At 39.5% G+C, this 144,179-nt stretch overlaps 4 protein-coding genes across 6 annotated transcripts; 3 read left to right on the top strand and 1 right to left on the bottom strand.

Annotated features, from left to right (window-relative positions):
- The first annotated feature begins 44,684 nt into the window (after positions 1-44,684).
- LOC121185473 (lysophosphatidylcholine acyltransferase 1) lies at positions 44,685-68,430 on the top strand. The gene is given in 14 exon segments (XM_041043642.1): positions 44,685-45,111; positions 51,765-51,904; positions 53,083-53,297; positions 56,764-56,876; positions 57,370-57,430; positions 57,707-57,765; positions 60,206-60,240; positions 60,757-60,811; positions 61,150-61,236; positions 62,696-62,820; positions 63,209-63,362; positions 63,853-63,951; positions 64,411-64,552; positions 64,819-68,430. Coding segments are annotated over 14 exon segments (1,641 nt in total). The 5' UTR covers positions 44,685-44,988; the 3' UTR covers positions 65,052-68,430.
- Positions 68,431-72,859: 4,429 nt separating this feature from the next.
- slc6a3 (solute carrier family 6 member 3) lies at positions 72,860-88,116 on the top strand. 3 transcript variants are annotated; one of them, XM_041043640.1, is made up of 16 exons: positions 72,860-72,906; positions 73,937-74,038; positions 74,587-74,797; positions 75,669-75,800; positions 77,433-77,649; positions 78,938-79,076; positions 79,300-79,434; positions 80,263-80,366; positions 81,163-81,287; positions 81,965-82,077; positions 82,481-82,609; positions 82,851-82,950; positions 84,424-84,524; positions 85,272-85,439; positions 85,614-85,685; positions 85,871-88,116. In XM_041043640.1, exons 2-16 carry the CDS (start codon positions 73,952-73,954, stop codon positions 85,892-85,894), a joined length of 1,857 nt encoding a protein of 618 aa, XP_040899574.1. In that variant the 5' UTR covers positions 72,860-72,906; positions 73,937-73,951; the 3' UTR covers positions 85,895-88,116. The 3 variants fall into 3 exon arrangements, with proteins under 3 accessions (XP_040899574.1, XP_040899573.1, XP_040899575.1); XM_041043639.1 differs by lacking the exon at positions 72,860-72,906 and having other exon boundaries at positions 73,763-74,038; XM_041043641.1 differs by lacking the exons at positions 72,860-72,906; positions 73,937-74,038; positions 74,587-74,797; positions 75,669-75,800 and adding an exon at positions 77,276-77,333.
- A 4,737-nt stretch (positions 88,117-92,853) lies between these two features.
- LOC121185635 (doublecortin domain-containing protein 2-like) lies at positions 92,854-112,979 on the top strand. The gene is made up of 9 exons (XM_041043905.1): positions 92,854-93,140; positions 93,723-93,777; positions 96,997-97,073; positions 97,317-97,451; positions 97,943-98,092; positions 99,211-99,265; positions 100,603-100,786; positions 111,563-111,633; positions 112,200-112,979. The coding sequence occupies exons 1-9, from the start codon at positions 92,854-92,856 to the stop codon at positions 112,977-112,979; spliced, it is 1,794 nt and encodes a 597-aa protein (XP_040899839.1).
- Positions 112,980-118,032: 5,053 nt separating this feature from the next.
- On the bottom strand, positions 118,033-122,910 carry nrsn1 (neurensin 1). The gene is made up of 6 exons (XM_041044964.1): positions 122,832-122,910; positions 119,645-119,763; positions 119,339-119,431; positions 119,067-119,185; positions 118,474-118,661; positions 118,033-118,316 (listed from the first exon to the last, which is right to left on the bottom strand). The coding sequence occupies exons 2-6, from the start codon at positions 119,741-119,743 to the stop codon at positions 118,213-118,215; spliced, it is 603 nt and encodes a 200-aa protein (XP_040900898.1). The 5' UTR covers positions 119,744-119,763; positions 122,832-122,910; the 3' UTR covers positions 118,033-118,212.
- Between the last annotated feature and the right edge of the window lie 21,269 nt (positions 122,911-144,179).

Genomic DNA, 144,179 nt, shown 5'->3' with positions numbered 1-144,179 from the left:
TTCCCCACAAAAGGCAGCACGTAACTGAGCGCAGTATGTGGTTGTCCTGTGAGGTAGCTGAGTCAAGGGATTAATACAAAGCTTTATCTCACTTTCTGAAAAAAATGTCCACCAGTCTTGTGCAACATGATTGTCTCCAGATAAGGTTCTTCTTTTTATTTATTTTTTTTTCTTTTCCTCACACAATGCTATAAATGACATCTTCAGAGTTAAGGAACCCTTTGGTACTTTTTGGTGCTTACCTTTTCTTTAAAGGCACATTCTGTCTGTCACACACACCCGCTGTGTTTATGGTGGTTGAAGGCAAAGCCAAAGTGAAACACGGAACAATCAGCAGCTCAGCTCTTCCCCAGAGAGAAAGAGAGAGAGAGTGAGAGTCTGGGTCAGGTTAATACCACTGTGACCCTGAGCCATAAATATATTTACACATCATTACACATCAACATACACACACACTCAAACTCTCACACACATACAATCCCATACAACTGCATTTGCCACACACACACACACACACACACGTCGGGCTTAATTGGAAATTCAATCTACTCATTGACTAACATTAATATGGTGAGAATAGCAGTAAATGTAAAGCTTATATGAAAATATGAAGCATGACCGCACACAAAGAGCTGTGTAGAGACCCCACTGACGCACACACCAGCAGAAGGCACGGGGCTGTTGCGGCCCTCTTTCAAGAATCGATGGAATGGCCTTTTATTCCAATTAAAATGAAGCACATTACCATTAGAAAAATATGTATTCACAACTTCAATAAGCAAAACAGCCTGTAGGTGTTTAATCTTATCATTTGAAAAACATATTTCTTTTCTAGGGATTAAATTAAATCTAAATGTCAGTTGACGTGAATGCTTGGCATGGCTGATCTTAGGCAATTAATATATTGACAAAATACAGAATAATATACCAAGGAAATCAGTACAGGAGTTTGCAGAGTCGATCAAAGAAGAGAAGACCAAAGCTGAACAGAGCACACACAGAAAATTTGAAATTTGGATTTTTTTTGGTAACCTCCAGTTTTGTGTTGAGTGACACATCAAGGTCTATGGGTTGTTTTTCTTATCATGAGGGTGAGATGAAGAATGTCTTCCTTTCTACTTTAAGATCTAAAGTGCCTCCTCTTATTCTTACTTCGCTGCTTGGACACATGGTCTGTGCGTGTGATTGTGTGTGTATTTGTGGCTGTGTTCAGAGCCCTGCTGCCAAAAGGACATGTCCAGGATGCACCTTTAGGTCCCAGTGACTGGCCTCTATCAGCCCCTTGCTGCCATCACCTCCCTGCAGTCATTCCACAGGTCAAGAGTTTTCAGCTTGAGGGGCATCGCTTTTCACCATTTCAGTCGTCTCAGTCTGACTGCCTGAACTTTGAGTGTGTTTCCCAAATTCATAATCACTGATGTTATAGATAGAAAATACTATCCACATAAATAAACACTGACCCCAGCTGTTTTTTTTTACACAGATTATTCAGTTTTCATAAAAATACTTGTTCTTAATGGCTTCAAAAAGCACTCATAAAATGTCCATTTCGATTTATTTTTCTTTTCTTAACAAACACAATATAATATAAATCTCAATAATGCTTGTAGTAAATTCCAAAATTAGAGTTTGGCTAGTTTTGTTACCATACCACGCTAACCAATGGTTGTAGTGCCCTAGAAAACTTCCAGGATATTGCTCTCATGCCCACTTGATGGTCAGAGGAAAGGTCAAGAGGGGACTAATCACGGGTCATCACAACACACTTCAACTCTGTCAGACAACTTAGACTCAGTTACGCTTGTAAATGACTCTTAAGAAGGTCTGTTTTTAATCTCAGAAACTTCCTGTATGCTTTTATTCTTTTAAATTCCATTTTGTTACAAGGCTTTTATTTTGAAGGTACTTCCTGTTTGAACTTTTTACCTACCTAAGGAAACTTGACAGTGAAAACCCCTCTTTCGTTAAAATTTAAGCACCTGGCTGGAATGGGAACAAGGTATTTGTCTTTTTGTAACGTTGTGTTCATTTGTATGTATTTTGTGAGTGTAACGGTGAGAGAACGTTTAAATGTATTTCTGTTGTAAAAGTTACGCTGAAAGTTAGCATCTTCTCTCTCTCGCTAGCTTTAGTATTTTCGGCGCGTCTCTGCTAAGCAGTTTAGATCAGCGGTTCTGTCATTAATGCTGATTTATATAATTAATGCAATGTACGGTTTCTTTTTGTGTTTGTATTTGTAAGAGCTTATTTTTTGTTATTTGTCTGTCCTTTAGCTCTTACGGTGTTTACAGAAGGAAGGAGTTTAAGGAAGGAAAGATATGCTTGTGTTCAAAGAAAGGCTAATGGCTGGAAACATCCGTACGCTTCACCATTGTCTGGCCGGGGTTTGCTACAACGCTCACCATCAGATAACTGAAAGTCTGTGACGAGGCAGCTGAGTTGCTTGTGTCTCTTTGTTATTATGCTTTTATTTATAGTGTGGTTTAAATGCAGTATTTTCCAGGTCCATGTGATATAACATCACATTAGCAGCATATTCATTTCTAAAGCTGGGGTATTACTTATATTACTGCAGCTCGATTCAGTTCAATGCAGGAAACAAAGAACAAATACTGCTTTGTTGTTAAATGCTTGCTATGTTGTGTGTAGTTATTGTCACAATAGACTCTATTCAAGTCTGACTTGATAAGTTCATTGAAATCTTGTTGGGTAAAACACTCTAACAGGCAGAGTTCAAAAACATATTCAAGGCTTCTTTGGCAGTAAGGTGTTTCCATATGGTTGCAGCAATAACGCTGAGTCAAAGCTTGCTGTTTTTAGATCAGATGTAAATCTACTACGCCAATGCCACAACATCTTGTAATCATTATTTAGTCACTGTGATTTCACTGTAAGGAGCAGCATCTGTGAAATTTAACTAAAATCCATCATTATGTGAGCCAGCCGAACTCGAGTAAGGTGTAGGTATTGTGACAAACAAAAAGGGAAAAAAAAAAGAAAGAAAATGAGTTGAACATTGTTTTTTTCATCTACAGTACCACTAAAGCCATGTAGAAGTAATTGCTAAAGGTCAAAAGAGACTGTGTTTTACCAACACATTTGTGTTTATGATTCAGGACAGATCAATACAGTATTGTTGTTTTAAAGAACAAAAGCCAGGGGAGACTTAACACTGACCTTTGCTTCCATTTTCCATTGTGTTCAGGAGGTCCAACAAAACATACAAATGAGGCCCTCAGGTTTCTCTGGAAACAAAAGCTTTCTTAAAATGCTGGGTGGGTGTTTCACTGAAAAGTATTGGATAGTTAAAAACAAACAAACAAAAAAAAAACAAACAATAAATCTCCTTTAAAAAAATCACTCATGAGAAATCAAATGCAGACTTCAGTGTGCTGGGCTGTTGTTGTTTTAGAAAAGCTAAGAGACCTCCACAAGGGACAGAGATTTCAAGCTGAACCCAAATTTTAAACATCCACAAATTAGAAAGTCAGCAAAACAACCAGAAATTACTTTTACAGACCACTAATTCGCAACAGCTGTGTTTTGAAAGAAAAGTTAAAGGCAGGCTGGATTACTTTCAGAGGCAAGTTAAATGATTTATTTTAATGAATGAAGTGCTACATTTATTAACAGCAGTGGAGTCACAAGGACGAGGTTCAAGTGGACAAGGCATACAAAGCATGCAACTGTCACACCAGAGACCAAGTCTCACATCCACAGTCCCATCTGTGATCTGGTTTTCGGTAATTAAAGCACTTTGGTGAAAGTTAGGGAAAGATTGTGGATTTGGTTAAATGTAAAGTCACAATCATGTTTCCTACAAAATGTATTTGCTGTTGCAAGTTAGTTGTATAGAAATGCAATTTCTAGGAGACCTGGCATGTTTACTTTATTACCATTAAACAAAACCACAATCTTTTCCTAAAGGGCATTTGTTACCTAAACCTAACCCTTGCACACCCATCATACCTCCCTGTGAGTTCTGTGCTGTGTATAAATTTAGCACTTCCTACTGCATAGCACAAAAAAACATTGCCTGGAAACACAATCCAGACAGTGATTATGTTTCTTTATAAAATGTAATTGGTAAAACAAATTAGTAGTGTAAGACATTTGTAAAAATGTCTGCATTTGGTGGGAACAGAAAAAAAAAAAAAAACATCAACATGACTTAACTTAATTATACAAAACCACCAAGTCAAAAATAGTAATGGTATAATTTAGGGTCTGTTTGTGTAGAATTGGGAAATGCCTGATGCTGCAAACTGTTGCTATTTCTTATCATCCATAACAGGCTTGTCCAGCTGCATGGTTCCTGATAATTATTGTTGGTCCTTGTCTGATCATGTGCTTTGATGCAAATTAGTTTGATCAGTAGTGGCAGTGGTTTAATTATTTGCTCTCATGCAAGTTGAAATTAAATTCAGCCAGCTTTTATGTTTCAGTCTGACTGTTCTGGTCTCATCTTGATCATTGGCTACAGTATGGGTATGTACACCATGGCACAGTCATACTGGATGATTCTGCACCTCATGATTTGTATCTGATGCCAGCATGGAGTGGTGTGGACGTTGGGAGTGGTGGTTGGTTGTGTGGGGATTCTGTGTCCCACAGATGTTTCTCTCTGGATGTTTGCGTTTGCCAAAACAAGAAAAGAAAAATAAACCATTTCTTTTGTCAGTACATTGTACATATATTCTTTTGATGATGAAAGGTTACTGATTTGATATTGAAAAAACTAATGTACTTAATGCTCTAATATTTTTTTTAGGGCCCCTGTCAGTCACAGACCCTCTAAACCGTCATAACTCCACCTACCCCTCTTTACAATGCCCCTGTGTTCACCTTTTTGATTAACCCTAACCACAATCTTTTCCAAACCTTACCTATACTGTACTTGCCATGTGTTTACATTGCAGGGAGCTTGAATTAGAAAAAACAATGTCGGCATTAGTTGCACATGAAAAAACTTCACTGTCACTGAACATAATCAAGGGTTTTGCCAAATCATCTAAGAATCAGTGTTCTTGTCTGGCGACTGGCTTGCAGCCCAACACTCATGATGTTTTCCTCAGAGCAACTAAAAAAAATGTGCTTTTCAAATGTTAATTCCTTTCATGCTTTAATGTCTGTCATGGGGTGTCTTGTTAGACTGTTTGCCAATTAATTTTCCAGTAAATTATCTGTGGCGTTTTATCTGTCATGTTTGCAAGTGAAGGTTTTTCCCATCAAGTGCTGTGGTGACCTTTTGAGTCAGATTAAAGGTAAAGGTTTCTGCATTGGCACTTCCAATATTTGAAAATAGAGTATTGGTGTTGTCCGGCTCAGTGCAATGAAGAATGAATTTTCAATGAAGAATGTCAATAGTCCCATGAAAGCTATATTTCATAGTATCTCAGAAAGCAAACTTCTTTCCCGTGCTGCCATGTGGCTTAACATCTCCAGCCTTTGCTCCATGTCTTTGTGGACATGAAGTATCCATCACTAGCTCACATGCATAACACTAGTTCTGTGATGCACTGCAAATAAAAAGCACACAGTATCATTACATATCTTCAAGGAAGCTGGTGTTTGATTCAGAACTGGATCTGATGTACTTGTCAAAGTTGGCAAAGCATGTGTTTTGTACCATGAGCAAGAACACAAGTGTAGCTTTGTGGTCATGCATGAAAAGTAGTTGTTGCTCTTGCACTAGCTGCAGTGTAAACATTTAAATTTATACAGTTCAGTTCCAGCAGTTTCCCTTGGATTTCTTACCACGAGGATCCAGGATTTTATAGAGTATGTGGTACATCTCAGAGTATTTTGCAGGAGCCAGAATGAAGGCAGAGAAGTTCCAAAATAGCACCTCTAACAAGTCCCGCAGAGAGAGGAACGGAGACACCTTTGTGGGCCCATTGCTCCTGGGCTACAACATGTAGTGTGACGACTCAGTAACTCCAACAGGTCGACTTTAGACTATTTGGAGAGTTTTGAGAGACAGCCCGGCCAACTGTGAGGATGTGCTCTGACGCGCTAGGTGATTCTCCATCTGCCATGCGTCTCAATCAAGCCTAATGTCTGCTTCCTTGCTACTCTATCTCTAACCCTCACTCTCTCCCTCCTCTCAGCTCTTCTTCCTATTTGATCTCTCCTTTGCTCAGGTGGAAGAAGGGGGAATCATTTTGCCTCCAAATTGTGATGAGTCAGCCAAGCGATGTGCTTTCCACCTTTTTCAGAAATAACTGTTTGACTCAAACTTACAAGCTGTACTTTCTCTTGACAATCCAGGGGGAGAAGATGGGGAAAGCATCTTTGTTCACAGGCTTGTATCTGCACTGGACTGGTTGTGACTGAGTTTACAGTGTCCACAAGCTGTCAGGCTAACTGGGACTTTACGATGGACAAGGCACTTGGTTTGCTTTTTAGGTGAATTTCTGTTTTTTTGCCCCATTTGTTAGATGACATTTATCCACTTTGAAATGACCACAACACTAAAATGCATGGGTTTCAATGCAGAACCGTTTTCTTACTTTAAGAGGAATATTGCAAACAATGATATCTGTGATGTTATGGTACAGAAAACAAGTTGCACATGTTTTGTGACGCTGCTGTACAGAGTAAACACGTAGTGGTAGAAATTGAAAACATACTGTCATCACCCAGAGATATTGGCTGCATTTGGAAGTTCTTGCTGGCTCAAAAAAGCTGCTTTGTTTTCCAATTAATCTGCAGGAATTTTGGTAAATACTGTATATATTTTGGCTTTGATTTGGTTTTATTTTGCATTAAATCAAAAAAGCTTTCACAGCTTCTAAGTAAGGCCACAGCTTTAAGTAAAGGACTGAAGTAAGGAGATTTTCAGACAACGGCAGCTGAAGTCAGTTTTTTTCCCTGCGTTTGGTCAAGGGGTGCTGAGGTTCGTCCCTGCATAAGCAGCGTGTGGGACTGGTACAGTGGCTGCGGCTGACTGACCTGCCTGCTCATTAAGGCACTAGCGAGCCCATTTGGCCTGCTCCTGTAATGGGAGTCTGTACTGTGTCAGAAACACTTATTTGCTCCACAGCCATCACAGAACATTAACATTCACGACAGCCCATCACATGAGGGAGGGCGATGGGGGGGGGGGTCAGAAGGGTGTCTGAGAGGGTTTGCTCGCTGTACCAGCCCAATCTCACACACAGACGTGCACACACACTCACACTCACACAGGGCCTTCAGGCATTTCTCACACACACATGCACACACACAGTTGATCTGCATTTTATACATGCACATATACACAAATATAACACATTCTACTCATTTTACTTACACACATAAAGACACACATCTGCAGCATATGCAAGCTCTTACATAATATGTATGAACACTTGCATGCACACACACACACACACACACACACACACACACACACACACACACACGCACTTACATATCTTCATTCTCTTAACACACCCTTTTGGAGATCACACGCTCTTTCTCTTGCACACACACACACACACTCGCACACACTCTTCAAAACCCTGCGTTCTCTCACACACTCTAGGAAACATGCAATCAGCCCTCTAAGTAAAGGTCACATTTGCAATGCAGGTGACTCAAGCAGAAGGCAGCAGGTAATTGGCTGATGGGACGGGCAGCACTAATACCTCGTCTCTGAAAGATAATGTGATGGATGGGAAATGCTTGGCATTGGGGTAATTAGATGTGTTTGGAGGAGAGTAGACCAGGCCAGGGCCTCCACTTATGGAGAGTGGAAGCAAAGAGGGATGAAGAGGTGGGGGTGGGGGGGCGGTTAAAGAGAGAGTTTTAAGGTTGAGTAGGATGGGTCGCACAAGGCCTCAACTAAATTTAAAGAGATCGAGACACAGAGAGGAAGATAAATAAGCTTAAGCATCGTGGTAGTTTCAAGCCTGTGAGTTTCGGGGCAACTACAGCACAGTGTAAGAATGAAACTGAAAACTAAAGAGACAATAGGGGACATAGTGGGGGACGGTCCGTCTCTGTTTTCATTAATTTAAAAAAAAAAATTTTCCAATATGTGTACTTTTTACATTTATTGTGCTTACTTAGCTTGTCACGTGCATAAACTTGGAACATTTGTCAGGAACAGACTGAGTATGGCTGAATGTTATAAAATGCATTCAACTCAATGTGGCACGTTACTGTACAAATTGAATAGCTCATAGAAAGAAAATCAATTTTACTGCTGAAATTTTCTGTGCAAATGGAAGAAAAGCACAGACACTGGAATGACTTAGGAAAGGAGAGGAAGGGCACATAAGAAAGGAGTGAAAAGATGAGTGCAAAGCGTTCTAATTGGAGTGGGCCAGCTGTGGTGGGGTGAAACCCTTTAAGACACATGCATTATTTACATAGTGTGTGTAGGCCTGTGTGTGCGCGCGTGTGTGTGTGTCCGTGTGAGACACCCTGTCTGCATCGCACCTCCTTTGGAGAAGGAATATATTCTATCACAGGGCATCCATGTGGAAACAAAGACTCAGCCATTCTCCATACAGACTATCTACACAGCTGGAGAGACGAGGATCAAAATGGAAATATTGTCATTGACACTGTTCATGACCAGACCTGGAGAGGAAGGGGTTACACGTATTTTGATAGTTTAAGTGCATCAGTCACAGATAAGAGACCAAACGTAGCTGAGGATGAGCTTAATATCTGAGGGTGAACAACCCACTATCACAGCATTACATGAACGTCAGCCGTAATTCAATACATTTCAATATATTTTTCACAGTCTACGAAAAAGGTTGATGGAGGCTGTAAACGGTTTATGGTAATTGATGATATTACTGAATGTAATTAGATTGCCTTACTGGATTTGAATAGACAAGTGAATGACACTTTGGTAAACAAAGATTGTAAATCAGAGGAATTTAGGGAAAACACTCAAAGTGTCATTTATGTCTGTCAGTAAATCATTGTTGTTATTATCATTGTTTAAATTCTTTATAGCACAGCAAATTCACACTGTTGTAAAATGGAGAGATTCATGGAGCATTAGCATTAAAGTGGGTCACATGACAAATTATAATGACATAAGGTCAATAATTACTGTCAGTCCTATTCTATCATCTTCTTCTCTTCTTCTTCTCCTCTTCTTCTCCTCTCCTCTCCTCTCCTCTCCTCTCTTCTCCTCCCCTCTCCTCTCCTCTCCTCTCCTCTCCTCTCCTCTCCTCACCTCACCCAGCAGGTTATTGCCACTGTGTGCAAATAAGATTAGCAGGTTGTATTTTCTCAGGTCTCAGCATTGAAACAGTAAGCCTGGCTGTGTATATAATTAGAGAGAGATTATGGCAAGGCCACTGCCAACGACCACGGCCAACTGACATTTTGTGTGTACATGTGTGTACGTGAGTGTGAACCGGCTGTGGTTGTTTTGCAGTGGCCTCTCCATAATCTCTATGTAATTGTGAGAGCGTGTGTGTGTGTCTGTGTGTGTGTACAGGACCACAGGTGATGTTTGAAGTGTAGTGGAGCCAGGACCATGGAAACCAAAGTCCTGACAATATTGTGTCTCTGAAAATATGTAATACATAAAGATGTATGTGTGGTGTGATTTACCACCTGAGATGAGTTGCAGCATGTCTGACGTAAACACACTCCATGGCAGGAATTAAAGGGTTATTCTGTGTACCATTTCATGATAGAAATGTGTTAATTTGCTTGTCAGTGCTTGCCCTTTTGTTACCCCAGGCCTCAAACTCAATCACAGTGTAAACATGCACCCCTGTGAACTTGGCAGATGTCTGTAGCCAGTATCTATCCTCCTGATGGCCCGAGTGTTTGACTTTGACACCATCGATATCCTGTTTATTCAGTCTGCATAGGAATAATCACTTCAGTAAATGTGTGATACTTCGCAGGATTTATAGGTTTGTAGGTCAGAACTGTTGTCAAACACACTGACTGGTGTGGTATTTCAACTTTCAAATCATATCAGCAAGCTCAGTTTCAAAAATATTTGAAAAATATTAATATTATACTTCCATACCAAGAGACAGTGCAGGACCGCAAATTGAAGCAGCAAAAAAAAGGTCCACATAAAAATAAATTATGAAAAATTATAAATAAAATACTCCTTAGGAGATATGCATTATTTTCCATGACTTTCAGTGATCTAAAGTGTTTTTCTTCATCTTCCTTGCAAGGACATTTAAAGTTAAATGCAATAGTCAATCATATGCTTCAAAAATTGTTTTATTCTCTCTCCTGACAATGCAGTTAGCTGTTTTCTTCACATTTTATCAGTTGATAGTTTGTCAGCTATCAGTGTTTAGCTATTATTATCAAAATTGTCTATTGTTTTTATAGAGGCTCATAGGTGCTGTTACTTGTATCTGTTTGCATTTGATGGTGTGAAAGCTTGAATACTTTCCTTTTTTTGCTTCTTCAAAAAAAAAAAAAAAACACTCATCACCAATTGCAGAAATTCAGAGACAATGCCTTTCTTTTTCTCTTATTTTCCATCCACTTCCCATCACTCCATGTTGCCTGAAAGTTACTAAATAATAGAAGAATTATGGGTATTTCATTCAGCTATTTTTCACGCGCAGTTTCACACACATTTGCGCTCAGAGCGCTTTTCTAACTGACTGAAGAATCTTCATCGTGGTTTGCTGTTGCCTCTCCTAATAGATGCCTCACAGCTCCCCACTTTCACCTCTTGCAATTAGTTTTCATTGAATGCTATTGATTTTTACCCCCTTTCAATTACATACACAAAAGTCAACCACATAGATGTTTGTAGTCATTAGGAGGTACTCTTTGTGTCTTCTCCAATACTAATTATGTCTGGCTGCTGGTGTTTGTTATCCTCCCTGGACGAAAGAAAAAAATAAAAACTCCAAGAGGAAAAAAAAAAAAAAAAATAGAATCACTACATGCACCAGTGGAGATCTGGGCTCCTGTCGCGTGTGTGTATGTGTGTGTATGTGAGTGAGTGTCTGAGCGGATGGCTATCCTGCCACCATGAAGCCTATGGAGAATACACCTAATAAAATAAATATGACTTGGATAAAGAAAAAAAGAAGAAAGTGTTTGTCCCCTGGCACGTCTCTCACAGAGTGTGTAGTGTATTGTGTTTTCTATGTGGCCTGGCATTTCTCCTGCATTGTCAAAGGAATGTTCCCAGAAATGTCTTTGTTGTGTTTAATTCTAAGTAAATCCTGACATTAAATGACCATTTCCTTTGAACACAATTTGAGGATTTATACTGAAATCTGTTTGAAGATAAAACAGCAAAGAAAGGAAAGGAGAGGATGGGAAATCATTTTGACACTGCAACATATGAAGCATTTATTTTTGTGACATGAATTTGTATGAATTTACCATCAAACCATGAAGGCTTTAAAGGTTTTTATTATGGGCCTTTGATGAACAACATATTGTTATGCATGCATATTGTCCTATTAACTGTACTTTGTAATTTTCCATGTTCCTCTCTCCCTCGCCCATGTAGTGAAAATGTTGGTGATTAGGGTAAAAGGTTGCACAGGTCTCTGTGTTTGAACTAACCTCCGCTCTATGTTTACTCATCCTCTAAACAGGAATACCATGCATATGTACAGAACAGATTTGGCTAGCATCTCTGAGATGAATCATTATGCCCTTTCCTCTGCATGGCAGCAGTTCAATGATAGCTCTGACCACAAGAGGGAATGGACGCACTATTGTATAGAGATGTAGAAGCTGATTTTGTAGTATAGGTTTTGGAAACCTAGAGCAAATGACAAAATAAAACCATGTCAAAAAGTTCTAGGTCTCACGAAGAATGATGTAAATTTCAAAGCCCCACTCACACCAGCGTTTAAAACATTTAAATTTCACACTGGTGTCAGTTCATTAAAATATAATCACTGTGATCAGTGCAGTTCCCTTGACCAATAACAAAATCATAAGCATACTAAAGCCTCTGATTGGCTGTGATTTCCTGCGTAGTGACAAACTGAAGGACGGATACTCCATGTGTCACAAACCAAATTTTATAGCAAGTTACGACATTTTCTCAGATGGTTCATCCCTCTCAAAACTCCTCTCACAGCTGTTTTTGATGGCTCCTGCTGTTCTCAGCATGGAGATTACAGAAAGATCTGGGGTAGATGAAACAGTGTTTATGGAGATCATTGGTCATGACTACAAATAGGCTGCAAGCAAACATGATTACAACTTGATTATTTAATCATTTTAGAAAGTCCAACACCATTCTTGTTTTAGGACCTGCTGAGCTTAATGCCTGAATTTGAGCAACAGGCTCAAGAGCACTATGGCACATTGAAGGATTACCACCATCAGCCGCACCACTTGCCACGCACAAAGCATTATTTGTGCTTTTTCCCCCCACACACTTTAAGTTCAGCACTTTGTTATCACCAAAGGTTAGCATTTAGTAAGTTTTCCTTTGACGGCTAATTAGAATAGCTTGTTTGACAGGTGCATGGATGTGTCTCAGGTATAGGTCTAATATATCAGCTTGGAGAAGAATTCATGAGAAAACTCCTATCCTCTGGATCAAAGTCAGAGAAATCCTCTAATTATGATGAGGTTCAGACTGGGTGTCTCACTCTCTCTTTTCTTCCTGCTCCCTTGATCTTTCAGTCGTTGACTCTGCCATCTATCACAAAGTGTTCCTTTGATAATTACATGCCAAAATGACTTAAAACTCCCCCGCTAGGTGTAAGGCATTACAGCCTGAATGACATGCCAACTCACCTTAAGGACTTTTTAACAAGGTAAGTCAGGAGTATGCCAGGCAGTCACTCACTCTTTTGCACAATCATTCAGCAACACCTAATTACAGTCTTTCATAATCCTCTGACTTGTTATTTTGACTAAACAAGTTCACAATGAAAGCCACTGTGGCAGTCTGCCATTTCTCCCTTTCTCTCTGCTTCTCTATCTCTCTCTTTCTCTATCTCTGTGTGTGTGTGTGAGTGTGTGCGTGGAAACATGCAGGCAGAAAGTAAGGTAGAGACAGTCTGCCACTCAGTGAAACAGATAATTAACTGTTGAACAGCGGAGCGGGGATTTATTTATTTATTTTAACAGATTCAGTGGGCAGGGAGGATCCTGCCTTTTGTGTTTGTCAGCCGATGGAAATGAGACTTCAGGAGAGAGGGGCAGACAGGAAATAGAATGTTGATGGGCCAAATGCCAAGCCATAAAGTCTCTAGTGAGTTCTTCCATGAGACTGTGTGTGTGTGTGTGTGTGTGTGTGTGTGTGTGTGTGTGTGTGTGTGTGTGTGTGTGTGTGTGTGTGTGTGTGTGTGTGTGTGTGTGTGTGTATGCAAACCCCCAGAAAAAGCCAGCAGAGCTTGAACAGTTGGCACTTGCAGTTCATGTGTTAAATGTGGGCATGGTTGTCAGCGTGTATAGAGGTGTGTTGAACTTGCTTAGCATGTCCCATGGACACTTGCACACTTTGTATACTTTTACACAGCATGTCTGGGTTATGGAGAAACACACACACTCACACATACACACGTCTGGTTGTTTCAGTGTGTGTGTGCATATGCAAGGAGACTGTGTGTGTGTGTGTACGTATTTCAGAGCCTCAGACATTAGATTTTTCACTGCCTTTTCCTGCATTGTATGTTCTTGTTTTCATCTTTTGACTATAAAAACAAAAAAATCACTTTAAATGGTTCATCATACAAATTAAAAGTTAGAGCGACAACAAATGAGAACAAATACATTTATGACCACGTCTGACATCGTGTTTTATGACTGCCAGTGTATAAGTGCTGTTTTTTTTTTTTTCAGGAGGTCAGACAGGTGACTGACAAGAAAAGTCATAGATGAGTTTGAGCTACAATAAAAAAAATTGTAGCCTAAAGCTAGAGCTGCTGTCAAGACAAATTCCAAGTTATTTTTTGGTCTTCAAACTCAGAAGATTTTTGTCGAGGCAGAGGGTCACGTTTTTAAGCTATGCTGAAAAATCTTTGTACATGAGGTCACATGTCAGGGTCATTTGTTTACTATTCGTAAGATTACACTGATATGTGATATCACTATTGCAGTTTGATGTTTGATACTTTGACTTGATACTGTTTTGTGGTAAAGACATGAGGACTTAAGCAACCTTAAGTTTGACCCGTTTGTTATTTGGCTACTGAGGAAGAACTCTGAGCTTTCGGTTGTATGCATGTTAAGACTGCCATCATGAAGTACAAGCATTTTGATATACAACTGATCATTTAAACGTAACCAAAAGGGAAAAAAAACAACTTTTAGCAACTCTAAAGATGACAGCGCCAGTTAATGTTGCATCTCGACCGGTTCTCTGTAATTCTTTGACTGTTTGAAACTCAGTTTCAAGCCAACTGTGAACTTGGAACAATTGGTGGAAGGGCATCAGGTCTAATAACAGATTCAAGGAGTGTATCTTTTAAGGATTGTACATGAAAAGTCTGGGCAATGCTGAATGAAGCAGTTTATAAGACATGTGTTGTTTGTCTGCTATAGTAGGCACATAAAGAAGTGGTGCTGGTGGTAGCAGTTTTGTTTTAATGTTTACATTACTGTACTTGGATTCAATTTTGGTGTATTGACACTTTATTTGAGTATTTCATTTCTTTCATTTTGTTTTCGTTCTTTTTTCGTTTTTTTTAACTTGTAGGCCTACTGCACCGTATTTGTTTGAAGACCGGGGTCGCTGGTTCCTTTGCAGAAAAAGGCATTTAACTTTACTGTGTTGGAGATTAAAGAAGACAAAAGAAGGTGTATGCTATATGGAGTAAAAATACAGATTTAAGGCTCTTACAAGGCCATTCGTCAAAGTGATTGTACTGTGCCAGTATTACTTTGAATGTTTAGAATTTACTGCTGATACCTCTATACATTTATCCGAATAAATATACTTATTTTTTTATTTTTTTATTTTTTAAATCCGGTAGTTCAAGACCTTTCCCACCATCGTTTTAGGGCAGATACTCACTTAACTGTTTGGTTTTGTGGTTTGAAACAGGTGCGGTCCAGCAAGACTTCTCTGAAGTCTGCTTTAACCTTGAGGTATGTTTCTCGTAGCACGTTTAACCACATCAAGTGAGTTTTAAGTGCTTTGAAAAGTGTTTTGGGGTTAGTTTGAGGTTACACTTCAAGTGCTTAAGCTCCCTTACAATTGAGACACTATCTTATGTGTGCATCATCCAGAATCTGAAAACCACATGCAGAAACCTACCTCTCCATACATCACAGTGGCATCAAAAAACAATCTTTGTCCATGCACAGTGTACTGTCCATGCACAGTATGGACAGTACACTGTGCATGGACAAAGATTGTTCCATACTGTGCATGGACAGTACACTCTGGGCTCCAATAACACAGCTTAGCTACCAGATTAATCTGAAGAGAATAAAAACAAGAAGGAGAAGGAGAAACAGGATGAAACCATAATATCATGCACATCATTTAATGAGGAAATAAGGAGCCTTTCAGTTTTATCTGTGGGTAAATGTGTGAATCAAGTTACTGTAAAAGGGGCTAAGGCGGGTTTTCTGAGACGCTCTGTTTAAAGTAGTATGTAAAGCAACAGTGACCTCTATGGTTTCAAAAGGGAACTGCAGAATTAGAAGAGAATATGAAGTTTGGAGACTTGCATTTAAGCTCAAGAACACGTCTCAGAGCTGATTGAAGAGTGATAATTGTCACAGTCTTTTTTTCAATTTTCAACAGCTACTTTAATTAAAAGTTCATATCAACTTTATATCGATATCCAACATGACATGGTCAAACTTATAAGCAAAAGTCAGTTTAACAGTGGCAAGTAACCTAAAGGTCCAGGGCAGATATTTCTGTCACTAGCTTAGCTTTAATAGTAAAGTGGTGTATGCCTAGACGTGTGTGTGTGTGTGTGTGTGTGTGTGTGTGTGTGTGTGTCTAGAGGGAATCTGTGTCTTTGTGCCCGCCTGCCTACATGCACGGAACAGAATAGGCATCTCTCTCTGTCTGTCAGTCTTGTCTGTCCATCTCTCTGTTGATCATTGTGCGTTTGTGTGTGTGTGTGTGTGTGTGTGTGTGTGTGTGTGTGTGTGTGTGTGTGTGTGTGTGTGTGTGTGAAAGAAAGAGAAAGAGGGAGGGAGTCTGACTGTCAGACTGTCTGTCTGTCACCACTGATACTAGAGATTTGCTGGAGGGGAAACATCCAGATATTTCTGCTTGACCGTACAGCTGCCCAGCCAAGGACGGCCTCTTTTCCTGCTTGGCCCCTCTACGGACTGCTCTCTCTGTGTGTGTGTCTGTGTGTGTGTGTGTGTGTGTGTGTGTGTCTGTGTGTGTGTGTGTGTGTGTGTGTGTGTGTGTGTACGTCTGTTTATGTCTGTGTGTGTGTAAGTCAGACAAAGCAAGACAATGTGTGGCCGGTTGGACAGTGATTTTGGAATCTGTTTCACCCTCAGGTGACTGTCAAACTGTCAGAAAAGCAGGTTTGTTCCAGCTCGAGATGTACCTCACCATGTTTATATTTGCAGTTATTTTCCCCTTTGAGTGCTAACATCTTGTTGACAACGCTGTACACAGAGAGGCTGGACAGGTAAATAAGTCACACAACTCTCCCGATCTGCAGGAGGATTTCAAGAAGCAGGATTAGCAAGATAGCCAGATGACAGGAGTGTTTTTCTTTTTGTTTTTTGTTTTGTAATTCTTGGTGATTTTGTTTTTATCTTAAATATTGACTATCGACTGCTCATTTGTGGCTACTGATTAATAGTAAGGCACCTATTTAATATAAACCCAGTTTTAAGCAGCAAATTCTTCTTGAATTTTAGTCTAACATAAACAAAAGAAATGCACAATTTTACATAAAACAAAGTAAGAAAACCAGAGTTCAAACACTATCTAAAGTATCGATTCCTGTGATTTCAGCAGAAGTTCATACTTTAACCCAAAGGAATATGCTCAGATTGAAGCATGAGACCAAACCACACAGCAGCTGTATGAGCATTATATCTGAACCATCCATGTGGTTTATCACTCTACAGATAATAATGAGCCTCTTAGTTTATCGTCGAACACAAGACAATCTACTCTGCTCATTGTCTCCTCTCCCTGGGTGAGTGCGCCCCGCTAATCGTTCCCCCGATCCCTCCAGCAACAAGGACTAAGTGAGAAAAGGCCCCTCTCCTCATCACAACACCTGAATGCCATAACTATACAGGGGCTTTCATCAGAACAAACAGCATCCAACAAAGAATGAACACAACATTTTGGCATGAAAAACAGCAACAAAGAGTTTGGTCAAACAACAATCCAAAAATGTTCATTTTTATGATCCAGGATTGTAATGAATGAAAGCATGTGAGATTAGTTTTGGGTTTTTTTCAAGCCTGTTATCAAAGAGGAACAACAATGGTGGTGAAAGATGGAACAGGCTGGTGCAAAAGAGAAAGTTTTTGTTTTTCAGTTTTCAAAGCCTTCGCTAAGAGTCGCTGGGGGAAACAATCACCCCGACACAGGTCCATTGTTTCTGGGCGGGTATAAATACAAGAGGCCTAATGTGTCCGTTGTTTACAGTTTCTGGCTCTCAGTATTCATCACTTCCCAGAAGATCGGTGATCAGAGATAGAGACAACAGGATGCTGAAGAGATATCACAGAGAATGTGAGGATTTACATCTGCACTGCTCATAAAACCAGACGCTTTTACAAAGGAGCTGCAATGGGCCCCGCAAGGACTGAGTAGAACTGCGTGTGTACACTCGACTGTGTGTGTGTGTACGTACAATGGATTTCCAGCTCCAAATCAGTCTCCTGTTATTATCTGTTGTGTGAGGAAACACCTATGGGAACCTCAACAGAAAACGCAAACTCAACAATTTAACACAAAGGACCAAATAACAGAATTGTGCTTTCAATAAACCTCTGTCTTGGATGGAAACAGATGCATATGCACAATCCCACATAAGCGCACATGCAGAAACTTGCACAAACACACAGCCAGATGCAGGCACATGCACATCACAGAGCACGGAAGGGATTACAATATTTCCCCCCTCAACCAGATTAGACAAAATCAAATTATTTCCCTTCTGTGATGCCAGTTTGCTGCTGTCTAATGCCGGCTTTTCAAACAACACAAGGTTTATTGTGGGAAGCACATAATGCAGCAGATTTCAAATTCCTGTCAAATGCGGTGTGACAGAATACAGTATCTCTTCTCGTATTCAGCAGGAGGAGGCCCACGCAGGCCACTTACACTGGCTGCAGCTAAGCTGTTTATGTCCCCCATTCAGCAGTTACAGAGGCCAGCGAGTGTAAACACAACAGTATCTTTTTAATTGTGCTGTTTCAAGCCTCGCTTCTCTGTCGAATTAGAGAGCAGACCACTCTCTGTCTCTCCCCCAGTCTGGCAGATTAGGGGCCTCGCTGTAAGGAAATGCCGGGGTGGCTCGGTTTGGGTTGTCACCGAATCAGCTTAAACTTTGCTCAGCGAGCATGGCGAAGAGCGATAACAACCGGACGCTTGTTTGCCGTGCAGAGATGCTGCGGCAGGGGCAGCTGGGTGCAGGCGTGCCACGTGTGTGTGTGTGTGTGTGTGTACGTCCAGTCCCAGACTTTTCTGCTAGTTGTCCCCCTTATTTGTTAGAAAGCTGGAGATAAGGAGAAAGAGAGTGTGCGAAAGGGACTGAGATGGGTGCTTTGTGTGTGCATGAGTGTTTTATAGAGAGACACTGAGTAGGTAAAGCAGTATGTGTGAGTGAGAGATCGTTCAGTTGCATTGTGGGTAGTGTACAGTATGGTGGGTACAGTGTACACACATGTTGGATAAGATGGTAGTTAAGATGGTAGTACCTTCACATGTTAACAAAATGGTGGTGGTGGCACCTTCTCTAAGATGAAGCCTTTTATTTTACTTATTTTTTTAGAATATTGTATGGGGTAATGGTTTGAACCACAGTTACTTGCAACATAGTCTTTCTCAGTCTGACTCGATCTGAAATAACACAAGGTATGGAACTACTGGGCAAGTGGATGCTGCAGAGTACCGGGTAATATTTCTGCAAGTTGAAAAATGACTTGATTAGTTCCTTGGTTCTTTTTGTGAGATGTGCTGAAGACAAACCTGGAATAAGTAGCATGTGCAAATTTTTTTTTTTTTAGTGTTTTAAAAAGTTCTTGTGGGTTTTGTTTATATTTTTTTTAAACAAAATGTATTTTTTCCAATCAGGTACAGAATAAAATACATATATAAATATCTCTTAACATGGCATTTGCTAATGTAATTATATAGCTAAACCTATATATTTACAGCACCAGCTTGTTGAACAAGTGCTCACTGCAGATGTTTTGTTAAAAATGTCCGGCTCTGCTCTGTTTCATGTTCTGATTCAACTTTTTTCTCATCCCCAATCTTTTCGCTGTCGACAAACCAAACCACAAAAACACTGGAGAGGATTTCAGGTTACTTTTGAATCTGTATGGACTTTCTATGTTACCACTTCACTAATCAAATACACACAAGTTACTTGACATCTTGGTTAATTTTGGTAAACCCCAAATTTATAAGTCCTCCTCATTACATGTGAAAATGAGATACATTTTATTTTCTATTTCCCCATCCCAGCCTTTAAAAACTTCTCCAAGATTGGTTGAGATGCATTTTTCATTGCACCATGTGCTTTTGTAGAATGATCAGCTGGAGTTAAATTGGTTAGGACATGAAGGTTTTTAAATTTTAAACATTGTCTTTAAAAGATGGGGGCTGGGATATAACCCTGGCGGTTGAAATGAGGTCTGTACACACTGAAGGAATTAACCTTCTCTGTATTTAAGAGCTGTGGAAAAGAGACAGGAAAGTCTCTGTCACCTCTGCCATTCAGGAGAGAAGAGAGGAAAGGGAATGAGGAAAGGAGAACTGAAAAAGAGGAGGGGGGGGGGGGGGGGGTAAAAGCTTATGAATATTATAATGGCAGTGGTTTCATTTTTTTTTAGGTACTACACAATACAGGCAGACCTTGATAAGTTGCCTGACATTAGAATGGCATTATAATGTACATCACAAATGCAGAGAGGCATGTGTATGTGTGTCCAAACATTTCTTCTGTCTTAATAGAAAACTATTCCGAGCTTTAATACATCAGGGAGCACTGTTTGAAAGCGAGGACATCTTTGCCAATTGGACCTGTTTTTATTTTTAAGATCACAGTCAGGTTTCGGCGAGGGTTGTGTGGGCATGTGAGGTTGAGGGTTTAAGGATCTCATTAACTTGGTGTGTGCTTTCATTTCAACTACCATTGATGTTTGCCCTCTCCAGGGATCCAGGGTGGCTGATATCAGGGCTCTATATGACTGAAAGTTAAATCTGACTGAAGTCTTGCCTTGGTGTACAACATGGTCAAGACCCAAACTCTGCTCTCTCTTTTCTAGTTCTGTGACAGTTAATGTTCATTCTGAATCTAAATTGTCATACATGATAACTAAAGTATCAGTACTTCTGGAGATGATGGATGTTGATCTTGTACTTTAAAAGATAAAGAAGAAACAAGAAGTACAGCTCTTTTTAAAATGACACAATTTCAAATAATCTGGCTTTTAACCATCTTGGTGCAGAATGATCTCAACAACTATTTGAGAGATTGCATGACATTTTGTACCTCTTGGTCCCCTGAGGATGAATCTGATTTTATTTCTAGTACATTTGATCATGAACAACCTGTGCTTATTCTTGCTTGAAGCTACAGCTAGTTTTGCTCTGCACTGAAACCAAGAATGTATTGTTTGTAAGGAAAAGAAATCATTCGGTTTATCAAGTCTTGTATGGGTGCATATAACTCTAATACACAGTGCGTGAACACATTTCAGGGTCTGAAGTATAGCTGAGGCCTAAAATAGGAGTATGGTCAGTGTCTGAGACTGTAATTAGCATAGCTTTTAACATCAGTAAAATAAATAAACCTAAAAATGAAGTTGTACTCTAAGAATCACCAACCACTCTATTAAATGTCAGCTGGTTTCAGGAGAAGTTGGTTGGCGCAGACATTTGTGTGAATCTCACCTGTGTAGATCTTAGAAAGCACCTTTCATTGCCTTGATTGTTGAATGTCATTGATATGCTCTTGGTCAGGAGTGTTTTAAAATACATAAATTCAGCAGAAAAAAATGAATTTATATTAATATTTTCAAAGGCAAAGAAAAAATCCGGTCTGAAGAGCACTGAGGTGATGCCTATTAATCCCCTTCTATCCGACAGCGGCGTTGGAAAAGGTAGAATTGTGAAATGACAAGCCCCTAAAAAAAGTGAACGAGCACACTTGAGCGATTTCGACTACAGCTCCCCTCAACCATGCCTGTGGTTTTGAAAAGGAGGCGAATATGGTGAATTCTGTCTCTAGACTGACGCAAAGCCGAGTGGACAGGCAGGTAATAGGAGGGCGAGGTGGGGAGAGAGACAGGCATGGAGCAATCATGAAAATGAATGCAAATGGAGGCAAGGCCAGCCATGGGAGGTCCAGGAGCATGGAGAAGAGTGTATCTGTTCAAAGAGCACAGAGGGCCTAACCCTTACCAAATACAATTGAATGGTGTTAAAATTGTAGGTAACTTGACATAAGTACACAAACATACTATTCAAAGACGTAAGTGAGGGTTCAGATTTCAGAAAATAAACCTGGATTTGAACCATGATTGCTGACTTTTTGCTTCTTCCTTATTTGCATAAACAGTGAGCATCATGGGCCTGATCTTGCCAACAGCATCACACATTAAAGTTTTTATGTTTTTCAAAAGCTGAAGCTGAACTCTTTTCCCTCTTTGTTTTTTTTTTTTTTTTAACCTTCCTTCGAACTTGGCACTTGTGAGGACAAGCAGATTAAGTTTTCCATCTGACTTTCTGGTATGACTGGACACTTATACCTCAAACTTTCTTTGCCTCCCCTTTGTCTCACATTCCCGTCCTCTTCAACCTCAGGTTGGCCTTTCTCATCACTTCCATCGTTGCTTCCTTCACCTTGCTTTTGTGCCCTCCCTTCACCTCCCTCTCTCCTTCCACCCACCGCTTTTCCCAGTTCCCTTTCTCCTCGTTGTTTCCATCTCCATTTTCCCCCGTTCTTTCCCTTGACTCTTCACTCCCCTCGGCCTCCCCCATCCTCCCCCTCCTTTCTTCTTCCACACAGTGTGGATGCAGGATAGCAGCTTTTCTGCTCAGTCGTCCCAGACTGACAAGTACCTTAAAAAACCCTGTCAGTTTAAAAACATGATGCCCAATGACCTTCCCACCCCTAATAAATGAATGGAAATATACATCAGAACTGTGAGTATGTATATGCATGTATGTGTGTGGTTGGTTATGTTTCCACACGGGCAAATGAAAAAAGAAATGAAATGACTGAATATATATGAATAAACCAGAACTGACCATTATCATAATTTTATGATGAAAAACTTGACAACAGACATGACAATAGAAATGTTTTACTCCATCATAACTTTTCCAACCTGCACATTGCAATGGAAAGATAAATGAGAAGCAGCTTTGTGTGCGGCTGATTACAGTTCCTTAAGTTTAGTGACTTTCTAGATAACTTTGAAGCTAGTGATGGTAGGGGCTCCTGATGAAGTGTTGGCAAACATGCATACATAATTCCTCTGTCTCTTTCCCACTCACTTATCTGCCCTCTTTCCCTGCACCACAGGTTCTGGCCTTCCTGCAGCTTTGAACATCTCAGCTTGTGGTTGCAGATTAATAAAACAGGAAATTAATGAATTTTGGATGAAATCTTCCCAGTTGGGGGCAGGTTGTGCCTCATTAAGGCCTGTATTATTGATCAGATTGAAAACCTCCACTACCTCTGGAACCAAACTGTTATAACCAGGCGCCCACATCCCCCGCCTCCATAAAGAATGCTAATTGCACGGAGGTAAAGGATTAATAGCTAATTGAGCATATTTTCAGACAAATCATTGTCATGGCTTGACACTAAAATGAATGTCTTTAATATGCATGCGGCATGCCACACATAGTTAGCATGGTAATGTTGTGGACAAGATTAAGAATGATCTTGTAGAATCAAAAAGGCTTTAATCCATTCTGTGCATTGTGAGACCCATATTCCTCTCAATACTGCTGAAGTGGGGAAAAATGACCGCATGAGGCATACACAGTATTTGGTACATGCTTTTAAAAGTACTGTTGTTCCATTAGATAGTAACATTGAAATGTTATTTTTAAGATTTTGGATTTTCTAAGTGATAAAATATGACTGACACTTTGCCGGAGAGGTTCCTTAATAAGAATAAAACTTGAGGTTAATGCTAATTTTCTTCTTTTTTTTTTGTTTGTTTGTTTTACTCAACTGAATTTAAAGCTCACAGTGTTACTTGTCCCACCTCTGTGTGACAACTGTATGTAGTTGCATCTTATATGCTTCCATTTTGTTGTTTTCTCTTTGGTGACTGTATTTTTTTTTCTCCCAAGCAGCTTGCCATGAAAAATTAAATGGATGCTAAGTGACTAATGCATTTTCTCAGTCGTGTGTTGAGACAATAAAAAATTAACAATAGAAATAATTAAGTTTGATTGGTGCCCACAGTACTAAAAAACTTGTGTTGTGCCTTTATAAGTAATTCATATCTCATGCAAATTCTCCTCTTCACTTACATGCAAAATATTGTTGCATCCATGTTACATAAATTCTGAAAGACTTTTAACTTATGTTCCAGCATGTTGTGATTTCAATATGCCCCCATGCACTTCAGCGTGGCTTTGAAATTTTATTTGCTTTTATTTTGAAGTTCCACCCAGTCATCTAATATGCATTTAACCAGAGGTAAACATGCATCCCGAGCAAGATTTCATTTTGTAACTATTAATTCTTACCTTTCTCCCTGGCATGGCTCATTGTCACACTATTGTAAACATCTCTCCTTTTGTTTTGCTGTCTGCTACTTGGCATATCGCTACCAGCCCTGCATGCCTTAGATTTAACTGTCATTTAGCCTAATGCGGCATCCAGTTCTCCTTGTTTACATGATGTTAGCCTGACTACTACTACTGTGGCTACGTTAGTTTGTCTGTTTCCTAAAGTGATTCAACAAATAGATCCGATGTTACCGGAATACCTACAGTACAAGTGTGAGTCACCATCTTTGTAAAGAAGAACACTGCTTCTAACTACCTCATATAAAACTGATTGCCTGACTGAGGGGTAATACAGTCATTACCGGAGCTGTAGACAACATGTTATTGAGGATTTACAGTTTGTGCATTTGTTACTGATTTTCAGAACACTGACACTTCCACATGTAAATGGAATAATAGTCCAGTATAATCTCCTTAAGGACTTCTTGTATTACTGTACTTTTCTATATAGAGAAAAGACAGCTCTTTGCAGTGTGCACCACTTGTTCCAGGTGTCTCACCTGTATGCTATGATCTAAATAGTCATCAGTCAGTCACAGAAGTTCAACTGCAAATGTTTTATCTATTTATGAACTGTATTTGTACAGGAACTATGAACAACAAACCAAATATAAATAATGATGACTTTAAACTTTAAATGTATAAATATTATATAATCTCATGTACGCCATTTAGCTAATATTTCCTGTACTTTCCATCTCTAAATACTGGACAAGTAGAAATAAAACAAAATAGAAAGGACACATATGTCCATATGTGAAAATATGGTGAAAAAAATGTGATTACAATGTCACGATTGCATGTACTTTCCCTCAGCCCTGCCTCCACCAAAACTCACTCATGCTCTCATAGACAAGTAAAGTTCTCCCTATAAACACTGACAAACACACACACACACACAGACACACTCTCTCCTCTCTGCCCCTCATCATCCCCTTGTTATCCCCGTATGGCATCTTGCTGAATGAGTGAATCCATCCTGACAACAAATGGGATATAAGACAAAGAATATGTTACCCTTCACTCTCCCATATTACTAATAGATAGACTGTTGGGTTGCATAGCATAAATACTTTAACCACGTCGTCTCCATTTGTAACTGTGTGGCCCAAACTGATTCAAACAGGAACATATGAAATATAAATTGGCATTTTATAATGGCACTTTGTGTGCATGTGTGTGTGTGTGTGTGTCTAAGTGTGTGTGCTGCATTGTAGTGATGCTCTGCAGGGACTCTCCAGCCCTTGTAGACAAAGTAAATTGAAGAAGGAGAGAGACCAAGCTTATCTGTGGGGATTTGAGTTGAGATGGCAGGCAGCTGTAGTAGGTCAGTACATGTGAAATATGTTTCATCCAGCAACGTTTCTGCCCTAATTACCCCAAAACAAACACAGACATATACCAACACAAAAATCGTGATTACACAAACACGCACTCTTTGAAAACTAAAGTCAAATGCGAGATTGTGCTTATTATTCCTATGAATGACGAGGTAGATGTGCATGTACATAAAAATACAATAACACTGGTAAACTTGAAAATTGTGGTGTCATATTCTTGATACTCAAAGTTCTACCACACTGAGTGGAGAGAACAAACCACAGTTTAAAACAATTCATTAATACAATAGCACTTCAACAGTGTGCAGCTTTGTTGAGGAGTTGCTTCAAAATCCACAGTAGTTTTTGAAACCAACCAATCATTTTAGATTGCATGATACTGTAAGATGTCTTTGCAAGTTTATGCATGCCTTACGCTCATTTATGCATGGCTTTTTAAAACTGGATACTGTCAGAAAGCAAGACAAAAGTGAAACATTAAAATTAAAGTAAAACAAAAAACTCAGAAGAAAGGGTCAAATAAAAGACTTAAGGGAGGAGGGATTCCAGAGAGGAAAGAAAGCTGCCCGGAGGTGGAAAGTGCTGGCTGCTTACCACAAGAGGAAGCCTAGTTAGCTGAGCAAATGCACAGAGCATGTAGACCAGAAGCAACATGGTTTCTTGGAGCTTGTACTACACTCCTGTTGGACATCATGTCAACCCAAGGCTGATCCATCACACTCAGCAACACCATACACTCTAGTTGTGCATCTCCGACCACAGATCTGTCATTATAAAGGCTGTAGAACATCTTGTCTGTCTAACACACACACTGGAGCTAAACTGCTGTACTACATCTTAAATCACGGGTGAAGAACATCTAGTCTGTCTTGTAACAAACTTAAGACTGAATTGAGGCAATTATGGCTTCACAGATTGTACGCGTACAGCACACACATACACGCTAAGAAAATGTCACTTTGGCTTGATTATAGTGATGTAATACATCTCACACACAATCACACATTGATGTACTTATCAGAACATGAATGACACAAATAAATACATGCATATGTACTAACTACATACCTCTGAAGCACCTCACCAGCTGTTTTAGTGAAAAAGTGTTCCTGTAAAGAATGAAAACAATTTTTTTTATTTCTTTGATTTCTTTAAATTTCAGGAAAAAATGTTGCCATGGGTAAATATCAAGAGACACCGACACTGATTGTTAGTCTGAGATGAGACACAAACCCTTGCCTTAAAAGTTAAAGCACTGTACATCCATTTTGTTCACTCTGTGTTGGAATTGCACATAAATCATGTTCTTCAGAATTATCTTGTTCCCATTGTTTCTGTTGTACATACACAAACTCATAGTTGACAGTGGTTTGCTCTGCATGCACTGTTTCAGAGAGCTGAAATTCCTCCACCGTCTTCAAACTTTCATCAGGTGATAACTAGTGGATTCCACCTCTGTGAGTTTTGAGAGACTGTAGAAGTAGTAGCAGAGACAAAGGGGCTGAGAGAGGCAGAGACAGTGGCTGTCCATCCAGCTCAGACAAGTACCAGTTCAGATAGCACAGGCAACCTTTGATTCAGAGATAATCTCCTTATCCTCTCCTTTGTGATAAGTGGACATTGGATCTATCTGGAGTGACTCACTGCTGCTCTCTGCCCGTCAGCCTGATTGCCTTAGTCTGACACACACATACACACACATCTGTGCCCTCATGCACATGATGTCTGAACATACACAACTGTACAAAGACATTTACATATTCAGACACATCGCCAGGGCCATGATCAGGTTACCCCACCCACACACACACAAAAACTCTTAAACACGCACACACAATCTGAGGGTCTGACAGAGCACCCAAGGGATGGATAGCATCACATTTAAACACTTAACAGACCAAATGGCTGTCTTAATGTATCTGAAGACTCTTCCTCTCCATCCTACAGCTGCTGTGAGAGACAGACAGATACTGCAGATGTTTCTGCTAATGGATCAAAAGACAAATGGGGCTTTAAAAGGGACAGCCGCCCCACAGGATTGGTGTGTCCTGAGGAGATAATTATATGACATATTCTTCTTCTACTGATTTTTATCATATCCCATTTTTATTAACCCAGATGAAAATGTATTCTGCAACTGTAACAGTGCCATGTATCACATTGCATGCTACATGTTTTATTATATTCTCTGTGCCCAGTGACTTTGTCATCAGTGGCTGTCATCATAAACAGGAAAAACTGCATTCATTTTACATTGTTACATTATGCATGTTCACTATTTTATACTAGTGTTGTGCACGGGTAAAATTGCAAACTTGAATACATTCAGTTTTAAAAGATTTAAGTCTTTCACTGGTATTGGTTGAAATTTTTGTTTCAGATAGAAAAAATTGGGTGCAAATGGTAGTAAATCCCAGCCTCCTGTATTGTCACGGCTTCCACAGTGTTCACGAATGCACATGTGCATCAATGATGATACTGACTGGAATTGTTGCCCGATTTTACAGTTTATATTTTTTTAGTGTCTTGTCTGCAAAACTTGACCTTTTGCAAGCTGGAGTTTAAATCTCATTTAAGTGAAAAGTTTGACCTGTTTTACACTAATTCATTTTCTTGCCATGATCCAGATACAGTCTAATGGTTTCCCCTTGTCTTTTGCTGAGCTAAGTTAGCTGGTTGTCAGCGGTAGCTTCATGTTTATCATACTGACAAACGAGTGACATATATTTCCTCATCTAACTCTCTGCAAAAATAAACAAACATAATTTCCTAAAATGTTGACCAGCGGCTTCTAACATGAAGAAAGACTGAGGTGAAATAGCATTATGTTTTGAGTTATTTTTTGTTTTTGTTTTTGTTTTGTTTTTTTGTTATTTTTACTTTGTACAAAAATACATGCCAGAAAAAAAGACATTTTATATAATGGCTTTGTATGAGTGATCTGCTGAGTAAAATGTTAGAAGTTTCCATTTGGTTGCTGAAGGAGACACATGCGATATGAAAACATCAGTAATGTTGTTTCATCTGTTTTAGAGTGGAGAAAGAGGGACAGAGAGAATAGCACCGAGAGAGAAAATAAAAGAGAATTAAACCATTAGTCAAATGTTATTAATGACTCACCCATATGCATGTGCTGGACAATTAACCATTCACAGGTGAATGTAACCGATAGGCGCCTTGCTTTCTCTGTGGCAAATCAAATGAACTTTGATAACATCAGTGGCATCCCTCTTTTTTTCCTGCACTCATTCATTCTGCTCTTTCTTTTAATGCGTTGTCCGCAGCATGCTGGTGTCCCTTTGGTTATCAAACTATCGCCAAAATTTGCTCGCCCATCTATCGAGGCAGAAAGAGGGAAGAAGGGCAGAAGAGAGGGAGAGAGGGAAGAGCCTAATTACTTTAGCCTGTTTCACTGTCAGGTCATTAATAAAGCCTAGTTATCTTCCAGTGACGCCCAGCCAGGAGCCTCCCTCAGCCATATCTTCACCTTATCTACTATAAAATATTTTGGAATTTTTTTTCTCTGAAAATAATTCAAGATTTTTGTCTGGGTTAGATATTAAGAAAAAAAGGGGGGGGGGGGGGGGGGGGGGGGCATAGTGGCCATGCCAGAGATATTCATGGCATAATGGAAAAATCCAGCTAAGTGTGTGAGCTGGTGTCTGTATGTTTCCATGTGTATGTCTACACACACGTGTGTGTTCCACCTGGATAAATGTGCTAGAATTACACTGGCCTTGGCTTCATAAACATTGATGGATCTGTGCAACCTGCAAATGCAGATAAGGACTGTGGAAAAATCACTGGGCCAGCTTTTTACTTCTTGGCCAATGTATATTTAAAAAGGAGTATATATGCTATAGGTTACATATGCATTACTTATTCCTTTGCCCACATACATCAATGACAAGCAGGGAAAAATGAATAGTCAATAATAGCATGGCGGGGGTTGTCCCACAGAGTCCAGCCTTGCATATTTTACACCTACCTCTATCAAATAGAAATAGTTATGTGATATTGAGTTCATTTCCTGTAGTGTAACCTCTTTGGCCTATTTGCTCAGGAGTCTGGTAGATAGAAAACAGAGTGCAGAGTCTGTAAATCAGGTGGGGAACATGGGCCAACACTGTTTTTTACTATCATTTGTCTAGCTACAAACGTGGAGCTAATCCACAACCAGTTGTATCAAATGGGGTAAACTGCTCACTGGACTTGCGAGGGCTGGGTAGGACCACAGCAGTAACAGTCAAAGTCATATTCTTGGATATTGTGCCAAGGTCACTTGGGCAATTTGTCTTTTGCTTTGTGCTAAGAAAGTATGATTGTACCAGTTCTGCTGTCTGGCTTGAGTTCCCAAACCCTGTTGTTACTCAGGTATTACAATGACACACACAACATGTGTGTGTGCATGTGTTAATAGTGTATGATGTTCCTAAGTTTTCAGATACAACCCATAATACCCATCCATTCCCCCCCGCCCTCCCCCGACTGATGACAGATCATTTCCAGCTGCTTTGAAACAGTAGCGCCCTCAGCTGTGTACAAGTCTCTGATCACACAAGAGCTGTATTCAGTGGGAAATAGAGTCACTGGATAGCTGGATATGGATAATAAAAGATGCTGTTCACTCAGAATATCCCATCCAAAGCATTCCAGGGGAACTTAACTCGACAGAAGAGGGAGGAGGAGTGGAGAGTTCAAACAAAGTGTCTGGAGAAAACTTGAACAGGTGTCTCCTCGTGTTCACTGCTCAAAGAGGATGAAAAACTACATTCAGTCTATTTTGAGTCATTAAATAGTTTGTATGTTGTATTCATGAGCTGTAATGTCTTCCTTTTAGTTGACAGAAAAATACATTCTTTTTATAAGTTCTTATTATATATTTATATCTATTTCTGCATGACCTTTACATGTTTTTGAAGTTAGCATTTTAACTATTTTCACTACTTGTGCTGTGCTTTGAGTTGTGTTGTTCATCTTTGGACAGTTTTTGATGACACTTTATGAAATGACTGCATACTGACATGAATAAAAGTCATTCCTGTTGGAACAGACTATATAGGGCTTCTTCTAAGATTTGAGTCTCATCCCAGTGCTTCTGCTAGTCCACCTCCATTCTCCACCTCTTCATCAAAATACTAAGGAAAAGTTGTCATTATTACTTTTAACCATCTCTGCTATTGATTAAACAGAAGTAATAATAATGGCTGCACATATGGCAGGTTAATTAAACAAAAATATGTGTTTTGCATATTTGAATTAAATGATGGGGATGCACACAAAAATTAATTTGTTGAATTCAGCAAATATACCTGAGAACTGCTTTTATATGATGATTCTGCACTTCATTTAGCCAGTGCCTCATCCAGTGCCTCATCCAGTGCCAATGAGGGAAGCAGATTGCCATGTGGCAAGGCAGAAAATAAGAATGTGTGTGTAGTGGGTCCAACTTTCATGCAGCAGACCTGAATGTGGATCTTGTCACAGACCTGCAGTTGACATTTCCTTTCTTTTTGACTGTAAACATGGTCTTTCCCTTACTTACTAAGTGTTTTAGACAGCCAACCCCACATCTCAACCATAGTTTAGCTGCAATAACTGCAATCTTTTCCTAACCATAACCCTACCATAGCTACCATGCACAAGGAAAGAATTTATAGGACTGGTTCAATGTTTGATTTATGTTTTGAAGATGCAGAATTGCTTTGATGCGTTGGTCTTGGTGAAACGACTTTGGGTTTGTCTTGGTCAATATCAGACTGAACCTTCACACAACATCGACAAGTTACGCATTGTTTGACAGCTCTAAGTCTCCTGATTATATCTGTGCAAAGCATTTTAGGATGCCCGCAACACTGTAAAAGCTGTTTTTCAATTTGTAGCAGGTTAAACGCACACAACAGAAATATTGCGCCTTACCTTTTCAGTCGTTTGTGTGGGAAGGCACATGTCCAAGCTCTCCACATTTTCACCTCAAGATTCCAATGTGGAAAATGCAGCCAACTTTGAACTGTTTTGTCATTAAGAAAAAGTACAAAAACGTTTTGTTTGTGATTACTTGATTACTTGACTGATTGAGACCAATGTTATAACTGTAAAAAGGGCTGAAGAATAGTAACCTTTCTATTTTGGATGCATTATTTTCAAGCTTGAGCACAAATTTGAGGTTTGTCTGTTTGACTTTAGGTCATCTCTTATTGAATTACACATTCTTCATTCATTTACCCTATCAAGAACCTCACTGGTTAAATTCCACTATGAGTACCATCCCATCAAACTAAAATCTTCTGGTGTGTTTTTAAAAATCAGCAGTACTGTAAAATATATGTGACTTGTTGCTAATAGTCTTAAACATGCAAAACCGCTAATAGGGCAAGTAAGGTTGAGGGAACAGGTTTTTCCACAAATGTATGTACACTAGTAATGTTTCAAGAGTACTACTCGAAGTTGAATATATCCTTAAAGCACCCCAGCAACAAAACCACACTTCAAACTCCCCTCGCCTACTCTCTACCCTCTCTGTCAAAAACTTGGAGTGCTTGGGCACAACGAAAGAACATGTTTTATAAATAAAGATTGCATATGCTCTTTGTTTATCTTAGATGGCCCTGTACATAAAGTCAACATCGCAGCTGGCGCACTGAGCTTGATTCAATCACGCTGCTTTCATCTAATATCCCCCACCACACACACACAACCATAACCCACCCCCTATGATTCAGGGTCAGCCATGCCCATCTCCCCTGCTCTGCATTTAGGACTCATGAATAAGTAATGACATCTCTCATCACCTCAGAGCACTGACAGTCAGGCCAAGAGCTTTCATCTGCTCATGCCCATGTTCAATGTTAATGTTTTTTCTTCCTTCCTGATCATGTGACAGACAAGCAGCTGACCCGAAACCACCATAAACAGTAGCGACCTGTAAGTGCATGACGGTGAGGAAATGGAAATATCTCGCCAGATTATTTGATTATCATTTCAAGTCATTACTCAGGCGGGGTCAACACTCAAGTTTGCAAAGTTTTTCAGACCCCAGTTCTAAAATGTGTGGGTGCTAAAATGACTTTCTGCAATATTTTTAAAAAAGAAATTGAATTTTGAATGTTATATATCAAGCCTTAGGTATTTTAAAGTAATAGTTTAGGATCCTAAACCATCACTTGGCATCTGGCAGCAACTAGATTTAGAAGAGAGCTTCTCCCAGTCCCAGAATGACAAACTACATAATAAAATGATCAAATCCACCACTCAAAAGAGCAAAAGGGGCATGAAGTAACCATATGTTTGTGGTTTATTATAAACATGATTTATCTGAACTGTCACAGTAGTACAGGAAACACTTAACACAGTGTGTGACCTTTTGATGGTGAGAATCACTATAGAAGCCAATAATCAGTCATGCACACAGATTTATAGACACATGCAGTATACAGACACACCAAAGAGTCATCAGTATACCACAGTTTCTAAACAGGACTTTATAGTTTGATCAGACAGCTTTCATCAGCTAAGGTCACGTAATCATTACTGCAACCTCTCAGCGCAATACCAGACATAGTCTATATATTACGTTGTTACAATAACTTTCACATAATTCAGTCACTGAATTGCATGTTCCTTCGTTTCTGAGGAATTCATAAGTATAAATGAATAGGTATGGGAATGGAGAACCACTTCCAGCTGAAAACTGGTTCCAAATTGTTCGAACCATTGGATCATATGCCTACAAGGTTGTCAGTTCCTTTTATTGACAGTTGTGCACTGCAAAACTCATTGCAGAGAGGAAAAAATGGTCCGAAGTGTGGCTTCATTCCATTAAGAAAGATGACGACAGTGCCAGTTGTAAAGTCTGCAAAATGGTAATTTCAAGTAAGGGTAGAAACACCAACAATATGGTCCGTTACAAGTTTTTTTTATGCACACATCTTTGACACACAAATACATTGAACATTATCTTCTTCGTATAACATTTACAAAGTGGATTTTTCTTAAAAGTTTGCACCTGCATTGTTCACATCTATGTTTACTTACTGGCAGTCCTCTTTTACTCTGTCTTTTTATGGCACATTGCTGCATTTCTTGGTGCACTACCATCACCTGTAAATGAGTGGAACAGTGTGAAACTATTAGCAAGAATATGCACACAGAGAAACATTGCTCCACAGCGCTACTAGTGGTCAAAAACTTGTGAGGGTGCTTTTAACATTTTAGTTGTGTTTAGGGAAAGAGTACAGTTTTGGTTAAACACTGAAAAAGTCACTATATCCCCTCTCTAATACAATCTTTCACCAACATATCCCCCAGCAGACCTAGACCTTGTACTGAAGTTGTCCCGCGTACGTACAAGGCATTGTGAGTGTTGTCCTTACAGGTCTGTTGATTCGTCTTAAATTATGTTGCAATGGTGACTTTCGCGTCCCTTTCAGTTATTTGTCCTCCTTGTTGTCGTGTACAGGCAAGGGACAGAAGCCAGATGATTTTGAGAGGGATAATTATCCTCAATTTAACATGAATGAATATGAAGTGAGGGGGGGGGGGGGGGGGGATCATCAGCAACGTTACCAATGACAAAAGCGCCGGTACAAATAATGGTAAGGAAGAGAAAGATATTTTATTTTGTTGTGTTGTGGAGCGAGCTTTCTCTTCCCTTTCATTTATTTGTCCTGCTCTTTTGTCATTGTTGAAGAGGTTGGCTGATGATCCCCCCCCCCCCCCCCCCCCCTCACTTTTGCATATTCATTTCATGTTAAATTGATGGATTAAGTTATCCCTGGCTCAAAATCAATCGTGGCTTGCTGTTCCTTATTCCTTTACACTGGACAACAATCCCACAGAGAGAGAGAGAGAGAGAGAGAGAGAGAGAGAGAGAGAGAGAGAGAGAGAGAGAGAGAGAGAAAGAAAGAGTGAGAGTGGGAGAGAGAGAGAGAATGCATTGAGACACTGATAAGGCTCAGTCCCATTATATGTCATTTTAAACAAAGAAGCAAAGCAGCCTGTGGAGACTCCCTATCAGCTATTAAACAGAGACGTAGAATGCAGCCTGAGATTGATGATTAGCATTTTCTCCTGGTAGAATAAAGATGCCGGCCTGGGCCAGCGATAACCGGGGAGAGTAAAAAGCTCCCCTCTTTCTCCCCTCTTTTTCTTCTTTTTCTTCTAGTATTTTTTTGAGTCCATAAATACCCATATCCAGAAACAACTGTTTCTTTCTCTTTTTTCTTATGCCCCCTCCGACTCCCATCACCCTCTTAACCTTCCTTCTCTCCAGCTCTCTTTACCAAGGCAAATAAATGCACAGGCCTTGTTGCTGTCCTTTTGTCTTCCGTCCTCGTGTAATCTGTTAGGAGTGGACAACATGGAATCCCTTATGTCACAGCCGGAGACTTGTAAGTCTTGGCCAGATACAAGGCAGAATGACACAGAATGAAAGCAGGGTAAAAGGGGGGATTTAAGTAAGAGTTTGATAGGAGCGTGTCGGGCCATTGTTTTCTTTGCTGCAAGACCAGTGTCAACCATTGTGCTGGGACAGTTTTAACAGCATGTAAGGGACGCAAGACAGCTGGGTTTTAGAAGTGAAGAAAGGATGTTTCTGCTTGATAATCTGTCTGCTGTTTAACGCCATTGTTTGTGGCCACAGTGGAAAATTACATTTACTCTTCAAAACTACTGTAAAATCCTCTTTTTTTAAAAAGTTTTCCTTTACAAAACACTTTTGAGATGTTTTGCAATAATAATCTTTTTTCCTCATAATTGTAAGTTATGGAAACAGAGTGTCACATGCACTCTGACCTTCTCTTTACTAAACCGCTGTCTGTTTCATGCATCTTTTAAAATGGACATTTCTCGTATATTAATCCAAGGCACATATTATTTTATTCATAGAGCCAATTTCACACATTTTCCTACCTCTATAACACTATTACAAATAAGATTTAGAGACATGCATTTTACGCCATTTCATTCCTTGATTTAACTTTATACTGTACGATTTGTCTGCAGGGAGAAAAGTAGATACCTCACTGCATTCATTTGAAAGACCAGTCGACCTCTGCTGTGGTGTGCAAGTGAAAATGTGAAAAATCTAATTGAACAGTACTGTATACCATGGCACAGGTTATGTAGATTTGGCAGGCTTGTGATCTCTCCCCTGCTTTCTACTCTTTGGCCTCTGCTTCTTGCTCAGTGCATGTTGCTACTGTATTTTTTTGTTCATTATTTTATATCGTTAGTGCTCAAAGAGCAAAATTCAGGATCCCTATTATTTTTCTTCATCTTGTTTGTCATCTTTCTTTTAATCTGGGAAACCCTCAAACAAAAGACCTACATGTGGCTAAACTTTGCTAATTGTTTCAAAAGTTTGCTGACTTCTCAAGCAATGTAAGTTTCCTGACTTTCTAAATGGTGACAGCATAATAACCACTTTTACTTACTGACCACACTGACCTTTTCCTCTTAAACTCCCAACTTCTGAAGTCCAGAAGCTGCTGTGGTTCTTTGACGCTTCCATCTGCTACTTGTGTGGCTATGTGTGTAAGCTATTGTTACTTTCTTGCTCTAGTCAAGAGCCATGCTTGTGATGAAACTGTTAATACTGTACAATCCCAGTAAAGAGCAGCAAGTAGAACAAACACTTTCAGTCAGGATGCTTCGTTATGTGATTCTGCAGAACTGGCTTAACCAACCAAATTGTACGCCATAATGCAGATAGACCTTGATCTCATCCTGACTGAAAGAGCAACATTCTACTTGTGAACAAAGCACCAGCCGTACTAGTAATTATCTGTTGCTTCCATTTTAGTTGATGTACTAGAATTCACATTAGCAACCATGCATAAACAAAATACACATAGGGACATGCGCATTAAACATGAGTATGGATGAACATGCACATAAAACCACACTTAACCCCTCAAACTAAAGTCACAAAATGTCACATCATGTGCACATATGCATAGTATACATGCAGTAATGACACATATACACATGCAGTTAGGAGGCTTATACACACATTTGTGCTAATTTAGATGCTCACACACATATAGAAACACAGTATTTGTCTTTTGGTCTTCCACAGTGGTCTAAAGAACATCACTAGAGCTCCTCCTCTTGCTCACAGTTAGTATTGCAAGTCCTGTATGATTTGTTCCACCTTGTAGCAGCTGATAACACATTGGTATCTATTTACATACATCTCTTTAGAAATATAAATCAACACTAAAATAAATTAACATATCATATACAGCTTTTTTTTTTCATTATAAGCAATTACACTCTGCCACTCCAATGCAGAAAAATGTCCTCACACTCAAAACGCTTTCGAGTATTAACTAGTGCTTTGTATTGTGTAGTGCCGTACACTATGTAGTTTAGAAAAAAAAAAAAAAAAAAATCAGGTCCTCATCTACCAAAATAGAAATCATACCACAATGCAAAGCAAAAGTAAATGCAAAACTTGAAAAATTCAATAAACAAAATAGCACCAAAGGTTATAGTTAGATGAACACTCACTGATGAATGACATGGTGGATAATTGCTCAACACTGCAGTGAAGGTCAATTCTCAGTCATTCTTACTCTTCCCACATATTTTCCCAGGTCTGAGGATCAGAACTGACTTCCCTACAATCATAATCTCTAACCTCAAGGTTGTCACCACCACCATAGAGATTTTAACTAGATGTCTTGGAGTAGACAAGGAAATGACCGGGGGAAAGAGACAGAAAAAGTCCAACAAGCAAAGAGAGCGTGAAATGAAAATCCCATTGCTTTGATACCTTTGTCATCACCATAGATGGTCAATTAGACTAAACAGTATCTGCCGTGCAGAACAGGACATGATGACAAGGGAGTCGGAGAGAGGGAAAGAGAGGCAAAAAGGAAACATTTGTTGCGGTGTTGACAGATGTGAGGACAAAGAAGGACATTTCCCAAAAAACCTACTAGGGAAATTGGAGAAATGTGACATCAGCCTTTCACCAATCTGACTGCAAATTCACGCTCACCGCCCTTCTTTAATTCTTGCATATCCTGACCATTTGTTCCTATCAAAGGGAAGTAATTTTGTTTTTGTCTGCGTCTGTTCAATCTGCTTGTCAGGAAAATAATTAACCCTCTGTTTCATCTCTCTGACTCTCTCTCTCTCCTTCTGTATCCAGCCTCGTCTACTTGATATTTGCCTTGTCTATTGAAGTAAAGTTCATGTCAGCTTTATTTAGATGAGTTGCTGTTTTGAATGAGCGGTGATGTGCTACAGATGTACTGTATATTACTCAGAGAGAGTCCAGTATAGAAAAAGAGAGGAACTGGCAAGAGACAAGAATGAAAGCAAGAAGAGAAGGAATCCATTTCTCAATCACTTTACAAGAACCTTGGGAAACCAAGGGTCTGTGGCCACATTCAAACTAGGATGCTGCAGTTACCATGGGACATGTCTGAGACTCCTATGGCAAAGTGAGGCCACGTGATTTAAATTTTTAAAAATGTACAAAATTTAGTAACACTTGACACTTACTCATGTGAACATCTGCATATGTATAGCTGCATATTTAAAACATCTTTAAAGGAGTAGTTGGACACTTATTCACTCTCTTGAAGAGAGTTAGATAATAGATACCACTTTAATTACACAGTATTTCATGGTATTAGCCTGGTTCAGTAACTTCCTGAAGTCTCAGCTGGCTGCCTGTCAACCTCATAGCAACAACAAGACTCCAAGAAGTTAACATAACTGATGTTGTGTGGATTAAACAAACTATACATAGCATATTAACATAGTTAGAGATGCTAGTAGGTGGACTTTGTTACCTTTAAAATGAGCCAGGCTAGCCGTTTCCCTGTTTCCTGTCTTTGTGCTAAGGTATGCTAGACAGCTGCTGGTTGTTGCTTTATATTTGTCTTACACACAAGAATGGTATCAATGGTAACTCTGATATTTGAAGCTACTGCCTCATTGTCTATGAATTGTTTGTTGTCAAAGACAGAGACACACAAAAAAAGAATAAGTGGCAAACAGAAACCAAATATGGGGCATATTAGAACAACAAATATCAAAGCAAAGTCTGTTTTATGGTGTTCATCTGAGAGTAACTCACACATAACAAGAGATGTGGAGCACTGAAGTGATGGGTGTGCCTTTTAGTGAGTATCATTTAAGCCAAATCATATACATAATGGATTATTCCTACTAAATTATGAAGCATAACACCTGCCACACTATGATGTTGGCAGTGTTGTTTTATCCTTCAGAAGCCAGAGTGACGCTTGTGGAAAGATCTGTTTTTTTTACCAGTGTATCATGGTAGTCTGGTGAGCATTGTGAAGTTGTTCCAAGTATGGTAGAAATCTTTAATAAGATTTTTAAATATATATATAGAGAGAGAGAGTGAGAGAGAGAGAGAGAGAGAGAGAGAGAGAGAGAGAGAGAGAGAGAGAGAGAGAGAGAGAGAGAGAGAGAGAGAGAGAAATCTTCTTACATCAGGTAGAACTAGAGAAATCAATGAACCCAGCTTTTAGTCCCTGTGTTGTCTTCTAAAGCAAAGCCTTCATACATCATGTGGGTTTCTCTCTCTCTCTCACTACACACACACTAATACACACACAGGTCACAGATGTTCTAGTGCCTTATCAAGGTTTTAGCGCTGAGGCAGATCTGTGGTTTCTGTCAAGTAACACTCGACCCTTGATGACAGCACAACAGGGTGCATGTATCTGTATTGTGTGTATGTGTGTGTGAAAAGGCTGCAAGCAAGAGTTTATCTGTTTCCTCTTCCTGCTCTCTATCACCCAGTCACATTCCAAAGCTATGACCTCCCCTTTCATCCCCAAGTAGGTTTGTGTCTCCATTTGTTGTTCCTCTTCTGTTTATTTCTTGTTTCAGTCTGTCTTTCTTTTTTGTTCTCGTTTTTCTTTTTGTTCAAACCACTGAAAGTGAAGTTTACAAGGAGAAGATGAAATCTTGTTGGTCACTCTGTCCTCACACTGGTCGTGGCCCAGCTTTCTCTCAAGGGCAAAGGCCATCTCTTGAATAATCCAGCGACATTTTTCAGTGTCAAGTGTCAAATGTCACATTCATTTGCTCAGTATATCAGTCTCACCTCTCCTGAGAGGCTGACTCTTTTGAGATTGAGGGTGATGATTTTCCCCATCAAACCTTACCCTTCAGAAGAAGGCACTCAGCACCACTTACCGAATTCTTTACAAAGAAAACACACACACAAACACACGCCTGTATAATCCCCCCCCGCCCATGTCTTTGTTTTTGCTTGTGTAAAATTACAGTTGTACAGGTGTCCAGCCGGCAAAGCAATGCTGACAGACAGGCATGCAAAAGGACAGCCAAGCACTTGTGTTTGCCACAAAGATCTTTCTTGTCTTACAACTGGCTGTTCTGCCCAACATGTGGCTTTGGTTACAAAACCCGCTCTTCTAGCAGGAGCCCCCTTCATCTCCCCGAGGAACACAGAGGACGATGGAAGGTGCTTTCCAAGATGAGCAGCAAAGTGGCTTCCTCTTTCAAAGGGCCGTGGATGTACATGGCTCATGGATTCCTGTGTTAGCCGTGAGATAGCGCGGCACCTGGAGAGGCCAGACAGGAAGAAAGGACAAGAGGAGAGAGGAGAGAGATGAGAAAAAAAACAGAGAGAAGCCGCTTAGATCCGATGCCAGGGACGGGACCGGCAGCTCTCTCAGATTTCAATTGTCCGTTGTGTGAAATTGTGGTTTCAAATGCTAACAATCTGACTGCCTTCCCACCCCTATCCCTCTCATCCTGCACTCATCATCAGCATATCATGAAATGTGTAGATTAGCACTTTCACAAAAGCTTGCTGCACAGAGATGACTGTTGTGAATTCCACTCTCACCTGTAGGCTTTTGACAAAATCCCCCCTCCATGGAATAAATCTACAGCTTTATACTTTTGTTTGAGCTTTTTTTTTTATCTTAAAAAAAAGGTGTCTCTTTCTCCTCAATCCAAATGTAAGACAGAAAATGCACGTGTTTATATCACATCACAAAGACAAATGAAACAAAAGGTAACGTCTCTGTTCTCGAAGCGTGGGACGGGGTAAAACAAAGGGCCTTTGGTGATTGACACATCCAGAGAGTCCCCTGCCAATCTTAGGCACAATCCATTTCCTCAAGCCAAAGTGTTCTCTTTGTGTGTTGAATATGTTTTGGAACATGTCGGCCATTGATTGACATGGGCGCAGGGGCTGGTAAAACATTACTGTGGTGTGAAGCAAACAACGGTCCGTCTGTCACTCTGCCTCAGATGTTTGAGGCCTGAGGGGGTATACTGGTATAATAGTAATACAAAAATCTGGACATCCCCTCTCTTGTCCCCATTCTCTCTCTTCCCTTTCCTATTCACTCTAAAATTATGATTCTCATTTTGTATTTTTGCTTAAATTATCTTTCAACTCTCAACCGGGGTTTCCGACTGTCTTCTTCCACTCTCTACACTGATCTGCTGTATGTCTTGCTCTTTTGCAGTGCCTCTGTCTTCTTTTGTTTGAGCGAGACACAGTTGGCCTTCAAATTTCCTTCATGGTTGACTTTCATGGGCTGATTTTTGGCAATCGCATGAAGTTTCCGTTTTGGATCTGGCTTTAGAGCCACATTGACAGTGATGAGAGTCATTCAAGATGTTAGCTATCATTCACATGCCCCCCGGGAAGTGGAAGTTTACCTAATTCTACTTTAACCTCTACTATTTTGCAGGAAAAAAACATGAAGTCTCAGACTACATTTAATGATAATCACCACAGTAGCATAAACAAAACCACATAAACTCTTTGATAACTGTCCCATTTTAGGTAATTCAGTATAATGTACATGTGGATTTTGAGTAATGGAGAACAATGATAGTGACATATTTATACTTGTTTAGGATATTGAAACTTTCTTTTTTCCCTTCAAACAGTTGGAAGGCATAGTAGTGACACCCAGTGCGAGTCACCACCTTGAACCTTTTTGTTTCAAATGAAAACAATAGAAAAAATGCTGTCTATATAAAATGTCCTGATACTTGTGTATTTCCAAAATGTCATATGGATTGATTCAACACTGGCATTACAATTTTAATCAGCGGTGTAGAACCAGGTGTTAAAACGCATGCGGCAGCCCTCCAGGCCATAAGAAATTGGACAAGGCAGCAGGAAATTGTGTCTCCTCCAGAAACAAGTGTTTTGTGATTGTTTACCCCATGTTTTTAAATTGCATTTCTTCCTTTTTAATTTAAGCACCTCAGCTATGGGATTGAAGGGGGGAAGGAGTGAGGGAAGGGGATATAGGAAGAATGGGGGAAACCTTTTCCACTATTTTTTTTTCTTTTTTCTATCCCTCCATTCTCTCCAGTATTAACCCTGTCTGATGTGATTCCTGTCAAATGCAAATGTCACGACCTGATATGGTCAGCCCACGGGGCACTTTGACTACATTCTCCACACCCAAATTAAAATAAGAAGTTGAACGGTTTGTGTGTGTGTGTGTGTCTGTGTGTTTGTTTGCCCGCAAAGTATGCATGCCACATGTTTGTGCACATGTGTATGTTTGACTGGTTGATCTTGACATGGTTGAAATTACAAAAACCTAAGCAAAAACATGATTGCTATGAGGACAAGGAGAAATCAAGTGTGATAAATAAAGTACAGCCTCCAAAATACAGCACATTTTTTCACACTACGGTTGAGTACCTATATGAACATGTAGTCCAGTCAATAGGTTGGTGAATGGGTGACTTCAGAAACTGCTGTGCATGCACAATTCAGCCTAAACAACTGAGCAAAACTGTGGTGTAAATAAATGATGCTTTTATATTTCCTTTGTATCAACTTTGCCCTCAAAAAACTTTTCTCTCCAAAAGCTTATGATTTGACTATGATTTGAAGGTGTCCTTCTGAACTTCAGTACTTAAGTATAATGAGCATGTCATCATGTATGCAGGTACATTGAGATACACCCAGGAGGACAACTAGGCCTTTGTGTTCTGTGCAGAATTGGCTTTACTCTGAAATAAATGTGTTTTAACATATTGCCATGGGTTTTGATCAAATCCTAGAACTTTTATTGATTTTTTTGAGTACCCCTCATAGGTAGTTTTTTGAGTACCCCTCAAGGTGCTCAACTGCCTTTCACACAACTTGTGTAGTGTGGTGTGGTGTAAAAGAGAGTCAGTTAAGCACAGGATGTTATGATTGAGATCTAGAGTAATTTTGAAGAATCCGCAGATAATGCTAAAGAAAAGTTCACTACTAATATTAATGTCACATTCCAGTCAAAGTCAAAGGCGAGTTATTGCTGGCACATACACATCTCATGGAATGAGGGTTGTGTCTATTATTAGTAGGCTTGAATTGTTGTGCAGCTCTTCATATAGAAGAGGAGTGGGTGTGCACACCTGTGTGTGTAGGCTTATATGACTGAGAGGGTGCAATGTACCAACATTTTTTTTTATTCTGAAACATGGTGCCTTTGTATGTACTGTGACATTTTCACCACTAGAGGGAAGCATATAACCAGTAATGAAGAGCCATTAAATTGAGACTATAAGCCACAATACTAAATGCAAGTAATATGCTTAAACATATCAAGCCTCTGTATGAGTTAGTGCAAAATTGTCAAAGGCCCTATGCACTATAGGTAGTGTTGAAGTTTATTTTAAATTGGGTCGTTACTAAGTAATTTAAAAAAAAAATAGTGGCATAACTTCACCATACCTGGGAATACATTTATGGTGTCCATTCTGTAAATGTTTAACATGATAAGAATTTGTATTCAGTCAGATAAAATAAATATTTGAATGTGCTGTATATCACCATTTGTAACTAATGTTTAAAAATAAATAAATAAATATAAAGAAAAAACACAGGCTAATAACTTGTAGCATCAACATCAATTTATATTTCCCCGCAGTCACATGTGAGTCAGCTACAGATATAGATTGTGTATGAATATAATACTCTGCATGTCATGTCATATCTGGCTATTATGAGTCATTTCACAGAACCAGTCACTGCACTCAGAACATTACACCCACTCAGTTCCTTATGTGTACACACACACAGGTCAGGTACAGCTCTTGTGGCCCGTACAATACATTTTCACACAGCCACCTAACAATAAACACCAGCTCTCACAACTCCCACTCTTCTGCTACATGAAGATCTACACCAATTCTAGTCTGCTAATAATAGATATAACCTTTCCTTTTGTTCTGGGGAAAGCAGGCAGCACTGCCTCCTTATTAGCAGCCTGAAAGAGGATAGATAGATAACAGATAGATAACAGACAGATAGACAGATAGACAGATAGATAGACAGATAGATAGATAGATAGATAGATAGATAGATAGATAGATAGATAGATAGATAGATAGATAGATAGATAGATAGTATTTACATCCATGCAAACAAAGACTTCTTTATCTACACCCATCCATATACACACATTTTCAACACACATCACCAGTCAGACAGAAAATTGATGAAAATATCAATAAACAATAGATCTAATTTGGAGATGGAGCAAGGTAATTAAACATAGTGGCAAGCTACACCATTTTCAGTCAGCTGCAGGAAGACAAGGTGAGCTGCAGGTGTGTCAACAGCTGTGTGTTCATTTTCTTTCTTTTTTTTTGGTAGGTGTTCGAATATACTGTGCATTTACGCACCCCACCTCCACTACCCCCCATCCACCCACACACACATACGCCCACACACATACGCACACATAGGTTTAGCACTTCTTACAATGTTTGGTTCCTGTTTTCGGTTTCTCAAAAGAGCTGGGCCTGTGATGACAGCCAGTTTACCTAAAACTGTACCTAGACCTGTTGTTTTTTTTTGTTTGTTTGTTTTTTCAGAAATGAATGGCAGAGATACAGTTAGCTCCATGTGCTATGGCACGTGCAGCAAAATAACAAGAATCAGAGGCCAATCTTAAGTAGATTTCTTAAAAAAAATCATTATTATTATTATTATTATTATTATTATTATTATTATTATTAGCCTATTAACCACGCTGTGTCCTCTGTTGTGAATTGTCACACGGTGGCAATCAGCCCCACCTCTCTTCAATATAATACAATCCAGCACTGCAAGAAATAACAACTTTTTAAAGCTTTTTATAGTTCAGTTAAAGTTGCAACAACAGGTGAGGGCTTGATTCAGATTTTTAAACTTTTTCTTTTAATGTTTTTAAAAACACTCACACAGCAATAACGATCTCAAAACGCTTTCCAAACATGTTTAGTGTATTGCTTTGCGTAAGCCTAGGTTGTAAGTGCCTATGTGTTGTCCATGTCCTCCGCCGGTAGTAGAACGCCATTGCAAATCTCTGCTGCAAATGTGAAAGTACCACTACTATAGTTTGATCACTTGTGAAAGCAAGTATCACATCGTACGAGGCGCAAATGATATGGAAGCGAGTGATGGTCTTGCGCATGCGCCCTGTCAGAGGAGAAGAATCGTGGCTCCGTTAGCATCCAGAGCTAGCGGACTGGGTTGGGGAACACGGTGTGGTGGAAGGCGTCCTGCGCACGGAAGGCAGAAGGATATCGGTGACTTCAAATATCCCCAGCTAATCCTTGAGCTAACCATTATCCCTCCATGCTGTCCGAGAAAGGAAGATAGCGTTAATAACCCTGCACTGCCACCTCAAATTAGCCACGGTGCAAGACAGATAAGATAAACTGCGTTTTGCGTGGAGAGTCTTCCTTTTTGGCAGAATCAGTTTTCGGTTTTGAACATTGAGAAATTCTCTACAGCCTCGACTAGCGTTACTTCTTGTAAGTATGAGACTACCGAGTAACAGACAATGTGCGATGGAAGGAGATGGAAAGAAGATGGACCAAGCTCCTCCGTTCAGAAACCCTTTTGTGCACGTCTTGAAATTCACCCCCATGGAAAAGGCAAAGGTAATATTATGTTTGTTGGTAAAATATTTACTCTTGTGCGGATAAGCTGACATGTTGCTTTAGTTGCTCGTTGACCACTGGCGTTTTCGTGCGACAGTGGAGAGGCTGTCACCACCGTTCAACTTGGCAGTTTTTTCCTGATTGCATGCAGTCAGCTGAGCTAGTGTTAGCTAGCCAGCTAGCATTAGCTACATACATGTTGCTTTCTTCCTTCTGTCTTGTGGGCTCCCTGCCTTCCTTTCATTCTGTAAAGGGCTGAGAGTCTTTAAAGAATTGGATGCTCTGCTTCAGTCATTGTGTTTATTTCAAACACGAGTATTTAAAACGTGAAAATCATCACAGGAATCCGTGCCCTGGAATCCGCTAACAACCTACTAAGATGAAATACAGTTATCTGAGCATGGCCGCCTGTCCAGGGTGGGCCTAGCTTGTTGCTCTTTGGCTGTTATGGAAATTGCGGTAGCCTTTTTTTTTGTTTTATCAGGAAGGCATGTCTTTGCGGGAACCGTTAAATGTGGCATTTATTTTAAACTCCATTTTCTAGCTACTCTTGCTTTTTTTTTTCCTTGCTTGGTTCACTATCACCGTGAGTCCCAGTCAGCCAGCAGCACAACACGTGTGCGTGTGGAGGGTGGAGAGAATGGGATGGAAAACTGACAGTCATGTCCAATTTCCCCCATCTGCAGCTTAGATAGATTTTCCCTAGCTGTTAAAGTTTGCTCGCTTTTGCCAATCTCGTTTAAAATAGACCAGTCACCTGACTGCAATTTTACAGTTTTTCCGGCACAGATCACACATGCATCCCAGCTGTCCGTCATCGCTGCTGATAATCAGATTGAGAGATTTCAGGCTTCTCTGCATAAGGTGTTGCAGGCCACCTAAAGGCTAACAACCACTAGTTTGGTATTTCTGAGCTTCACTGCTCAAAAACTATGAAAATGTATCATTGGGATGCAGACTGCAGAGAAATTACAAGACACACATTTTAAAAGGCTTTCTGATCTGTTTGATATTGCACTCATGAAAGAACAGTGTCTTTCCTTCTTTCCAAATATTGCAACATGCTGCATGATGCACAGATGATGGAAACCTCCTCTCATCATGTGTACAACTGAGCATTGGACTGTCTTGTTCTTTCAGACTGTGCCTGCTTATAAATTTGGACACGTGACCCTTTGTAGCTCACCTCATATGGTTTCTCAGAGCAGTTTAAACAGTTAGGGAAGTGAGTTTGTATTCACCCCCCCCAACCATGACTTAGCATTAATCAGTACACTGAGTGAGATCCTGGTTCATACATTTGTACATTCGCATAGGGATTCAGATTTGAGAGATGTTTTTCTTTTCCTGTTCAACACTATATGCCGCTTTTATCTTGTTCAAGAGTGTAGTAAATTCACACCAGGGAGAAAGTAAAGACCAAAAAAAAGTGTAATTAAAAATTCCCACATGCAGTCTGAAATAGACTGATATGAATGTATTGTTGGTGAACCCACAGCTCTAGGATAAACAAACAAGTGTAATAAATTGTGTGAAAAACAGTTTGCCTTTTCTTTGTAAAGCTTCCAAATGTTAAATTAGCAGTTTCGTTTGATTGATGTTCAGCAGTGATTATATTGCAGCCTGTAAATACAAAACAGTAAAACATGTTAATTTCTTGGCATATTTGCTGCCAACATGGTTACCGTCAAGATTAGAACATAGCGCATACTGTGCAATATTAGTAAACAGTGTGGAACTGGGACACAGCTGTGAGATATTTTCAGTAACAGACTTCAGTCCAATGGGAGAACCTCAGTTTTATGAATGGAGCTCCTCTGGCATAGAAGGTATGAGAGAGTATCTTGTTACAAGTAAGAATAATGACCAAGGGAGGTTCACACATATTTCTTTCCTCCTGGCTTCTCAGATAGAGATTGAAGAGAAAAGTTAGAATGTCAGGTGGATCACAGCCAACGGACTAGGTACTGGTTTCTGGTTTCTCCTATACATCTAACGTAACAAAGTCAGTGGAGCAAAAAAATGCAGCTTATTAGACTAATCACATAATCTACTGCTTTACCTTGCAGCGAAGGTTTATTTTTCAGTATCCATTTTTATATAAATACAAGTGTTTTAACATCACATTAAGATAGTCAGAGCAACTAGGTGCTTGAACCAGGTTTCTTGTGGCGCTGAACAAAAAGTGGGTCATGGAATGATAGAAATTAGTTTCCCAGTTATTCTGATGTAACTGGGAACAACTGTTTTCAGCATGTTGCGCTGGTCTTGCTTTCACATCCATAGTGAGACGAGGAAGACACAATCAGAACTGAAACACTGAAGACGGGGAAAACAGTGTTGGTTTTGTCTACTGGCTGACTAGCCAATAAACTGATAAACCCACAGAATTTGTTTTAGGTTGAAAGAGAAAAAGTATTGTACTACAGTATGTGCTCCTTGTCTGTTGTCTGCTGTGCCTATTCTACAGTGGTAGGTGAGTGACTATAACTGAATGGTATGAGATGACTCAGGATTATTTCTGCAGTGTCACAGTTACAGTAATGAAACCTATTCATAGATGTTTTCATGTTGCTGTGATTGGTTAAAATTGCCACACAATTTTATTCTGATAAGTAAGTAAATAATTTCTGGCCATAGTATAAGTGTAAAACCCCCCACGTTCCCCATCAGGAAGGGTAACAGATGGTAATAGGAACAGATGAGTTATGTTGGATTAACCCAAGCCATGAAAGTATGCTTGGTGTTAGACCATAAGGCTGTTGCCTGTAAGTGCAGGCTAAAGGCCTGAGAGCTAATAGGCTGTAACTGAATGAAAAAAGTGCTCATTTTGTAACAAGCCAAATTGGCATTGTGACCCACAGTTCAAGAGTCTGTGCAGTAGACTACACAATCAAGAGTAACAGGAGAGATTTCACTTCTTTTCCAATCCATGACTTTTAGTTATTTCTTTGTGTCAAAAGGAACAGCTGTCAAGTAAAGGGGGCGGGGGTGTAGTCAGTAATGTGTGTATAACTGACATAAGCAACATTAGTCAATTGCCCCAAATGTTGGATCACCTGTGCAGACCTGCGGATACTCATTAGTAGGCTCTACTGTGATTCAGTAGCTTGACCTTTGAATCTACATGAAGCCACTCTTGCAGTTTTTCAACCTTGATGAGCTAATTCATTGATCTACAGAGTTGATTGGCATAGCCCCTATGTGAAAACATACTGCAGTGTTTTTGTCAGTGATTTAGGAGTATCAGAAAACATTCCAGTCCTAAAATAGCAATAAGCCCTAAAAGTAAGTTGTCAGGGGGAAAACTGCTAATGTTAAAAGTTAATTTAATTCCCAGCTTAGCTTTGACAAGCCTAATTTACATTCCTGTGTGATTTATCGGGGAAACCCAACAAAGACCTAAATCTGTTTTGATCCTGCCAAAGCAGCCATGAGTCAATAGCTTATTCCCACACTATATAGATCAGTACTTCTGTGGATTGGCCTCAGCATTGGTCATCTGACTGGAGTCGTTATACATATTCATCAGACAAATTTTGAAGGTGCAGTTTGCTCAGTTTAAGGCCCCAGGTTTAAAAAGTTCAATAACTTTGAGTAAAATGTCAGTAGCATGTAAAGTATTGCCCGCCTTAGAGCCCTGAGGGTGTGGTTAAAGTAAAGCCTATAAGGTCTCCATTATAAACGTGTCTTTCCTGCTGTCTGTTTTTCTGTATTTTTCTTTCATCTTAAAAGCCTTTGAATCTTGAATCTTTTAAAGGTGTATTACTGTTTTGCATCTTCTCACCAATAACAGAAGCAACACACCTACACCAATACAGACACTTGCTATTCTTATTCTGCCCACAAATTATGAAAAAGACACAGTAAAATTTTGTTGATTGTCCTTTTTAGGTGTCCAGAATGGAAGATTTTTCATGGTTTGACAGTTTCGCTTTCTCCATACATTTCACAGTGAAATCTTCAACACATATCATAGCAAATGGTCATTAAGATGCGCTAGTAATAATTCAAGTATTACATTTATGGCAGACTACCACACAGAACAACCTTACTGGTGAGTTTCAGAAACTACACACACACATCTGCAGCTTGTCACCGACTGTGTACACAGTTCAACAAGGAAATTGTTCAGACCTTTAAGTATGAAACATCTGCAACGGGAAGCTCATACATGTCTACTACCAAGAAAGGTTCTACAGTTCAAGGTTTCTTTTTGAATTATTTATTTTGCACAACTTCCTGTTTCACTGTACATTTAGTCAAGAAGCGTTTGTAAACCCTGATAGAAAGCATGATTTTTGCTGTGTTTCTGGAAGAAAACACATTGCTGACAAAGTCCTCTTGGTTTGACAATACATTCACAATTAAAGCATACTCAGCCATTGAAGAAAATGATTACACACACACAGGTGCTCTCCTTTCTTTTTTATTGGACATTAATGGCTAAAAATGCTGACTGGTTTCAACCTTTCAGGGTTGTCTTCACCAGGGCAGAGAAACATCTGGATTACAGCTATCTCCAGTTGTTCCTTTGCATTTTGTTTGAAATACCTACAACTGGCTACAGTTAATATTATATTTACTTTATATTTACAATGTAGGCCGTGCATTGGAGGCTACAATACAATTCCCAAGTTGCATCAGTCCACATGAGTGTTTATTTTGTTTTCCCATTAATTTTTAAGACCTATTCCATGAATCTAAAGATGCCTTTTAGTACAATGGCTGAATTCACTCTAACTCCTAAATAACCTCTCTGATTTTGTAGTATTGCCTGTATTTTAATTCTAAGTGACATTCATGTATTCTCATGCTTTGGGTCTGAATAAATCTTTTAACAAATGCATTATACAGGGGCTCTCAAACATTCCTGGCAAGGTCCCTTTTATTGTAAAAAAAAAAAAAAGTGCCATACATGTTTTTTCTTTCTTGTGCAAAACAATGACTTGTAGATTTGTATAAAATGAGAGCGATGTGTGGTGGAAGTGCATAATTAATTCATGTGTCTTTATAGAACCCTGGGAAAGTAAACCTTTTCGAGGTCTGTGAAAAGAGAAGCGAAACTAGCAGTGGTAAGATTAGTGTGTAGTGGCCTTAAAAACACCTCTAGTGTAGATAATGCCATTTTAATGTAGGTATAATTATTTCTCAGACCAGGAGAATGTTTTGGGGAAGACTGTCTACACTTCAGCCAGCCATCAAAATGTGTTTGGTGCTCATTGTTTAACTAGCAAACTTTCAGTTGATTGATTTAAATTGACTATACTGTCAGACAGGAACTCTCCCCAGATAAGATAGCGCAGATAGACTTCATGCTCCCCAGTAGTAGTTGCTATCAAAGCAAATATTGACAGAAGATAAGCACCATTATCAGGGAGTGAGTCATAAAAGGCCCTAAAGTAAACAGCCACCACAGGACTCAAACAATGAAGTGCCAGGTTTTGTCAGAGCCATCAAGAATGAAGAACATATGCTGTATGTGACATTCACATGAACGTGTTTGTGTATGTGGTGTATCATACACATGAAGGCTGTATTGGGACCTGAGGGGAGTCGCACCATTTCTTTTAAATTGTCTGTTACAAGTAACACACACAGCTCTTCATGTAGGATCCCTGCTGTTTTGTATTGCTGAGCTGCTGCTGGCAGCCGTGGACAGAGGCCATATATAAAAGAAAAAGCCTTGCTTGGTTTTATTACATTTTGGACTAAACTAAACCAAATGCACAGTTTTTTTTTTTTTTTTTTTTTTTTTGTACAGCAATTGCTAATAGGTCTTTGCTGTTCATGGATGAAGCCCTCATTGTTTTCTGAAGTGCTTTCCTTTATTGTGTTTTGTCAAAGATGTAAGAAAAACCTATTTGGTTCTTCCAACATAACGTCTGACAAAAGGTTCCAAAATGTTAGTCTATTTGTGGAGTAAACTTTTGGGGTATTGGGTGATTTTTGGCTTCTCTGTACAGACTTCACATTCAAAGGAATTAATTGTCAGAACATTACTTGGAGCTTTATCCTTTTTAAGAAGACTGGAATAAAAAGTTTTGAAAGGGGAAAAAAGCATTCATTGTGAAGCACATGAAAAAGTTGATTTACTATCAGTTACAGCTTAATGCCTTATTTGATTGCTACAACTAATAAATGGATAAGAATAGAGGAGAACAGTCATTCCCCAGTGGCAACAATAACTACGGTGAAGATAAATAATAGATATACTATCATACACAGGGTATTGTGGTGGCCCTAAATGTTTGTATTGGTGGGCAACCACAGCTGACACAGTGTAGTGAAAATACTGCATGGACTAAAGTAAAACTGAGACTGTAGCTCTTTTTGGGTGAGTCTTGAGTGTGCACGTGTACTATAGTGCCCTCAAAAACTACTCGGTGGAACAATAACTGTTCCACTGAGTCCACACCATGTACATTACCTTCTGCTAACAATCCCACAGTGTGGTGTAGTGAGTTTGAAATCTCAATTTCTGTCCAAAATCTTTTGAGTGTCTGTTTCATAAGGAGTTGGTTTGTTGAATGAGGGAGTTATTTCAGACACAGCCTGTAACTCTAACAACCAAGATGGCTGACAACACCTTCACTTCTATTGATTTGGATCTGTCTCTGTAACCCTTTTCTCTTTTCCTCCTTTTCTTACAGATTGCATTAATGACAGTCACGCTATTCCCCATCCGCCTACTCATGGCTGCATTCATGATGCTCCTGGCTTGGCCTTTTGCCTTCCTAGCCTCAGTAGGACGCTCCGAGACCGCCGTCGAACCCCAGTGCCTCTGGAGGAGGTGGGTGTTTCGTGTCTATACGTGTGTCTGTTTTTATAAAAGGTGAATTTTGTATTGCAGGAAGCACTTCAGTTCTTTCGTACAAATATTTAATAAAATTCTAGTAGTCATTTACACCTGGTGGTTGTAAGACAGCAACTATTACAAAGGAGTGAAAATCAAAGAAGAATGTAAGTTTATCATTTTATTCTTTCTTTATTCTTTCTGAGTCATCTCAGAGCTTTGATAGTTCAGTTGTTTGACCCTCTGTCTTGCACCCCATGTTCCCTCATTGTTTAATAGGCAGTCTAAGAAACTCCCACAGCAGCTACAGGTCTCCTCTTCTTGAACACTTGTCTCAGACAAAACCCTAAAAATACCACCTGAAAGGTTAATGAAAAAGCAGGTGAATAACGTGATATTTTCATAGCAGACGTGAGTATAGACGATTCTAGTAATTCCACTGTGTGGGCATGGTGATGAGAGAGGTGTGAAAGAAGAAAGCAAGATAGTGATAGAGTTGGTATAGATAAGGATACTTAATTAAAATATGTTTTGTTTGTCTTGAGCGTACAACCCATACTCATTTTTTAAATTTCTATGTTTGTGTTTGTTCTTTTGCACATTTTGGAGTACTTCTGATGGAGTGTGTTGTTGTTGCTTTTAAAACTCTATCAGATAATTTGTTCATGAGTCTTATAACGTTCAGTGGCATCCTTAGCAAATTCAGGATACTGGCTCTTGATTGGTGTAGAGTGATGACTGTTAGACTTTCGACATAAGCTGTGATATCTAAGCCATCATGGCACTGAAGAAAGGCCGGTAGGCTAAACAAGTCAGGTGAGAGGCAGAACACAGACTCAGAGGGGTAGAGTACACTAATGGGAGATTCTACACAGTTTGGAGAAGTGCCTAACAGGGTGTTACAGTGTTCATTCTTAGTGTTATGGTGGTGTTTTCTCTCCTTACTCACAAATAGTATTTATTTTTTCCCACTACAACTCAGAATTTTAACCCTACCTAGCCGTAATCTTCCATGTCAATTTTTTTTTTTTATCATTGGACATCTGTATTAGCCACTATTTGATGTTGGAGATTACTGAATGTTATATGAATGTTCTATCATGTAGAGTGTGTTTTATCCCCATCGGCAGTTTAAATGAAAAGTGCCCCTCATACATACATGATCTTGTTTCCAGACTGGTGGACATAATTCTGAAGATCATCATGCGGGTCATGTGGTTTGCGGGAGGTTTCCACTGGATGACTGTGAAAGGGCAGAGGGCATTGCCTGCAGAAGCACCCATCCTCACCCTGGCACCCCACTCTTCTTACTTTGATGCCATCCCAGTCACCATGACAATGGCCTCAATTGTCATGAAGGCTGAGAGCAAGGATATACCTCTCTGGGGCAGTAAGTAACATTTCCTCTATGACTGTGACCTGTATTGTGTGGGAGGTAACAGGTAATGTAATGATGCTAATCTGAAAAAAAATCTGTTATCTGATTCTTCATTACAAAATCTTTTTGACCAGAGTAAAGAATCTCTATGCGTAGGCACAGTTATTACCCAGACTCTACGGCCGTGTGACTTCTATAGCAAGTTAAATATATACAGTATGGGCCTTGTGTTGTGATGTGCTCTGAGGCAGGCAAAGTCACGTTGTAAAGGGCAGGTCATAACAGTTTCTAGGATTTTGAGGGGACAGAGGGGATTTCTCAGTCTACTTCCCAGAAATGTTTATATGAATTGAAGCTAAGTACAGCTTGGCTAATATTCATAGCAGTGGTAAACCAGGAAATGTGTGAGATTGCATGTTTTGCTGTAGTGGAAGCAGAAGTTATTTCCAAAAATGAGATTTTCGATTTGTTAGTTCTGGCTTAGCAAGTTAATTTTGTAAAATATTACTTTTTCTTTTTTTTTCCCCCAACCTTTATTTTGGGAAATAAGTTATGTATCGCTTCTACATAGCATTGTGGGATACATGATCACATTCAGACTGAGAAAGGAAATTATCTCAGTAGTAACTCACAACGTTCTTAAGATACTTAGCTCTGTGTGTGTAAAAGACACTAAAGATTAAAGGTTAGCTTATCAGACATATTGTAACTGCCAGTAATGATCATGAACCCAGGGTTTTATTTGATATTATTGACAGAATTATTTGCTGGGCCACCTGCCTCAATTTATAAACTGAGCCAGAAGTGGGATCCATCAGCTGCTGGTGATGGATCCCACCAAAGAGCGCGTCCTTCAGAAAGCTATCTGGAGTTACTGTCTGTGCACCACCCAGGGCCTTACACCGAGGTTAAGTAGGTATTGCGCGGCTGCAGTCAGTACACACATTAGTGTAATAGCAGATCCTACTAACTAGCTTGCAAGTTCAATTACGTTTCAAGTTGCCATCTTTAAGCATTTGTTCTAATGCCCCTGGCAGCGGGGCATACAGTGAATGGCCTAGGTGTGGGTTATTTTAGTCTTCCCTTCTCCTCCTCCTGCTCTGCCTACTAAGTCAGTAATTAGCCACTTTTTCTTTACCTTCAGTCTGAGCGAAGTTGAATAAGGCTGTATCAATTTCAGAATGCATTTTATTGTATATTTATTCATTATTCTGGTGTGTTTGGTTCCTCTATTTTGGAAAAAAAAAAGTTAGAATGCTAAATAAAGGCCACCCACTAATGTGTCTATTCAACTTAAGTTTGACTTGTTCTGTTGGCCTTGCAGTAAGGAAGCAGGCACCGCTTGCCTGGCCAAGCAAGTGGAATCCAGAATAAGCATTAAGACCTGATCATCCACAGTGACGTGTGTACAGTGTCTCTCAGGGAACTAGCTACAGCCATAATCCCTTCCTGTTGGCAGACAGCTGACAGTTGGAATCAATTTCTTCTTCTCATGGCCTCACCCTCTTCTTTCTTCATCCTGTGTTATCTTCACTCTCCTTAACTAGCGTCTTTCACTTTCTTTTTGATTCTCTGCCACAGGTCTACCTTCAAATTTGCTTTTGCTAATTTTTCTGTCTTGTTAAAAAATGTGATGTGCAAGAAAACTTTTCTGACATCTACAAAACATCTGTTCAGTTTTTTTCATTTCATTGTACCTTTTTCCTTTGGAAATCAGCTGTGCTTAACAGATCTTAAATGCTAGAGACACCCTTAATCTTCGCCCTGCAGATGAAAACACACCATGAAAACATGAAGCTGACTTCCTTTTTAATAATTCCCCAACTTTGTGTTGTCTCAGTCTGACCCAATCAAGTGGATATAATACAGGAAATGAAATTGACAAGTGTTGTCACTTGTGAGGGAACATTTTGCAAACGGTTGCAATTTTAGAAATATGAAAGTAGTGTTGTGGTCAGCAGACAGTTGTGTGTGTATATGTTATCAGTCACGATACAGCAAAAGTGGAAAAGGAAAGTTTTGGTTTAATACTGCTAAATGTGTTCCACTGTAATGTTTTTTTTATGTTACATTGACAAGCTTTTTCCACATATGCATTTCTAAAACAATAACATCTTGTAATAATATTATTAATCCACTGAAAGGGCATAAAAGATGATAATGAGTTGTTTCCCAGCCCTACAGTATAGCTGAGTTTACATAAGCACATATGGCTGATATGAGTCAATTTGGATTTTGTCTCTTGATGCTCAGACATTTTTAATTTAGAGGGTGACAGTATGTGTAAAGTCATGAATTTCAGTTTTAAATTCTTGAAGGTTATTGTTAGATTGATGGCATCAGTTTCACGTCCAGTCTGCCCAGGTAGGAATGACGGAGATGTGGTGGTGGCACGAGTAGCGGACGAGTCAGGAGAGGTGAGGAAAGACTGGAGGAACGTCACTGAGAGAGGATGACAGTGACAGCAACAGGGGTTTATAGCCAACTCAGTTACTACTTTTTCATCCTCTCATGTTGGTCTGAGGGCAGGACGCCTCAGTGACTGTTTTAAACAAAAATACTTACATATAGCCCATTTAAATCTCCACCAGTGCTACTGTTTGTTTTGCTGTGTTTTGCTGTGCTGTGTGTTTGCTTAGATTTCTTAAATCACCCAGTTGTGTCTAAGATCCTGACAGGATTGTTTAGATTGTAGTTGAAGCTACCTTATTCCTTGCCTGTAATCATAGAGGGAATCCAGACTTTTTGTGCATTTGTGATTTAACATGTGAGACTCATCTGACTCATGCAACCAGCGCTGAGGAACACAGGACCATGTCTTCATACAGAGGAATACAACATGTAAAAATAGTTTTGAGGACTTTTCCCCATAAATGAGGTTACGTTGGCTGCTTACCCCTGCTTCCAGTCTCTGTTTGAAGGTTATAATAGCTGGTTAGCAAAGTCCATAAACTGTAATAGTGTCTGACCGATCAGCAAGAATTACCGAATACCTTTTTTTATTCAGCAGCGCTTTACTATTACATGAATGTCTCATTAACAGAAGAGTCTTTCAGTACAACCACATTGTGCCACTCTTCACCACTGTGCCACTCTGTTGGAGTGATTTGGAGTTAAGTGGTTTGTTAAACACCCTCAGTGTTGCGGTTGATGTAAAGTACATCTTTGCTCTTTCCCTCGCTGCCTTTTCTTAGCCAGCACAGTGAAGTGTTTTTGTTCTGCTGACTTTATCAGATTATTTGAACAGTAACAATCTTAATATTTATTACAGAAATACAAGTTATTGTATTTTATAATGTACACCATATTCTAAATGAAAGCAAGTGTTTCTTCCTCTCGCTCAACAAAACCATGACATAAAGTGGATACAGATAATAAAGAAAAGCTTTAATTGCTCAGCTGTCAAAAACCTCAGAATTACTTATTTTTCTGTATTCATTTGCATTTCTTCTATTCTCTCTTTGCCTTTTGCTCCTAGCTTTGATTAAGTACATCAGGCCAGTGTTTGTATCACGCTCAGACCAGGACTCCAGAAAGAAGACTGTGGAGGAAATCAAACGCAGAGCCCACTCTGGAGGGGAGTGGCCTCAGGTAAGTGAATGGAAATCACAGATACACATACAAAAAAAAAGTCATCATATTTGCAGCTACCAAATCTCTGCAAAACGGCAGAGACATCAGTTTGTTTGTTTTTTGTTGTTTTTTTCTGCCAAAGAGAGCTTAGAAACTGGGTCACAAACATTTGGTTTGGTGACCTTGTTTGACAGTAACTGACATAAAGCTTTGAAGTACCGACTAGTGTTTATGAAACCAATATGTAAATTCCTCATTCATATAGTGTTTTATATGGACAGAAGCAGGTTTTCAACAGAAACTGCAGTTTTTATTTTCAAACGTGGAGATTATTGAAAAAGATTACTCACATCAGACAAACATTTTACCTGTGAAATCCTAACTGCTCATCTGACATATTGTAAGCTAATACAAATAAACATACAACTTGCTGTCTTAACTTGCTGTTTAACATATGGCAACCGATTTATTTTCCTTTTTCAATGTATAAACCACCTTCTCTTACCTACAGATAATGATTTTTCCAGAGGGAACATGCACCAACAGATCCTGCTTAATCACCTTTAAGCCAGGTAGCTCCTCTACTGTCACTTTTCACCTTATTCAGCTTTCTCCTTTTCTTCTTTTAAAGTCATGGTCCCAGCTGATTTAGGTTGAATTAAGGCAAGAAAGTTAAAAACCAGGTTTAACCTGACATCTACCTTGTAACTGTGGTTTTCCAGAAGACAAAGATCTGTAATAGACAAATTATAAATAGGTATGAGATTGGGATGTGTGACTTCCAGTGTATTGTTTATACAGACATGTCAAATTGAAACAAATCCTTTATGTCTTACTTGCTCTTTTAGGGGCCTTTATCCCAGCTGTACCAGTGCAGCCCGTGGTGATTCGTTACCCTAATAAACTGGTAAGATGGTTTAAGGATATATCAGTAGCACAGCTTAATGCCACAAATATTTGTATGAAAATCCCTTTCACGTTGGGTTTTTGTACAATTAGTTAAATAATCTGTTAAGTCATCTGCTTGATATTGAAAGTGTTGTGATATCACACAGATGGGGAATAGGATGCAAAAGATTCCCCATCCATCTCCTCATTCATAAATTAACTGTGTGACAAATTACAGATGTAATTGGTCAAACACTCGTTTCCTGAGGGATTAATTACTGCCCCAGCACCCATTCACTGGTCCCCATCAACATTCTTCTATACTTATATTTAGCAGGTAGTAATTCTCTCATATCTGTCACTGTTAAACTGCCAGCAATGCGTACTACACACTTAAGAACACTAAGATTAATATAGGGCAGATATCAGCATACAAGAGGTGCAAGTTATTCACAGTATAAAGTAAAAACATAATGGTGGCAGTGGTAGAAGATTAAATTAAATGATGGGCCTGCAATAGGTAAAATGATAGTGCTGTGTGTTTGTTCTTTGGGGCTTTTGCATGGGCCATATTGTGTATATGTATGCTATACATGCCATGCAGCTTGCTTGGCATCATTCCAGAGTCAGACTCAGTGCATATAAATGTCTTACTGGTCACGTTGTGGGAACAACGATGTTACAGTTATTTATAGTATCAGGAAGGAGAAAATGTTCTGATTAAAGCAGAAGCATTTTGCAAACTCATCAGAATCATATGCAATATTGTCAACACATTGTGCGTTGTGGTCACATTGTGTCTTTCTTTAAGTGGTGGCAACAAAAGGCATTAAAGATTAATGACTGATTAAGCAGCATTTTGCAAAATTGACACTGCAGCATTTGAGAATCCATAGAAGCCTAAAGCTGAATGCATCTTGCTTTATGTGAGTAAAGCTCATCAGAGCCTGTAGAGCAGACATGAGTGATTTTCCATATGCAGGGAGTGGCACTGTAAAAGGTGTTGCTGCCTACAGTACGGTCGATACGAAAATAAGTCGCTATCAGAAAATAGGCTGAATATACTTTTAAAATACTATAATATGTTCCTTAATATTTCTGTGTCTGCAACAATTGAGCTTTAAAATGAAAATATTTTTTCTTTAAATGCACAATGAACTCAGAAATCACACTAGAAGTGGATGCATGAGGCTTGTTTACTGACAACATGTACCTGGTCACATACAACGCTCTACTGCAGCAGTCCACAGACACCATGTGGGTCTGTTTTAATGACTTTGTAATCCAGTAGTGTATTGTTGTTATGTAAATTCAACATGCTCTGGGGCGTATGGGACTTGTGGCAATGGCAGCAATTATGAGTGTTTTTATTTGTGAATCAAATCCTCTACATCTGCTCATTTAAGTTATGATTCAAATTTAATTCCCTTTGTACTTCAAAAATAGCCCTTGGAAATAATTATATAAAGCATGAATAATTATGCAAAGCTTTTATTGAGAAAGCATGAGTTTGCCCTGTTCAAGTTTCACCAACTTTGTTCAAGCCAAAAGGCCCTACATTCTGGATGCTCACATGACGCTGAGTTTATCAACTAAACTCATTTGCACCCAACAGTATGTGTAGCATGAGAGACTATTGATTCAGTAGACACCTACTTGCAGGCAGAAGAGGCCGATTTAGTTGAAGTAGTTTAAATCTGGTTTTGAGAAGAATTCAGTGAAGCTTTCTGAACTTTTTGATCCGGGATTTCTGGGTAATCATGATATGACTCAGCATGCAAGTCCAAGGCATTGCTCAGGCTTGTTGGTAGTGAAGCTACAGAAGCCCAAATTTAATGGAGGACACAGTGAGAAGGAATTGTTTGAAGATCTTTTAAATCCAACAAATCTCTACTGTCTTTTTCTAGAGAGGTAGTGTTTAGGTATTCTACAGGATGTGACTTGCACAAATACAGTTGCAAAACTTCACAGTAGTGCATGTCGGGACAGTGTGGTTAGGCTGTTGAAATCAATGGCATCACATGGTTGACACATACTTAAGTTTAAAAAAAACATTTTGCTAACTCACTGTGTTTACAGACACTTAAGTCACTCCTGTATTTCCTCCTTTTTGCAGTAATCTGATTTCAGAACACAAATAAACTTCTGTTCAGATGACCTGAGTCCTTAGTCATATGTATCAACACTGAGCCTGGATTTTTTTAAATGTCCACATTTGTATTTAAAATAACACATATTGTCCAAACTGCATGTAAACCAGTGTTTTGTGAGTAGAATAATACATGGGGACTGAATTCCTGCCTTCACCTGACTGCAAAATTGAAAGGTTTTCCCTGTTATTTAGTACAACAGCAGCAGTCAAAGCTAGCAATTGTTCTGAAAATGCACCCTGAACATATTTTAATTTATTTTTGTGTCTGTCTGTGTAATACTGTCTTGACTTAATTTGCTTTTTACAGGACACAATCACATGGACGTGGCAAGGACCTGGAGCGTAAGTACACAGTTAACATTGGTGTGCCTCAGATTCTGTTATAAATGTGTTCATCAGATTACAATTACAATATTCTTCAGTTCCCAGAACTGAAAAATATTAAAATATTAATATTAAATATAAGTAGTCAGGCATCTACAAACAAGACTGACTAAATTGAGCTTAGAAACAGCTTGTTCTTTAGTTGGTCCAACTAAAGGCTGCACCTAAACATTTCAAAATGCTTGCTGTTGTTTTTCTAGATTTGGTTATATGAAGGTTTGAAAGGCATCTCATAGGGAATGGGTGCATGTAAACTGTGGCAGTGGTAATTATGTAAAAGTGCTGAATTTAAATTTGAAAGTTTAAAAAAAGGTTACTGTGAGGTATTGTTTGTGGTGGCAAACATATTCATGTGGAAAAAGCGGAGTATGTTTTCACTGTCATATGATTTGCGCTGTTGGACATTGACCCCAATTAAGGCTCTTTGTGTCTGTATTTGTTTATTGTCGTTGATGGTGTCCTTTTATTGTCCAGGTTTGAAATCCTGTGGCTGACTCTCTGCCAGCTGCACAACGAATTTGTGATCGAGGTAAGCGTGAAAGTATCTCTCCGTACTGCGTGATTCTGGATCATGCCCTGTTTACCCACGATGAACTCTGCACTTGCAGAAATGAATAACAGATTGCCAGGCATTGGCTGCTGTTCATTCTGTTTTCTCTATTTCTTGAAGATGTCCGGTATATGTATGCACCTTTCTTTTTGTCTCATCAGTACAGTCTCATGTTTTCTCTCATTTCTGCGTTAAGGAGTTTGTATTTGAAAATTCTTTAAAGTCAAAAGAATGTATATCTTTGCTAATCCTTACTCCTAATAATATTCAAACACATACAAAGCTTAATTAATACCAGTTTTCTGCTCACTCCACAGTTCCTTCCTATCTACACACCCTCAGAGGAGGAAAAGAAGAACCCTGCTCTCTTTGCTATCAATGTGAGGCGTGTCATGGCTAAGTAAGTTGAATGTATTGTTCATAGTATGTTAACAGTGCATCCTTTGAATTTACAAAAGCAAAGCTGACTTTTGAGAGTAAAAAGCAATGTACAGTATACAACAAAACTGTACACCCCTATGCACTAAAAAGTTAAATGTTTTAAAATTGCACCATCTTACAATAATTGTAGTGTGTTAAAAACAAAAAGGTTACATTGAAAATATAGGTCACAAAGTGCAACCCCAGTGAGTACACCTGCGGTTTCCTGCGAAAGCTAATTGCATGAACAAGGCTACACAATGACCTGTGAACACCACAGCTTTCTCAGTTTTGGCCTGGGTTGTATCTAGTGCAACATGGCTCCAACTGATAAGCAACTGCCTGAACAAGTAGGAAAGCAGATTGTGAAACTTCATGCAGATGCGAGAGGGTACTCGAGGATCAGTAGGCTGCTGAAACATGAGCCAAAACACATTTGCTAACAGTGGCCAGGAAGGACAGGAGGAGCCATAACAACAGAAGTCATCCATGAAAAAATGATGCCACGCACAGTTTGGTATTTACACAACCTTGCATTGAAAAACAGATGGATGAGTGCTTCTGACTTGGCACATTGATTGTCTGTTGAAACTGGTGCTTCACTGACTGATCAGACAGTGCGAAGGACAGTGCGTGAAGTCAACCTCTACAGACGGCAAGAAGAAAACTATTGCTCACAAAGCTGCAGAAAACATGGAGAGAAGCCAGATGAATATTGGCTGCACGTTCTTTGGTTAGATGAACCTAAAATGAATTTGTTTGGATGCGAAGGGGCACTGTGTTTTGTTTTATGCTGTACTTTGCTTTTGTTTTGTCTTTCTCAGCAATTAGAAGGGACAAAGACCTGTTCAGTGCCTCGTTCACACACAGCAACAAACAAGTGAAAATAGGTTTATCTCTGTGTGGTTTTGGTCTGACAGAGTGAGCAGTGGTTGTGAAAGCGGGTGTTAGTCGCTCATTCTTGCCCTCTCAACCACAAATTCTGTACTGTTTCAATGTGGTTCATTAAGAAACTATAAATAAATAATAAGTAAATATCATAGACATACAGTTTTCCTCTTGTGCAGAATGTGTGAGTTCATAAATGTTAACCTGGTATGAGTATGACACCTGAACCTTTATCCACATACCCCACTAAGTGACAGTATTGCACTTCTCTACCACCCTACCTTACTTTTCATGTAATCTCTTTTATGCAGTGCTCATGTTATACAGGCTGTACTTACTACCTGTGTTCTCATATACGCCCACACTCTGTGCTTCACCGCTGTGAGCTCGGGATGGGAAACATCGGCAGATGGACAAAAAAATGTGTACACATTGTTCTCAACATCAGAGTAGCCATATCGGCTACTATATTGGCCTTATAAGCCTTAAGCGAAGCTTGTATTGATTTGCACACACCAATGTCCCGTTATTGTCTCCCCTGTGCTATGCTCAGAGCCCTGGGGGGTACCGATCACAGACTATTCATTCGAAGACTGCCAGCTGGCTATGGCAGAAGGCCAGCTGAGACTGCCAGTCGACACCTGTCTGCTGGAGTTCGCCAAGCTCGTCAGGAGACTGGGGTGAGTCACTCAAATCTTAAAATGCAATGCACCCATCCGTGAGAACTAAGTGAGGGGCGCAAGGGAGAGATGGGCAGAGGATGCTGCGGGCACCCAGATTCAGTTTTTGGTCAGTGATAACTGCGGTGTGGTTGTGTGGGTGGGAAGGCATTTGGGGATTGTGTCCTTTCCCTTTCCCATCCTGTGCAGTGACTCCCACTGCACAGGATGGGATCTGTGATACACAGCACATGACTGAAATCTGTGGTGCATTCTTGATGAAAAAAAAAAGAAACAATTCTTCTGCTGTCCTGTCTGTATTGTTTTCATTCTTTTTCTCCCTTTCTCTTTGTTCACCCTGTGGCCAAGTTATTAATTAAAATAAAGTTTCTTCCCCTCGTTCTTCCAGGCTGAAACCGCGGAACACTGAGAAGGTTCTGCAGGAGTACGGGAACAGAGCCAGGAAGCTGGAGGGGCAGAAGCTGGGCTTGGATGACTTTGCTCAGTTCCTCGACGTGCCAGTTTCAGACATGCTGCGAGACATGTTCGCTCTTTTTGATGAGGTGAAGACTGCAGAGATTTTTCTCTCATAACCCTCATAGCTCCCCATTCTTTGTCAGTGGCCAGCACTAAAAAACGTGTTTCATTGTGTTCATTGCAGATATATAATTATATATATAAAAAATATACAATATGTATGCGGTAAGCACTGTACTGTAGTTCAGGGCATGATAGAACTAACAGTCAGTTGTGACATAGCACTTCTGTAGGAACACTGCTAAGCCTGGAAGCTGGATTTAATACCAAATGCATTTAGAAAACTGATCACAGCACCTTGCTTTTTATTCGGGGATACATTTGCAGTGTGATACCCAAACAAACAGTAAAGGGTTTTTTTTTTTTTTTTTCTTTTTAAAGGAGTGTGTTTGTGACTTCAACGGCAATCGCCCGTAGCTACTCCTGTGAAATAAACAAGTAGTCTTGCTCGCATGCTCTGTCTTCATCTTTCGTAACGCGTTGTTTTCTCTCGTTTTTTTGTTTTTTTTTTTCCAGCATGAAGATAACTGCATGGATATCAGAGAATATGTGATAGCCTTATCTGTCGTATGCAGACCTGCCAAAACTCTGGAGACGATGAAATTGGCCTTCAAGGTATGCTCTGTTTCAAGCTTTACACTTATCTAACCACCAGGCAGAATAGAGTTTTCTGTGCTTGCTTAGGATCAGCATGACATTTGCTATGTTAAAATGCCACATACTGTTGTTTTTCTTAGGTTTTGCAAGCAGAGTAATGAAATGAAAAAAGTCCATTCAGGGTGTTATCATTGTGGCCAATCTGTTGTGGTGGTGGTGTGAAAATCAAATAGCTCAAGTCTGAGTTACTTGCATTCTTTCACTTGAATTGGTTTTCTGTAAGAGTTGAGCAAATTCTGTGACCATAGAGTTCTCAAACCCACCAAGAACAGATTCAGTATTTACATTATTTCAGAAAAAGAGGTCATCTACTTAAAGACTGATTTCACTGGCACCTCATCTCACAACCCTGTCAGCGTGACATGCCACGAGTCAAAGTGACGGCATCTGCATTTCTTCCCGTTTCACCTTCCCCAGATGTTTGAGGCAGAGGAGGATGGCGCCATCACAGAGATGGAGTTGGCAGTTATACTGAAGACGGCTTTAGGGGTGACCCACCTCAGCGTGTCACGTCTGTTTACCGCCATCGACTCCAAGGACACAGGGAAGATCACATTTGGTAAAGAGAGATCGAATAAAATAAACAATCTCTGGTCATTGATTAAGCTAAATATTTCTCAGCTGAATCTCAGTAGTTGTGTCACCATCAAAGGTCATCAAAGTAGCTGTGTTCTTGTTGTTTTTTCGTGAGGTGCAGTAGTTTCAACAAATAGGCCACTGTATTTTTAAGTGTAGTCTGGCTTTGGGTATTTTTTTTTTTTTTTTTATTTCATAGTGTTTAACATTCTTCTTTGTCTCTGGTGCCCTCTTGTGGTCTCTCGGCAGACAAGTTCAGAAGCTTTGCCGATCAGCATCCAGACTTTGCTGAGGAGTACCTGCACGCAGAAAACGCAGGCCTCCACAGCAGCCCCTGCCACGATCACCAAATAAAGCCCAACCTGTCTTCCCTGAACCCGCAAGGCACTGCCACCACCAAAACAGCTAACGGTATCTGCCCCGACTTCAGCCCCAATGACCACGATGGCACAATAGATGGACTCCTCAAGAAACACAACTAAAACGATTTCAGATGTAGTGGGAGAAAACAAACTCCTCTCCTGGTGAGAGGATGTTGTATAAGGGGCAAAGGGTTGTTAGTTACTTGTTAGTAAGTTGTTTGAGCTGTAAGGGACTACACTTCAGTAACCACAACTACATAAAAAAGAAGAAGTTTACCTTACCCTTTTTTATTAGTATTGTATCCATGAAATCTTCTGAGGTTATTTTCAGCCTGGTAACAGTTTATTTTGTTATAAATTCCTTTTTTTATTTTTTTTTTTTTCATAACAAGGATCGTCAAAATGCCAAACACTGGTTGTTTCAGATACAATGCTTGAATACTTGAAGGGCAAGCACTTACAAAAACTCCAGTGGCAAATGTTTATTTTTATTTTTTTTCTTTTCCCTCTAACATAGTACTGACTGTGCATGTTTTTAACAAGAGGGAAGAAAGAAAAAAACAAAAAAACAAGCCCTGGACAGTGAAGTGAACTAATTTCTAGTGAAATCAGTGTTCGAGTCTCTTTTTATTTGTAAATTTTAACTCTTTCCTTTCTTTAATGGTAGCTGCCTTTTGAACTGAAAGTGCAGAATGCATGGGCTCATGTTATTTTGAGCAGTATTGAGGATTATTTATCTAAAGACTGGAGACCCGGAGGTACCAGTGATAATTGTTTGACCACTTGAAGCGTTCAGCTTTAGTCGCCACATTTGAGGTGAACTCAGGTCTCTGCGAGTTGTTGGTCGTAATTGCTATGAGCCTGTTACATATACAATGATATATTTGATTTAGCTCAGGGTTCAGTAACAAAAAAAATGAAAAATTGTATGATGTCATCATTTCTGATGCTCACTGGGTTACGTGCATGTGTTTTTGTTTTTTCTTTGGACATCATCACTCTTCTGCCCAGTCATTCCTCATTCACATAAACTTCACTGATATTTTTTTTTTTTCTTTCAGCTTGGCAGATTTAAGTGTCTTTTATTATTATTATTATTATTATTATTATTATTATTATTATTATTACTATTGAAGTGACACAACGTGGACCAAAAATACATTTGGGTGATTTCATGTCACCTGTCATGTTTGTACTGTCCTTGTCCAGTCCAGTGGTGTAATGGCCTTAAAGGAAAAATTTACAGTGTGTGACCGTTGAAAGCACATTCAGTTTGGTGGTTAAGTTGGTGCCTCCATAGGCAAAGGTCACACAGTTTCCCTTTTTGCATTACACTGCTATACAGTTTTAATCATTCTCCACTTTTCACAGCATATTATTCCTCAGTCTGTCTGAAATCCCCACTCTTCCAGTATGTTTTGAAGGATGTAATAACGGAACATTAGCCTCTTACTCACCTGTAAATTTGACTTTTCTTCTATGTGCATGTTCTTCTTCATTAACAGAGGCATGTTCTGAAAGACATCCAAGCACCTTTGCCGTCCAATCACATTTTAGGGACCAGTCTGGAAAAATAGCCACCTGTGCTAATATTTATACCTCATTTTTTGCATCAAGTTTTTGCCAATCATGGTCGTACTGGCCCAAAAATATCTGGCACAAATAAGATTTAATGGCTTCTCAGACGTCTCAGCAAACTCACATTCAGCTTCTGGCCATGAAATGTATTTATAATCAGTGGCTAGGCGGCCCTATGCTTTCAAGTCGAATTGAAATGAATAAATATTAAAGATTACAAATTTTATCCCAAATCAGGCAAATAGTGTAGCTGCTCGTTAGTCTTTACTGGTCTTTATATTTTCAATTTTAGGACGCAGGTACCTTGGTTCACACTGGGAAAAATGCTCTGATAAGTTCTCCTCTCACATTTTCCAAATTGTCCATCACACATTGTTCTTATTTGTGTGATTTGAATTCAAGAAACTTAATCTGAAATTACAATCAAGTGACACTTTTTTAACGTGTTGACGAAACCTGTACTGTTTACTTCTATTATGGAAAGTGATGCTCATTTCAATCATTTCCTAACAATTTTTTTTCTTTCTGTCTCTAGAAGCAGACCAAAAAAAAAAACCTAAAACTCAAGAAAAAAAAACACACATGATGAAAGGTAGATTATGCTGCAACTTCTTTAAAATGTACATGCATTGCTTTACATCATGTCATTTTATAGGGCAATTATTTGTTAAAGGGAATACTCTCCTGAGCAGAACACATTAGAATCTGTAGCTCGTACTTGGGATCTGTGCAGTCATGGTTGGATTCTCTTGGCTCTGTTCATGGATATCACAAAAGGATTTACAACTTAAGTTTTTTTTGTTTTTTTTAATTAATTTCTCTAAGTTCATCATGTCAGTGAGCGTCACATTCCCATCACATTCATGACCATGCATACTGTACATGTATCCCCATTATGGCTTTCAGTGAAGCAATATTTCACATCTCTTAAGCCTTCTCAAGATGTATGCTTTTGAAGAGTTCTGATATGTATTTTGAATATTCCAAATGCAGGACATTTTGTGAATTTTTGATATACGTATATGAATGATTTTTATTTTCACTGCCATGACAGAGATCTGTGACCTTCTCTCCTCTGCAGATTGTATTGATGGTGAAAATTGAGCCACATTTTTTTGTTTCTCCTTTGTATAATACTGCAGTTGTTTTGTGCTGTAATCCTCCTACACAGTGTAAAGTTTTATTGTTGTTATATTATTACTATTATCGCTGAGTTGACTGCTTAGAAACAAAATGCAGATTTCATATGGAAACCGATAGCCTTGAATCTATAGAATTTTTATGCTAAAAAAAAAAAAAAACAAAAAAAAAAAGAGAATGTATAGACAATCTTGTCACAATCAGAAGCTACTCAAAGCACTGATCTCCAGTGGACATTTTCCTAAGAAGTCATGGTTTTTCAAACGTTTTCACTTTTTATCCTGTTCGAACCCTGTCTCCATCGACTTTTTTTGTTACGTTTGAGGCGTGCAGGTTGAACTAAGCAAAGTGTGAGTGTGCAGGTGTGTCAGGCCTTGAGGTGAAGTCTGCCACCACATGACGGGCCGCATCGTACAAACACTCCAGACTGTACGCACATAGAAACTTAACATTCGATATGTTCAATCACAGTCTTTTAGTATTGCCCCCGTACTACGTTGTCCTTTTAAATTGTATGTATTTGTGCTTGCACTTTAGATTATTGTCTTTATTTTTGGAAGAAATATCACATTGCTGTAAAGCATGTTAAATTTGTAGGTTACAATATTGTAGCTCAATTCTTGATAATATGAATTTTTTTTTTTTTGCATTCTTATATTTGCTACAGTAATGGGAGCATGGAGGAAAGTAGGGATCACAAATTAATGGAAGCTCTCCCTCGCCCCACAAATTTCTCTGTACTGTAAGAAAGAGTTCGGTTGGTTTAAACATCTAAAACACTCTCCAGGCCTACTTTTCTGCTTTGTCTCAGGATTGTGTAAAGAAAAGTTGTTGTTTTTTTTTTTTTTTAGCTTAAATATGACTTTATAACTTTGCAACGTCATACAGATTTGAATGACTAAAACTTGTTTGCACCGTGGACTGGATAAGTATTACATGTACTCCTAAGTGATGTGATTTTACGACGACAGGTGGTTTAATATACAATTCACCCTGTAGGTTTGTATGTATGAGGGAAACCATGCTGTTTTTGTACATAGGTGGGGATTCTGATTGTTAATTACAACTGACACAATGATATGAATTGATATTTCAAGACCCAGAATGAAATGTACTGAGCCACTGTAACCCCTTACGCTGTTATTGTTTTTTGTTTTGTTTTTCTTTCTAATTTAAGCAGAAATTTCTATTTGATGGTCTAAAGGATGATATCATACTTCATCAGCAAGTCAAATATGTGCATTTATAGATATATAATCAATATTTACATTCACAACACTTCCACTTTGGGGTTGTCAGAAAATACTGGGTCCTTTTCTTTTCACACTTGATTCACTTCCCTTTATTTCAAATACCTCAGTAGAGGAGAGTCTCATTTTCTACTTCCTATCAACCTGATGAAATGTAAACCTGCAAGAGAAAAACTTGTATTTATGCTACTGCTGCCTGCTCAACAGTTCGTCCAGCAGTGAGCCTAAGACGAAAGACTTGTGTACTCTGACAGAGCGATGTTGTCTTTCTGATGGCTCACTGTATGTGGACCAGGAAACTGAACTCTCTGTTTCTCTCTGTAACTTCCTGTCTTTTTCTATACTCTACAAGGTTTATTTTATTAATGCATTTTGATGATGAAGAGTCATTACTGCAAGCTACGTTGAATTTGTCTGTTCAGGACTGCTATGATATAACTTGTTAATGTGACTCTTGGATTGAATTAAAAAAAGAAACATTAACACACAGTTGTGTCACTGTCACAATGGAAATGTTTGTGTGTGTGTTTGGCAGCACGACGCAGAGGCTGAGTGTATTAATGTGCATGAGCGGCATGTGGAGTTCTACCTCAGCGGTAAGAGAAAATAATTTCTTTCTGCTCAATTATTATTTTTGTTTGTTTATTATTTTATTTCATTTAATTGCATTTGATGTAAATAATGAATTAACCCTTACAATCTGACCGAATCCCCCATATCTGCCTTACAGTAAGAACGTCTACAGCAACCATCCCTTCCTTCCTCGTGTGCTGGCTCACTGCTTAAATGTCTCCCTCTTGAGGTAACACTGTGAACATGCAGTCATTTTAGCTTAGAGTGTTGGGCTTCACATTTGGTTTATTGTATTTTGCAGGGATTCTTCATACAGCTGCATTGCAAGTACAAAAAAGTTGGTTTACCAAGACCCTGGCAGCAGAAATCCATGTCTGTGATATATCTGTGATATATGACAAGGCTCTTAGTGGGTGAGATGGGCAAGTTGCCTTATACTAGGCCCCATCTTGCTTTCACTGATTACATGTTGATTTTAAAAAGTTAATACCTGCAAAATTAAGAACATTCCCGCCACCCTCATTAGCACTAAACGTTAACCTGTGTTAATAAGTACTTAAAGTATTTAAAGGGTCTTGGTATGGAACTTGGAAAAAATAGCACTTGTGGTGTTTCCTCTTTAACTCCACAGACAATGCAGCGAATATTTAAAGTTCCCACTTACTAATTAAATGGTTTCTTTGAATCAAGAACTATTCTCTCTTGCAGGTCTTATTAAGCATGACATCATTTATTACTGAATGAGACTTCATGAAGAGTCCCCACTGCGTTGCTCAGCAGGTAAAATGATGGTCTGTGTTAGAGGGCCAAAGTTCTAGTTGTCTGGAATCACTGATTATGGTCATGACTCAATACACAAAGAATTTGTCCTCATTCCTCTTTTGTATCTTTTTTTCCCTTTCTTCCTTCCTGCACGAGTAGCAGCCAGTGCTCAGACAAGGCAAGACAAGTGCAAGGAAAGCTTAGGGTTCTACTCTGATTCTCAGGGTGTCTTTTCTGCCTTTTAAAACCAGATCTAACAGCTTGAACAGAACAGAAGATAATTCATTACAATGGACATGAAATATCCAGGGCAAAGGTGGAACGTTTGTTGTTGTCAGCTAATATGTGCTCCATGTACTTATCACTTCTTTTTACGAATGGCAGGTGAGGGGAGGTTTTGTATGAGTGAGCTAGGAGAGAAAGTTATCTTAGTTATTCACAATATTTTTATATATTTTTGCCACCACTTCTTGCAATTTCCCCTTCATTTCCCCTCATACCATTCCTCACCCCTTTTCTATCCCTCTTCGTCCTCTGCTTCACCAACCTCCTGCTCCTTTCCCCCCTCCTCCTCCTCCTCCTGCTCTTACTCTTCTCTCTGGGTCTCAGCTGTTGCATTTATGAAAACAAGACACTCGATTACTTTCACCTCATCGTTGTCCAAGCTCCATCGGAAACCTCATACATCCGGCGCGGCTTACATTGACCCAGCGATTTCTGATATGAGGCCTGAGGCTTGATGGATGATTGCACTTTATAGGAGTGCGTTGTGGTGGCTGCAGTGTTACTGTTGGGGATTAGTGGCCGATTGATCATTACGATTGGCTTGCAAACAATAAGCTGTCATTCTGGCCATGAGGGTCATAAATCTGTCCGTGGGGAGCGGGCTGATTGTGTTATTTGATGCCCCGGCCCTGTTTTGGTTGAGTTTGAAATGGGAGAGGTCTGGGTGTCAGGACTGATTGTGTTTAGGCCTGTCGGACATTTATGTAATGAGATTTCTGCCAATTGACACGGTGGGTAGGTGGGTCATTGGGGTCTATCGAGGGGTGGAGCAAGAAGAGAGGAAAACAGAAAGGGCAACTGGTTTCATGGACAATGACAGGGAGGGACTTTTTTTTTTTTCATAGAGTAAACTAACAAGTAGATTTTAACAGGAATTAAAGTAAAAACTTATTTTCTCAGCTGTTGTCTGTGAGCAGTGGGGTTAATGTAAAATTATCTGCCAAAGTTCAAGCAGCTTTTGTTATTTCATTTTAAAGATTTCAGTATTTGTGTATTGTACTGATTTGAGGTGGGTGAGAATGGGTTGGAAAAAGCTGATGTCCCTTACTCCCACAAACCAATCAGGATTTAGCAACGTTTGAATCAGAATCTAACAACAGTTGGTGAGTTGTTTGCTAACGTTGCCAGGACACTGTCAGTCAAACCACGCCCACTCAGTCGTGATGATGAAGATTTCTTTTACTGTTGAAAAATTATACCTCAGGGTGTTTTTTTGTAAAACTTAAACTATGATTGCAAAAAAAGCGTTCAGGGGCTTTCAATATGTGAGTTTTCACATATTTTTTTGCACCATTTACAGCTGAGGATGTAACCATCGCTTCTTTGAACTGTGCCTGCTCTGCAACAGTTACACACATTTGTTGAGTCACTTTAATATAACACTAATAAAGCCTATGGACAGATGTAGCCAACTCTGCCACACTGTTGTACTGTTGCACAGGATTAATGGTAGAATGAATAGATATCCCCAGTCAAATAAATTAATAGGATGACATTTCTTAAATGAGAGTTTATAATCTTGTATCAATTAAGTTTTGTACATTTCCAACAAATGTAACAAATGTCATTATCTTGGACCTTTGGTTTAGATTTAAACATTGCATCTCCAAAGAGACTAACAGCTTCCATTGGTCTTAATGTTATGAATATGAATCCACAATCCATTGATGGTACATTTTGTTCAGTTGATCTGAAATTTTAGTGTGTAATATGTGTATCTGTGTGTAATATTTCATTTCTTAATATATATTTTTTTATTTTATTTTCATTTTTTTTACCATACAGATTTACATTCACACAGAAAGAAAAGTCATCCAGATCAGGTGAGAAAATATGCAATGATAGGAGAGAGAGGAGGAGGAACAGATGAATCTCGAGGGAGGGAGGAGAGTGACGGTGATGTGTGTGTGTGTGTGTGTGTATCAGTGATGGTGGATGGCTCTGTGTGTGTGTGTGTGTGTGTGTGTGTGTGGGGGGGGGGGGGGGGGGGGGGGTTTGTGATTGTTTCTCATATTTCAAGAGTGGTCCCGCAGACAGATCTCCATACCAGACCACAGGGTACTCTGGGCTCTGTGTGTCTGTCACTGGAGCCAAGGAGGGTGGGAGGGCTTTCTACAACTCATCATAGATTTACCAGTTCCTCTCATCTTCATCTGTGTCTGTCTTCATCTCCTGTCTTACTGTGACTGTCTCTCACTGTATTTTTTCCTTCCATTTGTTTTTAAACTAAGATCTTTGCCTCAATCTGAGTCTTAACTTCTCAAGGACGGTCTGCGTAAATATGGTCAGCATCAGTTTGCAGCGCACTGAAGAACATCACCACAACTGGAATTAAATCACCCAGACAGACAACTGGAGGAGCTTTCACCTCCTGTCATTTTTCAAAGGTGAGTGTTTAATTTCTGAGTAAATATTTCTTTTTTGTTGTATATGTGAAGAGTAACTTTACTTCCAGTGATACAGAATTTGGATATAGCCTATGGTGTTGTGTGTTGTGTTGATGTGACAGGAAATTTACAGAATAAATGACTGAATTTGGATTTTTTTATTTTTTATTTTTTTACAATTTAGTGGAGAAATAAAGGTTTAAGTGATGATGTGATAGCTTGAGAAATTGGGTTGCTTCAGTTGGTTTACTGCTCGCATTTAATAATGTTCACAGTGATCAAAAATACTGATTCAGAAATTTTAGACAATGTAAAAAAAAAAAAAAAAGGGCACAGCGCACACATTTAGTATTGCAAAAATTTAACATGTTTATTATGATCACTTTTTTTCTACTGAAGAAATAAACTTGGACCTATAACTGTTACTTTTTCTAATGAAGATCATTTTAAAGAAGAAAATTCTGGTGAACAGCGTGCTTTGGTCAGACGGGGACTGTAGACGCTGGGACAAATCTGTGAGCAAAATGGCGATCAACAAGTGTGAAATGAAATGAACACGCTGTGATGGCCTTGTAGAGACGCCCCCACCCCCACACCCACTCCCACCCCCCTCTTGTTACCCTCAGCCCAGATCCCATCACTCTCTGTTGATTTTCACCCCTCTTCTCTTTCATGTATCAGTTCTAAAGCTGGAAAGTATTTTATACATTTAAGGAACCCGCTTTATTTGTGTTTGCCACTAGGTTGCTTAACATGTCAATTAATTCATTGGCATTTTTGTAAAAAATTGTATTATTTGTCAAATTGCAGCTTCAATGTTAAAAGGTTTTTCTTTTTTTCTTTTTTTTATTGCTTAATTTCTGTTGCACTGTTGTATTGAGGCTTTTTATATTTGCAGCAATAACCTAATTGGACCATATAGTGAATGATAAAGTTGCCTTCCTATGCTTTCTGTCTCATTCCGCACTCAAGACTCATCAGCTGCATCTTTCTTCCTTCCTTCTCTATACCGGCATTTCACTCCCCCAAGGCTGCTCACCCCTCCATGCTGACAGAGAGAGTCCCTGTCGGCCTGATGTCCTCAGTTGTAGCCCCGGAAAAATCCACCTCCAACACCATGGGCCCCAAAGAGGTCAGTGCAGATCTGATGCGTGCAGTGGATTAATGACATGCAATTCAGCCTGATGAAGAAAACTTTACTGACCTTACTGGTGAAAGCTCCTTAATGAAGTGCTTTTCTCATTGATTTGGTCTGTCTGTGCTGGGCGGGAGAAAGAATCAGAATGGTAACAAAAATGAAAATTTCCAGGGGTTAAAATGGACTTTTAAAGCTGAATCTTTGACATGTACAATGTACTTATAATACATAGATGACATAATAAAAAGCCTCGGCTGATGCATGAAATGAAGGTGATAGTCACTGTCTGTCATGTGTGGGAGGTGAGAGGAAAGAGGGTGAGACTTTGGTGACTAAAAGAGACTGGTTTATCCTGTGCCCAGTCATTAAACCACTTACATATATACAACATAGGCCTCTACATGTAAATGTGTTCTGTCATATCAAGACTATACAGAGATGATGCATGATGAAGTATTAAAACAAAAATTGGACTGATAGAAAATAAATGTCTGATCATTCTATGTTGCATCTCATTGATTATTAACTTCCTGACCCCTCAGGTGGAGCTGATCCTCGTAAAGGAGCAGAATGGGGTCCAGTTCACCTCGACCACCTTAGTGGCTTCAAGTCAGAGTCACACCAACCCCAGTGGGGAGGAGGAGAGGGAGACCTGGGGGAAGAAAATTGACTTCCTCCTGTCTGTCATCGGATTCGCCGTGGACCTCGCCAATGTCTGGAGATTCCCCTACCTCTGCTACAAGAATGGAGGAGGTGAGATGGATGAAAGGAGCTGAGGGGAGGAAGCTTGTTTAAGTCTAAAGGATCCCTAGGTCTGCTACACTGAGAGGGGTAGAGGATAAAGAGTAAGGAGTAAGGAAGCAAAGGAAGGAGCTTAGGTGTCATCAAATCGATCATCCTCTCTTCCAATGTACAGCAGTTGGATTAAAAATTTAAGGGATGGAAGTGGAGTGTATGTTCATGGTTGTGTTGAAAGGAAAAACAGCTTGGAGCGAAATGTGTAGTGTAGGAAAAGAGCAGGAAAGAAGGAGAAATGAAGGTGGAATTTATTTACACACACTTGCAACCTGTACGCGTACGCACGTATTTACACAGGTGTGAGTGTTTTCATGTTTGTTTCAGCTTCTTGTGTATGCAGGTCTCTGTTTGTGATTTTTCCAGCCTTTTTACAGAGATCAAAATAGGGGAAAAACCACCACAGCTGCTCCGAATAGATTAGCTCTAACAATCACTGCCACTAATTATGGCTGTTTAACATAGAGCTCTCATTATGTTTAAGAGCTGTAAATGATACTGTAGCCGTGGTCGGGGCTGACACCCTGCTCTGACGACACTGTACATGTATGTCCCCAAATCCAGAATGTTGTCATATCTGTATTGATGGACAATATTCCTCAGTTTCATTTGAGAATATGAGTCCAAACTATATTCACATTCAAACTAAATTCAATGTAATTTAAATTGCATATCAAAGAAATTCCCTATCAAATATTACTTAGGTAAATTAACTATTCCGTTACAAAACCACTATAGTTTTTTGTAACTGATTGTATTTAGGAGTCTTTATTAAAATTTGTGTGTGTAACTTTCACAATCTCACGTGTGTGTGTGTGTGTGTTTGCAGGTGCATTCCTGGTGCCATACCTGTTCTTCATGGTCATAGCAGGCATGCCTCTCTTCTACATGGAGCTGGCTCTGGGACAGTACAACAGAGAGGGGGCAGCGGGGGTCTGGAAGATCTGTCCCATATTTAAAGGTAGGAAGTGACACTTCGCTGGAGACATAATCAGACATATGGACAGATTCGTGTCCACACACAAGAGGATGTACACATCCAAATGGGCTCTCTTTATGTCCGTCTGCATGCACACCTGCCTGTCTGATAATATCCTTCCTTTAAAATCAACATGTCTTTCTGTCTTCTTGTCTGCCCACATGCCTGCCTGTCCACGTGCCAGTCTCTTTTGTCTGCTTGTCTCTGCGTTGAGCAGCGTCAGGCGTTGTTTATCCACCCAAGAACATCAGGTTCTGTTGGCACTCAGATGGAAAGCAAATGAAAATTGGGCTTTTAGACTCTTGTCCTGATTGTCCAAATCCTTCTGTCAAACAGTGGCAGGGAGCACTGGCTGACGCTCTCTCGAGGTACTTTGCAACACATCAATAAGCAAAGCGCAGTTTAGGAGAATGCCATCCAAACGTACACTAATGGGGAAACACACGTTAAGACCAATCTACATTTCTGAGAAAAGTCATTGGGTGAAAAAATAATGATAGACCTTGCTTTTTATGTGGTGTGGTGTAAGATGTCACTCGTGTGTATTTATCCATCTGTCTTTGCACTGTATACACTGCTCTGCTTTCTTTTTAAATGGCATAGTTTCATTTAAATCCACATTTAACAAATTTATGTAAATTTAAAGAAGCATCAGAAATAAGGCATCAAATACCATTATTACTAGAGGACCATCTGTTGCTTCACAGTATGAAGCCATGCTGCTGTCTTCTGTTGATCATGTCCTTGCTGGTCTGAAGGTGGTCTACAGTGTGTACGTGTTGCATCGTGTGTTTCTGTGTGCTAGTGTGTGTGTGTGTGTGTGATTCTGAGCGTGAGCCTCCTGTGTGTGAACATGTGCCGTCTGTCAGGGACCACACTGAGTACGTTGACGTTCTAATCACACGCTTCACTCTCTCTCTCTGTCTCTCAGCAGGGGGATAACAGTAATTATTCAAACACACACATACACATGCCCATATTGACAGTAATTATTCTGATCAACAGGCTGGTTTCCTCTCAGGATCAATGCATTTGAAGAAAAGGACTGAGAAGGGGAGACGGAGAGAGATGGAGAGATAGCATGGCCGCATGCGGCGCTAATAAGAGGCATCGCTCTCTGGACAAATATCACATCCACATTACAAAGGAATCAATAAGGCACAGTTGTGGTCATGCCTCTTAGCAAAGGTTAACAATTAAATTCAGCCTTAGAAGATTGGACATTGTTTCAGATTTATAGAAAGGGTAGATGTGTTGATAATTAAGGCATGAAGAGGCAATCTTGAGAAGTTGTGCTGCTGTCTGGGGGACCGCAGGCATGCATCATGGGCTACTGTACTCATACTGAGTGAGAGAGCAAAGTATCCCACAGTACTTGAGTGAATGTACTTTCCACCACTGCACATGTTTGCTGCCATGGAAATCAGCCATGAAAAACATTGCTCTGTGATTCAGGATCAAGGCGAATGGCCTTACTCCATTATTCCACTGAGGGGCCCCTTTCAAATATCTCAGGTGCTAATTTTAGCAGTGAGTCCCATCTACCTACCCACCCACCCCTCTATCTCTGGCTTTACTGTTTGTCAATTATGATTCTTTGTGTTGCTATTACAGGCGTTGGCTTTACCGTGATCCTCATTTCCCTCTATGTTGGTTTCTACTACAACGTCATCATCTCCTGGGCTCTGTTCTACCTCTTCTCCTCGTTCACCAGTGAGCTACCCTGGGTCCACTGCAACAACACCTGGAACAGTCCCAACTGCTCCGACTGGGCTGACAACAGCTCAGTCAGTGACATTTACAAGGCCACCCCTGCTCAGGAGTACTTTGAGTAAGTTGGCCTGAACTTTAAAACTACTTGTCCATTGGGATTCTGTTGTGTTGAGTGAACTGAGTTTAGGCTTTTCTGCAAATCTCCTGCACATTTCAGTACTTCAGGAAGAGTACAAGAAAAAGTTTGGTGCAATGCAGTAACACCACGCAGTGATGCAGAGGTGGCTCGACACACTCAATCTACAGAATAACTGAAGTTACTGTAATTACTATCAGCCCTTTGTCTAGATTTAGTAATGTCCTAGAATATCTAATTATGAATAATTAAAGAAATAATAAGATATTCAGAAATAAACATCAGATATATTTTCCTTAAAATGGATTCCGAGTTTGGCTGCGTTTATAGCTGCTGCAGCCTCCCTCCCTGTGCAGCTGACCAGGTGCCTTTTCCAACAAGTGAGGGGTTGTTCTGTTGTGACAGTTGAGTCATTTCATCCATGCTAGCTGAAATGGCAGTGTGCTATTTACACAGAACCACCTGCAGACAATTTGACCACATCAGTCTCATCCTAGTTACCTACCTCAGAAATTATCTGAATCAAGGCGTCACCAATGTTCAGTGATTTTGTAATGTTTCAGGTGACATACTGGACTTTATGGAATGCAATATAAAACTACGCTTATAAAACTGTTACCTTTTATTGCAAATGCAAGTTTTTCCTTCCTAGGTAGGCTGTCACAATCTTTGAGACATTTTAATTTCATTTACTAATGCACGCTGGTTGTTTATCCAGCTCTATGCAGGATCCAGATCCAGGTGTACAGCTCAACTGATGCTATGAATAATGTCTTTCAGGTATTATCATCTGCTAGAACCTAGATGTATGAGCTCTGAATGCACCTAGAATCAGTTATTTCAGGGTAATCTATAAATGTCTCTTGGTGAGACTTAAAACTTAGACTCTCAGCAGGACTCAGGAGTCTTAGTCTCTCACCATCTTAGTCCCTCGCTTGGTCACTATGTCAAGGTCTTCTGCCTCTGTCCAGCTTTATCTTAAGTCTCACGTGCACCTTGATTGTAACTGTGGCCCCAAAACACGAATCTTGTTCCATAAGATGTAATGAGACCAGTTGTGCCTTACAGACATTGGCTAAAATGTTAAGCACAATCCTACTAAAGGGACTTGTCTTAACAACAGGTGGGGTGATATAATGGTAACAGGTTCTTAAGCTAGGAATTGGCATGGGATAGTTCTTAATGGCAAGGATGTGCTAAATACAGGACTTTTAGATACACTGTAAATGTTGGACTCCAGACATTGGACAAAAATATCCCCTTTCCTTAGACGAGGGGTGCTCCACATCCAGGACAGTAATGGTATTGATGACCTGGGCCGTCCACGCTGGCAGCTGACTTCCTGTCTGGCTGTGGTGATTGTTCTGCTCTACTTCAGTCTCTGGAAGGGAGTCAAGACCTCTGGAAAGGTAGGAAATGGCATAGTAGCCATGTTTCTTGGCTGGAAAACCGGAGAAATTCTGTATGATTCCTTCCCAATAATCATTACATGAGTCATATTTCACTATGTCACAGAGTCACTATGTATTATTCTATGTCTCTGTGTGTGTGGCGCCTTCTTTCCTCTGTGTAAATGCGTGGGTGTTATGTATGTGTGTATCTGGGTGCGTGTAACGTGTGCGACCCTTTCAGGTTGTGTGGATCACAGCCACCATGCCCTATGTGGTCTTGACTGTGCTGCTGCTCCGCGGAGTCACTCTGCCTGGAGCCATCGATGGCATTAAGGCCTACCTCTCTGTGGACTTCCTGAGACTCTGTGACGCCAAGGTGAGAGAGGGGAGGAACATGAGTGAGGTGAGAGTGGTGGGGTTGCAAAAGAAGGGGAAGAAGAAGGAGAAGAAGAAATGGCATGGGGGGGAACAGCTGCTAAAATGCACTTTAAAAGAAAGCTTTGACATTTTTTTTTTTTTTTATCTCACATTATCACTTACTTGTGTGTAAAGGAATGAGAAAACATGGGGTTTCTCTAAAAAGTGTTTTATCATGACTTGTGCGTATCACATACCAGTAACAACAGCAAGGTTAATATCATTTAATTTAGAAATTGATAGCAGTGACAAAACAGTATTTACAGTGGTAGAGGATACATTTTACCCTCATAAACTCTGTTATGTACTGTTTGGGTTATTAACCCAAGAAATTAAACACTCTGGGGTTACAGTGACAAGAACCGTTAAAGAACGATTTCCTGCAGGTATAAAAAAAATGTGAGAAAATTGTTGGTCTTACCTGTTTCTAATATTTTCTTTATCTGTGACACCCACTATCACATCTTATGACAATATCTTTTTTACCTTAATAGCAGGCTCCTTAGTGTCAATAAGTAAGCATGCAGGACTAAAGGACTCAGTTATGGAGACAGGGAGAGACATCAGGAGGGAGAGAGATAGAGAGATGCATGGCAGCAATTGGAGAATTAGATTAGATAGATGCATGGAGCAGTAATTTGCAAAATTACCCCCCGTATTCACAAGCGTCTTTCATCTGCTGCCGTTGAATGAGTTTCCTGCAATTATCCCTAATAATGGCTTTTTTCCTCTCCTGTGCCTTTTGTTTCCCGCTTCACACAAGTGTGCTTGTTCTGTCGCTCCCCAGGTCTGGATTGAGGCAGCGACACAGATCTGTTTCTCGCTGGGAGTGGGGTTTGGTGTGCTAATCGCCTTTTCCAGCTACAACAAATTCAGCAACAACTGTTACAGGTAAATACACACAGGCAGAGGCAGGATGGAGGACGGGGAGTGGCTTCTACAGACACACACACATGCACGCACATGCACACACAACATAAGCAGGTGAATTATAATAACCTTTGAAGCTCCTTGAAACACGCTATGTCTTTGACACTATGCTGTGCCCCAGACGGCCGTAACACCAATCAAAACTGTCGCACTCTTTGAAAATCATCAGCATCCCACAGGAGGCTTTCATCTCCTTCTTCTTCTTCTTCTTCTTTTTTTGCCTTTTTTTTTAATGTTTCTGATTACGGACACATGACACCGTACATTTTGAGGATTCCTCCGTGGGCTCATTTTATTTTAGGACACTGACAAGAAAAGCGTGACTTTAGTCCAGCTCTCCTCTTGTTGACATTTAGAAAGACTCTGTCCTTATTTGACACCCACCAACTAATTTATTGGTTAATTTCCCATATTTTACAGTTATGAGAGGCTATATCCTATTCCAGAAGAAGGCATAGGGTGGGACGAATGACATGTTGCTGGTCTGTCACATAACAGAGAAGGCATTGACCAGTTGACTGACATAATAATCCATAAAATCAAGTTTTCTGCCATCCAGACTCATTACACCAAGCCAGCATTATTATCATATAGAAGCCACAAGGACAGAGGCCTTGACCACCTCTGACAAACTCTTTAACTGACTGGCTAGTCAATAATGTTGATATTGACTGCGTGATGGCTGATGACAGACAAATGAACTGTTGAATTTTTTTTACATGCTCTTATTTGATCTTATTCGATTTTGTTAATCCAGAGACGCCATCATCACCAGCTCCATCAACTCTTTAACCAGTTTCTTCTCCGGCTTTGTGGTCTTCTCCTTCCTCGGTTACATGTCCCACAAACACAGCGTGGCCCTGGACAAAGTTGCCAGAGATGGTATGGTGTTATTCTTCTGTGTTTGTAGATATTTGGACTGAGACACTATGGTGAAGTTAAGGCTTTGTCCTCAGCTTTCAAAAGTTAATGATGAGAAACAGTGTATTAAACAAATTATTTGCCATCTTACTTGTCTTTTCTTTGAGATAATTTAGGTCGACTATCAGCCTACGCAACTTTTGTAGCTTCTCTGTACATATCAGTAACTTTCTATGGGAAAGAAAAGAGTGGAAGGTTTATAATGTCATGTTGTTGATTTTGGATAACCCACATCAGCCTACTTTTGGCATCATTCCACTATCAGTACTATTAAATGACACAGCAGACAGGTCACAGTGGAGCAGTCAATGCCAGAAGAGTAGAATCAGTATTATGTGCATTCTTTAATTACTCTAAGAGTCAGCGATATTTCAGATGGGCTACTTTGGGTTGCCAGCACTGTGATCAATGAAGAAACCCCACACTGAACTCAATAACTGGATTTAAATGCTTCCAGTTCTGTTAGTGGATCTGGGTTGCTGGGTTTCAAGCTCTCATGTTATACATCATACCTTATTCCCCTGACTTCTTTTTTTTTTTTTAGTAGTTTTGTTGTTTGTTTTAATGTTAGGTGCTTCTGTGTGTCTGTGTGCCTGTGTTTTCTGCTTGAATCTCAACTTGAGTTTCTTGCTCTTTAGGTGCTGGCTTGGTGTTTGTTATTTACCCAGAAGCCATTGCAACATTACCTGGGTCATCAGTGTGGGCGGTTATCTTCTTCATCATGTTGTTGACACTGGGCATTGACAGTGCTGTGAGTATGTGCCCACCCACCCACACACACACACACACACACACTCACACACACACACTCACACACAGACTCACATACACGTCTGTTTTTTTCCATTAGAGAACATGAGTTTTTTCCTCATTTGTGACGTGTGCTGGGTCAGATTGATTATGACGTTTTGTCTTTGTTAAGCTATATCTCAGGGGTTTGGTACTATTTTAGTTTGTGTCCTGCAATGTTGGATGATTCCTCTCAGACATTCATTGGACAGAATGTGAAACAAACTGTTTTCATTTTGTTGTTGTTTAGTCTTAGAGTCTCAGTTGAGCTGTTATGCAATAAAAAATGGGCCATCTCTATTGACTTAGCATCTCAGTTGCCACTGATTTTGTGTTTTCTTCTAACCCTTTCTCTTTGGCTGTAGATGGGTGGGATGGAGTCAGTGATCACGGGGCTGATTGATGAATTCAAGTTCCTCCACAAGCACAGAGAGCTGTTCACCCTCTTCATTGTTGTGGCCACATTTCTCATATCCCTCTTTTGTGTCACAAACGTAAGTATCATATTGGTCCGTCCGTTGTTGCATACTGGTTATGCACTGTGATTACAAAGTAGAGACTTGACATGTACATTTTACACTGTCCTACTAATCAAAGGCGGACAAATATGTTCAAATGCAACAAACCGAATAATCACATTCTTTTTTCCTCTGTTCTCACAGTAACCTGTATGATAAAACTTTATATAATTGAAAAATATTATACATTCATTCTTTTTTCTCTCTCTCTCACCAGGGTGGGATGTATGTGTTTACTCTGCTGGATCACTTTGCAGCAGGAACATCGATTCTCTTTGGAGTGCTTATTGAGGCCATCGGCATCGCATGGTTCTATGGTGAGAAAGATGGACAGGAGAGAAGAGGAAGGAAAAACAGATGATTCACATTTTCATGGCCAGCAAAGCTGATGCTATATTAGGGGTTTGATGAGAAATCTGTTCTGTATAGGTGTTCTGTGCCTCGATGCAACATATTTCTATTAGACATAAGGATACCGCAGATAGAAGGTCTATTCCCGATAATGGTTTTGGCCTCTTCAGTCTCTGGCCAGGTCTCTGTGCATATATTGTTAAGGTACAAGGATATACTGTAGCTGTGGTGCTCTGAAGAGCTCAGTGAAGTGAAATGGCCTGAGTTTTGACCACTGTCAGTGTTATGTATGTGTTCATTCGGCCGTGGTGAGACACTACATAAAGAAAACATTGCAGCTGGGGAACACACTCTTCCCATTTATCATGGACAGGAGTCAGCTGTCTAACAGATTTTCTAACACTAGATTGTCGATTGTTGTGGGTGGCAAGTGGGGGTGACCTCAAAGTCATTTACCATCATCTCCATAATGCTGCATGTTTTCAGGTTAGGTTCCTCTGACACTCTGTATCTCTCAAAGTTATTGTTGGTGATTATTTGTGTACTGTACCTGAACTCTATCAGCATAGCATGGAAGAAATCCACGTGTTGTCTTTACAGACTTAATAGACAACCCTTGTTAATGTTACACAGATTACTGACCCTCGATGGTCACTAAGACAACTAACACATCACAACAAGTCTCCAAGTCTGTGCATTTTTGTAAAGTCATTTTGTAAACTGAAGACCAACTGCTTCACTGATGAATTTTTATCTTTGCATTTATTTTCCCCTTTTCCACCACCAGCAAAGTAAAAAAAATATGTTTCATAGAGTGTGAAAACCTGACCCCCATTTTGAAAAATCAGCAGGCACAAAATATAATAAAAACAATTTAAAAGGTCAGTGAAAACAGTTGACCTGAACTTCCATATTGAGTTTCTTGTCTCAGGTCTCCTGAACCTGACTGTGGAGAGATCCATAAAAGGCTAAATACTAACCAGGCCCCAGGCGGTTGGGGGTCAGCATATTGCCCCACTTTGGTGGGTCCCGACCTTGGCAAGCCACATAAATCAAGCCTAAGGCTTCACTGGGCCTTTTTCCTCTTCCTCTTAACGGCTGACAGGAACCCTTGACCCCTGGCCACTGTGGTCTTTCGTTCTGCTGTCGACTACATAAGTACGTTTGGCTGTGCTGAATACCTAGTCGTCAGTCTGGATATATTCCTCCGCAGTGAGAGATGCCTCCCAGGCACAAGAAAAAAAAATGTAGAGCCAGTTTTATGAGAGAAGGCAAATCGTGATATGGTAAAAAATGGTTTCAGAAGGCTACTGCAATTGGCTCTGCAGAGTGACTTTAGTTTGTGCAAATGTTAAGTATATTTCCTATTGGAAACATACAAAGCAGAAGAGGTGACTAATATATCCCAAATCTACTGTGAATATTTCCATGTGTTTCAGGAGTGGATCGCTTCAGTGATGACATTGAGGAGATGATTGGCCAGCGACCAGGCAGGTACTGGAGGCTGTGCTGGAAGTTTGTGAGCCCCTGCTTCCTTCTGGTGAGTCGGACTTTTTGAAACCTAACAAGGGAAAATTTACAGAAGGATTAATGAGACTGAATTGAAACTGTGGGTTTAATCTCACCAACACATATGTCTGGTTCGTTTGCAACATTAAACATGCATCGTGACAAAAAAAAAATCACCAATTTTCCCACTTTGACTCCAAACTACCTTTCTACTGAAGTCATAGCTGCTTGTTCAGGTCAATTTCATGTGAAAGTAAAGTCAAGTATACCAGATGTTTGTTTTTTTTCTCAGGTGCTCCCAGGTTACCTGAGATGTAGATATATAGCCTCTCTTGTATGTTCCGAGATCTCCTGCCGGCTAGTTGAAAAAATAACACGTCACAGGGGGGCATTCTCACCCAGTGTCTGAACTACAATACTATGAACTGTAGCTCTCAATTCTCTTGAATCCCCAATTTGAGGGAAGAAGGGGGATTTGAGATAAGAAGCTTTGTCCTCTGGTCCACAACCACCAGTCCATGTCTGATTCCAATGTTTGTTGTTTAAGCGTATTAATACAAGCATCTTTGCATTCTCTTTCCTTGGATGGCAAAAGTGTGTGATAAACAAACACATGGCTTGGCATCCGGCACTCTCTGCAAACCCTTGCTATGCGGATCATTTTAATGGCTTGACAACAAGGGATACCACCACTGTCGTCTTCAGCTGCTTAATTTACTTTCCCTTCGAACCCGACGATTGTTCAAGTCTTTTGTATTCCTAACATTTTCTCCTGTAGTTTATGGTGGTGGTGAGCTTTGCTACGTTCAACCCCCCAAACTACGGCTCCTATATGTTTCCTCCGTGGGCGAACATGGTGGGGTGGTGTCTGGCCATTTCCTCAATGACCATGGTGCCTCTCTACGCCATCTACAAACTCTGCACACTGCCTGGAAAGTTTTGCGATGTAAGTATGAGCTACATCCTCTTGGCCAAAATAAGAAATACATGAAATGTCATATAAATGTATGTCTTTCATCTTTAGTTTGCTTTGTTGTGATGGAGCCCTTTCATTAAAGATCATGTACAGCGTTCTGCTAGAGCAGAGTCTAATGGCTTCTCTTCCTCTCTGTTGTGACAGAGACTGGCTTATGCCATCACCCCAGAGACAGAGCATCATTTGGTAGACAACGGTGAAGTTCGGCAGTTCACTGTAAGTGTTGACTTTATTTTGATTTATTATAATCGTGCACATCTCTGCAGGCTCTGTACAAATATACATATTTATATTCCTCTGATTAGTAACTCATTTCAATTAAATTTAACCTTAAGGACTCAGTACAGTAAAGTAGCACCTGTGTTTTATTTCATGGGCATATTTCAATCTTTCCCCCACAGCTGCATCATTGGTTGGTTGTCTGAGAGCTAGAGAGAGAGAGAGAGAGAGAGAGAGAGAGAGAGAGAGAGTGAAAGAGTGAAAGAGTGAGAGAGAGAAAATGAGAGTATGGACATTAGGTGGATGACTGCATGCACAGCAAAGGCCTGAAGAGCTTAAAGGAAGAAAGAAATAGCCATGTAAATCGATCACGATGATAGCTGTGGTGGTGGGAGTAGTTTAAACAAACCAACAAAGAAAAAAAAAAAACCCATAGAAAATATAGTGTTCTTTAATTTCAGCAGTGGATGTGTGAAGCTGTGCATTGACCCTCTCCACCATTGTGTTGACACTGGTGAATGGGATTCAGTCAAACAGGTCATGTGGTGTTTCAGCCTGCTTCTTCCATAGATACAAAAAGTCATCTTGAAGGCATACCATGTAACTTTTAGCCTGTTGGTTATCTTCACTTTGCACTTAGATGATTATCCATTCAGAGCAAGGAGCAGTGAAAGCCACAGGTGAAAGGATGCAGAATAGTTTACTTTACATTGTGTCCAGTGCACAGTAACACAAAAAGAGTAATATTTGAAATTCCATGGCATTTCTGTGGGGTAAAATATATATTTGATTTTTTTTAATGTACATGGGATGTAGATGTTAAGGTGCTACACGCAACAGTAGGCACGTTTTTCTTTTTCTAAATGTCTTTTCGGTTTTGGAAATAAGCATTTAAAAAAAAAAAAATTCTGTTTGTTTAGTTTCTTTTTTTCATTTTGATAAGCTAATAGTATTAGCAGTAAGTAGCTTTATAATTTTTATTGTTTTCATATTGTTATTCTGGATGAAAACTTCAAGAATTTAGCAGTAATGAATGCCACCGGTTTTACTGAATCCCAGTCCATTTCTTGTTTGAATTTCTTCCAGTCCAATTCTTCTTGTAATTTTTTTTATTTACTTGCTCTTTTTAAAGACTGTTATGATGTTATGTCACAGATTTCTGTAGGCTTTGAAAAAAAAAAAAAATTACGTTTGTTTACAATACAATAATTTACAGCAAGGAACGGCTGCTACATCAATAGACCAAAATAATAAGTTAAAACTATGTCTGAAGAAACATTACCTGAGCCTTCTCTCTGAGCTGGTTCCATTTTTTTTTTTCAGAAACATAAATATGACTCATCAGTTACAGATCAATAGAATTGATTGTCTGAAAATAAAAGTCACTTCCTCTTACTGTGTTCCTGCTTTTAGTTATGTTAGATGGACCAGCAGAAACACAATCTGACACAGTCCATTGTTGGGTTATTGTAACACTGTCCTTTTAAATGATAATTATGTGAGTTCTAAACAAAACTAGAGCTGAACCTTTCTGTCGCTGATATGGTTTAAAATTCCTCATGAAATTTCTGAGGTGCAAATAATCAGAGTTAAGTAGTTTTAAACAGCTGCCCCAGAGCCAGATCAACCTAAAACGTGAACAAACTTCCAAATAATTATCACTGACACAGTGAAAAGAAAAACAGCACCATCAGCCACACTGCTGATTTAATCAACCAAAGACTAAAATGAACTCAGAAATTCTGACATCGCTTCCTCACGTGAGTATATTTTGCCAAGGCAGTTTCTTTTTTAATCAGTAGACCTCTTGATTGTTAACTTAATTGGTCCAGGTTAATCTCTCTTCCCCATCATAACAAATTATTGCAAATGCGAATTCTCTTTTCATTTTTATCTAATTGGAGATTTGTTGCCATTTATTCCCTCAAAGTTTCAGGTGGTGATTAGGAAGCCAAAAAGCATAAAGCTTTAATTTTACCGTTTACAGAATCTCATTCAGTATTTCAAGACTGTTTAAAAAGCTGCTTTTTATTGAACTGAAAATGAATAGTGTGTAATGTAATATATAAAGTACTTTAAGTTATATATCTGTGTAAGTAAATGTAATGTAGAGGGGCTTGTATCGTATTGTATTGTATGATATTGAATAACAAGACCAGTCATAGATTATTGCTTTGTTACTGTGAAGTTGATACATATTAGCCTTAAGGATCTTGATGAGAATTACATGGGGGAAAAAAATCCATATAAACGTCTCACAAACTCTTTCTGTTTAATCAGAAACCATAAAACCCTTTTCAAACAGGTCAGCAGTGACTTGTTCTCACCTTGTGGTACATGTAACACACTGAAGGGTTAATTATGTCCCAAATTGTATGCCTGTGCTGCTGTACTGTGCCTTGTGGTGTTTCTGACTGTATGACTTTGTTTTGTACTGTCAAATAAAGTATAATTAATTAAATTACTACGTTTAAAATGCCTATTTTTTAAATCAGTTTGTTTTATTTTGTGATTAATTTAAAATTCTTTACAATTTTGGCTGAGACATTTATCCAAACAAGCCAAAATTACCAACTGTTGTTCTTGGAGATTTCGGTCCATTTCATGTGTTTTGTTAAAATTTTGGCAGTTGCATGAAGTTTTAATGCTTTGTGTGATCAGATGATTCATGCTGCTGACACACTGTACACTGTTCCACACGGTTTTATTACACACTAATACACAAAGCTATTATTGTGATATTAAATTACCGATTGCTTGCATGACTACATTTGCTTCGGCAGCAGTACAATTACTGTATATCAGTCTAGTAACATCATGAGCAGCAGAAATGTCAGGGTTCCTCTTTAACACTTGCAGTGAACAACATGAATAACGATTAATGATCCATCATAACATTGTGTTCAATATTCCAAAATGAGACATTGGTCATTCAGCCTCCAGACAGATCTATATGCAGGTCTTCTGTCTAAACAGAGAAAGCACAGATGAGGAAACATAAGCACAGCCCAAACATGATGAGTAGCACCTATAATTGTTGTCAGCTTCTTCAAGATTGGTCAGCATGACCCTGAATCAACAGTGTTCATTACAGTAACCAGAGAGTCAAAACACACTGTCTCAGGGACAATCCACACAGTCAGTGGACCCAATATCCACAGCAGACAACATTTGGAGGATGATTACTGTCTAAAGGGATTTGGGATATATTGACATATGTTCTAATCAGTGGGTGGTCTGACAATCACACTTGAGTTAGATTTTTTTTTTTTTTTTTTTTTTTTTTTACAAGGTTTATACACTATTGACCTATTGCAAATGCAGCCCGTCATATTTATTTGGGACAGAGCAGTCTGGCCTCCCATTGTGCATGTAGGCTCTGTATTTATAGGCTTGTTCAATAGTTACTTATTATAGATTGTTTATTATAGGAAAGGACAGAAATACTTTGTGTTTGTGGATAAAATGTGTGTGTCATCTCTGCCATTTCCCCCTTATTTCACCCCTGACCAAGCACAAAATCTCCACACCATTTGTCCCTGTGACACCAAGGTTGCTTGATATTCTTATAGTACAGACTGCAGCTGGAAAGAGGGAATTATTACTGCAGCAAATCCATTTATTTGTCATTAAATTTTAATGTATGTTCCTCTTAATGAGGAGGTTTTTCAATGTAAATGTTTTATATTCCATAATAATTTCCAACTCAGCAAGTCTCTAATGTTGGCACACTACAGCTTTCATACAGTAGAGGAGAGCAGATAAGCTGAAAATGCCACATTAGCATTAAGCTAAATTCATGGAGAACAAATGTTGTTGTAACAGTAGAAATCTGTTTAAATATGTTACTATACAGATCTAACCACACTGTGTGAGACAGTACACCCGTTTATGTCACTCATACCATCAACTCTGTTATTCTTCTTATGCTTTAAAAGACATGACAGGGTGTCATTAATAAACCTAAATGTGTGCGTTTGTTGATGCCACCTTTTCCTCCATGTGCATGTGACACTGGTAAAGTGCTTCAGCAAATGTTTGCTGTGCGGTTTTCCAAATGTTGTCAGGCTAGGACAATTGCAAAGCAATTTTGGCCATACAAGGATAGAGTTTAAAAGGTGCCATTATCACATCCGATAAACAACAGCAATTATGTATAATTTCATGTCTTGCCACTTGTGTTGAGGCTGAAAGGATATACACAAGGCGAGATGGAGGGAAAGGGTTTTTCTTATTTATATATGTATTTATTTATGTATACTGACTTTGCCTTAACATTGTGACAAAGAATAATGAAGTTCTTGATTGATTGATTGATTGATTGATAGATTGATTGAAAAAAGACAATACTGAAAATAAAAGAGTCAACGATCGATGTTGTGATCACAGGGTACTGTAGGTCTAGACAGACATGTCATTTGGAGAAAGAGACAGGGAGGCAAGAGAGCTCCAAAATTAGCAAGTTTCACTCCTTTCACTTTAAGATTGCAAAAGAGGTAAACATAATGCAGTGGATTTGTATTAAGCTTATTTCTCAGATTGTATGTGTGTGTTGTTGCTTTTGTGTGTGTGTGTGTTTGTGTGTGTGTTTGTGAGTGTGAGTGTGTGTGTGTGTGTGTGTGTGTGTGTGTGTGTGTGTGTGTGAGTGTGTGTGAGTGTGTGTGTGAGTGTGTGTGTGTGTGTGTGTGTGTGTGTGTGTGAGTGTGAGTGTGAGTGTGAGAGAGAGCCGTTATTTGTTGTACACTGCCTTCTCCTGGTGAAACAAAGGTACAGCATCTTTGCGTATCATCACACCACCACCAGGGTTGACGTGTTGTTCATACAGATGCTTTAGTCCAGAAAGAGAACACCTCTCATAGCAAGAGCTCAGAAGTGAGCTGTGAAATAACTTTATATTCTTTCTACTGTGGGATGTTCAAAAGCCCCACATAAAAAAATATCTTTTTTTTTTTTTTCATTTTAAAACATATCAACCGATACCTAGAAAGTGACATCCAATCAACTAGCAATCATTGATAGCTGTATAGTTTGAGAATACTCCCAATTTTCCAGTTTTCATGTAACTTTAAGCAGTTCAATGCTATTCACCATTTAAGGTTATTCCAGTGAATAACCTTAAATGGAGCGAAGATATGTGGTGAACTGCTCACGAAAATCATTCATAAAAAACAGGTCTTTTTAAAGGTTTAAGAAATTGTTTAACTTACAGCTTCCATGCAGCAATGGAAGTAAATGAAGCCTTGAAGGTTAATACAAACAGTTCCGGCAGGTTCCCCAACTTTTATTGATCACTTAAACAAAATAGTGACCCATTATTTTTTAGAAACAATTATGATTAGAAACACTAGACTGCAACAAATTTGCTGGGAGCTTCTGCAACAGTGCTGTGACAAACTTTCTGCACAATATTTGAATGCCACAAGTGTGTTCGGCTGCCGAACGAGTCTGTTTCTGTCCTTCTGTTTATTAACTTCTTTCAGATGTGTGTCTTTTAAATGGTGCCTTCTAAAAGCAGAACTACAACTTGTACATGATGTTTTAGGGCAACTGCAACTTTTATCATGTATATAAGATTTGAGAATGCAATCAGTGCTTATTTGATTACTCTATGGCTACTGCTGATTGAAAAAAATGAAATCCACATAATATACTATAGCACCATCAGGTGGATTCAAGAACAAACTGCATCTGAGATGGTACACAGCCTGTTAGACTGTGCAGTACAGGGTGCACATTTGCAGTATAGGTGACTCTGTTACTACTGGCAGAACTGCTGTAGGTCATAATAAGAGCAGTGCAGTAATTATTGTATATTATATTTCATACTATATATATACTGTGCAAATGTACTATTATTGAAGTTCATTTTGGGGCTTTTGGCCCTGACTGACATTATTGCTGGTACCCCACTATGCCCCAGTGGTGCAGTAATTCTAACACTGATTGCTGCTGCTGATGAAAGAGGTCATGTACCTTAAGGTGAAAGGGGGAGGGGAATCAGTAGAGGTTTGGGTGATGATCAACCCTCTGGCTCCAAACAGCAGCTGACGAAACTTCACAGCTTATGCCACAACTTCTGTGAGGAATAGAAACAAACTGTAATAATTCATGGCTTCATGTAGTGGGAGAGCATTTACACTCAGGACTCTGATAAAAAAAAAAAAAAAAAAACATTAAAGCTGTTATAAATATAGACAAATACTATTTAATCCAGGCATTTATATGATGGATTCCTCCGGCTTTTAACTGGCTCAAAGGGAAACGTGCCACTTGACAATAATATACAAAAGGACATAGAGTACAGATCTCCCTGTTGTTGCGCAACACAATTATAGGTCACAAAACAAACATGTTTTTTGTCCCACTATCGGGATGTCACCGGCAACCCGGGGTTCCAACTGGTCTCTTGATGCCCAATTAACTTTCTCACACGACTGTTGGAGTGTTTTACTGTTTAATTGTACCGAATTGGTTGGTGTTTCTTTTTCCCTGCGCTCACAGAGCTCCTGGTGCCTCCCCTGTTATGTTTCCTACACGATGACAATGTGCATTTTATTATTATTATTATTAAGTCCATTTTTTTTCATCCCCTCATCGGTTCATGATTGACTACCTGCTGATTACGAGTGTGTGAGGTTCCTGGCAATCGGCGAGAGAACAGCGGCGTGTTCCCATAGATACATCCCAACAGATGAGCTCCCATGATACTCACCCTACATCGTAGGGGGAAACTGCAGAGACCCGCTCGGCTTTTACAATCACCTGCTGCGTAGCGGTGCACACGAAGCGGAGAACTCTGTGTCGTTTCCGTTGTAGCGGATCGAGATTCTTCAAAAACAAAAACTTATGGATAGATAACATTTATAACGCTGGATCACAACAAGAGCTACATGCACGTGGTCATATTTTTATGCATTTAACTCTTCCTTAACCTGTGAGGAACATTTGGCCCCCGGGCGCTTTTCTATCCAAACTCCTGACCCGCTTGAAGATCTGCGTGCCACGTTCAGCGGTCAGACCTTAAACGTTTGGCCGGGATGGACCAGCTCTAATGTCATTATAATGGCCTATAAGCTTTTGTCTCGCAGCTGGGATCAACCTGTTGAAACTTTATTATAACAAAGATCTCCCTCCGTCGCGCGTCAACCCGCTGTTACGCACAAAGATGAGCTCGGACAAGCCAAACTTTCTGTCACAGCCAGTCGTGAAGAACGTTTTCATGTTCCGAAACGGTGACCCATACTATGAGGCTCGTCGGATAGTGATAAACCACAAGAGGGTGTCCAACTTCGAGACTTTGCTGAGAGAAGTGACCGGCGGGATACAAGCTCCGTTTGGAGCGGTGAGAAACATCTACACACCGAGGGGAGGCCACAAGGTGGACTGTTTGGAAAGCCTGCAGAGCGGGGAGCAGTACGTCGCTGCAGGGAAGGAGCGATTCAAAAAGCTGGAGTAAGACTTTCATCAAATTGCAGTTTGCAACAATAATAAATGTGTTTTTTTTTTCCTTTACAACCTTAAGAATAATGCAGCTATGCGTAAATGTTTTAAGATGCATCTGCAGCTGAGCAGTAGGCCTGCATGAAAGCGTTACTGTTATTTAAGTAATTTTAAGTAATTAAAATCTCAGCTGAGACATATTGCGCACACTAATTGGGTTCCACGGTCAATGTTGTCAATCAGTCATACAGTACATATAATTAGACACAAAAAAAATCAGACCTGTTGACTGAGTTGAGTTTATGTGACTCAACAGTTTTGCACGTGTGCTGTGTCACAGCACGAGGCAGATGAGATCAGCACTGTGGAGAGTGTTCTGTCCTGGCCTAAAAAAAAAGTTGGCCTTATACAGTAGGTAATGAGATTTGTGCAGTAAGTTATTCATAGAACGCAGTGGTGAAGCGGTTGAGTGGGAAAGTATTTTGGAGACATGAGGTTTGTATACTTTCACCATGTTCTTGACTTTTAACTCTTTTTTTAATAATCACTTTGTTGTGAACCATTAACTTAATTCACTCTGTGTTTTATGTGCAGTTACCAACAGATTGGCTCTAGAAAGAGGAGGATGCTGCAGACTCTTCCAGTGCAGGTGAGGAGAAAGCCTTGCCTCCTTTGAATTTTTCATGAAGTTATTTCGGTCCTAAAGTTAGTCTGGAAAGGTAAGTTCCTGTTTGATGCAATTTAATATCTGAGTAAGCCTCAAAGTATATGTTTGTTCTATGTGAAGTACAGTAACAGTGTAGTGTACCATGGTGAGTAGCAGCAGTTCCCAATCATTATGATCTTTGGCATCATATGAATACAATCTGCAGAGATGAAACCTGTTTACTTAACTTACATGGTCTTGTCAGACATCCAGACAGTCTTGGTGTGTGGCCCAAACCACCATATCACACACTGGAACATTTTTTTTTTCTTAATTTCCAGCTGTGTAAGCTCTGTAAAGGTTTAATCGAATACCTTAATCACAGACGCATTGTTTAAATTGCTTTTATTTCCTTGCATTAGTTCTGGAGGTTAATGGAACGCTTTGGTGGTGATGTTTTCGGGGCAGGGTTTCAGTTACAATGTCCTTACTCAATCCAACTCTTCAACATTTGAAACTACCACTAAATGCAAGATACATGAGGATTTGGGAACATCACCTCTGCACTCACGCCCCCACCCACAGTGTAAAGGTTTTAGAAAGATCATTTAAGCAAGGTGTAATGTTAAGCATTCCTCCCTATTGTTCTCTGTGAAGAATCACTTTGTTGTTGTCTCAATGGCCATGAATTATTAATTTATGGATCATAATCATCCCGTCTTTCAATGCATCTTTAATCACCAGCTATGAAGTCACAGGCAAAACAAGAGCAGCTTAAAGTCAGGCTGGTCTCTTTTGAAAGTCAGCTGCAGGTCCTCTCTCCAAAAGAGTTATTATTTCTTTTTTTTTGATAATAAAGTTTACTCTGTGAAAGTTACAGATATGTGTACCATACCTAATAAACCAAACCTTAACAGCTCGATTCACATTTTATGGGGACAGTAAGGCAAAACACAAATAGATGGAAAATTTTGTCATGCTAATTTTATCTAGAGCAAACACTGGGTCACACAAGGTCTTTATCAGGATACGTGGTACTAAAAGCGTGCAGCCCTTTTTATTTTCTCTTTTGCTTTTGTCTTGTGGTCAGAGCCTCAAGCATTCGCTGTGTGCACCCTGCCTCTCTCCGCTGTAACATGCTAATCAAAGAGAATCACAAACTACTCTCTGTGCTCCTGATTTTGTCTTATCACCCACTAGCAAGGAGCTTTTTCATCACAGATAACCTCAAGGACTTGTTGTTGCTGCTGTGATTGGCGAGCATAAAAAGAACCAATTTAGTTTACAAGGACCCTGCTTCCTCCTTGCTACCCCACTGGCTGTTTGTGTTGATTAATGATGAGAACTCTTAGCTGGCTGGATGCTTGTCAAGTTTGTTTCTTGTCCTTCTTGATTTTGGGGTAATTATAGGATGGACTAATGAAGTTTTTACGGTCACTGCCTTCGATGTACCGTTCTGTATGTGGCTCATTTAGACTACAGCTCAGGATCCACCTTCTGACAATAGTTTTTACTCCACAGAAATGCTTCTTATTTTATTTGCATACATTAGTCTTCTGTTGTTATTACATTTCCCTTTCACCTTGAAATTTGCGTTTTTGTTGCTCTTTGTTTGATTGGATACGTTTTAGAGGACCCACTTCAAGCAGTGCTCAAACCTGCTGGTTTTCGTAAACAGCGATGTAAGTATACCAATTGAGTATTAAAGTGAGATGAAAATTGGTCATAGTGATTTCCACTGGCAGTCAACATGTACCTTGTACACGAAATCCTTACAACAGAGCTAAAGAGCACTCTGTGGGTGGAATCAAGTGGATGTGAGATGTAAAGATTATGAGCTGTATTGAAAATAAAAGGTGTTTCATGTTTGGTGCTATGCGTTTGGTCATTTGACTTATTAAAGCTGTGCAAGCTTAGCATTAATAGCACTAAGTGATGTCGATTGCCAAATGAGATGGACACTAAAGTGAGATGAGTGGGCTTTTTCTTGCCATACGATAAAAGATCACATGGTGATAAAAATCACTGTCAATAGAAAAACAAATCCAGTACTTGTAATGACTCCCTAGAGACTGATTCATGCTCTGCTTTGCTTGTTTCCTGGGTTGTACTGGTCACCAGCTGTGTGATTTATACTAGTCTCAGGGTTTTATAGCACACATAAAAGGCAAATAATAAAAATGGAAATGCAATTGTATTTTTTAACGAGTAGCATTTTAGGGAATTTTGATTATTTCAGTTATCATGTGAATTAAAATGCATTTTAATGTTTTATGATATGTGTTATTTGTACAGATTTTAGCCAGAGACATGGGGCTTCAACTCAGTAACAAGAGCCTGGCCTCATGCATGGTTACCGATATGCCTCTGGCTATGTCCAACGCCTTGTTTTATCAAGCAGGCTTTTTTGAATTCTACTTCAGGCCTTCACACCTCTGTTACCAGGGTGCACTTACAGACCCCAGAGGACTTTTAATATGCCTCTTCCCTTATCTCTTTCTCTCACAGGATCCAAATCTCAGTCTTAGAGTCACAGTGGGTTACCAGGTGTTATGGGACAGGACCTGCAGAGCTCACTCTTTGCAGCCTCCCAACCTCAAAGGATTACGGAGGGATCATTCTTTTGCTGTCACAGAGATGAGAGACAGATTTTTTCATATAACAGATTTTTTTTTTATAATACCTCTTTCTCTTTGGCTTTAGGGGTAAAAGCTTTTGATATCACACAAGACTGTTTTTCCTTGTACTGTTAACTGAAATTTCCCCCAGCAAAAGAAAGAAAAAATACCAAAACAATTAAAAAAAGTGGATGGATTTCTTATCACAAATGTGCATAAGAATATACATAATACTGTCTACAATACACACATGGTGCTTCATCAAAGTGCTGCCACCCTTCGTGGCTCTGATTCTCAAAGCACTTGTGACCCTAGAGGATGTACAGTATTAGCCCTGTTGACTGGCCTGAAATGGGCATCTATATTTAGGAGCTGGAGGTAGCTTGAGTGTTGTCCTTACCAACTGAAATATCAATAGTGACTCCATCTGTTAGCATTGGTCCCTAAAGCAAAAGTCCCCAACGTTTGCACAGGTCTGTTTTTCTGAGCGTCGAAACAAGAGCTGTCCTTAAATCCCAGCTGGACACACTGATCTGCTAACAAACTTACAAAGCCTTTACGGGTTCATGACATATTAAATTTTTTTCCTATCCTGCTTTTCCAGGCCAAACCGCTGCCACAGAATCGAATTATTGTGTCAGCTCGATTCCTGAAACCCATCAAAGAGCCATGTACAATATTGTAAGTTTAAATTCTTCTATTTCACTTTACCCATTTTACCTCAGTCCTAACCTATTAACTCTGCCTGCAGAGTTTTTAGATACACAGATAGATACTCTTCCATTTGACTGTGTACCTAAGTGTCTGCTGATCCCTGATATCACAGGGAGACATTTGAACTCAGAGAGATAATCTTCACCATGGAAAACAGTCAGCGTCACTGGCACTTTAATAACTTTAATAATGTGTATTTTCTTCACTTAGTGTGGTAGCAAATGGAGATGTGTTAAACCCCGCAATACGGCTGTTGATCCATCAGAGAATGCTGGGCCAGTTTGACAGAATACTGGAGATGATCACAGAGAAGATGGGTTTGAGAGTCCTGGGAGGTGTTCGAAGGTACCATTTCAAAAAGTGCAAACACTGAACATATGGACCTTTTTTTTTTCTTTTTCCTACATTATCATATCATGTCTGTATATACTTGTTAACAGAATAAATCAAGAACAAAACATGACAGAAGCTTCAGACTTACACCACATGTTCTTCCATTATAGCAGATGATCTGATTAGATTTTCCAGCACATTGCTGCATAAATTAGCATATAAATGAAAAAAAAATAATTTTCTTCCAAGTGTTTCAAGTCAGTAATATTAAAATAGACCTTTTTTTTAAAAAAAAAAATAACATTGTCATTGCACTTGTTGTATGTGTGACACACACACACACACACACACACACACACACAGAGTGGATCACATTACTTAATAAATCATCACATGGTGATTATGGGAGGGCATTCAGAAACTTAAGTCCATCTTGTTTTGATGATCTGGTACAAAGACATGATGGAAACCGTGTGGCTTTTGACTCTGTGTGTGTGTTCCAGTCTCTATACCTATGAAGGCCACCAGGTGACCGATGGGGATCAGCTGGAGAGCGGTCAGCTTTATGTGGCTGTGGGAAGAGAAAAGTTTAAGAAGCTCTCCTACAGCGACCTACTCTTCGCCAAACCAAGAGCAACAAAGAGGGTCAATGGGTAAGCACAGTGCTACAGAGCATATAAAGGAGTAACATATCTGAACATCTTGATAGAAAATTTGTAATGTTATTTACTTTTACAAAAATATGACCAGAATCTTCATCTTCTGAATTATACAGAAAGGCAAGATTTTATAGATAATTGTTGATTGTTCTTGTTTTCTTCGTCCTCTTCCATATGAGGCTACCAAATGAAAAATAGTGCCATAATAAGAGATGCCTTTAATACTTTGGAATTTCCTATTTCCTCCCATGCTTACAGTATGTGCACTCACACCTATCTTACAATACGGACACGAAAACCTTGAAGTTGCACAAGATGATTGAAATTTTGCTTTAATTAATTTTGTTCTTATGTCTTCTTATGTACTGGATAAACTCATACTTTATATTGAGCAAGGTATGTTCAGTTATTAATTTAACACACAGTAAAAACAATGCTGACCATACACTTTGTTAGCATCAGTACGGTCTTGAGTTCTTGAGAGTTGTGGAAATTTAAAAATGAAATACCATGGCTACCAGAGATGGTTCTTGGAGACCGTTCAGTTTGTGTTTGTCTGTTTTCCACTGTGGCAAACTAATTACTCCTCCAGGGCTAATATCTATCTAACTTCAAATCTCCTGAAAGCTGCATCTCTTATCTCCAAATATTACTTTCAACATGAATAGTGTTCACATGAATAAAAGTGCATATCTAGTGCATATCTCTTTTATTTGTTTTACGATGAATGGAGAAAAAACAAAAGCAGGACAAAAATCTATAGTGTTAACCTGTTTTTCATGCACATCTTGAACACAACGATATGTTTTTTTTTTCAGATCTGAAAATCTTAAATATAAATTGTTTAATAGGCTTTTTCATTTTACAGGTATTTGGTAGATTAGAGCATAGCTGATTAATCAAATATTAAATCAAATATTACAGTGTTCAAATCTCACAATTATCATTCCACCCTCCAATTTTTTATTTTCAGAGCAACTTTAGTGGTACTGGGGTTTACAGCATTACATGGCTAATTTCAGGTGCATGTGTTCAAGAATCACTGTGCTAAGGTACAAACCTAATATCATGTATTTATGTAAATTACATCTTTTTGTCTGTTTCGTCGACAGAATGAAAGCTTACTCTCTTCCACCCATCTACAGATTCTCCAAGCAAAATGGAAATGTAAGAATGGCATGCCTGTTGCATGAATGATTTAGATTATTTATTTTTGAATTAGATGTCTTACAAAGCTTTAAAGTGGAGCAAAGAAAACTGTTTACCACAGGATTTTTTTTTCCAGCAGCAGTGCTGTTGTGCTGTGGTGGAGGAATAGCTTAAAATGACCTTAGAATCGTTATAGATAGGGTGTGTGTTAATTTATCAGGAGCTTTGAAGGACTCTGAAGGCCCAGAGAGCTGTAGTGATAAATGCAAAGAATGAACTGACTCAATGCAGAAAGTTACTTACACTATTTTGGTGAACTTAAATAAAAATAGATAACACAGATTTAATGAGCCAGTGTTTCGGATTCATCTGAAAATTCAGATGTAATTTGACTAACAAGACAAGACAAGTGTACAGGGCAAGATTTGACCAGTTTGCTGTACTTAACTACTGTGTGATAAAGTTCAGCTTTCAAGAGTGCAGGCAGTGACTGACTGACTGAAACACTTTACCCTTGGGACCTAGCGTAGCTGTGTGGGCTCGCTGCTGAAACTGTTCAGTACTACAAACTTACAGAAACTGTACAAACTTGAGTTGGCTGATGATGATAGCTCGTCTCATACAGACTCACTGCCCTCAACACTTCCACTTCATGCAGATTTTCTGCAGACTTTGAGGAAACTCACTGCTGCAGTTTGGTGAAGTTATACAACTTTTAGTGCCTGTTAGCGTTAATAATTATTTTGCTTTGCTGTAAAAATACGTAAAAATAAAGTATCAACACATTTATCACAGCTAAAACCCTTTTTGATTTCATAATTTATCAGCTTCGTGTAGGGTGCTGCTTAATATTTTGGAAGAATAATGAAGCATATTGTTTTATTTCCACTTGATATGGTTGTATCACATTAGTGTGTCCTGCACTCTGTGGTCTGAAAGGTGCACAATACCCAATACTGAAAAACTCAAAACACTCGGAATGCTTAATGCATTTAGAGGTCAGCGCCAGATATACACCAAAGGAACACATCCCCGAACCACCACCATGTCGCCAAATACCGCTTCTTTCAATTGCAGACCTTTAAAGCTTCACAGCTTCATACACAGAACACTGCTGATAAAAGGCAACATGCAAAAACATCTTTAGCACATTTCCTCAGCCCTTTAAATAAGAAAGTAAATAATGTAAGCACTCACTCATGTCAAAATGCCAGGTCTTGAACGTTAGTAAAAAGATGCTCCTGATATTTTGCACATTTACTTCTTATTTCCATACCGTATAAACCTTTATTACTGGTCATGGTTTTCACAAGATTCTCGTCATCTGACTAGGCTTCCACTTCTCCCCCCCCCAGAGTAAGTCCATGGTTCGGTGCAGTGATAGTGGAGATGGAGACTCCAAGGCCTCCCCTCCAGGCCACAGCGGAAACAACAAGGAACACCTGTCCTCCATCGTCAGAGAAATCTCTCAGGCAAGACTCATCTCCCTCAGGAAGAAGAGGAGCGGACAAAGAATGACCCTCAGTACCTCTGACAATGGTAACATAGGAGCAAATAAAATGATATGAAAAGGTGTGAATAAGTCGTAGTTGGGGCTCAGCACAACCATATTAAAAAAATCAGAACATAGGTGGAATTACAGACTATATTTTTCATTTGGTAATTAGCTGACTTGCTTATCTCCCTATTGTCATGTTTATTAGTAAATTATATTTATGTTCCATATTAATTATACAATTATAATAAGTAATAGTCATAATAATTTACCTATTGCAGATCTTTGCAGTCACCACACAAAAGGATGTGTTAGATGTGATGTGGTGACATTTTAAAAAGGGCATGCTAAGGTAAAAAGGGATTTTTAAAAAAAGTTGCCGCAGCTGCCACTGAGTATTCACTGAGTGTCGTCCCCATGACAATTTTCTGTTAGTGACTCTATATACTTTATACTGAACCTGTGCGTGCAAGTGGGAGAGAGCTTGCATGTGTGTATCCATGATAAATTTAGTACCCAAGTGGGTGTGTGCATACAAGTGCTATTGCATGTGCATGTGCAATTCAGGAGTGTCTGGCTTTAAAGATATTCCCTCTCATACACTTCTCACGACAATGTGACACTGACACACCGTAATTGCTACCTGGTCATTTAATGTCTGCATGTCTGCATTGTCTTCTCCCACAAATAATGACATGACACAACTATAACATGTGGCACAAACAGGGAGGGCTCTGTATCCTACAGTTAGGATTATAAGGTACAGAGACATATGATGTAATGCATGGTCTTTGAAATCTTACGTAAGCTGCTGTGCTCTTGAATGCCCACATAGTGGCACTGTTGCTCTGCAAGAAATGTAGCAAGAAAAATTGAAAGTAGGTCTAGTATGATGACATTAACCGCTATTACAAGAAACGCATTATGTCATCCTCTGGGCTTATGATCAGTCTTTTATAATGACCTGCAGAAACTCTCTACCTCCAGTTAGACTTCACTTTCGTGCTTATTGGCAGCTGGCATTCCTTCCACCATTATAAGATGTTTGTTGCTCTGGGAATCTAACATATTCTTTTTTTTTTTCCATGAATGGCATATGCGCTGTAGACAAAAACAATAGGACAGGGAGCTGAAAGCATTTTTTCTCATTTGTTTTATGAAAATTTTACAGGAAAGGGGATTTAGACTTTCCGCAGACTGCTGCTGACCTTATTGTAACTCCTACTGCGGTATGAACCACATTACGTCATCTCGTGGCTCATGATAGATGTTGCCTGTTTTCTCCTCTGGCAGGAGAGTTGACAGCAGAAGCCCAGAGGAGCGTGGAGAATTGTGTCTGTGGTTCAGGGGAGCTGGCATTTTGCATCAAAAGAGAGGAATAAGGAGTGTGTGCGTGTGCGTGTGTGTGTGTGTGTTGTTTTTTTTGTGCATGTGTGCATTTGAAATCTGTAATGTCACAGTCAAACTCCTCTGTACATCAGATTGTGTGGCATGTCATATTACACACAGAAAACCATGTTGCATTATTGGTCCCCTTGGGTGACATTGACCAAAGATTAAATTAACAGACAGACAGCTCAGAAAACCAGATCGGGCATTAGGCTTGATCGTTTGAATGACTTAGAAAGCATATCGCATTCTCATGCACCCCTCCACTGTTTGACCTATAAAGTCTTTTGTTAAGTGGTGTTATGTTTACAGGAAACAGTATTTTTCTCATTTGTTTAGCTGAGTAGATACATGCAGTGGATGTAATGCAGTCTCTGTATGGCAGTGACTCTGTGTCTGTCCATGGTGCTGAACAGACTTTATGTAAGACAGGTTGAGGTTTCCCAAAGGCATCTTTACTCTTTTTGTTCATTGCCTTTTCCTAAGAAAATCAGTGCTAAAATATTATTCGTCCATTTCGGCTTCGCAAAAGCAAACATGAGCTTAAATCATTGGCTTACCACAAACAAATTATCTCTATACCCATTAGCATTCCTAGAGCAGGTAGGTTTAGTGTTGTGGTCTTGTTTGTCCAGTTTAGCTCCTCAGTCGGAACATAGTGTTCATATCACCCCTGTTTAGTGATTCACAGCCGAGCAGAGGTGTTTTTGGTGTTATTTTCCCCTCGGGGAAATCCTGCCCTGGATGGGTATGAGGTAAACACATCCCACTCTGCTGCCAAAAGGAACACAGCCAAAAAGTTGGCTGACTGGCAGAGGCTGTGGAAAGAACGCAGCATGAAACCCACACTTCAGATCTCTGGTGTGCTGGAACATTGGAACGAAAACAAAAGATTATTATAAAGGTGTCATGTCATTATAAATGTATTTGTGAGAGAGGGGTGGGGGGGGGGGGGGGGGGGGGGGGGGGGGATAGAGAGATGTACAGAGAGAGAGAGAAGAAAAAAAGACAAGTGAGACAGAGTTACCTCGTAACTTGAGATTCGCCCTCTGTTCTGTGTTGAGTCTGTTGTGACAGGAAGGTTAGTTTTTATGTGCGTGCGTGCGTGCGTGCGTGTGTGTGTGTCAGTACGCCAGTCCCCATTATTCAATGTCTATCAGCTGCAGGGAGCCAGTCTGAGGATGACTACAGGAGTTTCTGTCTGGTGTATTGTAAAGCTTCTGACTTTTCTGCTTCATTAGAGTGAACACAGTGGTGAGTGACAGCAAAGACAAGGGGGAGGCGGTGTGACGAGTCATGCAGGAAAGGTCACAGAATGAATCTGAACTTACTATAACAAAGACATTTGGCTTAAAAGACTTAACCAACAAGACACATCGCCTGTCGTACGCTTCACCCAACAGTGTTATACTTTACAGTAGCTCTTTTAAATTGGGTTAAATTATCAGTGCAGTTTGGGCAGCGTTAGCTTTGTCTTTCATAAACACATTCCTGTTCGGTTTGAAGCCAATTAGCAGTTGTTGCTAACCTCAAAATAGAAACTTAGGATGTTTAGCAGTGTTTCTTTTTCTTAAAGGGCCTTTGTGATCAGTTCAGTTCAATTGCTCCCTTGAGAAGAGAGGAGTAGGGAAAGAAAGAGAGCAGCAGGAAAGGGAAAATGGGAGAAGAATAAAAGATAGGAGAAGGAGGAAACTGTGTGTCTGGACAGGTGAGGGGAGATGGGAGGCAGAGAGAAGGGATGTTAAAAGAGAAGGTTAAAGAAGACAGAATAAAAGGTTGAGATGATGAAGGGATGAGAACATTATGAAGAAGCAGAAGAGAAGAAAAAAGAGCATAGGTGGAATCAAATAGTGAATATGATGAATAGACTGATATGGTGAAGCACAAACGTCGGGTGTAAAGAAAGGCACAAAGATACTGAAGGGTAGAAGGATGGGTGGGGTTTGGATAATTGCCTTTCATTTGGATAATCTCTTCATTTAGAGTCATCAAAGCAGAATTTTACTAGTCTCTGCCCCTCGCTGGGACCAAATTGCTGCTCTGAAAATCAACAAAAGAGTCTTGCACTTCAAGAAGGAAGGACAGACAGAAAGGTATGGACAAGGAGAGAGAGAGGGGTGTCCGCTGACAGTGAGGGGAGTGTGTCTTCTGATTATCTGGACTCTTACATGGGTTGTAAATGTCTCTGTGCATGCATTAATGAGGGGACACTATCGTAGGCTTCTTGATTTACACAATTATGTGTGTGTCCTTTTCAGCTGTGTCTTGAACATGATCAATATCTGTCAAAATAGGCAAACTGTCCTTCTTTGGATAATGGAGCGCATTCAACCAAGAACTTCAGTGCTACTTTCGAAAATAATACAAGTTTGTTCCATGGAAGAAACTCTAGATAAAGAAAATCAGTTCATGCGCTTTGATGCTATAGGACTTTTTTTTTTCTTGCAGCCTCAGCAGCCCAAAACCCCGTCACACAACTAAAAACAACTGCTTCACACAGTCTAGAAGCAGTACCTGTTAATAGTCAGTTTTAGCATTGAAACCTCAAGGGCGCCCACCTTGAATTGCCTGTTACTTCCTTTTTATGCACTAGGTCCCATCTTTCAATGCACTGTAGCAGAAGTCAATTCAATTTGTGACACATGACGGATCCACATTATGTCTGTTGCCATTATTTTTCTCAAAGGGACTTTGATTTGAAGTCAGGAAAGTTTTAAGTTGAAGTGTTTTTCAGAAAAAAAAAAAGAATTTCAAAATTCAAAATGAACACATTCTTGGTATTATTTACAAGCTGGATGTGAAAGAAATGAAGACTGTTGCGTGTGTGTGTGTGTCTTTGCACATGCACAAGCCATCCACCCAGATCAACCTTCCGCCTCTGGTGTCATAAAATGTGATGCTGCCTTGGGGAATTAGCCCTGTTAGCATATGTTTCTATAATGCCTGTCAGCATGAAATAGGGTTCAAAACAGCCTTGGGAGGCAGGAGACATGTACACAAAGAGACTGTGTGTCTTAAATCGTGTGCCTGTGTCAGAAAAAGAGGCTAAGCAGCGAAGGATGAGAGATGGCAACATTTAAAGGAAGTTTTTTTTTTCCCTTGCCAAGTTCGTAGAAAGTGTTTTTAAAGTATTTATGTGTGCGTTATGTGCGTGCCTGTGTTTTCCTGCATTTGTGCACACGCTCGTATGTTTCAAGCATCATGACCATCCTTCTCTATCCCTCCTTCATTCTTCCTCTCCTTTCATCTCCCCCCTTTTCACCACAGCAGAAAAAGGTTCTTCATGACCCTTTGATGCAGGATTACTGGATTAAAGAGCAGGGTAGCTGTGCTAATCTGTCACATTAATCTGTTAACAAGAGTTTCAGCTGTGACATACAAAGTATAAGGTTAGGGTAACGTGTGACACTTTCAATGACACAAATTTTCTTAATGGCTGTCACTTCTAATCTGGCCTGCTTTGCATGTTTTTAGGACGTTTCTGAGGTTGAGCCAGAAGACGTGCATCTGAAGTAGTTGTGATAGGAGCATCAGCATCTGCAGGGTTTTGTATCAGCCTGAGACACTGAAACCACTTTGACATATAGCCTAAGTGGCACGAGTAAATATCTGACACTTGTGTAGATCTTAGGAGGGCATCTGATGGTGCCGTGTTGCCAGAGCAAAATGCTCTGTTTTCATCACATAATGCACTTGCACATACGTGCTCAAATGTTGTATATTTCTATTATTTTCCAATTTGTAGTCCAGAAAATGTACTTTAGGGGTCAAGGACAACATGAGAACATTTTTTCGAAGGATCATCACACATCAGCAAAATGCAGAATTTAGATTATCAATGAAAATGGTATCACAGAGGCCTGCACAGAACTTGAATTATAAGACAAACATATTGTCTTCAACCTCGTTTAAATGATCAAATACCCAATCATCTCCAATGATACTGAACTTATTGATTAGTAAGACTCTAGAACATAAAATAGCTGCATATAGCTGCATATTAGAGCATGCGGTTGTGTGTGTGTGTGTGTGTGTGTGTGTTAAGAGGAAAGAAAAATCCAATTTTAATATCTGTTCATATTACACTGATTAGATAGGAGACATTTGGGAAAATAAAACCTAATATAATGGAGATACTGCATGGTAAGGTTTCAGGCAAAAATGAGAGCGAGCCATGAATTATTTAAATATTTAACTGACGCCATGACCTTTATAAATATTACTCGGCCTGTCTGACTGCAACATTGTTAAGCAGAGCTTTCCTCTGATTTAATGTCAAAGCTATTAAAGCACAGGGCTGCACATAAGAGGCATTTTCTACATCAGTGAAAAGGTTCACTCTAGAGCTAACGTATGGTGCTTTTTCATATGGATACATCTCGGAAACAAACGTTAATGTAAAGGATGTCACACACCAGAGATGCTTCACATCTTAATGTTATTGAGCACATGCCCACATACAGTATAAGACCACTGTATTTGTTTTTTAGTGCATTCAAGATGATTGAACTTGTTGTAAAGGGACACTCAGCGCACGCCCATAAAGTTGGGGGACTCAGGACAGACAGGTTTAAAAAGAATAGAGTTCAAAATCAAAAACAGCAGAGGCTGAGATATCATGAATTTCAGTCCATAGTATCGGTCCAGCTCCAGAAGGGTTGGATCCTGCATTACCCATAATGCAACTGTAGCATCTGTCATTAGAAAAGCTTCCTTTTTACTTCCTTAACTCCAGCTCTACTGATTCTCTTGATACCTTCACTCTATTGTCTTCTGCCTTATAAAACTATGAATTAGATGAAAGTATATCGTGTGCATGCATGAGAGAGAGAAAGAAGCAGATGGACAAGCAAAGTGTCCAGTAATCAGATTTCATACTGAGCAGCTGGATTGGTTTCTCTGTGTCACATCACTATAAACTCAATACCAACTGGGCCTCTCTCATGGTAGTTGGCCATAGAGTCATTAAATGTTTTAACAGGACCCTGGTCAGTGACTGGAGCACACTTGCTGAGTGGCAACATTTCATAATTACCATTCAGAGTTACTACCCATGTTGTTTTACACCCCACCATAACTCAGGCATGTGCTGACTGGGGTAAATCAGCTGGGTGAATGTAAGCAATATACTGGCGATACACGGGGAGTGTTGTGTGGAGTGATTTAGGTACATTAAGTAGCGTGTCAAGGCTTGAGTGTTTATTTAACACTACAGAGCTTATCCGCTAAAAGTAGAATTGGCTTGTGGAGGCCATGTCAACGATTTTTTCCAAGCTTTGGCCTCTAAGCATAAATACACTGTGTATTAAAGCGGTGATTTGGATTTATTTAGACCTGCAACCAATGGCAAGTAGGGACTGATTATTCAGAAGTGGTTTTGAAAGAATAATGAGTCTGCTCTTGAGCAGCAGCAGCCAGAAAAAAAAAAAAACACTGTTGACCATAACATCTAAAACATTTCCAGGAATATGTCTTTCCAGAATGTATATAAGGAAGATGTCAGAATGTCAGAGGTAATGATGCCTGAGTATCCCATGGTGCATTTTGACAACAAAAGGGATGCATTAAAAATTGAGTATCCCATCAGGCTGAAGCGATTGAGGTTTGATTTTGTTCGGCATTCCTTTCCTTTCAAGGAATAAATTGGCAAAACAATCTACTGTGATTAACCTGCTGTGGATGTTAGGTGATCAATAGACTTTGCACAGCAAATGCTAGATTCAGATTTTTTATTTTTTCTTTCTGATTATTTTCTTACAAGCAGTTCAATAAGTGGAATAAGTACAAGACAGGGAACCATCAATTGTTTTCCATCATTTGATGTTTTGTTTTTGAGATTTTCATCACACTTTATCACTCATATGGGTTTGTAGTCGTGTCTCGACCCTGGAGAAAGCTTTATTCAGTTCAATAGGTTTTCCCAGAAGTGTCATAGCACTGAGAACATCTTCTAATCCCAGAAATATGACATATCAGCTTATACAGAAAGTAGAAGAAATGATTTGCACAACATTAGAAAACAGCAAGTTTCTCTAACATAGTGACTTCACTGCCTCTAAAAGCTTCATACATCCTCAGTGAACCTATTCATGGCCCTATTTGCAATAAAAAAAATGTATTCTTGAACTTGTCTGCTACTGATTTCCTGTTGAGTCAAGAACTTGATTGCACTGTAAGGCTTTTACACAGAAATGTTTCCTGGAGGGCTGGGAAAAGCTTTTAAACATGATATTAAGACCCCACAAGTCTTTCCAAGGCATGGCTGCGCACACCAACACTTCAGTGGCTGATACAAGAAAACACTGATGTAATGCACATCGTCTCATTTGCCATTAGAAGTGCATGTTCTTCATAAAAAGTTACAATGGTAAAATATAGTGTGGTTCATTTATGGATATAAAGCATTGTCCAACTACCTGCTGAGTTTAAACTCTGTGTTACAACTTCTGTAAACCAGAGATGATTAGTTCCAGTGCCTTATATCCTGCAGAAGAAATGGGAGGATGTACCTGTTTGCTTACACTGTGCCAGGACGAGGATAAAAAAAATATTTTGTGGCAGTTTGTTGGCAGTGCAGCTCAGAATCAGGGTTCATCTAAGCACAGGGAACCACAGGGGGCTGTCTCTTTCTGTGTTACATGTTGTTGTTTTATTAATTAAGTTGATACATATAATCCTTACATATTTCATGGAATAGTATTTACATCATGTTACCTGGTGTAAATTGCACACTGGATTCCCCTGGTGCGTTAGGGTTACTAGAAGTGAATGAGCACATCAAATGGAAACCCAGATCAAAGAAATGCTGCACCATGCTACTGTACGTATGTATCTGAGGTGTGGAGCCAGAGATCACAAAGGTCCTGTTTTTTGTTTTATAAGGTGGACCCCTAAAAGTAAAATCCTGCAGAGAAGAGGCAGACTGTGTGAGTGTGCGTATATGTGTACAGAGAGAGAGAGATATTCAGTTTCGCATGTTGAGGAGTGGGAGGTTATTGTAGTTTACTATCTGCTATCACTTCATCTTCAGTTGGGTTTTATTGCGTTTCTCTGGAACACCAGTCATTTATAACTTTACCTTTCATAAGAGTGGCAACGAGAGCCATTTATGTGAGTAATTATACCCGCTTACAGTTGCATCCTTGTTTTACCTCACGCTGATGGATGAGATGTAGCATTACCTCTGAAATGTGGGTGTGCTCTGTCTGTGTTTGTGTGCCAATAGTGCACAAGTAAAAGGCGGAGTGTGTGTGTGTGTGTGTGTGAGATTTTTGCCTGATTATGACAGAAAAAAAAAAGAGACAGACGCATTTTAAACACACTGGCACACACATACAGAGAGCCATGCACAACCAGTCGCAATGCCAGAACCCAAATCTACTGGATTTAAGGAAGAGCAATAAGAGGAGATTCTAAATATTGTGTTTAATTTGATTTAGCATTTTCATGAGCCTGTGCTTCATCCTCAAATCACGTTAAGATGTTTAGAGTCGCAGCGGCTCATCCACTGCTTACTGCTTACACCCAATCGCTCGGCCCTCGCTGTTAATGAATGCAGGCGATTTCCATAAAATATTCTTAAAGAGGTCCGTTATTATTACCATAACGTTTCATCTCCTACCATAGCTAAACTTCAATCAGTTTTGCATTTGAAATGCATTAAATGTCTCCATAAACTCTTCTAATCTCAACCCAAGTCATTTTTCTTCTTTAACTGGTATGTGTAGAAAGGGAAACTAATATTAAAGACATTAATTACATTGTTTTTTTTTTTCTCTTACTCTTTTGCCACTTATTTCTGATTGGAAATTTCAGTCTCATCCAGTGTGTCAAAACAAGTGTGTAATTATGTTGTTTATCAGAGCGTATAGTTGTATTCCTCTTATGATGTTTAGGGTTAATTACTCGAAGGCCTTTGATGCACATGCTCACATGAAAACTGAAAATCCTCATATTAATTTTGCACTCCAACAAACCTGCCTTGCTGAGCTGATTGCTTCAATAGAAATGAGTGTGTAGCTGAGTTGCTATGATGTCTTCATTTAAACACCAGGATCCACAATATCACTTTGCAGTAGTTTAGACCATAAATGATGACAGGTGTTTCCTCAGGGGGCCAGTGGAAGATATTCTCCGTAGCGGAAACTAATCTCGTGGACTATTATTAAAGCTCATCATACTTCTTTTGTTTTTTCTTTTTTTTTCATGTCTTTTTGTGCTACCATGCAACTACCTTTAAGTACTGTACTTAGTCTGTCTTACACAGAACTGGACAGAATTTTTGCAGAAGCTCACAACTTCTCCAAATTAAAATATATATATATATATATATATATATATATATATATATATATATATATATATATATATATATATGTATATCACCACAGGAATATCTTTTATACATGTGGTTTGTTTGTGCGTAAGTGAATGTTTGAGGTAGAACAGCCTCTACCTTATAAGATATACCTGTGGTGGTTATGAGGATTGTTCCTGCGGTGGTGATAGTAATAACGATGATGAATATGGTAGTGATCTAATTTGACATTCGTGTTCTGTATCTTGTCACGACCTTGAACTTCCCTGCAGTGCTCTTTCCCCCCTCAGCTTGTAAAATGTTTACTGTCTCGCTCTCTGGCACACTTCCATTGTCTGGGGAAGTTGTTTACTTGGCTGAAAAAAAGATGATGAAAGGCTCTTTTCCCCTTTACCAGCAGGTGTCACTCTTGTGCTGTGTTTGTTCAAGCCTGGAAACGCAGCTGCTGAATAAAAGCTGTATAATTTCAACAAGTCACTTACTTGGAGGATGAATAAAAGCTTCCTTATTTATAGGAGAGGTTTTACGGATTTCTGAAATGATGTAATGGGCTCTGAGGAATTCAGGTTTTAGGGTCTTGAAAAGTAGTCAGCTCATAAAGGAATATTTAACTTGTTTGAATTGATGGAGAAGGAAAAACAAACTGATGAGGATTTTACATAACAAGAGGGGCTTAAAATAATCAGCACATAGCCTGTTTATGATTATTTTTTCTTTATTTATAAATACATACACAGTGTTGCAGTGTGCAGATCAAAATATTATTAATATCTTTGCTGCAATTGATATAACTTTATTACCTTTCTATCACTAGTTTGTCTTATTTGGCCTAGACAAGTCTACTTATGTCTGTGTTAGATTGAATAAATGTCTCATATTTGCACTAGGATGACACCTATCACACACCTTCACCTTACAGTGCCCCTAACAAGCCTATTCAAGACACAATATCACACATTAGGATGAAACACATGGATTTCTATATGTCATATCACACTAAAACGTGCTTTAAATTATTTTCTTTATAGACACAGCCAACTTCTTGTAAAATCAGTCTCTTATTTCCTAAGCTCAGTGCGCCCAGTTAAAATGTCCTCTCCCCCTTTGTTCCCAGATGACCTGGAATCAAAGGCTGATGATGGAAACGCTGACGACAAAATCCCTCAAGACCAGCCAGCTGAAGAGGTATAAACATACAGCAGTGTACATAATAGACTACTGAAGGAACCAACAATCTTTGTAGAGATGTAGGTACGCGTTCAGAGTTTGCTTCGTTGCCGCGTGTTGTTCTTTCTCTCATGGTTTTCTTGGAATATGTTCAAACAGAAATGAGCCAAAACTTCTGTTTTAGCTGTTCATGCTTTAAGACACAGAATTAATATTGATATGACCCGTGTGTAATGTGCATTACTAACTAATTAATTATATAATTATGTAATACCAGTTATGTAATTTCATATTAATTAATACCCATTGGTTGATATACCATGGGACATTGCAAGCTCAAATGTTCCAGTACTTGTTTATTGATTGATAAAAAGGTTCTTGAGAAAAATACATAATGCTCCACTTGATTTATAAGAGCTCATGACTTAATAACGCTGTCACCTCTCTTTCAGGAAGGTGTAGGTCACAGGGAGAAGTATTTTAAACAATCCAATAACACTGAAAGTGTGCCTGTTAAAATATTTAGAGCTCTAAATTGTTTGGGTTTTGTTTTTTTTGTTTTTTTGTTTTTTTTTCAATTGCAGAAATCAGATGCGAAAGACATGGAGGAGAATGGTGAAAAGGCAGGAGAGCAGGATGAGGCTGCTGCTGAAAACACCACAGAAGAAGACACCTCCGCCAGCAAAGAAGATAAAGAGAAAAACCAGGAGACAGATGGTGAAAAAGAGGGAGTGGAAGAGAAGGAGGAAAATGAAAAACCAAGCAATGATAAAGAAGGTGAAGCAACAGCAGTACCTGAGGACGGAGAGGGGGAGGTAAAAGAAGAAGTGAAGGAGGAGGTCACAAATGAGAGTAAGGAAGAAGTTAAGAGTGAGGAGCAGGGGTCCAGCAGTAGCAACGATGATAAGAGCCAGAACAGTAAAGAGAAAGAGGACGGAAGCCATACATCTTCCGAGGGTGAAAAGGATGAACAGGGCAACAAAACAGAAGAAGAGAAGCAAGATAAAGACGGTGGAAAGGAGGAAAAAAGCAGTGAGGACCAAAATAATGATGTAGACACAGAGGAGGAACAGAAAGAGGCAGAAAACAGCAACGACCCAGGGAAGACTCAGTCCGATAACGAGACAAAAGACAGTGATAACGGCAGAAGTAACAGTAGCAACAGTAACCAGGAGGAAGATGTGGGCAAAACAAAAGAGGGAGCTGCAGGGGAAGAGGAAGGAAAGGTGAATGGAGAGGTCAGTGGAGAAGATGATGAGGTGGAAAGTGAAGCAGAGCTGGACATAGAGGAGAAAAATTCAGCCAGTGACAAAGATACCGCAGCATATGGAGAGAAAGGGGAGGATGGTGATGAAAAGAATTAAGATAACGGCAGGAGAGAGAAGGATTTGGGGTGAAAAAAGAGAGAAAATGTCAAAGTTACTGCGTGAGCAGCGCTGAAAATAGGAAGCAGTGCTTTACAACACAATGTAAAAAGGTGGCAGAGGAAAGCTGGACTTGACTGCAGTCAGAGATATTCACTAGATGGCCTTGTAGAAGAAGCTGAACTGAAAATAAAATGGTTCCACAAAGCCGAGCAGGATAATAATAACAACGAATGGTTGACTGTTAAATGATGTCAGGTACAAAAACGTCAAACCTTTAGGTATGCGTTCAAAAGCTATTCATCGTAACATTATCCATGTCTGAAAGAGACAAAACAAATAAAAGCTGTACTAATATATTTTTATTTTCCATTAAGACACACTCTTGGTCTGCTTTGTTGTTTCAGTACACACTGTGAGCACTGTAGTGAGTGATACAGGGAAACTGAAATGTAGTTGCAGTTAAATGTTTAAATCCAAAAATATTTTAAAATATTAAAAGTTTTTTTTTAACAGGTATGGTTCTGCTAGCTGCTTGTTTTGAATGATGGTTTTTCCGGTGTAAGGCATTTTGGACTATTTCCCAAAGCAAGTGATACAAATGAGCTTTTTAAAGTGAGCACAATAAGCTAAATGTAACACTGTATGTGTTTGAATGTTACATGATAATGAATTTAGTTGGAAAATCTTCTTTATAAAGCTGTTCCAAATCATAATCCTTTGTTATTTAGTCGTTATGTCTCATGAATATTTGTTTATTTGTATTTATCTTCTACCAAAACTTAAAATAAAATAAAATAAAATAAAATAAAAATACATAAATAAGAAAATTACAGTCAAAAGATGCTTTATTGTAAAACACTTTACTGCCTGTCTTTATCCCTGTCAGTTCATTATAAAATGAGTCTATTCAAAAATTAAAATTATAAAAGTAAAATAATAAGCTCTAGAAAGAGTCAAATTTAACTGTGTGTGACATGGATGAAAGGTAAGTATGTGTTTGCTGCAGTGAAGGGAAAATGTTTAATGCTTCTTTGGTAAGTGTTTATTATTAACATTGTTGCATAACATAACATGTTATGTTATGTTATGTTGTGAAGCATTTTAATGTTTTAAAGTTGGGTAGTGTGAATCCACCTCTAATAGATATATATAATCAGGTGTTATACAATGTTGTTGTTGATGTTACATGTGGCTAAAAAGGAGTTAGCAGTTTGCAACACAGGGACTTATCATTAAGGAAAGGGAGGAGATGGCCTTCACCTACTGTAGCCACAGGCACTTAACAGGAGAACACGATGTTAAGTAACATCACCATTTGTCAAACATTAGCACCAAATCCAGCACAGATGGCAACATTGGTGAATATCACAGTGTTGCTGGGCCACCTGATCCTTAGAGCTAAAGGCATGTGCACGTTAGTAGTAGAGGATGCTGGAGTTAAAACATGTTGTAAGCAACATGTCTTATGTCAGTCAGAGGAACTCATCTCTTGTTTTCCTCTCAGCCAGTCTTTCCATGCATATCAGGACTTTGTTGAACTGCGTAGAAGCATAAAAACTTGGGTGTGTGCTGACAATGTGTGCACAAAAACTTTTGTGAACAGCTTTTCGAAACCTCAGAATTTCATTCCAGATGAATATTTAGAAGGAAGATTTTCATCAGGAACTTTCACAGTAAAATTTGGCAATATTTATTGTACCAATGAATGTGATAATAATTACATTAACCATATGTTTTTAGGCCTGCAATTCCTTAATTTAAGGAACTTAGATGCAAAGGTTAGCAAGTAACAGTCCCGAGGCTTCAACAGCTGTACGTGAAACAAGATTTAGAATGGGATGCAGCTCACAGCTCATGTTCATTCAGCCACTTGCCTCTCTGTTTTTCCATGAAACAAGGTTGTATAAAGCAACTACAAACTGCCTCCCACAGGCAGGAAACTATAGTGTGAACTGTGATCTATTTCAGCGTCAGTGATGGCCTCACCACCCTCTCATCCCTGCAGCTGCTCAAATTGGGATTCATGCAGTCAATGTGTTTGTGAGTCACCATCCCACAAGTGAGGGAGAGCATGGGTGAGGAAGAGGGAGAAAGCAAAGTGCAAGCGACACAGAGAAAGGCAGAGGAGGCGGGGGCTGGCATGTGTGTGAGTCATACAGCCTGACTGGTCGGGGTGATGATCCTCAAGGTGCTATTTCTGGAGTTACCATCATTTCTGTCTTATCTCCTCCACAGGCCCCTTTCAATGTGTGTGTGTGTGTGTGTGTGTGTGTGTGTGTGTATGCGATTGTGTTAATAAGGCCCTGAATAGCACAGACACTCTTCTGCACTTCCCCTACCTAAATGACTCTCCTGATTGATTACAAGCTCCTTCACAATGTAATGAAGGCTCAGTATGTTGGGAAACCACTGACAATTTGAAATCTTTTATTAATGAAAACCAAATCCTATAATTGCTCATTGTCTCTTTGTTTTCTCCATGAAGAAAAGGGGATATGCCGCTAAGCTTAAAAACAAAAAAGACCCCGCTATAACATGCACAGTTTATTGAACTAACATCTCAGATACTTAAAAATTTAATAAAAGATAAAAAGAGTTGGTTGTTTGGCAAAATTCAAAAGAGCAAAGAAGTGATTTTACAAGGAAATCAAGGCCATTCTCTAAGAAAACTCTAAGGACCGTTAAATCAAAATCATTCGCTATTGATAGCTTAGTGAGTATGTTTTGATGTAAGGATACAGAAAATCTTCACACGTTTTAAACTGCAGATAATTCAGTTTTATTGTGTTCTTTGAAAAATAGTTATACTGTATATAGCCACTGATATACTGCAAGTTTGTTGTTTATCCAATCCAACCTTCAGTAAGTACAGTATACTTTGTTATTTACTGGGAGAATCCACTGTTACATCAGGACACAGTTAAAGATAGAACCAAAGGATGTGAGATCAAAAGTCGGGGAAGCAGAAAAATCTCCGTTATGGATTTTGGATTGTAATGAAGAACTCAACTTTGGTCGATGAAAGGATAAAATAACATCACAATTCACAGCATGTAACTATAAGTCAGCACATTGATCCACCACTTACTAAAGTTCTGTCCACACTGGAGCGTTTGTTTATAGCAGCTTGGTTTTTCTTCTTGTACTGTAGGTTCAGCAGTGGTTAAGTTAAGTTCCGTTAAAATGTCTTGATTATTAGTATGTTGTTCTTCATAGTTATGGCTACGTGTTTGTGCTGAATCTGAGACCAAATGTGTTGAAGTGACATTGCAGGATTTCTCAATATAAAAGAAGACAGACAATAAAGAGGAGAGCAGAGGTTGTGAGACTGATATTAAAAAGATCAACTTACACGGACATAACCAGCATAGCAATTCATTATTTTATACAATGTGTATCCGGCATTGTTTGCTGGATGGATTTGAAGAGAATAGATTGTTCGGAAGGACCTGCAGCATTGATGCACAGAAGGAGGCATGTTGCTTGATGCCACCTGGACAGTAACTACCACTGTAACGTTGTTCTAGCCAAGTACATATGTTGCGTCTGTGTGTAACTTATTCAAAACTAAAAAAAAAAGAAAAAAGAAAGAAAAAATGGCATAGTGACAAAATGTTTAAATATATTCATGATACATATGGACAAAAGGTTTTAAAAAGCAGCAAAACATGACCATTAACAGCTCATTGTGCTCGTAAGTTACAGTTACAGTTACAGTGTGTGAGCTTGAGCTTCTGCCAAGCGTGTTTAAAATAAAAACCTTCCTGATTTAATGGCTGTTTCTATTTCTAAATTATTACACACTGTATATTGTTCGTCTGTGAATCATCGCAGACCGATAACAATGAGCGCCGTCAAACACGATGTAGCTGATGTGATCTCACTGGAGAGATCTTGAATGTGCTCTCCTCATCCCCCTGTTATGCAACGTATCTGTCGTGTTGTTTGTCTCTCTTCATGTGCCCTTGCACCACCTCCATTTTGACATGCAGCACCTGCACTTTTTTTTTTTAACTACCTCATGGCTGGTAACTGGTAACATCTGGATTCAAAATGTTGCAATAATGTGCATGTGTCAATGGATAGCGTGTGATAGTGTGTGTCTACACGCTTCCTTTTGTCACACGGAGAGAAGGAGACACAAAGGATGAGCATAAGTAATGAAGCATTTAGGAAAACAGCATTTTTTTTTCTTTTTTCAATGATAGAGGGCATGATGAATGCCTTATTTATCTTATTTAGAATGTAAGCTGTTTGATTAAGTGACAGACTGTGCTGTTCTCTATATTCTGTCAGGTTCAATGTACCTTTCATCAGTCTGTCTGGTCTCGCCTATCGATCCTGTCTGAAGATTTAGCGAAGAAAACAAGGTCAGAGGCCTAACAGGACAGAGGAAAATGTCAGCGTGAAATCTACCCTGAAGGTGAGTTTTAATCTGTTTGTGTCTAATTTGTTCTGATGATGTGTGAACTTCTTGCGAGATATCTGTTAAGAATCCTCTTGGCTTGTTGATGCATGTAAACAGTAGTTATAAAAAGGATTCATAAGCTAAAGCACGTATACTTATGTCGTGTGGTTGTGATTGACAGTTTTGGTTGCCAGGACAGGGCTGAACATATGCATGTACACACAGTACACACAAACTATTCTGTACATACAAACACTCATCCTCTGATGCTCTATTAGACACTAGGCAGAGATGATGGTTGTTGTGCTCAGTGCTTCTTTTGATCATTTCTGTGAATGGGCGCCCAATCACCAATAACTTCAAACAGCACTGCATCTGCTGCTCTAAACCCTCCAGAAGCCACACCATCCTTTTTTTTTTTTTTTCACAAAATGTGAATCCTCTCGACAGAAAAACGCTCTACGATGATGTGGTTCAGCAGCTGTGTTCTATTGATTTGTTTCTGTGGTTTGTTTTCTGGATAGAGCTCAAGACCTGCATGTGCTTTGTTAGATTACTACGAATTTCATACATTTGATGTTCCAAAAAAAAAAAAAAAGACCTAATCTTTGTTCAGCTATATTACCTCTGCACCTATATAACTTTAAAATCCAACTTTAATATCAAACACAGCAAATAAAGATGAAGAACTAATATTATTAGTCATAAGATGACCTTTCATAAAAGAAAATGCACACACTTGTGTACGCACTCACACACAGTCTGCTCTCCAATCAATCCTCAAACACACTTCTTCACTTTATGCCTTCATATGGACTTCTGTCAGGTTTCTGACTTTGTGGTTGCTGGTTGGATGTTCTGGACTTTGGAAAGTGTGACTGGCACCTTTCCCTCTCCGGGGGTGGGAGCTCTCATTATGGGGGTACCTATGAAAAAAGCAGTTCTACTATGGGGGATAGTCCTTTCAAAACAGTATAAGCACAAAAAACTCTTTCTTTTACTCCACTTACTTTTTGGCAATTTTATCTTTAATATTTTATACATATTGCATTGCAATAAAGACAGATTAGAATGAAATCTTACCAACTGTTGCGTGCAGATCTGCCAACCTCTCCTTAAACTTCTGCTGCAGATACAATTCTTCTTTGGAGTAGCTTTTGGCAAAGGCAGACAGCAGGAGGCCCACAGCCATGGAAGTGCCTCCCACGCAGAACAGCACAGCACCAGTCAGCTTACAGACATCTAGGGCGCGGTTGAAACTGACAGCGTGGCTGCTCAAGAAAAAGACAATTGGTTTAGAGCATTAACTGGAAGTGTAACATCAATTTTTGTGCAACTGATAGCTGTGAACCTCAAAAAGTCTAAACTCTTTCAATGAGGCCTGTACAATCTTTGAAAAGTTACTATAATTTTGTTCTAGCTTAGGTGGAAAGCTTTCATTCAGTGTGTGATCAGTAACTTTTACAATAGCTACCCTTATATTTCCCCTTATAGCCTACAGTCTACTCTACATCCCACTAAAATACTACAATATATCCTTCATTGTGATCAAGTCATGGAGGCAATGAATGCAAATACAGCACAGATTACAGCTGTTGTTAAATCAGTAAACCCACATAAGAATATTAACAATTAAATATATTTTCTACTATTAGTTGATTGTATTGTTGCCATACCTGTCAACAAAAAGGAGATCATCCTCGCCAAATGCCTCGATCCTGGCTGGAGTGGCATAACCCACCAAGACAACAATGAGGCCTGTTAACAAGATCAGGGTGCCGAACGCGAGACAGACCTGGAGGCAAAAAGAAGTTGCAGGATAAAAGAAAGACTGTGTTGTTCTGTCTAGCAAATCCCACGTCTTGTTCTGATTACAGATCTTTGCTTGCGGCCTCTAACAGCAGGTGAGACGTGGTTTTGTTTGAGACAATCTGAAGGTTAACCTCACCTTCCAGAGTAAAGAGCTCCACCTGCTAGGCGATCTCTGAATCTGAAAATCTTCATCACGTTCCCAGATGGAAGCTGTGCACTCCTCATAAAACTGGATAACGGATCAAAGAGTTGTTTTTATCACGTTTCAAATAGAGAAACTGAAACCCACAAAAGATCAAGATCTAAAATCCCAAGTTTCAAAAGCAAACAGTGGAGCGATTACGATATGTGACTGTGAAGATGGAGGGTTTGTGATAGAGAACAGTTGATATTTGTAGAGTGATGTGAGTATACTGTATATTTGTGTGTGTCTGCGTTGTACCTGGTGTAGGTAGGAGCGGACTCCATACTGCTGGTAGTTCCCGCTGGCTTGAGTTTGCTCACCATACTCTGACCCACAGATCTCTGAGCAAGAAGTCATCCTTCACATCTGTCTGCCTGCTTTAGGACACACATGCACACAGACACATGCATGAATGCATGAATGCATGAATGACTGCACGTTTGCTTTGAGAAACCACCCACGCAGTTTCTGCATAAACATGTACACACACATATACACATGCTGTACATTTAAACATTCATGCACACAAGCATGTACCCTCTCACACACAGCCCTAGAAAGTTATGTAACATGGTACTGAAGGCAAGGGTGCCTCAGTACATTGAGATTAATGATGCATTCTCCTTGTCTGCTATTATGAAATAAGCCGTGAAACATTACATCGTTCCTCTTCAGATTCAATATTGTGTCGGCTGGATACAGAGTGCATGCACAGAATTAACCTTTTTTTCTTTTCATATCGTGTTCAGTGCAAAAATCATAATATCAAAACCCATTTTTTGTGCTGTGCATCACAAATTAGGCAATTTGTTTAGTATGAAGCAGTTTGTAAGGGCGTGCAACATGAGACAGACATGTCGGAATCAGTTTTGTCCTTTACAATCAGAGAATAAATACAACAAGAAAAATAACTGTTCATTTGTAGGTTCTGTAAACATAAAACTGTCTCCCAGTGAGTCAGTAGCTTGAGGTAGAAACTCATTTACTCAGACTTATTGGTTTTTACAGGACTTCAGTGTTTGTATGAAGCTCATTCATGGAATATAGTAAGATATATACATAGTTTTTACAACTGTCTATACATTACATCATATAACCGTTACCATTTTCTTACACACTTGTAATTCCCCAAGTATCCATCTCAGTATCAAAGATCCAGAGGCATTACACACCTTGGTGCCTCGACACAAACACACATAACTATGTTTCAAGTTTATGGCACCTAGCACTAAATCTGCTGTTTCTGATGCACCACAACAGAAATTGACAAGGGAACAGAAGTAGGAATAAAACATTGATCCTAGTGTTAGCAATATTTCTTGTAAATGCAAAAACAAGTAAAAAGGAAAGACATGCATCCCAGTAACACATCCACAGCAGCAATTCTGTGCTCTTTTGAGAAATGTTAGAAATAAATAAAATCTGCCCTTGAAACAAAATTAGTGGTTTAATAGGCTTTCTGGTTCATCGCAGTAGGTATGATATGATAAACCATATGATACGATAAATCAACTAGATCCACTGTAGGGGGTGACGTGATGTTAAAGTAGCAGTGGTTACACGTCTCTCTGTCTCGCATCTTGTATCTGGAAGTGCTTTCTGGTAAACTAATCCGTGAACTAGTTACGCAATTGTATGTAGGTGAATATTAGAGTAGACAGCATTAGTGCAATTTCCTGAGGCCCGAAGTGATAATGCTACATGAAAGTGTTTAGTGTCACATGGGAAGAAATTTGAGGGACTTATACACAAAAAGCATCTTGAACCTGCAGACTGTATTGCCGTTGATGTCATTACACAGTCACAAGTAAGTCTAGTGCAGTCAGTTTTTACTTAAGTAGCACAAAATCACAAGTTGTCCTCAAAAGGGGGGACTGACTAAATGTCATTCAGCACAGAGGTAAAATCATTTTTTTGAGTTAATGTGAAATCTAGAAATTTGCTGAAGAAAATTTTAAAATCAGTGGGCCGCAGCTAATGTGTCGTCACTGAATTCCACACCCCCTGTCTTTGCTGTCTGAATTTACTTAAAGATGCTCAGACCATAAAGATGCTGAGATGAGGAGAGGGAGAATGTCTCGTTTATGCAAATTGCTAAACATGAATTCACTCAGTGTGCTATGGAAAATGACATATTTTCAGTCAGACAACGTGTGACTGAGTGTGATGAGTGAAATGCTGCATAAAGATGGGGCACACGGTTCCCTGGTTCGTCATGTTAATCACATTACTGTTTAATTTGTACCTCATGAGGACTCTCATGAACATCTGGTTCTGCCCAGATGTTGTGAAGTTTCTCTGCACCCATGTCTGCATATACTCAACAAAGTTGAAATATTCATCATCTAGTCAATCAAAAATGCAATACATATTTTTATTTACAACAGCAAGTTTTGGAAACAGCTTAATTTGGCCTTGGTTTGCACTGAATTAAATTTGTGCCCTTGACCTTAATAGGCCCAGGATGTAAATGGTTAAACCTGACGCACACACAGGAATATTTCATGGACTGAATAAAAATAACTGTATTAGAGTATCAACTGTAGCTGAACTGAAGCGATACTAACAAAACCAGCTCGTTAACGGCTCAAGATTTACATTATGACTCATGTAAGGCCATTTTCCTTCTTAACCAGGTGCATCCTCGTGTATTTTGACATTTGTCTTCGCCCCCAGAGGACACAAGACTGGAATATAAACTAAACCTCTCAAAATCAAACAACCGAAATGAAACTCGACTTGATCTTGACCTAAATCAAACTGGTTTTGATAAATATAACCGTAATACATCAATACAATCATCCAAAAAAAAAGGACATGTAAACGGTGAAAATGTTCTATCAGCCGCTGAACCGGGAACTGGCCGTGATGCTGAACGCCATTATTACCATCCAGCCCTCATCCCAGCAGGAAAACACAGACGTAACATGTGACGCCAGTCTGAAAACAGATCTCATCCATTCGTCCTCCCAACCCCCCCATGAGACGCGAATAGACACACAGCACGTTTTTCAATTAAACTTAGAGAAGCATTAGAATAAGCATTTTGACTAACTCAGGTCGACTGACATCACCTGAAAATAATAATTTAAAAAAAAAACAAAAAGAAAAACAAAAGACATCTACAGGTACGGGCTTTAGGGTAAAGTTTTATTTCATTTGATGATGATACCAACGCCCGAAAGGATTATAAATTAATAAAGTAATCGTAGAATTTGGAAAAAGGTGAAGCGACAAAGTTTAAAACAAACATTTGATCGACGTTATTGCCCGCATGAAGGCTACTTCCAGATGTGCAAGCTGATATCGTGTGCACGGATGACACCGATGAAAGCATCTTTGCAGGAAATATGAATCCCTGACATAACATTCACCAAAGACACGATCAAAAGTAGCTGCCGCAGCCTCAGGAATAGTATTAAAACTCATTAAAATCATCATTTACCTGTCATTACCAGCTCGGAGAGTGATCACTCGCTGCTGTTCCCTCAGCCGGGTCCCATCACTCTACAGTCACCTCTCTCTTTCTCTCTCTCTCTCTCTCTCTCTCTCTCTCTTCCTCTCTCCCTCTCTTTCCATCGATGATTCAGATTTTCACGCTGTCTACTGCGCAAGCGTCACATCCATGACAGTATATTATGATTCAATGGCGAATATAAATAACCAGGCAGGACGAATGGAAGGAGGACATTCATTCAAGATTCAGCATAGAATGAAATAGATAGATAGATAGATAGATAGACAGATAGATAGATAGATAGATATTTTTATTTCCCTAAACTAAAACGCGCATTTTTTGCATTTGCATGTACAGACAGGTTTGCATTCAGCTTAGCCCACATGTACATAAACACAAAATGACACAGTCACCAGCTCAACATACAGTTAAGAGAACACAATACTGCAAAACATGCACACATTCATACTCTATCTATCGCTCTCTCTCACACACACACAAACACACACCTACACACACACACCGTTTTCCAGGATTCCAGTCACATTCCTTAGCAGTCTATTTTTAGCAAGTTCAGTGACGTACATTGTTGAAGAAGGTATTAGTCACCATCTCAGTGCTCCTCTTGAGGAAGGTATGACCTAAAGAGGCGAAGCACATCACGACTCAGATATGAAATCGCTGTTCAGTAGAGAGTGAGAGTGAGTCCACCGGCCAATAAAAAATCATTTTCATGATTTATTCATTAAGAGTCAGCACTTTGAACTGAAAGAAACTTTTTACTTTGAACTTCAGCACCACATGTTAGCTCCCATCCATCAGGGTTTAGATGCATGGTGCATTAATTTGAAACTGCCAAATCATTTCAGATTTTCAGAAAAAGAAAAAAAATTCCTTTATGTAAAAACAAATTGTGGAACAAAGCAGTGCTGGCTGTGAAGTGAGGTAGGAATATATCACTCTATACTCCCCAAAGGAATTCCTAGAATTCACTATAAGCAGATCAGTTTTATAAATTGCTTGATTATATCTTCAGGAAGATATTGGCTTCTTTTGTCTCTAGCTTTGAAATTTAAGTTACTTAAATGGGGCTGGGATTAATTACTACTCCCATCACTGTTCCCTCTCCAAGGTTTTGACACCGTGTGCAATGTCTAAAATGAGTGATTCGCACTTCCACTAAGGCAACATCAATCAAATTGTGTTCATTTGGAAATGGCTTTAAGAGAGAGGAAATATTCCTGGAAGACAGATCTGCAACCCCAAAATAGATACCAGGAGGCAGAACAGAGTGGTAAAGTCACTCTCTACTTGGTCAGTCTGGGCAGAATATCAGTTAGGAGTGACAGGGAAGTCAGACCAGGCAAACTATTTTCAGAGCAAAATATAGGCTGGACCATTAAAGTGACAAGGACAATTTGGCAGAAACTCACTGTTATCAGCCGTGTTTCTATATCGAGGCTTGAGAATGACAGCAGGTGACTGGGTCAGATGATGTGCTGAGACAAGAAACTCAAGGCTGACAACTGGTGGGCAGGTGTGAGATGGCATGTCTGTGTTGGCAGGGAAATCAGGAGGGGTTAGTTTGCTCAAAACATTAGCTAAACCAGCGGCAGGAAAGGGACAACAGAGAGAAGGTTGGTGCAGCTGTCGCCATGACAATGATCTTCGGCATATTTCTAAGGTGAGATAGCGTCATGTCTCAGAGGAGAGGTTGTGTTGTGCTTCAAATGAGCATTTAATTTTACTTGCACAAGGACAGGTGCAGCAGCACCATATTGTGTTGCTGTGTAAAGCTGTTTATTATACACTTGAGAATAAATGAAAATGATGCATCTCTATATTTTGGTTAGTTTATTTGTTTTGTTTTGTTTTGTTTTGTTTTGTTTTGTTTTGTTTTGTTTTGTTTTGTTTTGTTTTGTTTTGTTTTGTTTTAGATGGAAGGTTTTGAATTTACTGTAAACATATATATATATTTTTTATTTTTTTTTTTTATATTTTATATATTTTTTATTTTACTCTGGATAATAAATGACTGACCTTTCCCTGACTTACAATAGGTCAAGGCCTTTGTATTACAAAGGCTGGTGAGTGTACAATGATCCTCTGTGCCACCTTACCTGTAATTATTTGAGTGGGATGTATATATCAATTGTACTGCTTATGAACCACATGCATATGATGATATCTTAAGGACTGGGGACCCACTGAGGGTGTACCCCTGCCTTTTGCCTGATGTATGTTGTCATAGGCCTATAAGAATGTGATAATTAAAAAAAGAAAAATAGAAATTGATAAAATTACAAAATAACAATAAAGAAATGAACAGCACTTTTGGTGGCTGATATCAGGACATGCTTTTTTTTGTACTAGTGTTAAATCAGAATAGGCCTATTGGAGATCTATTTGAGAGCCTTGAGAGAGCCTTTGAGAGACATATTTCAAAGCTCTTGTGTGTTATTGTGCCTTGAGTGGTTTTATAGTGTATTTTTTAGACAGTACACCCTCCACAGCATTTAGCTAACTAACAGTTGCAGACACTGCACATACATATCATAAAAACACAGCAGACACAGTGTGTTTCACTGAGGCTTTTTCTGTTTACTTACAGTTATTTGTTTTTTGTTTAAATAAAAGAAAGAAAGGAGATCAAAAAATATAGACAAACACTCTGCAGTAAAATTAATGTCCTACACTGGTCTATTTAGTGTAAATAAGTTTCTTAATTGCACCAGTGTTAAATAAAAGTTGTAAAGCACTCCTGAAAGAGCAATTCTTCACATTGATTGAGGGCCTGTGTTTAAATTACCTCAAACAGTAGCGACTGTGTTTGTGAGAACTGCCATGAGGCCAGAGGCCAGAGACAGAGAAAAAATAGACCTTTACGGTTCTATTTTTACAAAATATTAGATGCAATTAAGTATAAGAAATGGAAGCTCGTGAATTCCCTGTGTTTAATAATAGGTGAGTTCATGTCTATTTGTTATTGCTTGACAAAATAATCTGTACTTCCATATCACAAAGTGATTTGTGCATGCTATCACATTGCAGCATACTAATGCACTTTTGTTTGGAAGAAAATGTTCTGTTATCTCTCTGTCTCTCTGTTTCTCTCTCTCTCTCTCTTTCTCTCTCTCTCTCTCTATCGCTCTCTTTCTCTCTTTTTCTCTCTCACTCTGTGTACAAGCAGAGCATCTCTGAGCAGAGAGAGGTGGTTTCCATGGCAACGTGAAAAGGTCACCTTCAGGAAGTTCTCTGTGAGCGTGTGCAGAATGCCAGTTGGATAATCAGGCTTCCTGTAATGACTGATAACAGACCACAGCTCATTAGAGAGAAAGGGAGAGATGGAGTTGGGTGGGTGAGGTGGGGGGGGGGATTATTAGTCATGGAGCAAAGCAACAATAGAGCATTTATACTAATGGTATGCCACACTTACGCACTGTGTGTGTACGCGTTTTATGAATGTGTTTGGCTCACAGGCTGTTCCATCATGCAACACAATTAATATGAAACACCATGCAGGATTCTCACCTTATTCATACACAAAGTGATACAAATCTACACAGCAGATGGCTTAAAGCAGAAAAGCGGACATGACCATAACTTTGAACTAACATAACACTGTTTCCTCTGATTCAGGTGCATGGTGAGACTGTAGGCAAATGGATCACCTGGTAGCCCATAACGTGAGTAAAAATTGTTTCATAAATTAAACTGCAAAAATGTTTGTGGTCCAATGTCTCACAGTGTCGCCTGCCCCCTCACTGATTACATATATTTCTTTATTTTCTAAAAAAAAAAAAAAAGTGCAGCTTTAATGTCTGTTGAATCATTACTTAAATGAAGCGTAACCTTGGTTTCCAAGATTTGATAGAATTTTTTTCATTACTGTTCTGGAATAAGATATGGGTTTAATCCAAGCTTGTTGTCATTAATTTTCTTTTATTGTTTGCCGTAGGCTACTGTCTGGATTAAGTATGGACATGTTTCCTCTAAGTGTGTGAGTGTGTTTTGTTGTTTTTGTTGCATGTTTAAATTCACCCATCAACCCCTGCATGCTAAATTACCTACAGAGCAAATTACACACAAGACAGTCACATTTGTGACTCACAGCAAAACAGCGAGTTAAAAAAAAAAACATTATTAAGTCCTCTCCCTTAAATTCTGTCCATCAGAGAACAAAAACAATTACAACAAACACACACTGAATCCATGATCGTAAAAGTGCACAAACTCAAGCTACTCAAGCTAGGGGCAGTCTGTGGTATCAAAACCCTGAGGGTAAAGCATTTAAAGCATCACATTTAGCTGCAAACCATTTGTTTCATAATACATAATTTTAATGGATTAAAGCCTATGTGTGTCAGTACAGGTGCTGTGCTAGATATTGGCTTCAAAAACACAATCTGAGTAAGATATTGTCATCTTCTGGAGGTTAAAGATTGTATAGCTCAAGTTGCAATGTGCAACTTATTTAACCCATTCTATGATTTATTTACAACTTGTAGAGTTTGGAAGACAAAACAGCACATGTGTAATGCTTTCCTGTTATAACTTGCATACAGTACCAGTACCTTGTATCAGTCTGTATCATGAAGACAACAAATAGATCTGTGTAAGCTACACTATACTTTTTCTCAAAAAGTATCTTGTTGTGATTATGTGTTCTCTGATAATGGATCCAATAGGCACAGTGTTACACAGGAAGTGATGTTTCTATAAATTAGATTGACTGATAAATCACTCAAGCAGCTCAACACAGCACATTATTTGTTTTTTGTGAACCACTGTAAACACCAGCAGTGGGAGTCAACAATGACTTACTGCTAACAAGGATGACATCTACTGGATACAGTGGGTTCTACAACTTCAGTGAGTGCATGCTGTGCAGATATGGAATTGGTTCAGTCACATCATCATTCAGTATTATCTGTACTCTGCCCCATATGTAACACAAATGTGTAATTCAGCAATTTTGACCTATTCATGTGGTCTTCGCTGTTTCACAGTCATTTTAAATAAGAGTGTGGTGATTATACGCGACACAGCTTTAACATTTAGGTGTAACTTTCAAAACTCAACTCTACTCAACTTGTCGAGAATTCTGTGCAAGGAGTGTTAATAAAATCAACTCAATCACTTGAGCTTTCATGCTAAAGGTCAAGGCTTGTGCAACAGCTTTTTAAAATTTATTTCACAGAAGTTATTTCCTTTTACACTGTGATGAGAATAAAAGACACGAAGGCAATGGCAGTGAACTGCGATAAAATACTTTGTTGTACTTACAGTGTCTCAGATAAGACAAAACATTCATCAAATTTTGTACTTCTAGACACAATTTTGGCTGTCTTGCTTAACCCTCCAACCCCAAGCTGTTGTATTGTATGATAGATGATAGGGAGGGACAGCAGATCTATCCATCTCAGGAACTTTAGCCTTGGTGTTTCTGTCAATTCTTCATCTTATTGATTCTCTGTCATTCTGCCATACCAGAGCGGGAAGCTCGGACTTTCCACTTGGGTCATGCTGTATTTCATAAACCACTGACTGGAGGGGTCAAAAAAGTGTCGCTCCAATGGAAGCGATCCTTCTTTGTGGGACAAAGCTGTCAAAGTTATCACTGTGCACACATTAAACTGCATCAACATTTAAACAGTCTCAGGAAATGGGGGTACAATGTGGAGAAACATAGAACCTCTGTTGTGTACATTGAAAAACTGACTTAAGGGGTCAGCATTGGTGAAATGAATCAATTTTAATTCATCTTAATCTTTGTCATGTGCCCTGTTTTAGAATAATGGAGACAGCCTTCCAAAGAGCACTGACAAGGCACAGTTATTATTCAGCTCTTTCCAGTGATACTTGAAAAATCTGAGTTATTCTCAGTACTTTAAGCAAGTGAGAATACCAGTTTTCTTTTACTTTACATGAGAGGGAAAAAAACATACAGATAACTGTTATGCAAATGTTATTGTAATCCTAACACCTGCTCCCCCATTACTAATGATATCCATATAATAAGACTGTGGCCAAAGGCTATCTGTTTTACTTGGTCTTCAGCAAATCTAGTTATGGGAACACATCACTTATGTTTCCTGTAATCATTTATTAACAAAGTGAGAAGCTTCGGGGGGGGGACACTGGGAATCAGGTTAGGATGGTAAAGCCACAGTCGGGGATTTCCAAACAGATCAGTCATGTAAATATTCGAAGGTAGGGGTATAGGGCTGTATGGGCAGACTGTAATTTTGCGATATTTTTCTTTATTATGAAAGCATAACAGCATTAGACACTTGGGCTCCCAATACAAATTAAACTATTTAAGAAAACAGGAGTGAAAGTGGAAGGCATGATTAAGTAATTAGGTTAAGAAAATATATGAATAAATAAATCATAAATGAATTCTCTTATGCCATTCATTTCAGGATACAAAGCCTCAAATGTTGACGTTAATTTAAAGTTAGGTAAGAAATTGTTCAGCTATGTACCAAGCACCAATTTTTTTAGTTGACCGGTTTCCAATACAAAGGAGCCTGGAAGAAAGTAAATGTTTCTATTTGGAAAAAAAAAGTGCACATATACAAGTATTAATCATACATCATACATAAATAATGGCAAGTGATTTGTCTAAGCCTTGTGACAACTCTTTACCTACAGGCCCCACCACACACATATACACACATATACACACAGAGTTTCTGAGGCTATGGCTTGGTGTTCCACAGTGATCCTCCACTACCCCCATATTTTAATTGTACCATTTCAAACATTTGTGCTGAGTGGTCATCAGTCACCAGTCTTTGGGGGCTGATGTATGGGTCTGAGCTGTAATAGTCTCTGCTTTGCTCTCCAGGCACAACATCACTTATGAGAGACACACTTAACAGCAATTAATCATGCTGGATCACATCCCACAGACTCCCTCCCTCTCTCTCTCACACACACATACACACGTCTTCCTATTGTGTGTTTTAAGCCATTTATACGAGCATTAACCCCCCCCCCCCCCCCCCCCCAAAAAAAAAGACTAGATAGTTTTAGGAATTGCTGGTTATGTTTATGTTCAAGTAGACATAGTTGGGATTTGGAAGGGGCCTTAGTGCACTGTATTAGTAAGTTCAGAGTCTGGGGAATCCATCTCTGCCCACAACTACAGAATCTGTAAGAAGGCAGTATCTTCTCAAGATTCAAGATTTGTGGTTCATGATTTGCAGTATGTATGACCTTTACTGGCATCCAAGCTTCTTCTGCTTTCACCATTGAAAATGTAGACCCTGCTGCACAAACAGTCCTAGCTTAAAAGCTCCATGGACACATCTAGTTTCTAGATATATACACAGTATTAAGTTTTAGTACAAGAGTGCTTCAACATAAAGTTAAACTTAACTTGAACCTGAGCTGCCACATGCCGCCTTGCACCTGCCCCTCACAGTGGTCAGGATGGATTTTACCATGACACACACACACACTGCAGTACCTCTCCTCTTTACAGTACTGCTCTTTTTGTTTTCTGTGGTTCCATCTGCCGTTCAGTTTACTCTCCTTCTCAGCCGTCCCTACTTCTCTTCCTTTCTCTTTCTCCCTGTGTCCCTGTAATTGGCCATTTAAATGAAAAAGCCTCAAATTGGAGGATTAGGGGTGCCTGTCTCTCTCTCCCTCTCTCCATAGCTCTCTGTGTGTGTGTGAAATAGAGAGAGAGAGAGAGAGAGAGAGAGAGAGAGAGAGAGAGAGAGAGAGAGAGAGAGAGAGAGAGAGAGAGAGAGAGAGACAGTCCCATGGTGATATTGCAGACAATCTCCAAGGGATGTCCTTAAGAACAAAAGCATCTGGAAGAGGCCTCCTTTGCACTCTCTGTTACCGTGGTTACAGACTGGCAGCGGGTGTGTTTGTATAGAATGGGAGTCTGTAATGTAAGTATTTATCATTTTGTGCAGCTGAAACATCCTGATTGAAAAATCCCCTGCTTTTAAATTTCATGACAAAAACTTGTTTTCTTTTTTGTTGTTAGTTTTTCAATTGCAGAGACGAGGTTGAGAAGCGCAGTTTAGGCTATGATAAATAATTGCTGTGGAGTGAATCAGGAATGGATTAAAACCAATGTTAGTCGGTGGAAGGCATTCAAAAGTTTAAATGTCTGCCCGAGTGTGTATTTTTGTGTCTGTGTGCACAAAAAGTGTGTGTGTGTGTGTGTGTGTGTGTGTATACATGTGTATAGACAGGCCGGCTGGCGAGCAACTGTCACCACGTGGCGACAGCCAACCACGCTTCACTTCTGGCCGTGCCAAGCTCTCCAATTACAGAAGCCAGCTCTGCCAAAAGCCCCCTCTTTTCCTCTCAATAGATGGGATGACTGGGCTGCATCCTCTGACACACACACACACACACACACACACACACACGCCTCTCTCCCCTTCTCTCTCCTCGTGGTGCACCTGGCTCCCTGCTCTCCAGGCCAGCTCAACTCCTATCAAAGGAGCTGAGCTCTTTTCTTCCAGAAAGCTAATCCAACACCTGTCTCCAGGCTTTATACTGGGAATAGAGAACTGTGTGCTGTGTGAGTGTGAATGCAGGAGTACAGTGTATGGGGCACAGTGGAATGGAGGGAGTCTGTTTTTTTTTTTTTTTTTTCAGAGAAGGAGACAGTTTGTGGGTTTCTGTGAGATCAAGAGCAAAAATAAAGAAATAGTGTGTGCGTGGCTCTTTTGTATGAGGATTTGAGAATGGACATATGGAGAGGAGACAACAAGGCAGACTGTATTCTTTTCAGAGGTAATGGAGTATCAAAGGACATTTTGGGAGTAGATGGGGTTTTATTTTGCAGGGGGTCAGATTAGTAGTAACACAAAGATCAAGAGAGCTTTCATTGTATTGTGAATGCTACCCACTGTAACTGTTGAATGTCTGTTTTTTGGCAGTGACTGAAGATATACAGTTTGTGCAACCGATAATGTTACACAAAAGGCATTTAACACTGCATATACAAAGAGCAGACTTTAAATCCTACAGTCCTAACGTCCTATTTGAGGGATTTACTTGTCACACGAAGAGTGTTCATTTAACATTCAATTCAGGGTTTTTCATGACTTTTTAGCTCTGGGCCCATTTCTGGGAACTCAACAGTAATAGGTCCTGAGTGGTAGAGTCCTAGAAACCGTGATGGTAAGTGATGCATACTGCTCTGTGTACAGAACACGGGTGGTGTTCTGGTCTTGTTTCTCTATTTAGAAACGCGAGGAACCATTGAAATATTTTGCCATTTTTTACAGACTTTAATTTAACAGGACGACTCGCATCAGGACCTCTGAAGATTCGCCTCCAGCAGCAGGGGTCTCTCAAATTGGAAATTGGAGGTAAAATAAATCTAAGATTGCTTCCCTCCCTGTAGAGTCCCGAAAATGGCTGCAGGGGAGATATTAGAGAGAGGGCTGAGAAGGCGAGTTAGATGGATAGAGGGTGGGGCAAGGAAGAAAAGAGGGAGAGGGAGAGAGGAGAAGAAAGAGAGAGCCAAGAAAGGAAATAAACAGAGAAAAATGAAGAGGAGTGTAGAAAGAAAGAGAGAGAGATGGAGTTAATAGAGCTTTATTCACTTTGGCCATCGGGGCCTGAAATAGTCATTTTTACAGAATAGGGTTCTGAAATCTCTGATGTGTGTTTGTTTGTATGTGTGTGTGTGTGTGTGTGTCTTTGCCTGTGCATGTCAGTGAACATGCACATGGGTCTGAGTGCATGTCTGTGCTTGCACATGTGTCATGGATTTCACAGCACATGAGTATGTACATCCGTGGATTTATACTTTATGTATTCCTCCAGTCATCAGAGGAGAGCAGTGATTGGATCCACCTAACAGTGTCATGCCAAAGCCACATGAACATGTGTCCCTGAAAATGAAACAAGGTTTTTTTGAATCAAACTTGCCAATGTGGCAGCAGCTGATCGGTCACACTACACACACACGCAAGCACAGTACTGACAGTTTTTTTTTTCTGCCTAGACATGTCCCTACATGAAAAGTACTAGTTAGATGATAATCTAAATGTGTTACTAGGTCAAGTCTCAGAGATAGCAAGATGCACGTCCAATTGATTGGCCACAAGAATGGAAGATAAACTCATAGCCATGTGATTCAAAATTACATTGTCTTGTCAGATCTTAAAGCTCTGATATTTCACTCAAATTTGCTTTGCGTCTTTCAGACTGGAGCAGTAATGCATGCACTCTATCTGAAAGGGTCAGCCAGTATCATCCACTCTGGCTGATGACCCTCCGTCCAACCTCTGAACAGCTGTTTGTTCACACTTAGGCAACGTTTAACTGACTTCCTAGTTGTTCAAGAAGACCAACAAAAGTGGAGAAAGCGGACTTTTAAATGGGTGAACAAATACAAGTAAACATACAAGATAATTATGGATTGATTTGTTTTAATTTAGTAATCATTGTATGTAATCTAATCATGTATGGTGTTGGTTTTATATTTCCCTATCAAATCCAAGGGGAAGAAAGATGCTGACACCACCCCTACTGGTGGATGCCAGGATGCTATCAAGTTCCAGTGGAGATTGAGGTGCTGATTCCTCCACCAACCCCGGAAAGGGATGTCGGGGCATCTCCCTCCCCTCAGATGAGACATGGATTCCAAGACCCACGACAGAAGAGATGGTAGGAGCTTCCTCTTCCCACTTGTTCTTAGAAATATCTCTCTAAAGGACAGATTGTCATATAATTTGTGAACATACTCAGGTTTATTTTGAACACTGTAATACAATGTAGCAGTTTGTGAATTTACTGGCAGCACATATGCTCCAAGTAGGATGAACCCCTCCAGTTTTAATGAACCCATGGCCTTTCCTCTAAAGCCACCCTCAGGATAAACTTTAGGGCTTTCGATTCACTACTTGTTAGACTTTCACAAAAGCAGAATTACATGTTTTTGGTTCTCATCTGAAACTATCACTTTATGGGGGTATAAAGAACACTGTAGCCCAGGGGCTATAAGCCTAACATGATGATTATTGTCTCTTTTTATGTGCTCCTCATGCAGTTCCCTAAGGAACTCTCTGGACTTTCAGGTGGTGACGGGTAAAAGACGCAGGGTAGAATTTCGGTTTTCCTACACATAAACATGTTATTGTAGCAGATGACCAATGATGCCATTTTCAGCTTATTGTTGTCTTCAAAAGATCTGAAAATGTATTCACATTATATCTTGCCAGGAAATATTGAATCACAAGGAAATAACATTCAGCATCTTAAGCTATATGTCCACATTGCTCTCAGATGTCCCTGCATCACTGCCTCACAGCATGTGTACTTAGTAAAATGGACTCCTTTTAAGGCCACTATTTTGCATTTTAATCCATCTACATGCTTGGGAACAGTGTTGAATTTTTATGTCTGTATCACTGATTGTTACAAACAACACTCTCAAGAGCCAGAGAACAAGCTAATCTAAATGACTTAGTGTTTATGAAGCAACACCTTTGCCTTGATGACACAAAGACATACTCAGGCATAAATGACCTTGCCCTCCAGCTCTAAATATGTATATTTGCCAATTGTTGCTTTGCATCTGATTACCAGAAACCCACTGGCACTAATTCCTCTGTCACATATTCACACTCATGCACGCGTACATTAATCCCTTCCTCTACAAACTGAACACACTTCTGCTCTCTTTTACCTCCTTCCACATGTTCCATACCCACATTCACTGTACCCATGTTTACCCTTTGCCTGACACACACACACACACGCACAGTTGCATTTTGCTGAGAGCCTTAGAGGTAATTTATACTCCCTTTACCATTGCAATGAGATTATAACTGTGTCATTCGGTACTGGCTAAGCAGCGCTGGTGTAACTGGAAGCATGATGAAAAAGGACAACTGGGTCTTTTCTCACTCTCAAGCTCACACACACATACACACGCACACACATACACACCAGCCAGGCTGTTAAACTCATATCAGCAGAGGCTCACTGGATTAGCATATCTGGGTGAGATAAAGAAGCAGACGATGGTTACTTAACTTTGACTTAATGTCCCCCATCTGCCTCTTTCTATCTCTTGCTCCTGCTGTCTGACTGTCTTTGTCATTCCTTCTTTCTGTATAACTGAATGGATTTTTATTCTTTCCAGTGCCCATTCTGTCTCAATTTATGACTAATTGTCTTAGTGTCTGTCTTTCTCTCTGTTTCTCTGTGTGTGCTGCTCTATTTCTCTCTCGCTCTCCCTCCAGCGCCCTCCCTCCCTGCTTTTGGCAGCTGATGATATCAATGAAAGCACGTTCGTATGACAATAAATTTCTTATCATATTGCATCCACCATGAGGTTGGGGATTATCTATTGGTGCATTAAACTGGTCTGTCTCTCAATGCACACCACTGTCACTGTAAATCAAGGACATCTACCAAAAAGTAAATTTACAAAGTACACCTGCAAAACACACACCCACACAAAATATTCTTAAAAACACAGGCACAACAAAGAACGCAATAGACGCATAAGATTAAACACACTACAAGCCACACATGCAAATGCATAGACGCATGAACAACACACACAGATACAGTGATAAACAAAGTTTATACCCCACGCTCAAGAAATGTCACGGGTATGTACATGAGATAGAGGACCATGACATTTTATTCCTGTTTTTGGAATTTTGGATTATCCAGATAAGGATGAGATGGAAAAACGTTGCATGGTGTCTACCCAGCATATCAGCATGGTTTAAATGGGATATTCCTCACTCCCCTAGTTTCCATGCATGTGTAAAATAGCAATTGCTTTTCTGAAGTTATATACTGGATTTTTTTTTTTCTAACATTGCAATGTGGTTTTTACCACTTGTATTTCAATGATGTACAAATAAACAGATTATAGAAACATGACAGTTTGCAATGAAATAAACACATTAATACTCACCTTTCCCATAGTAACCATCATCCTCACTATGCATTTATCACATATCCTGTGACCTCAACCTGTTCTTTGTTAAAAGTGGGACAAAATTGCACATTGGAAAAACTCTTAATGATATGCTTCGAGTCTTTCATCTTTTTAAAGGTGATATTAAGTCAGTTTACTGTAGCAGTGTTCACTGGTAGATATATTAGAAATATGAATTTCTCTAGTACAGTATTGAGTGGCTATTCATATTGGTTTGGGTACAAAAGGTATCAGCTTCCACTGTATTTGTGAATCCACATGCCCATTTTTTATAATAGCTAGTCTGTGTGTCATTTGAAGTTAAGTTAAATTAGATTATGTCCATCATAGCTTAATAAAATATTGGTATTTGAAAGTCTGAGTCAGAGTAGAGTTAACCTTCCCTGATTGTCTGATTTGAGCAGACTTTGTTCTGTATTTGAGCTGGACATTACCAATCACCAATGATAATGAAATCAGCCCACATTACATTCCACAGTTTCACCTCTTGTCCTACCTGAATAACAGTGACCCGTGGACATGAATGTTCCATTTGAATCAATTGCAGTTCAAAATGTCACAGCCATACATAATCATAAGACTGACACAGGAACGATGGTTAAGAAAACAACTACACTGCAACCTATGAATCTCTATATTGGAGTAAGTTAGTGTTTTCATTTGTCAGAGCCTAATGGTGCTATTAGGCAGCTCATTGGCATTTGCTGCCCCACTGAATGAATTCATACATATGGCTGTTCATCCCAAAAGAGGACACACGTGTACAGGCACCCACACACACACGTACATAGACACACTTACAGTCAGTAATACATTTGGCTGTACTGTGTAGGCATAATGATAATCTATTCAGTTCACTGTCACCTGTCAGTGTAATTGAGATTTGCTTGCTACTGACCACCCATACCGTCTGTCTGGCTGAGTCCCGAGGGTAAAGCAGAGATTGTGAATGCGACCAGATACAGTGATTCAAATAGATAGTTACTTATTAAGAAGGGTACACAGACATGTTCTGGGCATGCATATAAGAATGTGTTTCCAGCCATACATTAATGACTGAGGCTCTTGCAGTGATACAATAATTTTGCTGGATGCCTGCAGAGTAAAATATGCATGCATGCAAACATGATTACAACAATGTTGATGCACACAGTTACACACACCTATGCACATGCAGGGAGAAACAATAATGACTAGTAATTTAATAATTCAGTTGGACGGCTGCACAGTGACACAAATATACATTGACATACTTTATGCAAATGCATAAAAAACACTTTCATTCACTGCCACATGCACTCATACAGTATAAACATGGCAGCTTCCATGGCAACAAGGGGAAGTCATTGTTGGCAATGTGAAATGATCTACAATAAATTCACCAATGATGTAATTCCCAGTGGAGTATAGTAAATGCAAAATGGAAAGCATTGCATTAAGAGTACTTTGTGGTGAAACTCATTCTTTAAGTTGCTTTGCAACTGTCTTTAAAAACAGACAGAAATAAATGTAGCTCTACCTGTCTTATCTACTGTAACTGTGAAAACCTTTGTCTTGTCTTCTCTTGTCTTAACACCCCTTACTTCCTTTCTTGGCCCTTGTCCTCTTCCTTCTCTCAAATTTCCAGATACCTATCTTTCTTGTCTCCATCTCCTCCATTTTTTCCTTTCCGTCTCACTCCTTCTCTCCCTCTTCTCTAATTTACCTCAATGACAGATCCCCCACCTGCCTCAGATAATAAGATACTCCCACTGGCCTGCGAGACTCATTCCCCCAGCATCCATCACTCCCAGAGTCACATTACTGCCCTTTACAAGCACCAGGATGTTTTTCTCCTTAATTGTAGCCCTATACATACCTCACCCCCCAGTAATAATAAATGGTCTTGTCCTCCATTATGGCCATTAGGGAACTCACACTGAGAGTAGCATGCCGCCCACAGTGAGGAGGGCTTGTTTGAAGTTGGGTGATGTAGCCAAGGAGAGGAAGAATGTCCCTGCATTCTGGAAACACATGTTAACACATTCAGTGTCTTGACTGGGAGGCTGCCACAGAGATGGTCTTACTCTCTCTGAGTTACTCTCTTGCTCTGTCTCTTTCTTGCTCTTCCAGACAAACACACAAGTAAATAGAAACACCAGGTTGGACAGGAGAAGAGCAAAGGAAGGACTGGGGCTCCAGGGATCGAGCAGCATTGTGTGCCTGCAACCAGATGTCTCAGACAGTGAGCCAATTTCTGTCCATGAAAATAACGGTACCCACTTGGGCCAGAAGATGGCAGTATGTTCCCGTTATATTGCAAACGCCATGCTTTATACAGTACGGTAAACACAGAAAGGCACAAAAACATTCAAGATTAGATGCACAGTAGGGCTTGAATGAAAAGGTAGAGGCTGAATGACTGATTTTCTAAAAGTCTATGCTTTTTCACTGTTCTGGCATTTATATGGTGCTGGCACTCTTGTTGAAATGTCAGAACAATTAACCAATTACAGAAAACCCAATGCTGGATTCTAGACCGAGCTTTGTTTTTGTATAACTTATACGCTTGGCAAATATTAAGTCAACAATTAAAAATGTAATTTGAAAAGCTGAAAGCACACAGCATGGTGCCTTTTTGGGTGCGTTTTGCTTGCTATGGTGTACACTTTACAAGCATTAAGTATCATTGCTGGTTGTTGCTTTTTTTTGTTTGTTTGTTTCCGTGTGGGTTTTCTTTTTTTTTTTTTTGTACTCTTGAACATGTGGCTGATGGAAATTTATGAATGAAGTCACTACAAGTAGAGTAGTAACAGTAGATGTCTGCGGCGTCTTCGTTCTCCTGCTGAAAGCGAACTCTGCTGTTGTGATGCTGAAAACCAGTGATGTCATCCTCTCCTGTGAAGAGCAAACAGGTGCTGGCTGGCTAGAGTGTGATGTCTCTGCAGATCATGTTGCACTTACTGTTTATTGATAACACTTTTGCCCAAGGTGTCTTTACCTGTGGAGGCAGTAATTATCCATAATTTTCCTGATCAATGCATCAGTAGCCTGGAGGAACCAAATCTCTTATCCAGCAGTTTTGAGGATAATTCTTAGTCTTATTCTGTTTTGTTAATAACCCTGGAACCACTACATCCATATGTTGAAATGTCCTGAATTCATTATATCAACACTTGACTTTTTATAACTTTAACTTGCTCTTTCCTTCTCTTTGACAATATAAACAACATAAGAGACAATATAAATGATACTGGACAATTTTAATAAACCTGGCTCTTATAAAATATCAAAAACCAATGGGCATCAATGAAAAAAAAAAGTCCTGATTTTAAAAAAGGCGTTTTGACTGAATGCTATTTGAAAAGCACACTTTATTAACATAACTATTTGTATTAACTAATTATTTTGTGTTATTTTTGGTTTTCCTTACAATTAATAGCCTATATTCTGAAATCTTTTGCAAATACACCAGACTCTCTTTAAAGTCAAACACACACAACTTGGTGTTGTGTCCTTGTCCCGTTTTCTCTTTAACAACACCCCCACTTTCTTTATAGATTGATTTCATGTGTTACACTGAGACATTTCATCTCTTTTTCAGCAGTCTGCTGTCATGTCTGTCGCTATATGTGCCTGATACCAACAGGCCAATTTACAGATGGCGACACGAGAAACGGACAAGGAAATCATTACGGACAGATTCATAAATATCGGCTGCTCTGTTTCTTTTAATGGTCAGGAGTCAGAAGTTTAAGGTATGGGAGTCCTGGAGCTAAAAGACTCAAGGATAGATCAATGTCAGTCGTCAGGGGGAATGAAAGCCAGTCTGGTGGAAAAAGAAGGAAAGAAGGAAGGAGCTTCAGGCACTGAAAAGTCATATCATAGAGTCGTCAGGGTGGGCTGTGGTGGTTTCAAATCATGAATTCTTTAATGTACTAAGTCCAAATGGTCCCCTGTGCCCCCGCAGTGCCTTGCCTGGCAGTCTGAAAATAATTGAGGACTTGAGCTAGTGCAAAGGGAGGGGTGAGTAAAGAGAGGGAGAGAGGATGCGGGACAGGGAGAAGAGGAAGAGGGAGAATGAGAGAATAAATAAATGACAGAAAGAGAGAGATGAAGACTCTGCTCTTTACAAAAATTACCTTACCTCTACACTTACACAACTCTCTTGTGACTCAGGGGCCGTCATTTGCTCGGTCCTCCTGCCCCTGTATCACTCACACTGATGATGGAGCTCTGGTGGAAGGTGGAAGGTAATCTAGTGGCATTTCAGGGAATGGACCTCAGAGGAATACTTCTTTCATCTGAGGTCATTAATCGCAACGTCCAATCACGTCGCTCGTAGATCAATAGCGCGGTTCCGTGCTAAAAATGAAGGCATGAAAAGTGATGCTGAAGTATAAAACATGTGGTATATGTTCCCCATCAGCAAGTTTACAGCTGGCAGGGTCAGTGAGTTGGTGCTGTGTGGCCTTTCAGATCATCATGAAGGAGCTGATCTAGAGGTTTGGTTGCTTAGGCTGTGATTAAGGACTCAAAACTGCTTGCATGTGAACTTTGGATAAGCCTATGTTGGAAATGTATTTTTTGTGAGTGTTTAGTTTTTACTTGTAATTTACAGCTGCTTTGGAGGATCAGATTTAGGAAGGTATGCCCCAAAAATAGTGTAATGGCATTTGTGTAATAATGAAAACTGCTGCAGGGCTGCTGCAGTAAAACCCAGATTCTAAAACCAAGGTTAAAAACATTGCTCTGGGCAACAATCCTCGATCAGCGCTGTTTGGGAACCCTGATAATTGCCTTTCCTGGTTTCTCAGTTCAGTGAGTACTGGCCAGTAACTCTCTTAGCTGGTTGGGTGTTCATTAGAAGTCCTCATTCAGTAGTTAGAAGGGATATGAGTTTTCAGCCAGCCCATTAAAGGCCAAATGTCACCAATTTAACTGTGTGCAAGGCTCATAAAAGAAGTCATGCATGCTATTGATGTTCAGTACCTTTCCATTCTTCATAACGAGCTGCCCGCACAGAACTGCAGTGTGTAGAATGGATATCTCTGACTTTAAATGGACAGATAATGGGCATGACTATTCCATTACAACTGTATGTCTGTCTGCTATAGATGGAAAATTATTTTAACCCTTGTTTGTCAGATTTGCAGTCTCTGAGGTTGTAAGGATATTCAACCAATGTATGCTTTTGGTGTAAAGTCTAACATTATACTGAGCCTCTACATTTTTCTGTTTATTGATTGTTTATAACAGGTGGCATCTCCTCCTCTCTACCTTTCTGTCTCTACATTCACAGCATTTATTGGTGGTTCTACTTGTTATTAGCTCCCTGTTATCTACATTATACAATAATAAATTCCAAGTCTATGGTAAGTTCTGTGAAATGTTCAGTCTCCAGCCATGTTAGTGGCTCTGTGCTGTGAGTTAACCTTGCTAATGTTAAGCTGGTTGAATGGTAGAATGCAAGTTTTGGTGGCAACAAATGTCTCTACAAAATTTCTTGGCAATCCATCAGTTGTTGAGATATTTCCATGTGGACTAAAGCAGTGGATTGACCAGGCAACCAACATTTTCATGCCTGCCGTTAGTATGTCTAAAAATATTAGCTAGGAGCATAAAAAATAAAACAAAACAATAGAAAAAAAAACAAGCTTTTCTTTTTGGGTTGTAAGTCTTCCAATCTGCTGCAACAGTGTAGAGCATACTGCAACAACATCAACCCAAATATACTTATTCCCTGTGTTCAGCATGAGGGGACAAATAACCCACATCAGCAAGCCTCTCAACATAGCCACAAGGGGAGAAAGAAAGAAAGGGATTGGGTTATTCCAGAGATGAATGTGCCTCGCAGCTTTTGGGCACACAACACAAAACCAGCGAAAGGGAACATCGGCATCATTTGATGAGGCATTCCAAATGTCTCGGGGGGACTGAATTGCCAAGGGCTAAATGACAAATATATGTTGTTGGTGGTAGAGAGTGATTCTGCTGGCTGCCCTAAGGTGCTCTGTGGCTGCCAGCACTATTCCATTTGTCCTTGAAGATGTTGGCTGAAAATGTTGTCATCTGCTTGGGTTGTCTTTTGTGCCTACTTTGTGTGTGTACAGTTACCTACTCTAAATCTCTCTTCTCTTGGACTTGTGAGTCTCACTTCTTTTACTAAGAGACTGTCTCTCTCCATCTGTGCTCCTCCCTGTCTTTCCCTCTTTGTTTTCTGTCTCGCATTACATTGCCCATTGTGAAATGCACAGGTAGACAAGGAGAAACACATATCTGTATGAGATTGTACAGTAGTCCTCAAATGCAAACAAATCCTTGTAGCTGAGGACTTAAATCTACTTGTGTGTGCTGCAGTCATAGAATAGAATCTATACATATATGTAGTCGAAGGCCATACTATAAACTTCAGGAAAGTCTTCAGGTCAAGTGTGATAGAGAACTTAAATGAAACTCTTATAAAACAGTTGCAGCATAATGTAATACAGCTGCCTACACACATAAAATCTACAGTTTTCATAAACGTCACCTTCTATACTATGCAAGACATTATTTCCATTTCAGAGTTTTATAATTCTAAAAGGCTCTCACTTACAAAATACATGGAAATGAATAATTCTACGTGGGAAGACTTACGTACGCCTTCCTTTTTCCTTTTTTTTACCTATACGCTTGAATTATTGATATAAGTCTCCGAGAATTTCTTCTCCATGCAAAACCTGGATTATCTATGCATACGCCTAAAGACAAAACAACATTGTAAAAACCTCCATCAAAGAGTGAGAGCAAGAGAGATGGAGTTTGAATATTTACAGTCAGTTAATGACATTTCCATTCTGTGGGCTTGTCAGAAATAACAAAGCCCTGCATTTACCCTCTGCATCTGCTTAAGTCTCTTTTCCTCCTCCCTGTGCCCCAAGTGGCTCAGAAATCCTACTTTATAGCGAAGAGGTGTCAGAATTTTAAACAGGCCCCGTCTTTATCTCCTGCTTCCCCGAGCTCTTTCCCTTTAATTCCTGGCAGACTAGGCCGCGGTCGCCTTTTAACCCTCACCTGCTCCTCTGCTAGAATAATGTTGGCTTCTCTCTCTATTCTGTGGGGGAGGAGGGGAGAGGAGGGGTGGGGAGATGATGGAGAGAGAAGAAAGGGGGGAGGTGCGAGGGAGAAGAGAGTGTTCCAGACCAAAAAGAGAGATAGGGTTAAGATGGGTGGGAAAGGGTGGGAGGTGTGTGCGTGTGTGTGTGTGTTGAGGTGGGGAGTGTCTAACGGAGACAGCAAGTTAAAAAAAAAAAAGAAAGAAAAATGGAAAATACTGGCAGAGGTAGAGACAGGAGGCATGGACAGACAGCAAAGGCTGGTGTTACATTATTTTCTGGAGGGACGCTGACTGGCCATTTATCACGCCTTACTGTGGAGGGGGTTTTTTTCCATCTCTTGTCAGACAAACCTGATGACAAAGCACTATCCACACACCAGGTAACTTCCCCATTGTGAAATTGGAACAACTTTATACAAAGCCAAAATAAGGGGGGGATGATTGGCCTACATTTTGGGAGAAATAGACGTGTTCCTTTGTCCTCATAATAGTAGGTACATTTGGTTGCATGAGGAAGTGATCTGAATGTGGATTGTGTAAGGAATATTTACCATCTAAATGACAATTCATAAAAGATTTTGTTTAATTATTTACACACTTGACAAAATGTACACTCTAAATCACACATAATTTCACGGACATATTCATAGAGCAAATCATGTCAAGATTTGTTCTGATCTTGACATGTGTTGAAGGGAAATATTACTAATAGAAATGTAAATATTTTTATGCAGTACCTGAGACATAAAAAAAAAAAATTCTATGACATTAAAAATTCACCTTGTCCAGAACTTGCTTGGCACTAAAAGGAATAAACTGGCAGAAGTTTCAAAATGAATTGTCTATAAATGATATTCGGCTGTATGAGTAATTGCCTGCAATTCACTCCCCTTTGAGTCAATCTCATGTGTGAAGTCAACGCTGTTAATTAGACCTGTTTTTATGTTCAGGGAACCAGCTGAGCCTGCCTCTTTCTCTTTCTCTCCCTCTCTCGATCTCTTTCTCTCTCTAGCATTTGTACTTAATTACTGAGGGACTGCTGTCTGCACCAGCGAGGCATAACAAAGAGATGTAATGCCATTAGCAAGCACAAAAAAAGGAGAGAAATTTAATCATTTCACTTATTCCCTAGAGAACAGAGTGGTTAAGATATACTTTGTAACTAGCTGTGATATTTGTGTCTAGTATTCAAATTGGTCATTGCATTACTGGAAATTCTTTAGTCTCATATATGTACCTTATGTATTAAAAGTGTAGAGTTGCTATAAGCGAATGTGTACACTAACACTGTTATAAATCATTATTTTCT

This window comes from Toxotes jaculatrix, chromosome 8 (assembly GCF_017976425.1).
Source record: "Toxotes jaculatrix isolate fToxJac2 chromosome 8, fToxJac2.pri, whole genome shotgun sequence".
Taxonomy (NCBI): domain Eukaryota; kingdom Metazoa; phylum Chordata; class Actinopteri; family Toxotidae; genus Toxotes; species Toxotes jaculatrix.
This window is presented reverse-complemented; position numbering and strand designations above follow the sequence as displayed.

What these genes read in the sequence shown, in the direction of transcription:
- slc6a3 (XM_041043639.1), top strand. Translation starts at nt 73,832, where the DNA reads ATGATAAAGTTGCCTTCCTATGCTTTCTGTCTCATTCCGCACTCAAGA. An exon ending in GAGTCAAGACCTCTGGAAAG is followed by an intron (nt 79,077 to 79,299) that starts GTAGGAAATGGC and finishes CGACCCTTTCAG; the next exon opens with GTTGTGTGGATCACAGCCAC. An exon ending in TGAGCCCCTGCTTCCTTCTG is followed by an intron (nt 84,525 to 85,271) that starts GTGAGTCGGACT and finishes TTTCTCCTGTAG; the next exon opens with TTTATGGTGGTGGTGAGCTT.
- nrsn1 (XM_041044964.1), bottom strand. Translation starts at nt 119,743, where the DNA reads ATGACTTCTTGCTCAGAGATCTGTGGGTCAGAGTATGGTGAGCAAACT. An exon ending in TCCGCTCCTACCTACACCAG is followed by an intron (nt 119,432 to 119,644) that starts GTACAACGCAGA and finishes TCCGTTATCCAG; the next exon opens with TTTTATGAGGAGTGCACAGC. An exon ending in AGATCTGCACGCAACAGTTG is followed by an intron (nt 118,317 to 118,473) that starts GTAAGATTTCAT and finishes CTTTTTTCATAG; the next exon opens with GTACCCCCATAATGAGAGCT.
- LOC121185635 (XM_041043905.1), top strand. Translation starts at nt 92,854, where the DNA reads ATGAGCTCGGACAAGCCAAACTTTCTGTCACAGCCAGTCGTGAAGAAC. An exon ending in AAAGAGCCATGTACAATATT is followed by an intron (nt 97,074 to 97,316) that starts GTAAGTTTAAAT and finishes TTCTTCACTTAG; the next exon opens with TGTGGTAGCAAATGGAGATG. An exon ending in CCTCAGTACCTCTGACAATG is followed by an intron (nt 100,787 to 111,562) that starts GTAACATAGGAG and finishes CTTTGTTCCCAG; the next exon opens with ATGACCTGGAATCAAAGGCT.